At 39.3% G+C, this 144,179-nt stretch overlaps 3 protein-coding genes and 3 long non-coding RNA genes across 13 annotated transcripts; 2 read left to right on the top strand and 4 right to left on the bottom strand.

Annotated features, from left to right (window-relative positions):
• Positions 1 to 2,450: 2,450 nt before the first annotated feature.
• Positions 2,451 to 8,041, bottom strand: LOC311259132. Its single transcript, XR_014622835.1, has 3 exons — positions 7,592 to 8,041; positions 6,755 to 6,857; positions 2,451 to 5,890 (listed from the first exon to the last, which is right to left on the bottom strand). It is a non-coding gene; the product is annotated as an uncharacterized lncRNA (long non-coding RNA).
• Positions 8,042 to 39,885: 31,844 nt separating this feature from the next.
• LOC311259131 (protein PRRC1-like) lies at positions 39,886 to 44,400 on the bottom strand. Of its 4 annotated transcripts, XR_014622833.1 has the most exons (5): positions 44,353 to 44,400; positions 42,721 to 43,079; positions 40,844 to 40,945; positions 40,640 to 40,743; positions 39,886 to 40,561 (listed from the first exon to the last, which is right to left on the bottom strand). XR_014622833.1 is itself a non-coding variant. In XM_084356024.1 (3 exons), the coding sequence occupies exons 1-2, from the start codon at positions 44,360 to 44,362 to the stop codon at positions 42,754 to 42,756; spliced, it is 336 nt and encodes a 111-aa protein (XP_084212150.1). In that variant the 5' UTR covers positions 44,363 to 44,400; the 3' UTR covers positions 40,768 to 40,945; positions 42,721 to 42,753. The 4 variants fall into 4 exon arrangements, 1 of the variants encoding a protein (XP_084212150.1); XR_014622832.1 differs by having other exon boundaries at positions 39,886 to 40,743; XR_014622834.1 differs by lacking the exon at positions 40,640 to 40,743.
• LOC311259133 lies at positions 44,396 to 47,368 on the bottom strand. The gene is made up of 3 exons (XR_014622836.1): positions 47,310 to 47,368; positions 44,695 to 44,768; positions 44,396 to 44,468 (listed from the first exon to the last, which is right to left on the bottom strand). It is a non-coding gene; the product is annotated as an uncharacterized lncRNA (long non-coding RNA).
• Positions 47,369 to 54,876: 7,508 nt separating this feature from the next.
• On the top strand, positions 54,877 to 100,708 carry ghrhrb (growth hormone releasing hormone receptor b). Of its 4 annotated transcripts, XR_014622830.1 has the most exons (15): positions 54,877 to 55,126; positions 65,148 to 65,256; positions 75,575 to 75,679; positions 85,034 to 85,134; positions 85,728 to 85,825; positions 86,705 to 86,837; positions 92,579 to 92,732; positions 92,844 to 92,904; positions 93,354 to 93,423; positions 94,605 to 94,696; positions 94,822 to 94,951; positions 95,143 to 95,184; positions 96,709 to 97,004; positions 98,501 to 98,535; positions 100,406 to 100,708. XR_014622830.1 is itself a non-coding variant. In XM_084356022.1 (13 exons), exons 1-13 carry the CDS (start codon positions 55,025 to 55,027, stop codon positions 96,898 to 96,900), a joined length of 1,389 nt encoding a protein of 462 aa, XP_084212148.1. In that variant the 5' UTR covers positions 54,877 to 55,024; the 3' UTR covers positions 96,901 to 100,708. The 4 variants fall into 4 exon arrangements, 2 of the variants coding, with proteins under 2 accessions (XP_084212148.1, XP_084212149.1); XR_014622831.1 differs by having other exon boundaries at positions 96,709 to 98,535; XM_084356022.1 differs by having other exon boundaries at positions 96,709 to 100,708.
• Positions 100,709 to 102,390: 1,682 nt separating this feature from the next.
• Positions 102,391 to 132,065, bottom strand: adcyap1r1b (adenylate cyclase activating polypeptide 1b (pituitary) receptor type I). 2 transcript variants are annotated; one of them, XM_084356020.1, is made up of 14 exons: positions 131,799 to 132,065; positions 119,128 to 119,274; positions 114,649 to 114,751; positions 112,148 to 112,261; positions 111,394 to 111,497; positions 111,202 to 111,299; positions 110,932 to 111,064; positions 110,679 to 110,832; positions 110,530 to 110,590; positions 110,372 to 110,441; positions 110,181 to 110,272; positions 109,098 to 109,227; positions 108,541 to 108,582; positions 102,391 to 107,573 (listed from the first exon to the last, which is right to left on the bottom strand). In XM_084356020.1, exons 2-14 carry the CDS (start codon positions 119,182 to 119,184, stop codon positions 107,172 to 107,174), a joined length of 1,560 nt encoding a protein of 519 aa, XP_084212146.1. In that variant the 5' UTR covers positions 119,185 to 119,274; positions 131,799 to 132,065; the 3' UTR covers positions 102,391 to 107,171. The 2 variants fall into 2 exon arrangements, with proteins under 2 accessions (XP_084212146.1, XP_084212147.1); XM_084356021.1 differs by having other exon boundaries at positions 107,289 to 107,560; positions 131,799 to 132,064.
• Positions 120,821 to 122,069, top strand: LOC311258529. The gene is made up of 3 exons (XR_014622742.1): positions 120,821 to 121,125; positions 121,339 to 121,480; positions 121,656 to 122,069. It is a non-coding gene; the product is annotated as an uncharacterized lncRNA (long non-coding RNA).
• Positions 132,066 to 144,179: the final 12,114 nt, after the last annotated feature.

Raw genomic sequence — 144,179 nt, 5'->3', positions numbered from 1 at the left:
TGTGTCTTCATCAGAGACAAAGTGGACAAAGACATGAGGCAAACGGCATGCAGTCAACCAAGACAAGAGGCCTGTACTACAAAGCATGATTTTTGTTAAGTAACTTCTCGGTTAAATCTGGGAGCTTTGACAGTGGTTAGCGGGGTACATATGCTTGAGGTAACAGAACAACACATAAAAGCACTGCCTTCTGACCAATCAATTCCGAGGCCCGCTACTGTGTTCTTCGTCTATATTTATTTCCTGTTTGCTCAAAGCAGTGTCAAATGCATTACATTTTTTATACTAATAATCATCTTACAAGAGACTGACTGAAGCACTGAAGCCTTGTACTTGTTATAAGATATGAAAGTACTTTATATATTTATTTTTTATTTGTTCCCAAGTCTGTTTTTGTCAGCTGCCCTCCTGCATTAGCTGTAACTGTGTTGCTTTTAGCTTGGATTGTGTTTTTAACTTCTATTTGTCTAACATTATAGGTTGTTTGAAATATTCCGCTCTGCTGCCAGTAGACTTGTCCATGTTTGTGATTGGTCATATGCCACAAACACCTCCCCTTTTATGTGAATGCACTTATGACCAATTTGGGAAAACCTGGGTTGACTTATCAAGTTGATAACCAACTTTTTGTGACTGTGAAGCCAGACAACGGAAAGACATCCTGGGTATGTTGAACCTGTTTTGTAGTACAGGCCTCAGGCGCATGATTCAGTAGATGTTTGGTTGAACTGAGTTTGAAATTAATTGGATAATGAGTCTAAGAGTGGCAGTTGCCAAAGTCAGTGTCCAATTTCCACAACCCTAAAAGCATATCAGGAACAGAACATACTGTAGATCTCTAATACACAGGGCCACAAGAACTAAACATCCGACTCAGCCTCAGACCTCTTTATAGGAATGTAATGATATACCAAATTTTCACACTATCATGTGGTTATTTTGCTCATAAAGTTTGTGGATCTAACAAGGGAAATCAGTATGAATACATTATCCTGTGTCTCTTCGTCATTGTATGGTCATACTACTCAAGAAGAGAGACTCGTTCTCAAAACCCACCCTATTCCACCACTGATTGGTTGGCTTCGTTGGTTTCATTCTCAATGCTTTACTCAAACTGTTAGCTTACACAGACGCTCCAGTAATGTCTGTTTTCAGCAGTCTTTGAGCTGTAATACCACTCAGACTTCTCCACTCATTCTCCAGAGCCGCCTTCTGCTGCAAGAGTGTCTCTAGGCTCTTTAGGTGGAGCAAGCAGGCCGGCTGTCCTGTCGCTGCTCCACCACCCATCCTGTCAGCTTCATCTAATGAGCCCAAAGACACTGCAGCTGTGACAGCCAGGTGGTGTGTTTACAGGCAGCGAATCTACCGCTTAAATTCTGCTGCATACACTCCACTGCTGGCTGACAACTACTGAACATACAGTTAGTGTCAGTGACGCTGACAGAGATTTCCGTGGCCCTGGTTGTCTTGCTCAACGTCCAGAGGAAGGAGGGAGGGAATGCTACTGGCTGTTGGCTGCATTGTTTTGCAATTGTACATATTCCAGTGGCTACTTTTTACACATGCAGGTCATGGCCAGCTACTTTCTCTTATACTATAGAAGGAAAGCAGAAGGACCCCAAGTAAAAAGCAAAAGTAAACTATATATCAATAATTAATGCTGTACACATCACATTTATTATTAAAGGACATTGTTCAAGTCCTTTTTAAAAAAAACATTTTAAATATCATGGTGAACATTGTGCCGTGGACTAAATATGGTGATAACGTACCTTGGGTTTTTGGCATTGTTACATGATGTACATACCACATAATTGAAGCAAAAATTGCTAACTCACATAATTATTAAAATAATTAAAATCTTTATTTGTGCTTCTAATTTCCGTAAGTTGTAAAACATAATGCACGAGTAAATGCAGAATGATTTGTATCTGCAAATTAATAGCTGTGCCTCTTTGTAATTTTCAATGGACATTTATTTGTGGATCTCAGCCTATTGTGTGGATTCTGTTGATATTGTATATTTTGTATCAAACCACCAGTGGACAAGATCATACTAATGAGCAAGACTGTTGTTCTTCGAGTGCCCTCTATTTGTGTTTTAACTTTGCTACCTTTACATGTGCTGAAGTGTATTATCAGAAACAACTTACATCAATCGCACTTTCAATTTCTCCACAAATTGCACAGTCTTGTTATTACTCTATTTTCATCCCTTTTTAGAGCACTACCAATTCTACACTGGTGCAGGTAGAAACATGATTCCAAAAGTGTTTAGGAGATAAATGCTATGACTTCTGGTGGTGATACAGTATCTGCGGTCATTCAGTTTGTGTTATTTTTATTATTAAGTTTATTTTTTGGAGAATTTTGAAATGAATGGGCCTATGGAAGTAGAGACTTGATTAAACAGTTAATGCAGAACAAACAACGTAACACTGAGACAAACAGGCATGAAAAAGTGATTTATTTGTGTAAGAAGGCACATTTAGAAGACAGAGTACACAGATGAATATTCTTATCACCCAAACTTCCCCTGGCACCTCATTTATAAAGGGTCGCTATACACAAAATGGGTCCAAAATGGGGGAGAACACCCCTTCCCATGCAAAAGTTGAGATCCATTAAAAACAACTCGGCAAGCAATATTGTGTTGAAAATACATCTTACTGCAGGGTCATACCACTGAACTACTGGTTAGTGGATGACCGCTCTACTTTCTTTTACTTCATGTGACACATTATTTACAAATCCTTTATCATAAGTATTCAAACCGCTGGTGTTGTTTGTGCTTCAAGAACATCTCACTTGTAAAAAATATAAACCAAGTTTCTCATCTACATCTCTGTGGTAGAGAGCACCACAGCTGTTGAAATGCTCAGATTCAGGAAAGTCTGGCTTGCCATTCTTGATATTTAGCGTCAGTGTACTGGGTACCGGAAGGCTGTTTTAAGATTCATTGCTGAAAGTGCTACTTTTCTTATTGAAAATGCAATTTTAAAAAGTGAACCTATGAGCATGATTTATAACAAATAGTGTGGAAGCCAATCCTAGTCTAATGCTCAGCATTCACAAGTGTGATTTGGAAAATGAAAGCCTCCAGTACACAAACCCTGAGAATGGACTTTACAGTGAGGGAGGAGACATCTTGAGTCTCCACCAGTTAAACTCATGAAATGAAAAAAATTGCATATTCATATATTTTTTTTTTTTTTTTTTTTTTTTTTTTAAAAAGGAGGGAGAAGGAATAGATACCATTTTAAGGATTTTAATGCGGTGATTATATTTTTCCTTGCAAAAACCAAATCAGACACACATCGGAGAACATTTACATGCGTCTTAAAACATGTGGAGGGGATCTTTAAGTAAATAGTGTTCACCCATCAAACATCCATTGTGAAATTATATCCCAGGGTGGAGGATACCACCGACTGTCATGATCAATTTGGCAAGATGCTGTTAACATAAATACTGCGACGACACTCACACATAATGCTGCATGGAAGAATTAACAATATGTGCTTTTTAACTTTTATCTCACCCACAATCATCGTGATTTCTGATAAATGAGGCCCCAGGTTACTATTGGCATCCTACTGCAATTAGTCATGGGTCAGACTGTTTTTACCTTACAGTGTAGTGCATGCATACAGCACAAAACCCAGCAAGCATTGGTTGGAAGGTGACGTCGTTGTGTTCCTGGCCAAAAATGGTCCCTAACCAACGCCACTAGCTGTCAAGAATGTCACATTGTAAAAGAAGGTCTGACTGGAATGTTATTAGACATAAAAACAATCAGAAAATATTTCTCATATAATTGGAATTTTTCTAACTTTGTTTAACATTGTGAGATTGGGAATTTTTCAACATTTTCGTTAATTTCTCAGGGCATAATGCATGGTTCATGCTTAGACTGGAAAGGACATTGAAACATAGTGGGACATGTTGACTGTTCAAACAATGGTCATACGTCACAATGTTTGCTGGGCAGCGATGGTGGGCACATACTTTCCAATAAAAACAAGAAAGAATCAATGAATGTGACACTACACAACAGATTATATCTACAATGTGATGACATCATTTGACCCATCACACCCAACTAGCTGTGCCCCCATTGCACACTATTGAAGGCCTGGTGACTCTAAATGAATTTAATGCAGTCACATAACTATGTGAAGATGGACCGCTGCAGACTAAACTTGCTTGGCTTTAGAGTGAGGGGTTGAGGGCAAGGCTGGGTTACCAATAGGAAACTAGTGATGAAGCCTTGCTTCAATGCAGCAAAAATCCAATGATCATATCAAATGAGGCTTTGTTACGCCACACAAATAATCAGTGGTGTCACCTTGATAATGAACACAGGCAATCGGTCACAGATCACAATTCTGACTGCATCAAAACACCAAACCATTTTCAGCACAATTGCTTCATACAGATTCAGTGCTTTAAAAAGCTTCTACAGTAAACTGTCTCAGGACACCCAACCACCTTGGCCCCCTCTAAGGCTGCAGGTTCACTGTGCAGAAAATGATTTATGGTAATTTGCAAAACTCTAAGTTTGTATGAAACTATGGGAATATGCACTAAAGCACAATATCTACTGACATTATAAAAGATGAGCCCTGTGTCAAAGTTGTAGTCTAGTTTTAAAGCCATTATTATACCCACATGATGCATATCCCCATTTAATTTGTGTTAAATCAACAGTTTACTACACCAAAAATTCTTACATAAATTTAGCATAAGCAATTATCCTAGGAATACCGTGAACAACGATGGGTTAACAGAGCCAGCCGCTCGTTTTAGCTCCAGGGCCCTTTCATACTTTAATCCGGCCATGAGTTATTTACAGCTAGAAAGACATTTTTTTTTTTTTAAATGTGGACAATGGGTTGATGGTTGTAGCAACATCTTAGAAATCAAAATATACACAAAAAAAAATCATAAAAAATAAAGTAATGAAAAATATCATTTTACCAGCTTTAAGGTTTTGAAATGTGAAATTGGCTGTAGTGCTAGAATATCAGCTCATACCTTCTATCATGTCAATTATTAAAAAAAGTGTCTAGCCACACTAGTGCACTGGCAACTTAAGTACAAAGTAGGAGTTACAGTGTTACATTATACAGTGAAGTACTTCACCGGTCCAATCACTTTCTAGTATCCATGATCTGACCCAGGTCCACATTATCTATGGTCTAACTGGGTCAGACACATGTGTCTGTCAGGTTTCAGGTTCTCTCTCTGTTGGGGTGTGTCTGGGTCTACTACATTGTGGATTGGTCTCTTAAAAGCAAATTCATGCCAGTAAGCTTTGAGTAGTTTTTCCAAAATTTGGGATCTGTAACCAACTTATGTATATAGAATACAACTGGGACACAGTCAGTCCATGCAGTAGTCTAGAATAATGGTAAGCATTCATAAAAAATAACCAGAAGACGAAATATTACCACAATACGTGTTATGATTGTTCATATTAAAATACGTGATGTGTAATAATCTTTCAAGGACAATGATGAGATGAAAATCCTTACGAGAATATTTGGCTATGCCCCGCACGCACACATGGAGGACAGATTAAGAACTATGAGGAGCCTCGCTGTCCAATCAGCTAGTTTTTCCTCCAACATGTGTCCGACTCCTCCCAGTTTGTGACAGAAACCGGTACCATTCAGCCTCACACAGTCCTGGGTGGCAGCTGCTGTTTGTAGATCCCAGCCAGAGCTTTGGCAGCACTCTGGATCATCTGGCATTGGGTCATGCCTGTCATGGCCTGATGCCAGCCTGTTCTGTTGATGTTGGGCAAGTTGTGCTCCAGGACTTCACCGACGGTAACAATCAGACCTAACCAGCACAGGTTGTAGTCAGGTGGGGTCAGAGACTGAGCCTGCAGAGGGAATAGTTGCAAAACAGTTTGATGAGTTGCTGTGAGTGATAAGAGTAAAAAAAAACAAAAAAACCTGAAGCTAAGTTTTCCTCACCAGTGACAATATACCGAGTTAAAACCACAGTGGTTGAAACATGAAAAGGCAAAAGATGTGATACCACTAACAGATGCAAGGGGCCAGTGCCAAGGAAATTCACACTATACATTATCATTATGCTCAAACAGCATGCAAATAAAGTGAACTGGGAAGTTCGAGCTCACCACCATCCTGAACATGATAAAGGGGTGTCAACTATGTTTAGAAAGTTTCTGTGTATTTGTGTGGAAAAAAAGTTGTTCTGAACAGCCACACTGGCAGGTGGAATGATACGCTGGCTGTCATACAGAGGGCAGTGGGGATGTCATTAACCTTATATATAGCAATGACAGTGCACCTTGGTGTGACAGGCATACAGAATGTTTCACTCTGCTATTCAGGTGAAAACAGAAACAGTTGTAGCAAGAATGAAAAAGCGCTTGAAGGAAGTTCAAAGCCCACTTTCATTCTCACTGCCACACAGCTGATCAGTCACTGATTGAGGTGGGTGTGATTGTGACAATGTTGTTGAGAGTTACAGAAAAACTACTACACTATTCCAACATTGTAAAGGTGTCGGGTTGGAGGGGATTTCTGAAGCCAATTTGTTCTTGAAAAAATGTTGGGACTGTTTCTGGTAAAAAAAAAAAAAAAAAGACTTAATTCTCATAACATTACAAATTGTTACTTGAAATATTTTAACTTAAACTTTAAACTAAATCCGTTTTTCCAAACAGTGGCCCTCTGTGGTACATGTGAAGGTGTCACTTGTGTGTTTTCACTTGTACCTGTTGGATGAGCTCTAGAGTCAGAGGAGTTGCCTGAGTGAAGACCTCGATGCAGATGCTATGACAAGGGTCCTCCAGGATCAAACATCCAATGTCAAACCACCTGCAGACAACATATTTGAAACAAACATATGAGAAACATATGAGAAATTTGCAGTGGGGAGGGTGGCCCTAGCCAAAAATGGCTAAATCCCTAAAAAAGAAAAAAGGTAACAGCTGCTAGCTTATTTACATTCGTACCATTAGCACCAGGGTATTGTTACCATGTTGCCACCTTTAGCATGTAGGTTGCTGTTGTTGTTTCACGTACTGTAGGGACAGAAATCTTTGAAAACAGTCATACCTGATAGTGGAGGGGAGGAGAATGTGGCCTGAAATATGCCAACATTCATCCCGATCCAAAGGGCCTCTCTAACCATGTGAGTCCGGAAGTGCTCCTACCCTGACAATCTAAGTTAAAGACGAAGATGGAAGGAAGACGCTGAGGCATCCATGTCCTATAGGTGGTTGACTCTATGCAGAGTTGATACAAAGAGTTAAATATCCAAAAAGAATATTTAGGCCATTAGTGACAAGGGTATGCACACAAGCAGCAAAGATCCAAAAATAGACCACTAAATGGTTTCATGTGAAAATACTGACTCTGCATGACAGGGCACAGAAGGGAGGACTTCAATAGTGTGCTGTTGAAAAGAGAGACTTTTTGGTTGTTTTCTGTGAATACCCATATCACTAATTGCCTAAATATTATTTTTTGATTTTAAACTCATTTGACTTGCATACAGTTTCACCTATAGCAAGTGTGTGTATGTGAAATAAAAAAAAGAAACGTCTCACTTGTCAGGAAAGAGCTCAGCGATGAAGTTTTCCAAAGAGACAACTGGCTGCTTCTCATGGATCACACCACTTCGACGCAGCCGACTCCTGCTCCTTTGTCGGCGGTCCAGCCGACTCCTGCTGGGGATCCCCAGTCGGTGGTCCGGCTGACACCTGCCAGTGGTTCACCGTCGGCAGCCAGGCCGACTCCTGACCCTGCTCCTCTGCCCGCTCCCAGGCCGACAGCAGCCTGTGATCATACGCCGGCTCCCAGGCCGACAGCAGCCTGTGATCCTCCGTCGGTGGTCCTGCCGACATCCAGGAGTGTTTTCCAGACGGCGCTTCGACTTCCAGAGGGTCACAGCCTTCGTCTTCGCAGCCGGCTTCCAGAGGGTCCCAGCCCTCGCCTTCGCCGTCGGCCTCCAGAGGGTTTCAGCCTTCACCTACAGCCCCCTGAGGGCTTTTGCCGTCGCCACCTGCCTCCGGAGGGTTTCAGCCTTCACCTACAGCCCCCTGAGGGCTTTTGCCGTCGCCACCGGCCTCTGGAGGGTTTCTGCCTTCACCGCAGGCCTCCCCATCAGCCACTGCCCCTTACCTTGACCTCCTGGTCTTCCTACACCTGTCTGGGACTGTCTTGGTCCGTGTCTCTCAAACACATCTTTTACAAGTTAATTTAGTCACTGTAGGCTACAGTATGGACTGTCAGCAGGCTAAAACATACACATAATTCAATAAAAATAATCAAAACATGGCAAGATTATGTTATCAAACAAACCTACTGTATTAAATTATTTAAACCAATTACAATTATTTTTAAAAAAGTTACAATTTACAAACCTATTTCAAAGGTACATTGGGCAAAGTCCACAGTTTCCATGTCTAATAATGGTACAGATAACAGTGATTTGACAGATTTCTTCAAGTTTGACTATGTTGAGCAATCAATGAAGATAAATGAGAACAGTGTATTGAAAGTCTTCATCGAGGCATATGTCTCGAACTTAAACCAAATCTCAAAACTTTATAGGGGTTTAGAGAAAACAAAATGTAACTCATTGTAAGTAAGACAGAAATGGGAAAAGGAAGGAAACCAAAGTACAACAGAGGAGAAATGGGAGCTACAATAGAAACATTTTAACTTAACTTTATGGAGAGAGATTTGTTAAAAAGAAAAAATCTCGCTCTGTTCTTTATTACACCATGTCAAAGAGTTGTTATAAAAAAATCTTCCAGCTGCTGGAGATTGTGTGGATTCTCTGAGGCAAGTCATTATCATTTATTCTGGTCCTGCCCCATATTGACTCCTTTCCAGCAGGAGGTTCAGAAAGTTTTGCAAAAAGTTTCCCAGGCAAACATTCAATTTAAACCATGTATTTGGGTGCACTGCCATTACAAAATGATTCCTCTCATGTTACATACTTATTCTAGATTGTAAGCACAGCTGACAGGAAGGCTATCATGATTTTTTTGTTTATTATTAGTGTGAATGCTGACACAGCATTCACACTATTGTTCTTCCGGAATTTATTAAAGTTTTTATTATTATTAGTGTGAATGCTTCAAAGCATTCACACTATTGTTCTTCTGGAATTTATTATTAGTGTGAATGCTTCAAAGCATTCACACTATTGTTCTTCTGGAATTTATTAAACTTTTTATTCTTCTTCCGTACGTTTTTTGGCTCGCTACTACTCCTACAAATTTTGTGCTACAGAAACCATTCAACTATCAAAATGTTCAGCTTTTTAAGGACAGTCTTGCTTCCATTTTTCTTTTTTCTATCTTTCATACTTTTGGAAATATTCAGCTTTTTCTGCCAAATGTTCCCCATTCATCCTTATGGGGATTTTTTCAAATTTCGCTCTGCTACTACTTCAGCATACGTTCAGCTATAGAAACCGTTCAACTATCAAAATGTTCAGCTCTTTATGCTCTTTCAGCCTTGTGCTTTTCAGCTTTTCAGCTTTTCAACTTTTTCAAATATTCAGCTTTTTCAAAACTAAAACCAAAATTTTTTCCCATTCATCCTTATGAGGATTTTTTCAAATTTCATTCTACTACTACTTCAGCGTACGTTCAGCTATAGAAACCGTTCAACTATCAAAATGTTCAGCTTTTTAAGCTCTTTCAGCCTTGTGCTTTTCAGCTTTTTAGCTTTTCAACTTTTTCAAATATTCAGCTTTTTCAAAAACAAATTTAACATGGAAACAAATGGGAAAATCCTCAAATCCTCCTCAAAACTCATCCACTTTCAACCTCTTCTGCTCCCTCATACTTTGAGCTAGAGACACCATTCCAACTTTAAACTATTCACAAGACCTTGAACTATTGAACTTGTTTTTCAGTTTTTGAAAATCTTTTACGGTTTTGAAATGATCACAGTTTTAGTTTTAAGGATTTTTAGCTCCTCTTCTGGGTTTATAATGGGTGTGTATTGCGTGAGCTAGAGTGCGGAACATCACCGCTAGAGTGGAGAGCAGCTGGAAAGACTTGAGAAAAAATTGTCTTCAGCTTGATTTGGGTCCCACAGCTTTTACTTCACATAGACAATATATACATAGAAATGTAGGAAATCTTGTTGGCTTTCAGATGATGTTCTTATTTCAGATGTAGGACTTAAACTTTTGGTTGTAGAAGCCCTTGAGCGACAAGCACTCCAGCAACTCCCCCATAAGCCGCAATGTTAACTTTGAGCCTAAATTTCTGGAGTGGAGCAGACGGTACCGGTTTTGTCTCTCGCTCTTGTGCCCTCATTTTTCACTCTACAGAAATAAAAAATACATCACATGGTTCAGCAATGTCTCCTGTTACTCACTGTATACATATTTTGGCCATAACCATTACACTTTTTTCTAAACCTGCAGCTGTTTGGGAGGTGTTTTCCCATTCATTCTTATGGGGACATTTTCAAATTTCATTCTGCTACTGCTCCAGCATATGTGCTGCTACAGAAACTGTTTGGCTGTCAAACTGTTCAGCTTTTCAACCTTTTCAGCTTTTTCAAATATTCAGCTTTATGTTCAGCCATAGAAACCATTCAACTATCAAAATCTTAAGCTTTTTAAGCTCTTTCAACCTTGTACTTTTCAGCTTTTCAACTTTTTAAGCTCTCAAATATTCAGCTTTCTGCCTCTACAGCTTTTTCAAGTATTCAGCTTCATGTTCAGCTATAGAAACCGTTCAACTATCAAACTGTTCAGCTTTTTAAGCTTTTTCAACCTATTACTTTTCAGCCTTTCTGCCTTTTCAGCTTTTTCAAGTATTCCGCTTTTTTAAATATTCAGCTTTCTGTATTTCAGCTTTTTCAAGTATTCAGCTTCATATTCAGCTATAGAAACCGTTCAACTATCAAACTGTTCAGCTTTTTAAGCTCTTTCAGCCTTGTACTTTTCAGCTTTTTCAAATATTCAGCTTCATGTACAGCTAGAGAAACTGTTCAACTATCAAAATATTCAGCTTCATGTACAGCTAGAGAAACTGTTCAACTATCAAAATGTTCAGCTTTTTAAGCTCTTTCAACCTATTACTTTTCAGCCTTTCTGCCTTTTCAACTTTTGAAAAAATCAGCTTTTTCTGCAAGTTCTTGACCATTCATTCTCATAGTTTCATGCATTTTTTATGCATTAGGCAAGTGTTTTCCAGCACATTCAGCAGATTTTGCAAAATCACTTCAGCAATCAGCATTCACACTGTATTTTCGCAGGAAATACAATTTTTCTAGTTAGTGTGAATGCTTCAAAGCATTCACACTATTGTTCTTCTGGAATTTATTATTAGTGTGAATGCTCCAAAGCATTCACACTATTGTTCTTCCGGAATTTATTAAAGTTATTATTAGTGTGAATGCTTCAAAGCATTCACACTATTGTTCTTCTGGAATTTATTAGTGTGAATGCTTCAAAGCATTCACACTATTGTTCTTCTGGAATTTATTATTATTATTAGTGTGAATGCTCCAAAGCATTCACACTATTGTTCTTCCGGAATTTATTAAAGTTATTATTATTATTATTATTCCAGCTTCCGTACGTTTTTCAGCTCTCTTCTACTCTTTCAAATTTTGAGCTACAGAAACCATTCAACCATCAAAATGTTCAGCTCGTTAAGGACATTACTGCCTCTATTTTTCATTTTTCTATCTTTCATACTTTTGGAAATATTCAGCTTTTTCTGCCAAATTTTTCCCATTCATCCTTATGGGGAATTTCTCAAATTTCATTCTGCTACATCTTCAGCATACGTTCAGCTATAGAAACCGTTCAACTATCAAAATGTTCAGCTCTTTATGCTCTTTCAGCCTTGTGCTTTTAAGCTTTTCAGCTTTTCAACTTTTTCAAATATTCAGCTTTTTCAAAACTAAAACCAAAATTTTTTCCCATTCATCCTTATGGGGATTTTTTCAAATTTCATTCTGCTACTACTTCAGCATACGTTCAGCTATAGAAACCGTTCAACTATCAAAATGTTCAGCTTTTTAAGCTCTTTCAGCCTTGTTCTTTTCAGATTTTTAGCTTTTCAACTTTTTCAAATATTCAGCTTTTTCAAAAAAAAATTTAACATGGAAACAAATGGGAAAATCCTCAAATCCTCCTCAAAACTCATCCACTTTCAACCTCTTCTTCTCCCTCATACTTTGAGCTAGAGACACCATTCCAACTTTAAACTATCCACAAGACCTTGAACTATTGAACTTGATTTTCAGTTTTTGAAAATCTTTTACGGTTTTGAAATTATCACAGTTTTAGTTTTAAGGATTTTTAGCTCATCTTCTGGGTTTATAATGGGTGTGTATTGCGTGAGCTAGAGTGCGGAACATCATCGCTAGAGTGGAGAGCAGCTGCAAAAACTTTAGAAAAAACTCTCTTCAGCTTGATTTGGGTCCCACAGCTTTTACTTCACATAGACAATATATACATAGAAATGTAGGAAATCTTGTTGGCTTTCATATGATCATCTTATTTCAGATGTGCGACTTAAACTTTTGGCTGTAGAAGCCCTCGAGCGACAAGCACTCCAGCAACTCCCCCATAAGCCGCAATGTTAACTTCGAGCCTAAATTTCTGGAGTGGAGCAGACGGTACCGGTTTTGTCTCTCGCTCTTGTGCCCTCATTTTTCACTCTTCAGAAATAAAAAATACATCACATGGTTCAGAAATGTCTCCTGTTACTCACTGTATACATATTTTGGCCATAACCATTACACTTTTTCCTAAACCTGTAGCTGTTCGGGAGGTGTTTTCCCATTCATTCTTATGGGGACATTTTCAACTTTGGTTCTGCTACTGCTCCAGCATATGTGCAGCTACAGAAACTGTTTGGCTGTCAGACTGTTCAGCTTTTTAAGCTCTTTCAGACTATTACTTTCAGCTTTTCACCCTTTTCAGCTTTTCAACCTTTTCAGCCTTTTCAACCTTTTCAGCTTTTTCAAATATTCAGCTTTATGTTCAGCTATAGAAACCATTCAACTATCAAAATATTCAGATTTATGTTCAGCTATAGAAACCATTCAACTATCAAAATATTCAGATTTATGTTCAGCTATAGAAACCATTCAACTATCAAAACATTCAGCTTAATGTTCAGCTATAGAAACCATTCAACTATCAAAATATTCAGCTTTATGTTCAGCTATAGAAACCATTCAACTATCAAAATATTCAGATTTATGTTCAGCTATAGAAACCGTTCAACTATCAAAACATTCAGCTTTATGTTCAGCTATAGAAACCGTTCAACTATCAAAACATTCAGCTTTATGTTCAGCTATAGAAACCATTCAACTATCAAAACATTCAGCTTTATGTTCAGCTATAGAAACCGTTCAACTATCAAAACATTCAGCTTTATGTTCAGCTAGAGAAACTGTTCAACTATCAAAACATTCAGCTTCATGTTCAGCTATAGAAACCATTCAACTATCAAAATATTCAGCTTCATGTTCAGCTATAGCTTGCGTTAGGCAAGTGTTTTCTAGCACATTCAGCAGATTTTGCAAAATCACTTCAGCAATCAGCATTCACACTGTATTTTCGCAGGAAATACAATTTTTCTAGTTATTATTATTATTCATGATTCCGTACGTTTTTTGGCTCTTTTCAACTCCTTCAAATTTTGAGCTACAGAAACCATTCAACTATCAAAATGTTCAGCTCATTAAGGACATTATGGCATCCATTTTTCTTTTTTCTATCTTTCATACTTTTGGAAATATTCAGCTTTTTCTGCAAAATTTTCCCCATTCATCCTTATGGGGAATTTCTCAAATTTCGCTCTGCTACTACTTCAGCATACGTTCAGCTATAGAAACCGTTCAACTATCAAAATGTTCAGCTATTTATGCTCTTTCAGCCTTGTGCTTTTCAGCTTTTTAGCTTTTCAACTTTTTCAAATATTCAGCTTTTTCAAAACTAAAACCAACATTTTTTCCCATTCATCCTTATGGGGATTTTTTCAAATTTCATTCTGCTACTACTTCAGCATACGTTCAGCTATAGAAACCGTTCAACTATCAAAATGTTCAGCTTTTTAAGCTCTTTCAGCCTTGTTCTTTTCAGCTTTTTAGCTTTTCAACTTTTTCAAATATTCAGCTTTTTCAAAAAAAAATTTAACATGGAAACAAATGGGAAAATCCTCAAATCCTCCTCAAAACTCATCCACTTTCAACCTCTTCTTCTCCCTCATACTTTGAGCTAGAGACACCATTCCAACTTTAAACTATCCACAAGACCTTGAACTATTGAACTTGATTTTCAGTTTTTGAAAATCTTTTACGGTTTTGAAATTATCACAGTTTTAGTTTTAAGGATTTTTAGCTCATCTTCTGGGTTTATAATGGGTGTGTATTGCGTGAGCTAGAGTGCGGAACATCATCGCTAGAGTGGAGAGCAGCTGCAAAAACTTTAGAAAAAACTCTCTTCAGCTTGATTTGGGTCCCACAGCTTTTACTTCACATAGACAATATATACATAGAAATGTAGGAAATCTTGTTGGCTTTCATATGATCATCTTATTTCAGATGTGCGACTTAAACTTTTGGCTGTAGAAGCCCTCGAGCGACAAGCACTCCAGCAACTCCCCCATAAGCCGCAATGTTAACTTTGAGCCTAAATTTCTGGAGTGGAGCAGACGGTACCGGTTTTGTCTCTCGCTCTTGTGCCCTCATTTTTCACTCTACAGAAATAAAAAACACATCACATGGTTCAGCAATGTCTCCTGTTACTCACTGTATACATATTTTGGCCATAACCATTGCACTTTTTTCTAAACCTGCAGGTGTTTGGGAGGTGTTTTCCCATTCATTCTTATGGGGACATTTTCAACTTTGGTTCTGCTACTGCTCCAGCATATGTGCAGCTACAGAAACTGTTTGGCTGTCAAACTGTTCAGCTTTTTAAGCTCTTTCAGCCTATTACTTTCAGCTTTTCAACCTTTTCAGCCTTTTCAACCTTTTCAGCTTTTTCAAATATTCAGCTTTATGTTCAGCTATAGAAACCATTCAACTATCAAAATATTCAGATTTATGTTCAGCTATAGAAACCATTCAACTATCAAAACATTCAGCTTAATGTTCAGCTATAGAAACCATTCAACTATCAAAATATTCAGCTTTATGTTCAGCTATAGAAACCATTCAACTATCAAAATATTCAGATTCATGTTCAGCTATAGAAACCATTCAACTATCAAAACATTCAGCTTTATGTTCAGCTATAGAAACCGTTCAACTATCAAAACATTCAGCTTTATGTTCAGCTATAGAAACCGTTCAACTATCAAAACATTCAGCTTTATGTTCAGCTAGAGAAACTGTTCAACTATCAAAACATTCAGCTTCATGTTCAGCTATATAGAAACCATTCAACTATCAAAATATTCAGCTTTATGTTCAGCTATAGCTTGCGTTAGGCAAGTGTTTTCTAGCACATTCAGCAGATTTTGCAAAATCACTTCAGCAATCAGCATTCACACTGTATTTTCGCAGGAAATACAATTTTTCTAGTTAAACTTTTTATTCTTCTTCCGTACGTTTTTTGGCTCGCTACTACTCCTACAAATTTTGTGCTACAGAAACCATTCAACTATCAAAATGTTCAGCTTTTTAAGGACAGTCTTGCTTCCATTTTTCTTTTTTCTATCTTTCATACTTTTGGAAATATTCAGCTTTTTCTGCCAAATGTTCCCCATTCATCCTTATGGGGATTTTTTCAAATTTCGCTCTGCTACTACTTCAGCATACGTTCAGCTATAGAAACCGTTCAACTATCAAAATGTTCAGCTCTTTATGCTCTTTCAGCCTTGTGCTTTTCAGCTTTTCAGCTTTTCAACTTTTTCAAATATTCAGCTTTTTCAAAACTAAAACCAAAATTTTTTCCCATTCATCCTTATGAGGATTTTTTCAAATTTCATTCTACTACTACTTCAGCGTACGTTCAGCTATAGAAACCGTTCAACTATCAAAATGTTCAGCTTTTTAAGCTCTTTCAGCCTTGTGCTTTTCAGCTTTTTAGCTTTTCAACTTTTTCAAATATTCAGCTTTTTCAAAAACAAATTTAACATGGAAACAAATGGGAAAATCCTCAAATCCTCCTCAAAACTCATCCACTTTCAACCTCTTCTGCTCCCTCATACTTTGAGCTAGAGACACCATTCCAACTTTAAACTATTCACAAGACCTTGAACTATTGAACTTGTTTTTCAGTTTTTGAAAATCTTTTACGGTTTTGAAATGATCACAGTTTTAGTTTTAAGGATTTTTAGCTCCTCTTCTGGGTTTATAATGGGTGTGTATTGCGTGAGCTAGAGTGCGGAACATCACCGCTAGAGTGGAGAGCAGCTGGAAAGACTTGAGAAAAAATTGTCTTCAGCTTGATTTGGGTCCCACAGCTTTTACTTCACATAGACAATATATACATAGAAATGTAGGAAATCTTGTTGGCTTTCAGATGATGTTCTTATTTCAGATGTAGGACTTAAACTTTTGGTTGTAGAAGCCCTTGAGCGACAAGCACTCCAGCAACTCCCCCATAAGCCGCAATGTTAACTTTGAGCCTAAATTTCTGGAGTGGAGCAGACGGTACCGGTTTTGTCTCTCGCTCTTGTGCCCTCATTTTTCACTCTACAGAAATAAAAAATACATCACATGGTTCAGCAATGTCTCCTGTTACTCACTGTATACATATTTTGGCCATAACCATTACACTTTTTTCTAAACCTGCAGCTGTTTGGGAGGTGTTTTCCCATTCATTCTTATGGGGACATTTTCAAATTTCATTCTGCTACTGCTCCAGCATATGTGCTGCTACAGAAACTGTTTGGCTGTCAAACTGTTCAGCTTTTCAACCTTTTCAGCTTTTTCAAATATTCAGCTTTATGTTCAGCCATAGAAACCATTCAACTATCAAAATCTTAAGCTTTTTAAGCTCTTTCAACCTTGTACTTTTCAGCTTTTCAACTTTTTAAGCTCTCAAATATTCAGCTTTCTGCCTCTACAGCTTTTTCAAGTATTCAGCTTCATGTTCAGCTATAGAAACCGTTCAACTATCAAACTGTTCAGCTTTTTAAGCTTTTTCAACCTATTACTTTTCAGCCTTTCTGCCTTTTCAGCTTTTTCAAGTATTCCGCTTTTTTAAATATTCAGCTTTCTGTATTTCAGCTTTTTCAAGTATTCAGCTTCATATTCAGCTATAGAAACCGTTCAACTATCAAACTGTTCAGCTTTTTAAGCTCTTTCAGCCTTGTACTTTTCAGCTTTTTCAAATATTCAGCTTCATGTACAGCTAGAGAAACTGTTCAACTATCAAAATATTCAGCTTCATGTACAGCTAGAGAAACTGTTCAACTATCAAAATGTTCAGCTTTTTAAGCTCTTTCAACCTATTACTTTTCAGCCTTTCTGCCTTTTCAACTTTTGAAAAAATCAGCTTTTTCTGCAAGTTCTTGACCATTCATTCTCATAGTTTCATGCATTTTTTATGCATTAGGCAAGTGTTTTCCAGCACATTCAGCAGATTTTGCAAAATCACTTCAGCAATCAGCATTCACACTGTATTTTCGCAGGAAATACAATTTTTCTAGTTAGTGTGAATGCTTCAAAGCATTCACACTATTGTTCTTCTGGAATTTATTATTAGTGTGAATGCTTCAAAGCATTCACACTATTGTTCTTCCGGAATTTATTATTGGTTGTGAATGCAGGAGGCATTCACAACATATGTTCTTCTACGCACGGAATTCTTTATTTTTATTTTTATTATTATATCTTCCGGGTCAGAAAGTTTGGCCCTTAACTCCTTCAACATTTTTCAACGTATTCACTCCATTCAAAAACCAAAATATTCATCTCAATTGGGAATCGACCGCGTCTATTTTTCTCATTCATATCATTCATAGTTTCCGAGATATTCAGCGTTTTCCGGCCATTTTTTCCCATTCAAGCAGATTACGGAATGTTCAAAAAATCCCACATTTCACACTTTTTCAAGCATTTTCAAAACTCATCTAGTCATTCACACTTCAAGATAGAAACTCCATTCAAACTCTGAAATATTCCACTATTTGTCTACATTCAAGCCTGTATTCATCTTTCTCACAGCATTCATACTTTTTGCACAGTCGCAGTTCAAACATCGGTAACGTTTCAGATTTTTGCATTGGTGTGTATTGGGTGGATCACACTTTTTCAAGCATTTTCAAAGCTCAGCTAATCATTCACACTTCCAGATAGAAACTCCATTCAAACTTTGAAATATTCAACTATGTGTCTACATTTAAGCCTGTATTCATCTTTCTCACAGCATTCATACTTTTTGCACAGTCGCAGTTCAAACATCGGTAACTTTTCAGGCACTTTCAGATTTTTGCATTGGTGTGTATGGGGTGGAATGTTGAGAGCCAGAGTGGAGGAGCCAACTGACAGAGTGGGGAGCACCTCAAAAAAATTCAGAAAATCTCGTCTTCAACTCGCGCTTGCATCCACAATTTTCACTCCAGCAGAAAAATAACCACATCAGCTTGTAGGAAAATTCGTGCCGGTCGCTAGAGTGGTTCTCTGGAGCCAATCGGACAAAAACTCTTGGCTCAGTGGGCGTTTAACTGAAAGCAACACCGACCAACTGCCGCATCAAGTCCCATGTAATTGATAGGAAAAATATCTGGAGGCAGGCAAACACATCCACTTTTCTGAACTGCTCCACAAGACACATTTTTGACCACACACACACAAAAATTTCACTAAATGTTGACAAGACTCTCATAGTCTCGACCATATCATTATTTGAGTGATAGCAGTTACTGTTTTGGAGGGAGAAGCATGTTAATGTGAGGTGAACCTCAGCAGAAATCACTATTAAATCAACTCCCACAGTCCGTTGCCGCGACCACCCTGGTTACCGTCACTGTGGCAACCGAGATAGAGAGACAGATTTATCAATGAGTCAGTTTACTACACCCAGTGTATTACAGAGTATATTTCCCAACATTTCAACTATATTTAACTATTATCTTTTCATTCATTCAAGCCAGAATCTCCATCTAAATATTGAAATGTTCCCAATCACTGACACATTGACATTTATTTAACGTTTCAGTCCCATTCAGAGTATTTGATCCATTCTCACTGTAACATCTCTTCATACTCCTGTTTGGCTCACAGCTTATATTCTATTTTTAATCCTTCATTCTCACCCAACTATTAGGAAGCTTCATTGTCTTCAGACGAGACTTCAAATAAATTCAAGCCACCAATTCAGTTTGGCCTTAGCTTTTCAACAAACCCTAAATTATTTCACAGTTTTTAGATATTCTGGACATTATTCAAAGTTTTCACAGCCAGCAATCCGCATTTGGCGTCAGCTCTTCAAAAACCTTCAAATATTCAACATATTTCATATATTCTGGACATTATTCAAAGTTTTCAACGTCACCATTGCGCATTTGGCGTCAGCTCTTCAAAAACCTTAAAATATTCAACATATTTCATATATTCTGGACATTATTAAAAGTTTTCAACGTCAGCAATCCGCATTTAGCATCAGCTCTTCAAAAACCTTAAAATATTCAACATATTTCATATATTCTGGACATTATTCAAAGTTTTCAACACCAGCAATCCGCATTTGGCGTCAGCTTCTCAGCAGGGTGCATTCACAACCGCAAGTTCTTCAGGACTTGCCTTCTCTAGTTATTATTATTATTATTATTCCTGCTTCCGTACGTTTTTCAGCTCTCTTCAGCTCCTTCAAATTTTGAGCTACAGAAACCATTCAACTATCAAAATGTGCAGCTCATTAAGGACATTCTTGCTTGTATTTTTGGTATTTCTATCTTTTATACTTTTGGAAATATTCAGCTTTTTCTGCAAAATTTTCCCCATTCATCCTTATGGGGAATTTCTCAAATTTCGCCCTGCTACTACTTCAGCATACGTTCAGCTATAGAAACCGTTCAACTATCAAAATGTTCAGCTTTTTATGCTCTTTCAGCCTTGTACTTTTCAGCTTTTTAGCTTTTCAACTTTTTCAAATATTCAGCTTTTTCAAAACTAAAACCAAATTTTTTTCCCATTCATCCTTATGGGGATTTTTTCAAATTTCATTCTGCTACTACTTCAGCATACATTCAGCTATAGAAACCATTCAACTATCAAAATGTTCAGCTTTTTAAACTCTTTCAGCCTTATACTTTTCAGCTTTTTAGCTTTTCAACTTTTTCAAATATTCAGCTTTTTCAAAAATAAATTTAACATGGAAACAAATGGGAAAATCTTCAAATCCTCCTCAAAACTCATGGACTTTCAACCTCTTCTGCTCCCTCATACTTTGAGCTAGATACACCGTTCCAACTTTAAAATATTCACAAGACCTTGAACTATTGGGCATGTGTTTAGTTTTTGAAAATCTTTTACAGTTTTGAAAAAATCACAGTTTTAGTGTGAAGGATTTTTAGCTCCTCTTCTGGGTTTATAATGGGTGTGTATTGCGTGAGCTAGAGTGCGGAACATCACCGCTAGAGTGGAGAGCAGCTGGAAAAACTTGAGAAAAAATTGTCTTCAGCTTGATTTGGGTCCCGCATCTTTTACTTCACATAGACAATATATACGTAGAAATGTAGGAAATCTTGTTGGCTTTCAGATGGTGTTCTTATTTCAGATGTGCGACTTAAACTTTTGGCTGTAGAAGCCCTCGAGTGACAAGAACTCCAGCAACTCCCCCATAAGGCGCAATGTTAATTTTGAGCCTAAATCTCTGGAGTGGAGCAGACGGTACCGGTTTTGTCTCTCGCTCTTGTGCCCTCATTTTTCACTCTACAGAAATAAAAAATACATCACATGGTTCAGCAATGTCTCCTGTTACTCACTGTATGCATATTTTGGCCATAATCATTACACTTTTTTCTAAACCTGCAGCTGTTTGGAAGGTGTTTTCCCATTCATTCTTATGGGGACATTTTCAAATTTCATTCTGCTACTGCTCCAGCATATGTGCAGCTACAGAAACTGTTTGGCTGTCAGACTGTTCAGCTTTTTAAGCTCTTTCAGCCTATTACTTTTCAGCTTTTCAACTTTTTCAGCTTTTTCAAATATTCAGCTTTATGTTCAGCTATAGAAACCATTCAACTATCAAAATCTTCAGCTTTTTAAGCTCTTTCAGCCTATTACTTTCAGCTTTCAACCTTTTCAGCTTTTTCAAATATTCAGCTTTATGTTCAGCTATAGAAACCATTCAACTATCAAAATATTCAGCTTCATGTTCAGCTAGAGAAACTGTTCAACTATCGAAACATTCAGCTTTATGTTCAGCTATAGAAACCGTTCAAGTATCAAACTGTTCAGCTTTTTAAGCTCTTTCAACCTATTACTTTTCAGCCCTTCTGCCTTTTCAGCTTTTGAAACAATCAGCTTTTTCTGCAAATTCTTGACCATTCATTCTCATAGTTTCATGCATTTTTTATGCATTAGGCAAGCGTTTTCCAGCACATTCAGCAGATTTTGCGAAATCACTTCAGCCGTCAGCATTCACACTGTATTTTCGCAGGAAATGCAATTTTTCTAGTTATTAGTGTGAATGCTTCAAAGCATTCACACTATTGTTCTTCTGGAATTTATTATTATTATTATTATTATTCCTGCTTCCGTACGTTTTTCAGCTCTCTTCAGCTCCTTCAAATTTTGAGCTACAGAAACCATCCAACTATCAAAATGTGCAGCTCATTAAGGACATTCTTGCTTGTATTTTTGGTATTTCTATCTTTTATACTTTTGGAAATATTCAGCTTTTTCTGCAAAATTTTCCCCATTCATCCTTATGGGGAATTTCTCAAATTTCGCCCTGCTACTACTTCAGCATACGTTCAGCTATAGAAACCGTTCAACTATCAAAATGTTCAGCTTTTTATGCTCTTTCAGCCTTATACTTTTCAGCTTTTTAGCTTTTCAACTTTTTCAAATATTCAGCTTTTTCAAAACTAAAACCAAATTTTTTTCCCATTCATCCTTATGGGGATTTTTTCAAATTTCATTCTGCTACTACTTCAGCATACATTCAGCTATAGAAACCGTTCAACTATCAAAATGTTCAGCTTTTTAAGCTCTTTCAGCCTTATACTTTTCAGCTTTTTAGCTTTTCAACTTTTTCAAATATTCAGCTTTTTCAAAAAAAAATTTAACATGGAAACAAATGGGAAAATCTTCAAATCCTCCTCAAAACTCATGGACTTTCAACCTCTTCTGCTCCCTCATACTTTGAGCTAGATACACCGTTCCAACTTTAAAATAGTCACAAGACCTTGAACTATTAGGCATGTGTTTAGTTTTTGAAAATCTTTTACGGTTTTGAAATTATCACAGTTTTAGTTTGAAGGATTTTTAGCTCCTCTTCTGGGTTTATAATGGGTGTGTATTGCGTGAGCTAGAGTGCGGAACATCATCGCTAGAGTGGAGAGCAGCTGGAAAAAGTTTAGAAAAAACTCTCTTCAGCTTGATTTGGGTCCCACAGCTTTTACTTCACATAGACAATATATACATAGAAATGTAGGAAATCTTGTTGGCTTTCAGATGATGTTCTTATTTCAGATGTAGAACTTAAACTTTTGGCTGTAGTAGCCCTTGAGCGGCAAGCACTCCAGCAACTCCCCCATAAGGCGCAGTGTTAACTTTGAGCCTAAATCTCTGGAGTGGAGCAGACGGTACCGGTTTTGTCTCTCGCTCTTGTGCCCTCATTTTTCACTCTACAGAAATAAAAAACACATCACATGGTTCAGCAATGTCTCCTGTTACTCACTGTATACATATTTTGGCCATAACCATTACACTTTTTTCTAAACCTGCAGCTGTTTGGGAGGTGTTTTCCCATTCATTCTTATGGGGACATTTTCAAATTTCATTCTGCTACTGCTCCAGCATATGTGCAGCTACAGAAACTGTTTGGCTGTCAAACTGTTCAGCTTTTTAAGCTCTTTCAGCTTTTTCAAATATTCAGCTTTATGTTCAGCCATAGAAACCATTCAACTATCAAAATCTTAAGCTTTTTAAGCTCTTTCAACCTTGTACTTTTCAGCTTTTCAGCTTTTTAAGCTCTCAAATATTCAGCTTCATGTTCAGCTAGAGAAACTGTTCAACTATCAAAACATTCAGCTTTATGTTCAGCTATAGAAACCGTTCAACTATCAAAATATTCAGCTTTATGTTCAGCTATAGAAACCATTCAACTATCAAAATATTCAGCTTCATGTTCAGCTAGAGAAACTGTTCAACTATCAAAACATTCAGCTTTATGTTCAGCTATAGAAACCGTTCAACTATCAAAATATTCAGCTTTATGTTCAGCTATAGAAACCATTCAACTATCAAAATATTCAGCTTCATGTTCAGCTAGAGAAACTGTTCAACTATCAAAACATTCAGCTTTATGTTCAGCTATAGAAACCATTCAACTATCAAAATATTCAGCTTCATGTTCAGCTAGAGAAACCGTTCAACTATCAAAATGTTCAGCTTTTTAAGCTCTTTCAGCCTATTACTTTCAGCTTTTTCAAGTATTCAGCTTCATGTTCAGCTAGAGAAACCGTTCAACTATCAAAATGTTCAGCTTTTTAAGCTCTTTCAGGCTATTACTTTCAGCTTTTGAAAAAATCAGCTTTTCCTGCAAATTCTTGACTATTCATTCTCATAGTTTTATGCATTTTTTATGCATTAGGCAAGTGTTTTCCAGCACATTCAGCAGATTTCCAAAATCACTTCAGCTTTCAGCATTCACACTGTATTTTCGCAGGAAATACAATTTTTCTAGTTATTATTATTCCTGCTTCCGTACGTTTTTCAGCTCTCTTCAGCTCCTTCAAATTTTGAGCTACAGAAACCATTCAACTATCAAAATGTGCAGCTCATTAAGGACATTCTTGCTTGTATTTTTGGTATTTCTATCTTTTATACTTTTGGAAATATTCAGCTTTTTCTGCAAAATTTTCCCCATTCATCCTTATGGGGAATTTCTCAAATTTCGCCCTGCTACTACTTCAGCATACGTTCAGCTATAGAAACCGTTCAACTATCAAAATGTTCAGCTTTTTATGCTCTTTCAGCCTTATACTTTTCAGCTTTTTAGCTTTTCAACTTTTTCAAATATTCAGCTTTTTCAAAACTAAAACCAAATTTTTTTCCCATTCATCCTTATGGGGATTTTTTCAAATTTCATTCTGCTACTACTTCAGCATACATTCAGCTATAGAAACCGTTCAACTATCAAAATGTTCAGCTTTTTAAGCTCTTTCAGCCTTATACTGTTCAGCTTTTTAGCTTTTCAACTTTTTCAAATATTCAGCTTTTTCAAAAAAAAATTTAACATGGAAACAAATGGGAAAATCTTCAAATCCTCCTCAAAACTCATGGACTTTCAACCTCTTCTGCTCCCTCATACTTTGAGCTAGATACACCGTTCCAACTTTAAAATATTCACAAGACCTTGAACTATTAGGCATGTGTTTAGTTTTTGAAAATCTTTTACGGTTTTGAAATAATCACAGTTTTAGTGTGAAGGATTTTTAGCTCCTCTTCTGGGTTTATAATGGGTGTGTATTGCGTGAGCTAGAGTGCGGAACATCACCGCTAGAGTGGAGAGCAGCTGGAAAGACTTGAGAAAAAATTGTCTTCAGCTTGATTTGGGTCCCACAGCTTTTACTTCACATAGACAATATATACATAGAAATGTAGGAAATCTTGTTGGCTTTCAGATGATGTTCTTATTTCAGATGTAGGACTTAAACTTTTGGCTGTAGAAGCCCTCGAGCGACAAGCACTCCAGCAACTCCCCCATAAGCCGCAATGTTAATTTTGAGCCTAAATTTCTGGAGTGGAGCAGACGGTACCGGTTTTGTCTCTCGCTCTTGTGCCCTCATTTTTCACTCTACAGAAATAAAAAACACATCACATGGTTCAGCAATGTCTCCTGTTACTCACTGTATACATATTTTGGCCATAACCATTACACTTTTTTCTAAACCTGCAGGAGTTTGGGAGGTGTTTTCCCATTCATTCTTATGGGGACATTTTCAACTTTGGTTCTGCTACTGCTCCAGCATATGTGCAGCTACAGAAACTGTTTGGCTGTCAAACTGTTCAGCTTTTTAAGCTCTTTCAAGTATTCCGCTTTTTAAAATATTCAGCTTTCTGTATTTCAGCTTTTTCAAGTATTCAGCTTCATATTCAGCTATAGAAACCGTTCAACTATCAAACTGTTCAGCTTTTTAAGCTCTTTCAGCCTATTACTTTTCAGCTTTTTCAAATATTCAGCTTTATGTTCTGCTATAGAAACCGTTCAACTATCAACATGTTCAGCTTTTTAAGCTCTTTCAACCTTGTACTTTTCAGCTTTTTCAAATATTCAGCTTCATGTACAGCTAGAGAAACTGTTCAACTATCAAAATATTCAGCTTCATGTACAGTTAGAGAAACTGTTAAGCTATTAAAATATTCAGCTTTTCCTGCAAATTCTTGACCATTCATTCTTATAGTTTTATGCATTTCCAGCAGCACATTCAGCAGATTTTGCAAAATCACTTCAGCCGTCAGCATTCACACTGTATTTTCGCAGGAAATACAATTTTTCTAGTTATTATTATTATTCCTGCTTCCGTACGTTTTTCAGCTCTCTTCAGCTCCTTCAAATTTTGAGCTACAGAAACCATTCAACTATCAAAATGTGCAGCTCATTAAGGACATTCTTGCTTGTATTTTTGGTATTTCTATCTTTTATACTTTTGGAAATATTCAGCTTTTTCTGCAAAATTTTCCCCATTCATCCTTATGGGGAATTTCTCAAATTTCGCCCTGCTACTACTTCAGCATACGTTCAGCTATAGAAACCGTTCAACTATCAAAATGTTCAGCTTTTTATGCTCTTTCAGCCTTATACTTTTCAGCTTTTTAGCTTTTCAACTTTTTCAAATATTCAGCTTTTTCAAAACTAAAACCAAATTTTTTTCCCATTCATCCTTATGGGGATTTTTTCAAATTTCATTCTGCTACTACTTCAGCATACATTCAGCTATAGAAACCGTTCAACTATCAAAATGTTCAGCTATTTATGCTCTTTCAGCCTTGTGCTTTTCAGCTTTTTAGCTTTTCAACTTTTTCAAATATTCAGCTTTTTAAAAAAAAAAATTAATATGGAAGCAAATGGGAAAATCTTCAAATCCTCTTCAAAACTCATCCACTTTGAACCTTTTCTGCTCCCTCATACTTTGAGCTAGAGACACCATTCCAACTTTAAACTATTCACAAGACCTTGAACTATTAGGCATGTGTTTAGTTTTTGAAAATCTTTTACGGTTTTGAAATTATCACAGTTTTAGTTTGAAGGATTTTTAGCTCCTCTTCTGGGTTTATAATGGGTGTGTATTGCGTGAGCTAGAGTGGGTGACATCATCGCTAGAGTGGAGAGCAGCTGCAAAAACTTTAGAAAAAACTCTCTTCAGCTTGATTTGGGTCCCACAGCTTTTACTTCACATAGACAATATATACATATAAATGTAGGAAATCTTGTTGGCTTTCAGATGATGGTCTTATCTCAGATGTAGGACTTAAACTTTTGGCTGTAGAAGCCCTTGAGCGACAAGCACTCCAGCAACTCCCCCATAAGCCGCAATGTTAACTTTGAGCCTAAATTTCTGGAGTGGAGCAGACGGTACCGGTTTTGTCTCTCGCTCTTGTGCCCTCATTTTTCACTCTACAGAAATAAAAAATACATCACATGGTTCAGCAATGTCTCCTGTTACTCACTGTATACATATTTTGGCCATAACCATTACACTTTTTTCTAAACCTGCAGCTGTTTGGGAGGTGTTTTCCCATTCATTCTTATGGGGACATTTTCAACTTTGGTTCTGCTACTGCTCCAGCATATGTGCAGCTACAGAAACTGTTTGGCTGTCAGACTGTTCAGCTTTTTAAGCTCTTTCAGCCTATTACTTTCAGCTTTTCACCCTTTTCAGCTTTTTCAAATATTCAGCTTTATGTTCAGCCATAGAAACCATTCAACTATCAAAATCTTAAGCTTTTTAAGCTCTTTCAACCTTGTACTTTTCAGCTTTTCAACTTTTTAAGCTCAAATATTCAGCTTTCTGCCTCTACAGCTTTTTCAAGTATTCAGCTTCATGTTCAGCTATAGAAACCGTTCAGCTATTAAAATATTCAGCTTTTTAAGCTCTTTCAAACTTGTACTTTTCAGCTTTTCAACCTTTTCAGCTTTTTTAAATATTCAGCTTTCTGTATTTCAGCTTTTTCAAGTATTCAGCTTCAGGTTCAGCTATAGAAACCGTTCAACTATCAAACTGTTCAGCTTTTTAAGCTCTTTCAGCCTATTACTTTCAGCTTTTCAACCTTTTCAGCTTTTTCAACCTTTTCAGCTTTTCAACCTTTTCAGCTTTTTCAACCTTTTCAGCTTTTCATCCTTTTCAGCTTTTTCAAATATTCAGCTTTATGTTCAGCTATAGAAACTCTTCAACTATCAAAATGTTCAGCTTTTTAACCTTTTCAGCCTTTTCAAGTATTCAGCTTCATCTTCAGCTCGAGAAACTCTTCAACTATCAAAATGTTCAGCTTTTTAAGCTGTTTCAACCTTGTACTTTTCAGCTTTTCAACCTTTTCAGCTTTTTAAAATATTCAGCTTCATGTTCAGCTATAGAAACCGTTCAACTATCAAAATCTTCAGCTTTTTAAGCTCTTTCAACCTATTACTTTTCAGCCTTTCTGCCTTTTTAGCTTTTGAAAAAATCAGCTTTTTCTGCAAATTCTTGACCATTCATTCTCATAGTTTCATGCATTTTTAATGCATCAGGCAAGTGTTTTCCAGTACATTCAGCAGATTTTGCAAAATCACTTCAGCCATCAGCATTCACACTGTATTTTCGCAGGAAATACAATTTTTCTAGTTATTATTCTTCTTCCGTACGTTTTTCAGCACCTATCTCCTCCTACAAATTTTGAGCTATAGAAACCATTCAACTATCAAAATGTTCAGCTTTTTAAGGACACTCTTGCTTCCATTTTTCTTTTTTCTATCTTTCATACTTTTGGAAATATTCAGCTTTTTCTGCAAAATTTTCCCCATTCATCCTTATGGGGATTTTTTCAAATTTCGCTATGCTACTACTTCAGCATACGTTCAGCTATAGAAACCGTTCAACTATCAAAATGTTCAGCTCTTTATGCTCTTTCAGCCTTGTGCTTTTAAGCTTTTCAGCTTTTCAACTTTTTCAAATATTCAGCTTTTTCAAAACTAAAACCAAAATTTTTTCCCATTCATCCTTATGGGGATTTTTTCAAATTTCATTCTGCTACTACTTCAGCATACGTTCAGCTATAGAAACCGTTCAACTATCAAAATGTTCAGCTTTTTAAGCTCTTTCAGCCTTGTTCTTTTCAGATTTTTAGCTTTTCAACTTTTTCAAATATTCAGCTTTTTCAAAAAAAAAATTAACATGGAAACAAATGGGAAAATCCTCAAATCCTCCTCAAAACTCATCCACTTTCAACCTCTTCTTCTCCCTCATACTTTGAGCTAGAGACACCATTCCAACTTTAAACTATCCACAAGACCTTGAACTATTGAACTTGATTTTCAGTTTTTGAAAATCTTTTACGGTTTTGAAATTATCACAGTTTTAGTTTTAAGGATTTTTAGCTCATCTTCTGGGTTTATAATGGGTGTGTATTGCGTGAGCTAGAGTGCGGAACATCATCGCTAGAGTGGAGAGCAGCTGCAAAAACTTTAGAAAAAACTCTCTTCAGCTTGATTTGGGTCCCACAGCTTTTACTTCACATAGACAATATATACATAGAAATGTAGGAAATCTTGTTGGCTTTCATATGATCATCTTATTTCAGATGTGCGACTTAAACTTTTGGCTGTAGAAGCCCTCGAGCGACAAGCACTCCAGCAACTCCCCCATAAGCCGCAATGTTAACTTTGAGCCTAAATTTCTGGAGTGGAGCAGACGGTACCGGTTTTGTCTCTCGCTCTTGTGCCCTCATTTTTCACTCTTCAGAAATAAAAAATACATCACATGGTTCAGAAATGTCTCCTGTTACTCACTGTATACATATTTTGGCCATAACCATTACACTTTTTCCTAAACCTGTAGCTGTTCGGGAGGTGTTTTCCCATTCATTCTTATGGGGACATTTTCAACTTTGGTTCTGCTACTGCTCCAGCATATGTGCAGCTACAGAAACTGTTTGGCTGTCAAACTGTTCAGCTTTTTAAGCTCTTTCAGACTATTACTTTCAGCTTTTCACCCTTTTCAGCTTTTCAACCTTTTCAGCTTTTTCAAATATTCAGCTTTATGTTCAGCTATAGAAACCATTCAACTATCAAAATATTCAGATTTATGTTCAGCTATAGAAACCATTCAACTATCAAAATATTCAGATTTATGTTCAGCTATAGAAACCATTCAACTATCAAAATATTCAGATTTATGTTCAGCTATAGAAACCATTCAACTATCAAAATGTTCAGCTTTTTAAGGACATTCTTGCTTCCATTTTTCTTTTTTCTATCTTTCATACTTTTGGAAATATTCAGCTTTTTCTGCAAAATTTTCCCCATTCATCCTTATGGGGAATTTCTCAAATTTCGCTCTGCTACTACTTCAGCATACGTTCAGCTATAGAAACCGTTCAACTATCAAAATGTTCAGCTATTTATGCTCATTCAGCCTATCAATTTTCAGCTTTTTAACTTTTCAACTTTTTCAAATATTCAGCTTTTTCAAAACTAAAACCAAAATTTTGTCCCATTCATCCTTATGGGGATTTTTTCAAATTTCATTCTGCTACTACTTCAGCATACGTTCAGCTATAGAAACTGTTCAACTATCAAAATGTTCAGCTTTTTAAGCTCTTTCAGCCTTGTGCTTTTCAGCTTTTTAGCTTTTCAACTTTTTCAAATATTCAGCTTTTTCAAAAAAAAATTTAACATGGAAACAAATGGGAAAATCCTCAAATCCTCCTCAAAACTCATCCACTTTCAACCTCTTCTTCTCCCTCATACTTTGAGCTAGAGACACCATTCCAACTTTAAACAATCCACAAGACCTTGAACTATTGAACTTGATTTTCAGTTTTTGAAAATATTTTACGGATTTGAAATTATCACAGTTTTAGTTTGAAGGATTTTTAGCTCGTCTTCTGGGTTTATAATGGGTGTGTATTGCGTGAGCTAGAGTGCGGAACATCATCGCTAGAGTGGAGAGCAGCTGGAAAAAGTTTAGAAAAAACTCTCTTCAGCTTGATTTGGGTCCCACAGCTTTTACTTCACATAGACAATATATACATAGAAATGTAGGAAATCTTGTTGGCTTTCAGATGATGGTCTTATTTCAGATGTAGGACTTAAACTTTTGGCTGTGGAAGCCCTTGAGCGGCAAGCACTCCAGCAACTCCCCCATAAGGCGCAGTGTTAACTTTGAGCCTAAATCTCTGGAGTGGAGCAGACGGTACCGGTTTTGTCTCTCGCTGTTGTGCCCTCATTTTTCACTCTACAGAAATAAAAAACACATCACATGGTTCAGAAATGTCTCCTGTTACTCACTGTATACATATTTTGACCATAACCATTACACTTTTTTCTAAACCTGCAGGAGTTTGGGAGGTGTTTTCCCATTCATTCTTATGGGGACATTTTCAACTTTGGTTCTGCTACTGCTCCAGCATATGTGCAGCTACAGAAACTGTTTGGCTGTCAAACTGTTCAGCTTTTTAACCTTTTCAGTTTTTTCAAATATTCAGCTTTATGTTCAGCTATAGAAACTGTTCAACTATCAAAATCTTCAGCTTTTTAAGCTCTTTCAACCTATTACTTTTCAGCTTTTCTGCCTTTTCAGCTTTTGAAAAAATTCAGCTTTATGTTCAGCTAGAGAAACTGTTCAACTATCGAAACATTCAGCTTTATGTTCAGCTATAGAAACCGTTCAAGTATCAAACTGTTCAGCTTTTTAAGCTCTTTCAACCTATTACTTTTCAGCCTTTCTTCCTTTTCAGCTTTTGAAAAAATCTGCTTTTTCTGCAAATTCTTGTCCATTCATTCTCATAGTTTTATGCATTTTTTTATGCATTAGGCAAGTGTTTTCCAGCACATTCAGCAGATTTTGCAAAATCACTTCAGCCGTCAGCATTCACACTGTATTTTCGCAGGAAATACAATTTTTCTAGTTATTAGTGTGAATGCTGACACAGCATTCACACTATTGTTCTTCCGGAATTTATTAAAGTTTTTATTATTATTATTCCTGATTCCGTACGTTTTTTGGCTCGCTTCTCCTCCTACAAATTTTGAGCTACACAAACCATTCAACTATCAAAATGTCCAGCTCGTTAAGGACATGATGGCGTGTATTTTTCTTTTCTCTATCTTTTATACTTTTGGAAATATTCAGCTTTTTCTGCAAAATTTTCCCCATTCATCCTTATGGGGATTTTGTCAAATTTCATTCTGCTACTACTTCAGCATACGTTCAGCTATAGAAACCGTTCAACTATCAAAATGTTCAGCTATTTATGGTCTTTCAGCCTTGTACTTTTCAGCTTTTTAGCTTTTCAACTTTTTCAAATATTCAGCTTTTTCAAAACTAAAACCAAAATTTTTTCCCATTCATCCTTATGGGGATTTTCTCACATTTCATTCTGCTACTGCTTCAGCATACGTTCAGCTATAGAAACTGTTCAACTATCAAAATGTTCAGCTTTTTAAGCTCTTTCAGCCTTGTTCTTTTCAGCCTTTTAACTTTTCAACCTTTTCAAATATTCAGCTTTTTCAAAAAAAAATTTAATATGGAAGCAAATGGGAAAATCTTCAAATCCTCCTCAAAACTCATCCACTTTGAACCTCTTCTGCTCCCTCATACTTTGAGCTAGAGACACCATTCCAACTTTAAAATAGTCACAAGACCTTGAACTATTAGGCATGTGTTTAGTTTTTGAAAATCTTTTATGGTTTTGAAATTATCACAGTTTTAGTTTGAAGGATTTTTAGCTCGTCTTCTGGGTTTATAATGGGTGTGTATTGCGTGAGCTAGAGTGGGTGACATCATCGCTAGAGTGGAGAGCAGCTGCAAAAACTTTAGAAAAAACTCTCTTCAGCTTGATTTGGCTCCCACAGCTTTTACTTCACATAGACAATATATACATAGAAATGTAGGAAATCTTGTTGGCTTTCATATGATCATCTTATTTCAGATGTGCGACTTAAACTTTTGGCTGTGGAAGCCCTAGAGTGACAAGAACTCCAGCAACTCCGCCATAAGCCGCAGTGTTAACTTTGAGCCTAAATCTCTGGAGTGGAGCAGACGGTACCGGTTTTGTCTCTCGCTCTTGTGCCCTCATTTTTCACTCTACTGAAATAAAAAACACATCACATGGTTCAGCAATGTCTCCTGTTACTCACTGTATACATATTTTGGCCATAACCATTACACTTTTTTCTAAACCTGCAGGTGTTTGGGAGGTGTTTTCCCATTCATTCTTATGGGGACATTTTCAGCTTTGGTTCTGCTACTGCTCCAGCATATGTGCAGCTACAGAAACTGTTTGTCTGTCAAACTGTTCAGCTTTTTAAGCTCTTTCAGCCTATTACTTTCAGCTTTTCACCCTTTTCAGCTTTTTCAAATATTCAGCTTTATGTTCAGCTATAGAAACCATTCAACTATCAAAATCTTCAGCTTTTTAAGCTCTTTCAACCTTGTACTTTTCAGCTTTTCAACCTTTTCAAATATTCAGCTTTCTGCCTTTTCAGCTTTTTCAAGTATTCAGCTTCATGTTCAGCTAGAGAAACTGTTCAGCTATCAAAATGTTCAGCTTTTCTGCCTTTTCAGCTTTTGAAAAAATCAGCTTTTCCTGCAAATTCTTGACTATTCATTCTCATAGTTTTATGCATGTTTTGTGGATTAGGCAAGTGTTTTCCAGCACATTTTGCAAAATCACTTCAGCAATCAGCATTCACACTGTATTTTCGCAGGAAATACAATTTTTCTAGTTATTATTATTCCTGATTCCGTACGTTTTTTGGCTCGCTTCTCCTCCTACAAATTTTGAGCTACACAAACCATTCAACTATCAAAATGTGCAGCTCGTTAAGGACATGATGGCGTGTATTTTTCTTTTCTCTATATTTTATACTTTTGGAAATATTCAGCTTTTTCTGCAAAATTCTACCTATTCATCCTTATGGGGAATTTCTCAAATTTCGCTCTGCTACTACTTCAGCATACTTTCAGCTATAGAAACCGTTCAACTATCAAAATGTTCAGCTATTTATGCTCTTTCAGCCTTGTGCTTTTCAGCTTTTTAGCTTTTCAACTTTTTCAAATATTCAGCTTTTTCAAAACTAAAACCAAAATTTTTTCCCATTCATCCTTATGGGGATTTTCTCACATTTCATTCTGCTACTGCTTCAGCATACGTTCAGCTATAGAAACCGTTCAACTATCAAAATGTTCAGCTTTTTAAGCTCTTTCAGCCTTGTACTTTTCAGCTTTTTAACTTTTCAACCTTTTCAAAAATTCAGCTTTTTCAAAAAAAAATTTAATATGGAAGCAAATGGGAAAATCTTCAAATCCTCCTCAAAACTCATCCACTTTAAGCCTCTTCTGCTCCCTCATACTTTGAGCTAGAGACACCATTCCAACTTTAAAATAGTCACAAGACCTTGAACTATTAGGCATGTGTTTAGTTTTTGAAAATCTTTTATGGTTTTGAAATTATCACAGTTTTAGTTTGAAGGATTTTTAGCTCGTCTTCTGGGTTTATAATGGGTGTGTATTGCGTGAGCTAGAGTGGGTGACATCATCGCTAGAGTGGAGAGCAGCTGCAAAAACTTTAGAAAAAACTCTCTTCAGCTTGATTTGGGTCCCACAGCTTTTACTTCACATAGACAATATATACATAGAAATGTAGGAAATCTTGTTGGCTTTCATATGATGGTCTTATTTCAGATGTGCGACTTAAACTTTTGGCTGTGGAAGCCCTAGAGTGACAAGCACTCCAGCAACTCCCCCATAAGCCTCAGTGTTAACTTTGAGCCTAAATTTCTGGAGTGGAGCAGACGGTACCGGTTTTGTCTCTCGCTCTTGTGCCCTCATTTTTCACTCTACAGAAATAAAAAACACATCACATGGTTCAGCAATGTCTCCTGTTACTCACTGTACTCATATTTTGGCCATAACCATTACACTTTTTTCTAAACCTGCAGCTGTTTGGGAGGTGTTTTCCCATTCATTCTTATGGGGACATTTTCAACTTTGGTTCTGCTACTGCTCCAGCATATGTGCAGCTACAGAAACTGTTTGGCTGTCAGACTGTTCAGCTTTTTAAGCTCTTTCAGCCTATTACTTTCAGCTTTTCACCCTTTTCAGCTTTTTCAAATATTCAGCTTTATGTTCAGCCATAGAAACCATTCAACTATCAAAATCTTAAGCTTTTTAAGCTCTTTCAACCTTGTACTTTTCAGCTTTTCAACTTTTTAAGCTCTCAAATATTCAGCTTTCTGCCTCTACAGCTTTTTCAAGTATTCAGCTTCATGTTCAGCTATAGAAACCGTTCAGCTATTAAAATATTCAGCTTTTTAAGCTCTTTCAAACTTGTACTTTTCAGCTTTTCAACCTTTTCAGCTTTTTTAAATATTCAGCTTTCTGTATTTCAGCTTTTTCAAGTATTCAGCTTCAGGTTCAGCTATAGAAACCGTTCAACTATCAAACTGTTCAGCTTTTTAAGCTCTTTCAGCCTATTACTTTCAGCTTTTCAACCTTTTCAGCTTTTTCAACCTTTTCAGCTCTTTCAACCTTTTCAGCTTTTCAACCTTTTCAGCTTTTTCAACCTTTTCAGCTTTTCATCCTTTTCAGCTTTTTCAAATATTCAGCTTTATGTTCAGCTATAGAAACTCTTCAACTATCAAAATGTTCAGCTTTTTAACCTTTTCAGCCTTTTCAAGTATTCAGCTTCATCTTCAGCTCGAGAAACTCTTCAACTATCAAAATGTTCAGCTTTTTAAGCTGTTTCAACCTTGTACTTTTCAGCTTTTCAACCTTTTCAGCTTTTTAAAATATTCAGCTTCATGTTCAGCTATAGAAACCGTTCAACTATCAAAATCTTCAGCTTTTTAACCTTTTCAGCCTTTTCAAGTATTCAGCTTCATCTTCAGCTCGAGAAACTCTTCAACTATCAAAATCTTCAGCTTTTTAAGCTGTTTCAACCTTGTACTTTTCAGCTTTTCAACCTTTTCAGCTTTTTAAAATATTCAGCTTCATGTTCAGCTATAGAAACCGTTCAACTATAAAAATCTTCAGCTTTTTAAGCTCTTTCAACCTATTACTTTTCAGCCTTTCTGCCTTTTCAGCTTTTGAAAAAATCAGCTTTTTCTGCAAATTCTTGACCATTCATTCTCATAGTTTCATGCATTTTTAATGCATCAGGCAAGTGTTTTCCAGTACATTCAGCAGATTTTGCAAAATCACTTCAGCCATCAGCATTCACACTGTATTTTCGCAGGAAATACAATTTTTCTAGTTATTATTCTTCTTCCGTACGTTTTTCAGCACCTATCTCCTCCTACAAATTTTGAGCTATAGAAACCATTCAACTATCAAAATGTTCAGCTTTTTAAGGACACTCTTGCTTCCATTTTTCTTTTTTCTATCTTTCATACTTTTGGAAATATTCAGCTTTTTCTGCAAAATTTTCCCCATTCATCCTTATGGGGATTTTTTCAAATTTCGCTATGCTACTACTTCAGCATACGTTCAGCTATAGAAACCGTTCAACTATCAAAATGTTCAGCTCTTTATGCTCTTTCAGCCTTGTGCTTTTAAGCTTTTCAGCTTTTCAACTTTTTCAAATATTCAGCTTTTTCAAAACTAAAACCAAAATTTTTTCCCATTCATCCTTATGGGGATTTTTTCAAATTTCATTCTGCTACTACTTCAGCATACGTTCAGCTATAGAAACCGTTCAACTATCAAAATGTTCAGCTTTTTAAGCTCTTTCAGCCTTGTTCTTTTCAGATTTTTAGCTTTTCAACTTTTTCAAATATTCAGCTTTTTCAAAAAAAAATTTAACATGGAAACAAATGGGAAAATCCTCAAATCCTCCTCAAAACTCATCCACTTTCAACCTCTTCTTCTCCCTCATACTTTGAGCTAGAGACACCATTCCAACTTTAAACTATCCACAAGACCTTGAACTATTGAACTTGATTTTCAGTTTTTGAAAATCTTTTACGGTTTTGAAATGATCACAGTTTTAGTTTTAAGGATTTTTAGCTCATCTTCTGGGTTTATAATGGGTGTGTATTGCGTGAGCTAGAGTGCGGAACATCATCGCTAGAGTGGAGAGCAGCTGGAAAGACTTGAGAAAAAACTCTCTTCAGCTTGATTTGGGTCCCACAGCTTTTACTTCACATAGACAATATATACATAGAAATGTAGGAAATCTTGTTGGCTTTCAGATGATGTTCTTATTTCAGATGTAGGACTTAAACTTTTGGCTGTAGAAGCCCTCGAGCGACAAGCACTCCAGCAACTCCCCCATAAGGCGCAATGTTAATTTTGAGCCTAAATTTCTGGAGTGGAGCAGACGGTACCGGTTTTGTCTCTCGCTCTTGTGCCCTCATTTTTCACTCTACAGAAATAAAAAACACATCACATGGTTCAGCAATGTCTCCTGTTACTCACTGTACTCATATTTTGGCCATAACCATTACACTTTTTTCTAAACCTGCAGGAGTTTGGGAGGTGTTTTCCCATTCATTCTTATGGGGACATTTTCAACTTTGGTTCTGCTACTGCTCCAGCATATGTGCAGCTACAGAAACTGTTTGGCTGTCAAACTGTTCAGCTTTTTAAGCTCTTTCAGCTTTTTCAAATATTCAGCTTTATTTTCAGCCATAGAAACCTTTCAACTATCAAAATCTTAAGCTTTTTAAGCTCTTTCAACCTTGTACTTTTCAGCTTTTCAACTTTTTCAGCTCTCAAATATTCAGCTTTCTGCCTTTTCAGATTTTTCAAGTATTCAGCTTCATGTTCAGCTAGAGAAACTGTTCAGCTATCAAAATGTTCAGCTTTTTAAGCTTTTTCAACCTATTACTTTTCAGCCTTTCTGCCTTTTCAGCTTTTTCAAGTATTCCGCTTTTTAAAATATTCAGCTTTCTGTATTTCAGCTTTTTCAAGTATTCAGCTTCATAGTCAGCTATAGAAACCGTTCAACTATCAACATGTTCAGCTTTTTAAGCTCTTTCAACCTTGTACTTTTCAGCTTTTCAACCTTTTCAGATTTTTCAAATATTCAGCTTTAAGTTCAGCTAGAGAAACCATCCATCTATCAAACTGTTCAGCTTTTTAAGCTCTTTCAGCCTATTACTTTCAGCTTTTCACCCTTTTCAGCTTTATGTTCAGCTATAGAAACCATTCAACTATCAAAATATTCAGCTGCATGTTCAGCTATAGAAACCGTTCAACTATCAAACTGTTCAGCTTTTTAAGCTCTTTCAACCTATTACTTTTCAGCCTTTCTGCCTTTTAAGCTTTTGAAAAAATCAGCTTTTTATGCAAATTCTTGACCATTCATTCTCATAGTTTCATGCATTTTTTATGCATTAGGCAAGTGTTTTCCAGCACATTCAGCAGATTTTGCAAAATCACTTCAGCCGTCAGCATTCACACTGTATTTTCGCAGGAAATACAATTTTTCTAGTTATTCCTGATTCCGTACGTTTTCTGGCTCGCTTCTCCTCCTACAAATTTTGAGCTACACAAACCATTCAACTATCAAAATGTCCAGCTCATTAAGGACATGATGGCGTGTATTTTTCTTTTCTCTATCTTTTATACTTTTGGAAATATTCAGCTTTTTCTGCAAAATTTTCCCCATTCATCCTTATGGGGATTTTGTCAAATTTCATTCTGCTACTACTTCAGCATACGTTCAGCTATAGAAACCGTTCAACTATCAAAATGTTCAGCTATTTATGCTCTTTCAGCCTTGTACTTTTCAGCTTTTTCAAATATTCAGCTTTTTCAAAACTAAAACCAAAATTTTTTCCCATTCATCCTTATGGGGATTTTCTCACATTTCATTCTGCTACTGCTTCAGCATACGTTCAGCTATAGAAACCGTTCAACTATCAAAATGTTCAGCTTTTTAAGCTCTTTCAGCCTTGTACTTTTCAGCTTTTTAACTTTTCAACCTTTTCAAATATTCAGCTTTTTCAAAAAAAAATTTAATATGGAAGCAAATGGGAAAATCTTCAAATCCTCCTCAAAACTCATCCACTTTGAACCTCTTCTGCTCCCTCATACTTTGAGCTAGAGACACCATTCCAACTTTAAAATAGTCACAAGACCTTCAACTATTAGACATGTGTTTAGTTTTTGAAAATCTTTTATGGTTTTGAAATTATCACAGTTTTAGTTTGAAGGATTTTTAGCTCGTCTTCTGGGTTTATAATGGGTGTGTATTGCGTGAGCTAGAGTGGGTGACATCATCGCTAGAGTGGAGAGCAGCTGCAAAAACTTTAGAAAAAACTCTCTTCCGCTTGATTTGGGTCCCACAGCTTTTACTTCACATAGACAATATATACATAGACATGTAGGAAATCTTGTTGGCTTTCATATGATGGTCTTATTTCAGATGTGCGACTTAAACTTTTGGCTGTAGAAGCCCTCGAGTGACAAGAACTCCAGCAACTCCGCCATAAGCCGCAGTGTTAACTTTGAGCCTAAATTTCTGGAGTGGAGCAGACGGTACCGGTTTTGTCTCTCGCTCTTGTGCCCTCATTTTTCACTCTACTGAAATAAAAAATACATCACATGGTTCAGCAATGTCTCCTGTTACTCACTGTATACATATTTTGGCCATAACCATTACACTTTTTTCTAAACCTGCAGGTGTTTGGGAGGTGTTTTCCCATTCATTCTTATGGGGACATTTTCAACTTTGGTTCTGCTACTGCTCCAGCATATGTGCAGCTACAGAAACTGTTTGGCTGTCAAACTGTTCAGCTTTTTAAGCTCTTTCAACCTATTACTTTCAGCTTTTCAACCTTTTCATCCTTTTCAAATATTCAGCTTTCTGCCTTTTCAGCTTTTTCAAGTATTCAGCTTCATGTTCAGCTAGAGAAACTGTTCAGCTATCAAAATGTTCAGCTTTTCTGCCTTTTCAGCTTTTGAAAAAATCAGCTTTTCCTGCAAATTCTTGACTATTCATTCTCATAGTTTTATGCATGTTTTGTGGATTAGGCAAGTGTTTTCCAGCACATTCAGCAGATTTTGCAAAATCACTTCAGCAATCAGCATTCACACTGTATTTTCGCAGGAAATACAATTTTTCTAGTTATTATTATTATTATTATTATTAGTATTATCATCATCATCATCATCATTTGGTATTACCCATGATTACAACTGTATATTAATCCCTATGAAAATGATAACACTATTTGAATGGACCTTGTGGCAACTCAAAAAGAAAAATTCACAAACAGGAAAACTTCATTCTCAAAACATTATCACCCGTCTCCTCAAAATGTTTTTTCCTCGTGTTATTTTTTTTCGGACAGACCGACAGAATAATGAGAAAGATTTCTAAAGGCTCGTATCCACAAAGTCTTGACAATACATTATTTTGTCTTCCCAGACCTTGCCTGGCCTTTTCTGACTGTATGGGAAAGCTGTGTACTTCAGAAACCGGTTTGGAAATTACATGTTGAAGCAGTTTAAGGTTTTGGTCAGAAGTGATGAGTATGAAGGCAAGTATGATGAAACATGATCCTGTAAAAATGTAAAGATCTACTACAGTGGTTCTGTCCTGTTCTGTTGGAGAAGCAGCAGTGAACTGACCTTGATACCGGCTGCACAGCCCACAGGCTGTGGAGCGATGTTAGACTGACCAGGCTTGTGACCTGAAAAAATGAGGACTCAGATGCAGAGGGTTCAAAATATAATCAGGCTTTTATTCTGAAATTCTCTATTGGATATTAAGACAGTGACAAAACATCCGTCTATGAACCTCACTATATCTAGGATACTAGAAAACACAAATAGACAAAACCAAAAAAACACAGAAAATCGCTCCACCTGGGAGGGAAAAGAAAAGGCTGAAACTCATCTACTCTACTGAGGATTCACTATGAAAAATACAAAGAAAAGCGCTCCCTAAGGAGGAAAACAAAACAGATGCTATAAAATGAAACTACTCTGCTGCTTGACTAAAAAACTATGAAAATAAAGTCGCTCCAACAAGGGAGGATAGCAGGGCTATGAAAAAGGCTGACTACAAAACCAAACAGAAAAACTTGCAAAAAAAAAAAAAAAATAGATCACTCTACTTAAGAGGAAATAAGAGAACAAAAGAAATACAAACGTGGTTGCTTGGAACGAGACAAGGACTGTGACCAAACAATCAGGGATCAGGGGAGACGTCAGACCGGTGACACAAGAGGAAGGGCAAGTGACCTGAAACAAGAGGAGTTATTTTTCAAAATAAAACATCAAAATCACAAGACAGAAAAACCAGGACAAGACACCCCTCACCGCGGTGTGACATGACCATCCCAAAAACCTCCTGGAAGGCATCTCTGACTGCCTCCACATTTACTTATCTGATGTCACCACAATGTCAATGTCTCCACCAGACTCTGGAGAGCAACAATACAGCAACATTTAGTGAGGATATTTGAAGTCAGCTTTCTTCATTTAAGAGTAATGAAGTGATGAGGAGAGAGCAGGAGAACTCACTGATGTATGGGGCCATGCCAGGATCCAGAGTGGTGATCATGGACTCCACAGAGTGCTTGGTTTTGTCCGGGACTGACTTTACTACATGTTACCTGCTACTCCCTGAGGACACAGACAAAACATGGGACATGACTGTCAGAAAACTGATCAGGCCTTGATTTTCAAAATACGTCATAGTTAGGGCCAAGATCAGTTTTAAAAATTGACACATTTCACAATTTGAGACACACATTTTTTCCACATGGGTTTTAGTATACCATTGAATAATGACTGAATACAGAAGCTTAAGCAACAAAACATTGTTTTTTTTTTCCAAGGTGGTACTTAACCAAGACCAACAGACTAGGGATGCAAATTATCGATTAATTCATTAATCGTTAGTTGATGGACCTTATCAATCGATTAACGATTACCTGATAAGATGCAATTTTCCAGAGAGCCTAAATTTAAGGGGAAAATTTAAGCTGAACATTCCTTATACAGGACTCTACACTAGTTTGTTAGTTTATTTTTAGAGCACAGCACAATGAAAAATGTTTAAGTAACACGTTATTTGGTAAATGGTCTTTCCTGCCACTACACCATGATGATTACTGTATTTAACTACTTAAATCGCAGTAGCATGAATTGATTTGTTGAACTCAGCCTGATGTAAGTAAGGGGTAATGTAACTATACATTATCCCGCTTATTACACGGCCTTACGCGTGAAATAAATAATCACCCACAATGATTGCTCGTAAAGTTTTAACTTTCACTTTCAAGGCCGGCCTGAGAGAGGAGCTGGACAGCGTGCTGTGGTTGGTGTAACGCGCTGAAAGTCCAGCTGTCTTGCTTATGTTGCTATATGTTGCCAGGGCGGGTCAGAGCGCCGTCCCTAGCTGCTCTCATGTGTCCAGTCACAGACTGGATCTGATGACTTTCAAGGCCTGAGGGAGGAGCTGGACAGCGGTGCTGTCTTGTTTATGTTGCCATTGCGCCAGTGTCGGCGGCTTTTTAACTCGTTAAATAATTGTGCTCCAGTATAATCGGTACGCCTGAAACTCATCCAGTGAGAAACGTTCCGCGGTGCAAATATAAGTGCGATTAAAATGCGTTAATTTTTTTGTAATTAATTAATCAATCTTAATTAACGCGTTAAAGTCCCGGCCCTACAAAATACATAAACTATTTGTATCTTCAGCATTTTTTTCATGCGTCATTGTTCCACAGGTATACCAAACAGTGATCCAAAACCTGCAGTCCATCATGTACCATCAATTTGGTGTAGTTTCACCCCTATGGTCGATCAATGGATTATATTGTAAAGGTAAAATGACTAGTTGATCGATTAGTTAATCAACAGAAAATCAATCTGCAACAATAACCTTCAGTCATGGTCAAAAGTTAACATCCACTTGTAAAGAACATGTGTATCATGGCAGTCTTCAGTTCCAATGATTTCTACAGCGCTCAGTTTTTTGTGATGAATGAGTGGAACACAAACTACTTTGTCACAAAAACATTCATGAAGTTTGGTTCAGTAATGAATTTATTATAGGTCTTCTGAAAATGGAACCATCAGTTTTGGTGATTATAGAAAAGTTGTATGAATCAAATGTTCTTTGTAGCATGGCCTCTTAACTTCTGACTGGTTCTGATTAATAACAGCTCCTGACTTTTCTGGGCCAACGTGAGATATACATGTTGTAGTGTATGTAACTTTTGATCACGACTGTACATCAGTCCATCCTGAGGGATTTCTGGTAGGAACTTTGGATAACAAGTCGGATTTACTGAGTACTTCTGAGGAAGGCTTCATGGGTAAAAAAAAACAAAAAAACAACTTGTTTACGATGGAAATCGTGTGTTTAGGAAGAACACAAGCATGGCTCTCACCTGGCTTGGCCGTAGGACTGGAGAATGTTGGCATCAGTGGTGTCTGTGGTGACCCCGTGTGATGTCATATCCTGCACTCATGGAAAAACTGGATATGGGTGGGCCTACGGGAGGGGCCAAACCCGGGAGCTGAGGCGGGAGGTGGTCTGATGAGGGGGATAAGAGGAGGCACAGCAGGGGAGGTGGAAGGAAGGAAGAGTTGGGGGAGGCAAGTGTAGAGGTAGGGGGAAACTGGGAGGCGGTGGCCAGTGGGCTGCTGAAAGCAGGCAGGGAAGGAACAGGGGGGAGAGTGGTGGAGACTGATGGCTTATTATTGGAGACGGAGCTGGTGCCTGGGAGGGACTGAGGGCTGAACAGACCTACAACACAAAGCACACCTCAGAGATGCTCACGTTCTAGAGTAAAGAACTTAACGTTTAGTACAGGTCAGGCTTCACATGTGTCAGCCCATTCACTATCATTTTAATTTACTAGTTCTGCTACATTCAGTAAGCTATGATGATAAACTTGTAGAGAGCCTTAAAAACTTGCCTAATGTAACCCAAGTTACCAATGAAATTATTTTTTTCACAATTTAAAGCTATACAGAATTACATTTAGCAATACAGCTCAACCAATACTGGGCGTTTAAAACAGATTCCAATTATCAGTATTTGAATGTTGAATCATCAATATTTGACCATCTAATAAAGATATATTGGTCAATAGTCATTTTCTACACATTCATGCGACACACATTTTTTTTAAAAGAAACCCCTTTAAAAGACCAATGTGTTCAGTGGCATCCAGCAGTGTGGTCGCAGTTTGCAACATACTGAGCACCCCTTATCTCACCCTCCCCTATGGTGGCTAAAAACGCAAAAAATGAGAAAGGCCCTCTCTAGTCAGTGGCTGTGTCTCAATTCAGGGGCTGCAGCTCTCAGAGGCTCCTTCTAATGTTAAGTCAAAATACAACCTTTTTTAGTTTCAGTTGATTCCGACAAATATTAAATTCCATTGCTAAACTTCTATTTTAAATACATTTTAACTGAGCAGGACATTTCACAGCTCAGCGTTTCCCCTATATGCGCCTAGTAGTGGCGCACCTACACTGTTGAAACTTTTTTTTTTTTTTAAAACAGAAAAAAATCCCCCTCCATCATCCATCAGATGAAAATCCCCCTCCATCAGAGAGGAGGGGGATAGGGAAAGACAGGAGAGAAGTTGCTTACCTTAAACGGTAGGTCTATATGATTTTGCACTATGGACACTTAACACACCTGCAATAACAGCAGATCAAGGGAGAGGAGAGGACGCCTTCTGATAACTTTTAAGGTTTTATTTTTTGTTGTGGCTGATGCTTCATCTCCAGATCACTTTAGACACACATAACCTTTGCACTTATTTGCCTGCTCAACAATTATGACAAGCATCTGCTAGATAAACACTGAAGCAAATAAGAAATATGATTTATGCCTCGATTCATGCTTCATCCATTTGGAGAGTTGAGGATGAGTTCAGGAGTCTCACAGCCTGGGGGTCTGGTGGTATGGCAGTGGATAATTCTGTATCTTTTCTAAGTAGACTGGAGTTCACTGCAGCAGAGGGAACCTTGTCTGCTCACATAGCAACATTTCAAAGGTTCTGTCTTACCTATGGTCATTGGTGTGGAGCTGACTGCAGCAGCAACAGTCAGGGGAGGTGTAGTCTCAATTCCACTCTTCCATCATCTTCTCAGCCTTATACCTTCAGTTCAGCCCAGAGTATAGCTGCATAAGATGAATCAGGACATATTCAACTTGTTTAGCAATTCTAATGCCTGCACATATACACTATGGTGAAGCTATTCAGATATTGATCATAGACTTATTTACATTAAATTTGGTTGCTTCCATGTCAAATTTGAATATGAAATCAGTTACATGAATTCGGTCACATCCTGCCATTAACTCAGTCATTAGTGACTTATTGTTGACATACATAAAAATGACTGACCGTAATAGTTCAATGCTGTGAGGTATATAGATTTCACACAATCTGGGAAAAACAGGGCACTGGTATCTGCTGCTCTAAAGAAAGTAAATGGAATAATGAAGAAAGAGGATTAGCTCCAAATTCTTCAGGAAAACCTTAAATCAGCAGAAGATTGGCTCTTGGGTGCAGCTGGGTGTTCCAACAGGACAAAGATCCCGAACACAGAAACAAGAAATGGCTAAATCAGGCTAGAATTGAGGTTTTGAATTACCAACAAATGTAGTTGAACTTCACCGGTTCCATCAAGAGGAGTGGTTACAAATTCAGCCAGAGGACGACCAGAAGCTTGTGGATGGCTATTATGGGGCGCCGATTGTAAAGTTGCGCCTGCTAAAATAAACAGCAACTTTTCCACACATTTAGCAAAAAAAACACGTTTAAAAAACACATGTTAATTTTAAAATGTTACTTTTGACCAGATTTACAGCAATATTTGTGAACTTTGTGACATTTACTTCTCTTGTAAAAATATAATGTCAATGTTAAATCTAAATACAAAATCTAAATCCAAATGTTAAATCTAAATGTTAAATATAAATATAAATGTTACATTTAAATATAAATGTTAAATATAAATATTCAATTTAAATGTTAAATCTAAATCTAAATGTTAAATCTAAATGTCATGGTGAAACTAAATATTTAGCTAATATGCAAATTCACACTGCCTGTCACCGGAAGTACCAAAATAAAAGCTCATTGTCGCGAACAAGCGCTATCCGCGGTCTCCTCGGGTAGGCAGGCGAGTGATTGCGCTGCACTGTTAGTCACGTCTCCTCACCGTGCTCTCATGTTGCCTGCCACCATGTCCAGCGACTTCGCTGGAAACATTGGTAGGGCCGTTTTGGCAGCAATACAGAGGTTCAGCAATGCGTCCATAACGACAGCGACAGTAGCCCTTTTCACAGAGTCTCCGCATTATCGCCGCAGCGGCGGTTCGCCATTTCTCTGTCGTCGTTGTTCACACAGAGCCAAGCAGCTTGATGTTTGGTGGGTCAGGATCTCAATCCCAACACATTATAACAGCATCCATATGATTATAAACAGTCAGCAGTACATGTTTAGATTGACAGGACTCCTGTCAATGGAGGACACCTGGGGAAACACCTTGAAAAAACACACAGACGTCATCAACATGACGTGTACCTCTTTCGGAGCCGCAGCGCCGGCTTTCTGTGTGAATTACACAGCGGTTCGTCTTTATGCCAGCGCTGCTTGGCTCTGTGTGAACAACCAACAGCGGAGAATTAGCGAACCGCCGCTCCGGCGATAATGCGGCTTCTCTGCTTGAAAGGGCTAGCACAGCTACAGCATACACCACAGTAGAGCCACTACAGCACTCGGTAGCTTTTATTTTGGTACTTCCGGTGACAGGCAGTGTGAATTTGCATATTAGCTAAATGTTTAGTTTCACCCGTGACATTTAGATTTAACATTTAGATTTAGATTTAACATTTAGATTCAACCTTTAGATTTAGATTTAACATTTAGATTTAACATTTAGATTTAGATTTAGCATTTAGATTTAGATTTAACATTTAGATTTAACATTTATATTATATTTAACATTTATATTTAGATTTAACATTTAGATTTAACATTTAGATTTAACATTTAGATTTAACATTGACATTATATTTTTACAAGAGAAGTAAATATCACAAAGTTCACAAATATTGCTGTAAATCTGGTCAAAAGCAATACTAAAAAATTCACATACGTTTTTTTAAATGGGGTTTGGTGCTAAATCTGTGGAAAAGTTGCCGTTTATTTTAGCATGCGCAACTTTACAATCGGCGCACCATAGGCTATCAAAACCTGATTGAGGTGAAAATGTCCAATAGACATTTTACCAAATATTACAATTACTGTATGTATACTTTTGATCGATTAGATGTGGTCTCATTTTCAGAAGACCTATAATAAATTAATTATTGAACCAAACTTGATGAATGTTTTTTGTGACAAAGTAGTTTGTGTTCCTCATCACAGAAAACTGAGAGCTGTAGAAATCACTGGAACTGAAGACTGCCATGATAAACATTTTTTTTTTACAAGTGTATGTAAAGTTTTGACCGTGACTGTATATACATTGATATCTTGAAATCTTCTCAAAAGCACTTCATATATATTCAGCACAACTGCCCTTTGGGTTTATTTAACAAAAACTGCTCAGCACTTAAAAGTAGAAAATGAAAATTGCTTGCCCTTGAATATAAAAAATAAAATAAAAAATCAGTGGTTTGTCATCATTGGCTCATTTACAGACCAAATATCACTTTTTGAATAATATTACTTTTCCAAAATCTGAGTTACACATGCTTCAAACTGGTGTTACAACCCCCCCTTTAAGTGAGGTCCAACACAAGATAACAAACCAGTGGTAGTTTAAAGAAAGATACATTTCTTAAAGAACCAGCAAACAAACAAATTAACTGCTGAGCCGGCCAAAATAAACAAAAGAAGGGCAGCCACCCAGACCAGCCCACCAGGGCCGTCAGATCTGGAGACTAACCCTCTACCCTAAAAAAGAGACAATCGTACCCATCAGATAACCAACAAACAAATACACATACTACCACTGCCTCCCTGGTCAGCGTCAGGTGAATGAGGTTAGAGCATGAGCAAGAGAGACCAGAGCCTAGTGCCCTACCCCCTCTTATTGGATTTTTATCAATCAGTCAAACTGCTGTCACCTGGCCATCCAAGAGGCCAATCAGTGACACATCCTGGCCACAGAGAGGGAGCATGTAACACTGGAGTGAAATACTTTAAACTAATGGAGACAAATTAAATAATAAAATAATGCCTGAAACATAAAGACAAACAACACACAAAATAAAGACAATAAGGAGACAACAACCTGCCAAGGATGAAATGAGAAAGAGGCAAAGACTGGAGGATTGCCTTCCAGTAAGGTCATTATACGAGTTAATTTAAAATCCAATCTGGACTAAAAGCAATATACAATATTAAATGTTATACAATCGTGACTGTCGGTATATTCTCATTGAAATCATCTTCATAAAATATCTCCTCATGAATTTCAGAGGGGAGTCTGAAGGTCATCTTGCCCTGCGTGTCAATGAAACGTCCGTCAGGTCAGAGCGCTGATCTGCAGCCCGACGATGGGGACATGAGGACATCAGGGACACGTGGACGACACGGATGATCCACACGGGTAGTGTACACACATGTAGGTAAAAGTCATGTGGTTCACTCCCCCGCTGAATAATGAGCAAAGGCTTTTATTGTGAATGAAGGACAGAGTTTCTATCTGTATCTTTACTTTGAGCTCTGTTCAGTACAACAAAGCATCAAGGCTCAATCATGTGTCAGTGTCCTGTTTGGTCTGAAAGCTGTAATTCAGTATTGACTCTCCCTGAGCTCATCATCCAACCATAGCTGGTGACGCACTGACATTAGTGGCCTTTTGTCTCTGTGGAGCAACAGGAAGCAAAACATGAGGCCACTGATGAAAGAAGACTCCTTCCATCTTACTAAAGCTACTATAGTATGTCACCCCATTACCAGAATAAATGTTTCTGCAAAACCACATATAAGTTTAAACTGAATGTTCCTTTTTGCAACTTTACGTTTGTTTAGGTTGAATTTTCTATTTCTCTCTTGTCACAACACTGTGCTTATGCTCTGGTTAGGTTTTGGCACAAACACCACTTGGTAAGGGTTAGAAAACATCATGGTTTGTCTTAAAATACCTGTTTTGGTCGCCACAAACACAGATGGAGATGGTCCAACTTCCCGCAAAAAGTAGCTGGTTTTGGTCGCCATGAAAGCACCTGGAAATTTCCGCAGGTGTCCTTAATAATATCCAGTGGTGTGACTTGAACGGCCATTTGGCAGCCATGTTGACTTGTATTAACGCCACCACCTTCCCCTCCATCTCCTGATGTGAAAGTCAGCTGATAAGCTAATATTAATAGCTTATATATATTCCATGTTTAGCCCAGGATATATATAGTTGACGTGTAGCAAATGTGGCATATCACATTCACATGATACGCTTAATAGCCACCTGTCACATCAGGAGGTGGAGGGGAGAGTGGTGGTGTTATTACAGCCAAGAAAGCCTCCAAACAGACAACCGCAGTTCAAGCCACACCATTGGATATTTTACCTGCAGACACTTCCAGCTGTTTTAGTGATGTCAAAACTGTATGTTTTTTAAGGAGAACTGCAGATATTTTTTATGAATCGATCTGATGGCAAGTTTTTGTGGGGCCGTCCTCCAAAGAGGAATGACAGCATCATGTTCCTGAAGTCTGAACAGTAAAGTGCACACTTATCACACTTCAAAACACTTAAAACCTGAATAATCTGCCCTTTCATGTGAGCATAGTGGCCTTATATAAGAAGAGTAATCCCACTTTTTGAATGTCTTTCTGATATTATCAGCAATGTGAAGCCAACAGTAACATTTCAGATGACACAGCAGTGTTTCACCTTACTGACTGTTTGAACAATCACGTTTGTACAGAGTGAAAAATCTTGAAAACTATTGAATGGATTGTATTGGAATTTGATTGAGACACCTGTGCTTCCTGGAGGATGATTTGGTGATCACTTGCCTTTTCCTCCTTTTCTTTTTGAACCACTATCATTACATTTTGCGCAGATATTAATGTCTCCCCACAGGATGACTTGTCATAACTGTAGTGATGGTTAAATAAATCTCACAAGAGGACATGACTTTTGGCTCATCACATGCATCTTTTTAATCACTTTCATGCTCACAACATGATATACATGCTCTGACACCAAACTCTGGTCAGGTGACAACCTCTGACTTTTCCTCCCTACATTTGAACACAAATATCTGAACTTTCTCCTCCTCACATTTTCAAAACAGGCTTGTTACTTTGAATGCATTTGAGGGGAATTATGGATTTTTTGTGTGTGTGTGTCATCACACGCTGCCTTCCCAACATCACAAGACTGATTTCAACGCACGGCAGATGTAGTGTGACGAAGACGTAAGAGGACAGAGAGGGAGGCTGGAATGGGGAGAAAAGGCGTGTTAGTTTCTCATATCTGCAGGGATACTTTTTACTTTACTTTGAGTACATTTCAGAGCCTGTACTTTATTACTTTTACCTGAGTAAAGAAGTTGAATCAGTCTGTTATTTCTTACACAAGTATCTGTACTTCTACTGGAGTAAAGAAAGTGTGGACTTTTGACACCTGTGGTCAGTTTTACATTTAATTCATCACGACTGCTGAGGATGTCAACTTTATGTTCTTTATTTTTTTATATAGCTTGTTTGATACTGTGCTATGAGTTTCATAAGACTGCTTTTCTCTTACATCGTCTTTTTGACCACTGAAGAATAAAACAATTTTGTTATTGGCAGAAGACAATAAAAAGCATAACTACGTAATAGAAATTGCTGCCGAGGTAGTCTTTTGGTGGACATGATCAGTGGGCTGCCACTAGCTAAATCTATACCTGATGATTGAGAATGACACTCAACAACTTTGGGCGTCCTCTTCTTCAGATAGGAGTGGTGATGAAGTCCTGGGGTGAGGAGTTGATACGTGACACATCTGGACGAGTCTGTCTCATCAGTTTCCGTTAAGAGTTCAGAGCCTCACAGCGTCTCTGTGGGCCAAGCGGGGACATGCAGCTGCAAACAGCAGGCGACCAGCAAGCAATGACAACACATGCAAACACACACACACACACACACACTGTACAGAGGAATGCTGTTTAGCACCAATCCACAAAGGAACAGATTTGGACAAACAAAGAAGAGGTCAGCTGTAGCTTTAATACAGTGGTGGGGGTCCAAAATCAACGGTGGGAGATGTCTGTTGATGTCACGTCTGATTATCCAGTTTTCTGTTATTTTAACCAAATATGTGCATCCTTGAGATCCAACGAATGTGTGGTATGCACTTTCATCCTCATAAAAGTATTTTTAATCATCATTGTTTATATTCATGTTCACTAGCTTACAGTCTTCTTCTAATCAGCCTTTGCTGGTACATTGCTGCGTTTCTTGGCACTTCTGCACCTGTATATCAGTGGGATAGTGTGAAACCACTGGCAGGAGTGTGAATGTGCTCTACTAGAGGTCAAAAACTCCACAGGGAACCTTGGAAGGATTTTAAAGAAATAAAAAATTGAGTAGTTTCTATCATTTCTGTATTCATTAACTCACGATTCTTACTCATTAAACAATTTGCTAAAATCCGGGAAACAACATCACTACAGTAGTCAGACAGTGTCTCACATGACCTCAGCAGATAAATGACATCAGGGCAACTGTGAAAGCCTCTGGTGGCGGCAGTGATTATTAAGGCAATGGAGGAGGAGGTCTGGCAGATAGTATAAAGAGTGTGAGGTGGTTGGATCGAACAAGTACTGGACTTTAGCAATATACAGTAACTACTACTATTCTTTGACAATAAAACTTTATTTTACCAGTGGGAAATCAGTTCTAATTCATACATTTGACATTTAAAAAAATGGTTTTATTCAATAGTTGGTAACAAAACATCTAATTCATGATACAATAATACACTGAATGACAAAAACTACAGAGAATGCATCATCTCTACTTTAGAGAGTGAATCATATATTTTCAGATTTTCTTCCTCAGATGTTTTTGGTGTTTCAAGGCTGTTTATCAGTCATGCTGTATTCTGAGGAGGGTTATGTTGTGTACCGCCTGAATAAATCACCTCTTACATAAAAGGAAATCTCTGGTGGTTTCTTTCATGATGGAAAAATAATCTGTTGTGAGTCAAAGAGAGATGAACTGGGACATCAAATGAGGAAAACAACAGAAAGGAGGACAGTTTGTCTCCAAAGTCAAGCAGATTCAGCTTCTTTATCCTTTATACATCATTGCTGTTACACTTGTGAGGATATTGCATTGATTTATATTAATACCCTGGAGGCTTATCCGGACCTTGATGGGGTTAGAGCCCTAAACCTGCAAGAGAAGATCCTGACACAGCTTTGGTTGTTTGTTCAGACTCTTAAATTGATCGACTTTTTCTGCTTTTCATTTGTCCTGCTGGAAAATCAGTAACACAGTGACAACTTTCAGGTCATTCACCAGCTTCTGCTGGTCATAGTCCGTTTAAAATGGATGAGAAGAGGAAAGCCCTGTTGTCTCAGCTTTCCACTGCCCAGAGTTTAGTTTACTAGTAAAAATCACCCAGTGCAAAACTTCACCGTATGAATGTCAATGCTGGCAGAAGATAGTGACAATTCGTAAGTGTCCAAAAGGGTCATTTAAAGGAAAGGTTCACTCAAAAATAAAAGTTCAGGCATTATCTCCTCCCCCCATGCTGATGGAAAATCAGGTGAAGTTTTGTAGTCCACAAAACATTTCTGGAGCTTCACAGCATATATATATATACATATTATATATTACATACATACATACATACATCACCCCCTTACAGACACACAGGTGCTGTTGTCTGCAGGAAGTTCATTGTTGGTGGTCTGGTGGAAAAGCCACAGGCACTGTCATCGATCGACCTCTGCAAGGTGCAGGTACCTCCAACACACACACAGCTGCTCGTTGGGCTTCTGTCAACCTTCACTGTTTATTCTAACTGTTTATATGAAGTGTCCAGAGTAATGAAACCAAACTGCAAGGGCATGCAAACTGTAACACACACACACACACACACACACACACACACACACACACACACACACACACACACACACACACACACACACACACACTCTGCAGGCAGATTTAAACATAGCTTAACACAAACTACAGATCATCTTATTTGTGCCGTGCAGCCTACACATAGACTCAATGGACTCATTTAAACGAGGAGGAGGGCAGGCAAGTGAATAGCTTGAGCCAGAGTGGAGTGATCTCACATGGGATCCAGTGTGAGGCAGGAATTGCAGATGGCCAGGTGGGCTGATTGCTGAGCAGAGAGAAAGCTGAAGGTATCTGCATATGAGTCAAGCAAAAAGACAACATCTCAAAACATGAAAAATCCACGCAGGATGGACAAAGCACGAGATACTATACTTGGTAAAGGCTGGAGAGTCACCGGATGAGACAATGGAACAATCCGGCACTGAAGAGAGGCGAAGACCAGGGTTATGTTGTGGTACTTGATGAGTAGATGAAACACAGGTGGGTCTCTCTTCTGCATCGGTGAAGCCACGGCCACAGGCGCGCGCGTGCACACACACACACACACACACACACACACACACACACACACACACACACATACTAGGGAGGATCAGGTGAGGGGAAAAGGAGCAGGGAAATGGATAGGGGAAAAACACAACAGGAAAAGAAAAGAAAACTGTCCCGGTACACACTGTGACAACCAGATCACAAAAACTAACTTTCAAGGAGAATTCCAGTATTTTTAAACTTGGGCCCTATAATGCCATGTTTTGGTGTGTAAATGATTCATTCTCACCAAAAGTTTTGGTATCCCTCCAGTAGTTTACCTCAGCTGACAGCAGTGACGCAATGTCAGCTGCAATGGCTGCAGCGTAATCCTTTGGGGCAATTCTAACCTTCAAAGTTACATCCACCAAAAATGTCTGTTTTGTCTCTGCTGAGGTTTTTATTCTAAGTATCTCTCAACATTACAGAAAACAATTTCTACAAAAAGAGACCTTTTGGTTAAAGAGAAAGAGCCTTCTTGCAACCAGAAACACAAGTCTTGTTCAAGGAGAATTCTTGCTCTGAAATCTTGCGAGAGTTGGACTGTTTCAGGAAGGTGATGCCTCAGAAGGGTTGGAGAGAGGCGTTTGCCCAGAGGAACTGCCAACAAGAATTTTGAATGAATTTTCTGATTTTTTTTACTTATTTTACCAATCTAGATAAGGCAGCAACCATAACACCTCGCCCTGCGAGATTTCAGGGTGAGACGTTTCCTCGAACAAGACTTGTGTTTCATTTGCAATTTCTGGCAGTGTAATGAGGGGATTGTATGAGGTCAGAGAAAAAATTACAGAAAAAAGTGCATCAGTTGAAATCAATCTGGCAATGAGAGTAGAGCAGACCAGAGTATTCAAGCTGGATCTGCTGATTAGATGTGCTGCAGGTGTGTGTGGCAGGAGCACCAGCCCTCCAGGGAAACCATACCCAGCCTCAGAAACGCACCTCTGCCTCACACAGGCAGAAAACACACACCAAGCACAGAAACCCCCCCACAGCAAGTCCAAATCATGACAGTTCAGCACATTTTTTTGATCACATTTGAACTAATCATGCTTTATATAAAACAAGTGATGGAGATAAAATTGGTCATTTCAAAAAGTGTTGAGGACATCTCCTCAGCGGTCCCAGTGTAAATGCAGCAGATGCTTAGAATAACAGCCTCAGCTTACTGGTGTCAAAAAGAAGCACTTTTAGTGGACGTAACTTTGACATCTGTAGTTGCTCGTATTTCGTTGGAGCCATGTTGCAATCGCCAGCTGAGGCCATCTACTGCATCGATTCAACAACTTTTGGTACGAATCATTTACAAACCAAAACATCTAAATATAGGACCCAAATTAAAAAAAATCCCCTTTAAAACCCCAGAGAGATTGAACAAGGCTTTGAAAGGTTATATTAAGTCGCTTTAATCCCCCTAGAAATGACCTTTTCAGTCAGTGATTAGTTCTGAAATGCTGAGACCAGTTTTCTTGATAGATTTGACAATGTTGTGAGGGAGATTTCCCAGGAGAGTGCTTCCAACATGTTTACACCAAACTACATAAAGGCCTTATATTCTGACATTGACAAACATTGAGATTTCCTTGTGGAGTATTTCTGGTTGAAGCCTTCATATTTTGATGATAAAGGTTTTAAAATCTTTTAGAAAAAACACACATTTTGTTTGTATATATGACACATGGACTCACATGTGTGCCACACATAGTAAAACGCAGGACATAAAATATATGAAGTGTTTATAAGATATGTTATGAGACACTCAACCAAAGCAGTCAGTATGAATGTATTTCCATCAGTGTGTGTGTCCAGGTGAACATTTCCTCCGGATCCTCTCTCGTATGTCAGCGCGCAGCTCCGCGCCGCTGCTGCGTCTGTGCGCCCCGCCTCCTCTCCGCCTCTTCAGGGAGGAGCGCACCTTGTTTGGCTCAGTCGAGTCCCGGCTCTCCTCCGCGCGTAATGCGGAGAGTTCCCTGCACCGGACACCACATCCATATCGGCATACAGCTAACAATCGGCGCGGTTCATGGAAGTATTCCTTTGTTCTCGAAGACTGATATTATTCTCGGACATATTTTAGTTGTCAAAGTGAAGAAACATTAGAAATGTTGTGGCACAGCCTGTTCATCTCTGGAGGCTCGAGGTTGAAGCGGATGGTCACATTACTTCACTTGGGTCTGTTCCTGCAGCTGGCGGTGTGGAGAACGGTGAGTCCGCTGACAACGCTCAGGTTAACCTGATCTGCAGGATTTATAGCACCACTTCAGCTGTTTCACACTCATTTATATTTGTAGACAAGTAGCAGTTTTTGCTTCCTGCACATGTAAAGAAACATTCAGCCTACATTTTGCTGTGTGAGCTAGAATCTGCCAATTTGAAAGGTCTGATAAGAGGTCAGGGAGACGAGTTTAATAACATTTTTTGAAATGTTTTTTGTAATTAAGAGACATTAAAAGATTCATTGAAGCACCTGTAAATGAAAAAAAAACTATATTCTTATATATTTTTAAAAACTACATAACTTATTCACTGATGGGAAAAAAAAAATCCTTAATTTGTATTCGTACATCATTAATATTGCTTAGTTTGAATAATTTCTCCAAAACTACACAGCCTCTTCTCACAGCCATTTAACCAACATCGTCCACTTTTAATATTGAATATTTGAGTGGTTGCTGATTCATAGGCTATATCTGTCTATTCATTTGTCATTTTCTTCTTTCTTGTTTCCCATTTGGCCATTATTGAACAACATTAGCCACTGTCCTCCTAGTTTGTGTATTTATATGACAAGATAGGATACAGCTTTATGGTATGTTTGAACTGAAATTTATTTTGCATCCTGAGGTAGTTCCAAAGACGTTTACACACAGTTTAAACATAGAGTGACACATGACAAAGCACACCATAAAGTTAACATTAAAACATTCATCCATCCATTATCTGTAACTGCTTATCCTTTAGCAGGGTCGTAGGGGGTTGGAGCCGATCCCAGCTGACACTGGGTGACCACAAAACATATCACATAATATCCTCAGATTCAGATCATAGTTAGCAGAACATTGAATATAATCTTCATGTTTAATTATGTCCATATCCCTCCCTTGAGCGGTCATGGTGGAATAAAGGGGGGAATAAAGTCCAGTCAGACTGTTATAGATTCAATACCAAGCAGTTTTTAAACAAATGTTATACTATTTTTTTAACATTTCATTTTCTGTACTTGTTTTGGCAAGTTGCTGATGCATTTCACACAACTTCTGATGGAAAATAAAGTTATCTGAATTTGAATCTGAACAACTTAAAATAAATTCCAAGGTGGAAAAGTGATGAGAGATGAGAAGCTGTTTTCAGCAGGTATTGATGTGCTGCCCTCATGTTGTCTGACGTGTCTGGATTGAAACATTAGGGTGGTTGTCACACTTATTACTTCTACTGAATCCCTTAAAAACTGCATCCTTAATAAATTCCCACACATTTATTTAGGCACATTTATTTGTATAGCACAATTCAGACACAAGGCAACTCAAAGTGTATTACAGGGGCACAAAATTACAATGAAAAACTTAAAAAATCGTATTTAAAATACATTAAAAACAAGGGCATAATATTAAAACAAGTTAAGAAATAGGAAAATAATCTAAAACAGAATAGGTTTAAAAGAGACAAGACTAAAGAATAAAAAAGTCACAGTGCAGTTCAAAGCCTTAAAAATGCTTCAATAAAAGGCAGTGGCAAACAGAAGAGTCTTGAGCCGTGATTTAGAAGAGGTGAGAGTTGGAGCAGACCGCAACAGCCTAACACATCTCCTGCATCGGAAAGCCTTCTGATAGGCATATTTTTATACTTATATAACAATACAAAGAACAATGTAATAAACCATAATACTCGACTCATCCTGATGTCAGTGACGCATATTGTCACATGTGCCAACCAACTCCAAAGAGAATCCCAACTGGGATCTTTTGTTAGTGACTAAGCTAACAACCACATTGTGTAAAAGCCAACACATCCTCAAACCTAAACGACTGAACAGGTCGATTGTCAGCATCTCCCAGAACACCATATATCACTGTTCCCTAAACCACATGGCCGTCTAACCCAGCAAAACAGCAACAGCAACCTAACCCAACTGTCCATCCCAGATCTCCATCACCTTTTATACTATTCTCCTCACTTCCTCCTTTGCAGCTGTGATAATGACTACAGTTGCTAGAGGTTGACATAAATATGGGTCATATTAACCTGCTTGCATTTTCCAGCTGTGGTGGTTTTCCTGATGATGACGGGCTCCTAAAAGCCTTGACAAAAAAACACAGAAGAGCTGAATATTAACATTTTGACATGAAAAACACTACAAGTTCTCTCACCTCAATGTCAAGTGTCTTATTCCTGAAATTAACCTGTAGCTGACCTCTGAACCCAAACTGTGAGATCAGGGTCAAGCTAGATGTTATTAATGTGACAACCAACCCTGTTCACCTCTACCTGATGGATGACTAATTTATCGTACATGGTGTCAAACATGTGACTTAACTTCATTACTGGCTGAGCAGTGTACAGGTTTAATAGTCCAGACTTTTTCACTATGAACCTGACTGTTACTTTTTGCTTTATTTCAGTGTCAAATTTATAAAATTTGATGAATGAAAGATAAATATCAGAGAAACTTTCAACTATCAACAGGAGCAACACTGATGAAACCACACATACATTATTATACCTTCAAATGAATAATCAATCAATAAAAAGAACAGATCCATCGTTGTCTCATGTGGCTCCATTAACACTGGACACTTGACTCTGCTGCCTTCGGCTCCAGACAGCAAAGAGAAAGCATTAATATCTTCTCTTATTTCTCTGCACACACATGCAGAAAATTCAGGGTTGAGAATTTTCCTGTTTTATTCCATTTTAACCTTATTTGAACTGAATGCCATTGTGAATGTCTTCTCCATCAGCTATATGTCGATCAACATAATCCACATTACACATCATCATTTGACCTATTGTTGATATAAAAATAATACTTTGCGGCTTTAAAATAGTTTCATACCTCTGGTGGCTCTAAGAATTTGTGATTTTGTGAGTTGGCTCCAACTTTTTTCTCAACCCAATCACCAGAATAAATGTTACTGAGTACTTAGTACATTTGTGTAAAACCACAGATAAGTAAAAACTGAAAGTGTCTGTTTTAGGTTGAATTTGTGTTTCTCTCATGTCACAACGCTGTGCTTATGTTCTGGCTAGGTTTAGGTACAAAATTCACTTTGTTAGGGTTAGGAAAACATGATGGTTTGGTTTAAAATACCTGTTTTAGCAGCCATACACATGGATGGAGATGGTCCGGCTTCCTGTAAAAAATAGCCGGTTTGATGCCACATAAAACGTCTGGAAATGTTTCTAGGTTTCCTTAAAAATATCCAGTGGTGTGACATGAACTGCGGTCAGCCGTTTGGCCTTACCAGCCACATCCTGATATGAAAGATGCCTAAAAAGAACATAATGTGAACGGGATATGCTGTGTTTGATACAAATGTCAACCCTGGACGTATCTGTAGTTTGCAGTTATGTTAACCGCTAACATCATATCCTGGTGACTGGGCTGTGATTCTCAGGAGAACGATCCCAAATTAAATTTGAATAGGTGTTATTTACACCCACTACTTAACATACAGTTGAGGAGTTTCATTTATATCAATGCAGCATCATTTATAACTCATCGTGTGTTTTTTTATGTCAAATCTTTATCTGCAAAGTAATTTATGATTAGAGATGAATGTTGTGGAATAAAACATTACAGTAATGTCCTCCAGTATGTGGTGGAGCAGTATGAACAGTGTAGTCCACTCAACTTCCGAATTAGTTGACTTTACTAGAAAACTGCGTAGAAACCCATTGCCTTAAACCACGCAAGTTTTTACACAAGGTGAAACTAAACAGATCTAGTTGTACAAATTTAGACACATAATTAAATGTAGTAGACATATCTAGTTTACATTAGTAGGCTTTACTCAAAACCATTAGTTCACATAAATTCTGTCTTTTCAGGAGTTCAAGTTGTACAGATAACTATCTTAAGTTAAATAAACACAACATAAATTAAGACTAATCTTTAAAGAACTACCCTTTAATTTACATATCTTAACCATCAAGTTCCTATGAAAGTCTCTTGAAGAGTCAATACAATCCTTCAACTTGCTGATAGTTATTTGTTCCAGTATTTGAGCACAAATAAAACAATTTTTCCATATTTTCACCTGATTGCAAAATGTGATTAGGTCCAAGCTGAATTCAATAATAACCTTTATCATGGTTAGCAATGTCTTCATTATTGTAGGGAGAAAAAATGAAAAGAAAAGAAAAAAACGTGACTTATACTGAAATGTATTAAAGACACACATCAAACATCAATCATATATGTTTTCTTCAAACTATGAAAAAGAAGGTCTCCAGAGAGTTTTTACTCTCATTTAACAATGCATGCTGCTAATTTGCTTTGGATCAGGCCCCTCCCTTCCCTTTTTATAAACTTAAAATACTAAGTAATATGTGCTTAACATGATCATTGTACTGCATATTTCATCATTTCATCAACAACTAATTTGATTTTGCAATGGCAGAGGGGTTTCACAAAATATAAAAGAATAATCAACAAGCGCTCAAAAGTTTAATTAAAATTAAATCTGGGTTTACAGTGTACATTGATATAAAGTGCCACAAATATGTACTTAAATACAGTATATAAATACATTCCACTGCTTGTGGAGTTTAATAAAAGGACACTCAGGTTTTCTCTTCAGATTTTTAACAGAAGGCACTTCCAGAGTTTTTGAACCCTGATGTCAAATGACACTCTACCTTCTGTGTCCAGCTTGAGGCCATTCATGCCTCTGCCTAACAAACAAGCCGTGAAACCTTAAAATCAATCTTAAAGGCCACAGTCCAAAGAGGTCATGTGGAAGAAATGCAATCCAGTTATTCTCGATTCTGTGAGTTATCTTTCCTGGTGGCTGAATTTTGTTCAAAAGGAAGGCAGTTAGTTGATTTTGGGGGAAAGAATCAGTGACAGTCATCCAGGTGCTGGAAACGAAGGCAGGAAGGATTGATGCTGAGGCTGAAGGAATAATGGAAGTTTTAAACCAAAGTATTGGACAAACTCAATGTGAAACTCATGGTGATGCTAAAGTCAAATCAAAGGATTGACAAAGGTATTAGAATTCATCATCTGGCGAACAAGAACATTGGTACAAGATTGTGTGCAAGTCCAGTTGAGATGTTTCCAACCCAGTCGCCAGAATAAATGTCAGCAATGTACATTTCTGCAAACCACGGATATGTTGAAACTTTACATTTCTTGATCTTGCAACTTTAGGTTTTGTTAGGTTCAATTTTCAAGTTTGTGACAACGCTGTGCTCATGGTCTGGCTACAGACAGGCCTACACTGGTGTCACACAAATGTTAAAACGCAGTCTGAAACTCTGATCACTGGCTTTCAGCCTTCTCTGTCTAGGTGTAGCTCCACATTTATAAAAGGGACCGAAACGCAAACAAAGACACACAGAGACAGGCAGGTTGAAAACAAAAAAACAGCTTTATAACCAAGATGAAGTCCCAAAATCCAAAATGCAAGCAACAAAAAGACAGGCGACAAAAAGGCAACAGTCAGAATCGAGGAAAACTAAAGAGTCACATAAAAACAGAGGAAAACCATGAAGCTGGTATCAGGAACACGTGAGGATTGAGGAACAGATGCCTGAGACACAGACGAACCAACAAAACATGAAAGAAGAACACAGCATTAAATACACAGGGAGTGATTAACTCATGGAACACAGGTGAGCATGAAAAGGGGCAGGAAAAAAGACAAAGACAGGAAGGGGAAGTAACACGAGACATGAGGATCTAATCTACGAAATAAAAAGGAAATGATTGACCAAAAACCCAAACCATGACCATAACAGGTCTGGTAGATATTTCAATATGGTACGTATGACACGTGTCCGTGGTAGCAGAAATGTTACCTGCCAACATTTTATTCCGGCGACTGGTCTGGATTTTTCAGTGGACAAGTGAAAACTTTGACCTTAAGTTTATCTCCAACAATGTGAATTTACTATTTGATGTCGACAAGATGGGACGTGAGTGAGAGGAGACGTCTTGATGTATCATTATCATCATCAGAATGAGGAGAAATTGTGAGTAACTTGACCCGGCGGTAAGATTTAGATTGAAAACATTGATTGGCCAGTAATAGACACACACACAAACGCACTTACACACTCGATCTCTAATGACATCAGAGACCTGGTGATTACCCGTCCTTTGTATCACTGTGAATGTAAATGATGGCAGCTCGGTAAAGACTGGCTGCAGGCGATCGGCGCCCTGCAATAATGACCCGCTTCAGACAGTGATTGAATTTAAATGAACATAAACTGTTGCCATTCGGATCAAGGGTTACAATAATTAAAGTTGCATGCTCAAATGGCACTCCAGCTCTTCAACCAACCATACAACAACCCACCCATACACACACACACACATGCACGCACACACACACACACACACACACACACACAATCTGATTTTATCATTCTGCTTCATAAAGTTGGAAGAAACCTCTGCCGGCTCTGGACCTCATCGCAGATTCTCTGCACATCACTAAACTGTAAAATGACACATTGTGTCTCTTCATGTTGTGCTGCTATCTCGCTTCTCGCATGAAAGAGGTTTGTTCCATAAACCTGCGGTGCAGATATGACAGATATGATGTCTTGTGTCACGGCGAGGCTGCGCTGCCAGATCGGGATTTTCAGCAGCACAGACTTTTGTTGCTGCTGTAGGTATAAACTATCAGTGATGTAGGAGTGTTTGGGCCACCCAGTTAAAATAAATCGTGTAAATATTCTCCTTGTGTGTGTTCAGGGGGCACCTTGGATTTATCAGACTCCCTAAATATAAAATGAGAGTATTTAATGTAGAAGATAAGGAGGATATATCATCATGATTCATGTTGATCCAAGCATATCAGTCTGTGTCTGTGTTATGAATGAACTGTTAGAGTTATTTATCAGAGAGACTGGCTTTACTCTACAGTATACAGCAGTAGATCTGTACATATGAGTTTGCATGTAAATATATAAATCAGAATAAGTAAAGACATTTATTGAAATCAAATAAATAATCTTTGATTTATGAATCAGCCTGAGGGGGACATGGATGTCTGCACTAAATTTCAGGGCAATCCAGCCATCAGTGGTCAAGACCTTCACATGTGGCTCAGTCAAAGCCACATGTGAATATCCTGGTAAGAGTGTCATCAAAGTAATCAGGATCCATTGTCTTGGAACAATGATTGTCTGTACATTTGCTGAATACCGGCCTGTAGATGTCGACATATTTGACTACATAAGGTGCTACTCAAGGAAAGGTGATCTCCAAAATTACTGGAATTCATCTACTGGGGTTCATGAATGTTTGACAGAATTTTATGGTAATATATTTAAAAGTTGTTGAGACAGTGTGTTTTCAGAAATATTGATATATTGTTTCTAAATATCTGAAAAGGTTTCAATACTCATTTTCTGCAGTACCAGTTGAGCCTTACTCTCTCTTTTCTCTGACAGCAAGTTGACACACTCAGTGCTGCACTCTTCATCTCACTCTTCTAACTATGGTCAGAAATAAATTCACTTAGATACTGTAGTGCTTAACACACAGTACACAAGCCTTCATATGTTTAAATAGAAAAAAAAAGGATAATCTATACCTGGGACGCAAGACACAAACTCTGATCTTTGGTGTCAAATCTACACTACACTACAAGATCATAGCAATATATGTTTCTGCAAACCATGGATATGTGAAAATGTTTTCAATTTATTCTTGTGGTTTAGGCACAAAGCCCTGGTTGGTTAGGGTTAGAAAAAGATCATGTTTTGGTTTAGGATGAGATGTGCTGATGTCTCGTAACCACAAACATGGCCTGAAAATGTTACCTCATCAAAAATGTCCAGTGTTTTCATGCTTACAAATGTTGAAACGCTGTCTTGGGCTGTGGTCTCTCCCCTCCACTTGGCAAGAGAGTCAGCTCATGTACACATGATGTGAACATGATATGACACGTAGAAATGTCAATATGATAGTATGACAAGAACAAATTTGAATGTACTCTCAGTTTGCAGACTGCCAGCATTATATTTGGCAACTGGGTTGTAATAGGCAGCAATAACTCCAGGACATATGATGCAATTTAACAGTATATAAATGTTATATTTAGTTTTGTACATTTACATGTACATTTTAGTACAAGTTGTAATACGACAAAGGGACACTTCTACAAATCTTTTTTCTCTCTTTTCATGCTTTTGATTTTGCTCAGTTTTAACTCAGAGGAGAGACTCCCAACACGATAACGAGCCATGTCTTTATTTTTAAGCTTCTAAACAATGAAGGTTGTATGAAGGACAGACACATATACACACTGCAGAGACACACAGATTGATCTATAGTCAACACCAGCTGTAGGATAAGATGTATGGTAAGCCTGCAAGAGGTCAGGAGGTTTTTCTGTCCAGTCACAGCAAGCATCTCCCCTCTCGTGTTAATACCAAACACTGCAGCGCTAAGAGAGGATGAGGTCAAATGTCAAGCTCACCTGCAGTGTCTCCATAGGTGTTCCACCTGCGAAGCTTCACACATTTCAAACGAAATACATTCAAACACATCAAAGCAATTAAAGGGATTATTTCTCATGCATCCACCTTGTTACGTGAATTAATTTAACTGCAGGGTGGAGACGCAGCTTGAATATACGTGACATTTATGTTATATGTGTAAATGTATACATCTAAGATTATTATAGATCTTTCCAGGTCAACAGGTTTCTGTCCTCTTCACATTTGTCAGAAGATGTGAAAGGAACTGCGAGGCAGGGGAGTCTTGACAGTAGATGTCAGGACTTTAAGAGGAAGTCGTTCAACTCCCACATGTCTGCTGTCGGGTGGTGATTACCATGCAGAGGTTCATCACTGGATTGGAACCACCAACATCCTCAGGGTTTTCAAGTAGGGTGAGCGGCAGGGCAACGATATGTATTAAACAAGGACTGGATTAAACTCACATGAATCTTGGGCAGACAGAGAAAACATTAAAAACCTAGATACTCAAACACCTGCTATCAACAGCTATTAAACAAAAACTGATTATAAAGGGATTTCAACATTTTCAAAGCAGTCACTGCAGACATAAAATGTACTTTTTGCATTTAAATGGCTCCATGTTTGAGGCAGTGAACCAAAAACCCTGGTGAAAAACTCCCACAGCACCATTCCTCGATCAGTCTGCTTTATGTAGGAATCAGTGTTGAACCAGTTGAACCGCCTCAGTACGTTTAAACTGACATTAAACAAAATGAGTGAAACCATTGATGCATCCATTAATTCCTGTACCATATGGATTCTGAATCCATGTGACAAAGAGCATTAAGCCTTTAAGTGTTGTAGTGCCGGCGCCTCAGGTGCTGCGCTCTTCCTAGCTCCACACCTCGAGGATCAATTCGTCTAATGACCTGCTATCCTGCTGTAACACAGATCCCATTTAAATTGCCTGTAGCCAGTGATATCCCCACATCTGTAGTTCTGACGCACAAAAGCTTTCAGAATTCTGGAAAAAATTCAGATCTCAAATCATTTTATTTTACAGTATTTATTTTACTAATCCCAAGCCTCCCAATGTATGACTTTATTAAAAAAAAAAAATCACGTTTTTTTGCCCATATAAAAAAAATTTACTTGACAAATAACATACCTTCACCCAAAATACGTAACATTAACATTACACGTTCTATCAACGAAAATGGAGCAGAAGGAGGAAACATATATTTCCTGCCTCTTTTGTAAAATAGCATACTGTAGATACAGATGGCCATCCCTTTTTTGTTCATCTTTTTTTTTTTTCACAAATCATCTAAAAAAAAAAAATCACATCATCCAAAATAGTGTGCTGTAGGTGATATTGTTGTATAAAATACTTGTATTGGTGTTAAATGAAGATTGTAGTAGCTCATTACCTTTTCCATTGTTTGCCTCTGACATTCCTGATTCCTGCTGACTTCTGGTGTCATCGTCAGTGTAAACACTGACAACACACTGTGGCTGCCCGCTATCACCATTACTGCACTGCTGAGTGATTTCATGTGTAACTCTGCTCTTCCCTGCTCTCAGGCGGAGGCCATGCACCCAGACTGTGCCATGGTGGTTCAGCACATGAAGGCTCAGGAAGAATGCAACCAGATCCTCAAAAAGGAGGAGAACAACCACTCCACAGGGACAGGTCTGTGGGTATTATGATCACGTTGTACGAACAAAGATTTTCATTTGAGAAGCACTCTGTGTGGGCTCGAGTCATGTTGTAAAATTACAGACAACACGACTGAATTTGACAGAAAAATTATGGATTTTACAGGAGTTTACTGTCAGGAGATGCTGTTTTTTCTTTTTATGACAAATCCTCCTCCTCTTGACCATGTACATTTATACATTTCACTGAGACTCATTAAAGGCTTCTTCTCTTCACCTTCTTCAGAGGGTGTTAAAGGGAGTGAAAGGTGTTGGAGCTTCAACAGTAAATGTCAGGAGTTGAAGACAAAGCCAGCAAGCTCCCACATTTCCTCTGTTCAGGGAATTGATTTTTGTGTGGTGGTTCCTCATTAAGGGATAACCACCAGGTTACAACCACTGGAAGACTAGAAACAACTCTCAAAATCAAATTTATTGGTAGATACAAAATATGTATTCAATAAAAAGATAATCTAATGACACTCATACAGTGTTTTTAGTGGTTCTGTTGAATTTTCTTGAAACTAAAAAGGTTTAAACCTCATCAGCTCCAAAAAGCAACAAAAGGAAATATTTGAAAATTTCAGACCTAAATAAGAGACTAAACTAACTAAGAGACCAAATTATGTGACATCAGTTCTGAAAATGCAAACCAAAGCAAAAATGACATATCTTAAGATATCACAATCCAAGGTCATCATACAGTTGCACGGTGCATCACCACACCAAACACTTCTCTTAAAAGGAAGGTTCCCCAAAAATGAAAATTCAGTCTTTATCTCCTCCCCCCATGCTGATTGAAAGTTGGTTCATAGTCCACAAAACATTTCTGGAGCTTCACAGCAAAACAGTCTTGCAGCATTCTCCTAAACAACTGAAGTAGCTGGGGACTGTAAAAAACAAGCAAAAATAAGCATAAATAGGCTCCATACAGCTCGTCTGTTGTCATCCAAGTCTCCAGAAGCCCTGAGATCCCAAATTGAAAATGACGTTATTTACAGCGTTTTCAACTCAAGCATGTTGCATTCCTGTCAACCTGTTAAATGCTTTTACTCTAATTTCTCCATTTAGTGTCAACACTTCTGCATTAGAGTTTTTAATGTGAAAAGTGGAGACTTTTTGGTACTTGCATGTGAAGAATACAGAATACATTAAATAACAAATACATGCATCAAAATTCCATCTTATCTATACAATAGATTAAACCACCCTCCTTCAAACCACATCTGTATGTGAGGCTCATGGCAGCGCACACAGCAGGCTGCTCGGTGCCTTCCTGCAGTTGATGATTGCAGAAGTTTAATCAAAAGCACAGTGAGCACATTTGCTTCCTGTTATCAAATGACTGTCCTTCACTTGGCAGAGCAGCCAAAACAATCAGGGGAACTAATCAGGTGAGGAGATGTCTGGATTAAAAGAAGCTGGCCGACCCTGTTTCATGTCCGCAGCTCAGGTAGAAGGTGAGCCAACTGAATCAGAGGAGATTCATCCATTATCCTCCCTTCAGTGGCTCAGAAGAGAAAACTCAGTGACTGGAACAGCTTGTCCTTCAGGAGGACCGCACTTCATTTTCCATCTGAGATGCTGTGTGAAAGCACGTCCATGACACCTGACACGATGACACACGACTTCTCTTTGTTTTGAAGTGTTCTGAGTTATTCGATTCGAGGCAGGTAAGCTCTGTCTGTGCACCCTGAGAAGGTTGATGAAAGCCACAGTTGTAAAGGCAGTCGTCGGCTCGGCTGTGGGACCGCCTGTGCACGGCACAGCTGGTGTCGCTCAGAATTAATTGCATCATTTGTCTTCCTTTCCTGTGATCATCCAAAGCAAAGACGTGACAATTAGCATTTTAAGCTGCAGGTATGAGACACCTCGAGCTCGGACTGAACACTGATGAAGTAAACTGAGGCACCGCTTCACTTCTTCAGTCAGCTTTTACAAAACTGGACTGTCAGGAGGGAGAAACAGTCCCAGCTGTATGGTCTGACAAACACAGGAGCATCAAATCAGTCAAGATTTTAGGGGCAGACACAAAGTGAAAAGATCAATCTTCAAGGTTCATTTATTTGTCATTCTCCAACACAGATTTCCACTTGGAGTCCCTTTACGGTTCACAAGAAAAATACAATGTTATAGTGGAGTGTTGAGGATAACTTCAGGAGTCTCACAGTCTGAGGAAAGAAGCTGCTCTGTAGTTTGGTGGTATGGCAACGGATACTTCTCTATCTGTTGTCAGGTGGCAGCAGGGTGAACTCATACAAGTACAAAGTGCTTTTTTACATGGGAGTGAATTTAATGGCAGTACAATGTTAAAATGTCTGTTTCACACTCAGCTCCTGACAGGAAGCTGGGTTACTCCTTGTTTCCACAGAGATCTGTGTATGTATGTGAGTCAACCCACAGTCCGTTCACTCTTATGGCAACGTCTGTGTTCTCTGATGTGTTTGCCAAACTCCTCCTTCCATCTTCCGTTCAGTGTCACGTGACTATAAACTAATTACATCCCCTGTGGCAAAGCAGAACCGCTGTTTCTATTCTGATTGCCGTTTGTGTTCAATACGTGACCATTTACTAGGAGACGAGAGGAGTAGAAAACAGGTCGGCTTTAGCCCCGCTTCCTTTGTTACTTTATACTGTTTAAGCTTCATTATTAGAAGGTAGGTCAGCTCAATTTATGGGAATTTATGTCAATTTCCGCTCCTAGTCGACTTTCGAGAGGATAGACTGTTAACAAAACTCCATTCTGAAAGCAGGTGTCCTATTTTTGTAGCAATAAAAACTGCAGTTAGAATCTTTTAAGTTTTGCTTCAATTTACAAGCACAAACTGTGCACGTCCTTTTTCACAGTAACCTCATTAACCAACCTGCGATGAAGTGTTTGCCACAGACGGACACGTATTGACTGTAAGCTGAGGTGGTTTTTATTGTTTGATGTCTACAATTCGACACAGCAGCTTTCAGACGTGGTGCATTTCTTTTCAGTCTGGTGCAGACACTGTCACAGCGTTTGTTTTCACACAAAAGGAGCGCGGTTGTTCAGGCAACAGGTATGCCTGCTGTCATCTATATGACTTTGAGCAAAATATTTCACTAAACCTCCTTACACATTTGTTGCCATGCATTATTGTCACTGTTTCTTTCTCATTAAGGCTCCACGTGCCTATCAAAACAGAGAAAAACAGCTTCCCTTTTTGATAAGCAGTGGCGTTTCTGTCCATCCGTAATGAAATGCATTTCCTTGCGTTGAACACTAACAGATAGAAAATAAAACTGTGCGAACGAGACATTCACAAACTAAACTTGTTTGGATCATAGACATCGGAAAGGTTTTCACCTCGGCTCCTTACACTTACAGTTAAACCAACCAAGCTATCCATAATTCATGAACAGTGAAACAATGAAAACATACTTTTTTAAAGAATTAAAGAGAAAAGCAATAAAAGAAAAAAAATTTGATTAAAGGCATGAAGCTTTGGGAGCAAAACACAGACAATATGACAGGTCAGCCAGAGCTGCTCACCCGCACAAACTGCCAGGTTAACAAAGGATAAAGATCCCACACACAGTCAGTGATTGTGAGCCACCTTTAATGAGCTTCACACTCATTAGTATTCAGACACGTTTTAACACGACTGTCCTGAGGAGAAGTGTTGGGGTCATGTGGGTCAGATCTTCAGTATGTCGCTGATCAAAGTGTTGTAGGCAGTACAGGTGAGAGGAGGACCAGGTAAATGTGGTAAGAGAGATGGATATTAAACGCTTTTATTGTACTTCCATTTTTGGTAGATTTAATGTTGACTCAAATACATTTCAGATGGAATATTGCAAATTTCACTCCTGCATCTATCTGTTGATTTCATTTCATAGAACAGCTCGTTAACATCACTGGTAAAAATAGAACTACATTGTGACTTGTTCTAGCATGAAAAGCGCAGGTGTAGCTAACAGCATTAATTATGGCTCTGTTGTATTTAGACATGCCAGTAAGCCAGCAGGCGCAGTACCTGGGCCCTGCAGTCACACAGCTGAATGGAATGATGCCATGATGAAGGTTATTGCCTCCACCTGAGTTTGGCAGTGAACAGGACCACAGTGAGGACGTCCAGAAATCTGCAAAATGTGATAAGCACACTAGTTTTGACTTCATTGTCCTAATGCAGTGTAGAATTTACTCAACTTATAGAGCGTTTATAAAGCGTTCGACTCCTGGTGATTTTGACCTGACTGATCACATATCTGGTGGCTCTGACATCATTTTCAGACAGCACTGAGTTTGCTAGTTTGCACAGTTGGCTCTTCTTATCAAATTCACAGCGAACAGCAGTTGATATTGAGGTACTTTCCAGACAATTTTTTTGTTTAAATAAGCAAAAGAGCAAGAAAAGGTAGTTAAGTGAGAGTGAAGGACTGTCTTGGTTTGGTCCGTAGGAGCAGAGTTTTAAAATTATTTCTAGCATTTCTGCTAACGTAGCAAGCTAGCCTGCACCTAAAAAAATCACAACAAACTTCTTACCAAAAAGATAGAGGCTAGCAGGTGAGGAGGAAAAAAAGATGTTCGCAAGTGAGTGATTTCTGTGCACACAAATTACTATAATGTGTTCACTTGAAATACTTAAAAGCACAGTATGTCATTTCTGCTGTTAGTGGTCTCTTTATTGAAATACACAAAAGAATTGCTGGGCTAACTGGAGTTGTTGTCTTCATTGTTAAACAACCACCACTGCTGATGACTCAAGCATAAATGTTCACTGACAAGTTATATAATAAAGTCTTATGTTATGTTCTATTTAGTCTTTTTGCCTGACATCCTTCTTCACTGTGACATATCACCTTGTGTTTCTCCAGATGTTATAGTGACGGGGGACCACATGAAATGCACAATTACTTGAAAAAATGAAAGATTTCTCTGGTTTGAACATTGTTGGAAACATTAAGGATAATCTTAAAAAAGTACACAACTTAACATACATACATACATAACAAAGGTCCAGTCATTTTAGACATTTTAATGTCTTTGTGAGACCTGAGTGGCAGGAAAAGGACAGGCAATCCCTAATGATGTATCGCAGCCTTTCCATGGTGAATATGAGTTGTCACCATCAGGACAGAGGAACGTAAAGCAGAATGTGTATTTATCCAACTACGGAAAAGCATCACAAAACTTTTTCATTCTACGTGACGGCCAACATTATGAAAAAGATCACTACAGAGATAGACATTTGTTGGATAATGTTTTTTGTCAAACCAGAAACAACCGCTCACAAAAGTCACCAGGTTCCATTTGCAGAAAAAGTCATTCTATGGTCATAAAACACACTTTATTAAAACCTGACATAAAAACCAGACAAAACTCACCAAACCATCTTGGCTGGTACCTCCACTGTTCCAGCGATCACCAACCCTGGTGCTTGATCCGCCACTTTAACATTTCACAACGTGCACGATACAAACTCCCCAGCAGTTCTACGATGGCAAACCTGACAGCAAATTGTCTCTTTCTAAACCTAAAAGTAAAATCAACCTGTAGGGCAGACAGTTTTAAGAGCTAATAACATTGATTCTTGGAGTTTACTGTGACCACCACCCTGGCTCATTTGTGAAGAAGAAGTTGCTTTTCTTGGGTTGGGTTCAGCTGAATTCTTCACCTCTCCATAAATAGGTACGATTCTGACAGCTCTTACCCCCAACATTTGATTGACAGTGACTCAGCAACATGCTGTCATCAGTCTGATTAAAATGTTAACAAACTGTGATCAGTCAGCATGTCATCACTTTTTTTCCCAATGGAGCCCCGCCCACCTTAAATCAATGAAAAAAAAGTGAGCACAAAAACAGAAAAATCTCATGTGAAAGACTCAAACCTATTCTTACTTTTGCAGGAGTTTTTCAGGGCTTTTAACATGTCAGAATACACCTCAGCTGGTTTATGGCGACATACCTGGTATCAAATTGTTACTAAAAGTAAAGCTGAGGAGTTTAATGTGACCACCACCAAACCCAACTATGTTATTTGACTTTGAAACCACTTGTGTACACATGCCACTTCACATTTTAGAGAAAAATATTGTAATTTTTACTCCATTTTGTCTCCAGCATCCAACCAGTTGCTCAGTACTGTAGGTATTCACCAAAATGTGGACATCGTCTTTGGCGGTTTCACTTTATCGCATTGAGGTTTAACATTCAGTTTGCTTGGATCAACAATGTCATGTTCAGTTTGGGCTTTTGGAGCAGGAGAGAGATTAGATGAGAGATCCAGGGAGGAGAGATGTGCCCTCAGTCTAAACAGAACATAAAACAAACTTTATGTTTCCTTCATCTGTCAGTTCAACTAAACAAGCAGCACCTGAATTTCTGGTCAAGCTCTTTGTCTGTTTAAATATCTCCCTGCTGTCACTTCGTCCTCCTCGTCCTCTCTGTTTCTCCATCCACCTCTGCTTCTCTCTTATCACATAACATTGTTTATTAAAGGGCGGATATTGTCGAACACATCCCAGTGGAGCCTTATTTGCTGTAATATTTGTAACAATATTACAGAAGCAGAAGACGAATGCTTTATAGAACCAGTAGAGAGAGTGTGTGAGAGGTGAACTTGTAGCCAGAGGAGGAATAAAATAGTGAGATATGGCCATACAGGTAAAGAGGAAATACAGGAAATACGTTTAGATTGACATTTGGGGAATCTAATTCTCATTTCCGCATTATGTCTGCCCCTCGGAAATGACAAAGCTTGTCTCATGACTTGTTCCTGATGTTTATTATAGATGACATAAATGTCAGAAGGGTGGTTCGTTGTATAACTGCTGCCGCATGGGCAAAGTCTGCAGACAAGCCACTCAGGTTTGACTTGTTTTACCTTTCTCAGAGAGATAATTCATAAAAGTCAGATGTGTGGATCTAGTTGTCTTGTATATTCGTCACAGTTTTCAGAGTTTAATAATCTTCTAAGCAGCTCTAATGAGGCTACATGTGTTAAAATGTACAGTTTGGGAGCTCTGCAGGATTTCAAAGACAATGTTTTAATGTTTTGCATCGTCTTCACTGATTTTTGTAAATATTTGCTTATTGTGAATTTGATGCCAGCAACATGTTTCAAGCAAGTTGGTACAGGGTCAACAAAAGACTGCTCCAAAAACACCTGTTTGGATCATTCCACAGGTGACCAGATTCATTGTTAACAGGTGGTAGTAGCATGGTTGGGTAGGATTTACACAGAGTCCCATTGTTTTTGTAACAGAGGTTAAACCAACACCACACTCTTTCCCTGTCGTTCACTACCAATGCTCTGGGTTGACTACACTGTAAATTTTAAAAGTTGACTTCAATTTAAATAATGTCAGGAAACCGGTTACCTCAGAATTACCAAGTAAAGTAGACGATTAGATTTTTTTATTATATGAGCTAAAAAATTCTAATGGCTTAAAATTATTAGTCTACTTTACTTGGTAATTTTGAGGTAATCTTTTTTTAACAGTGTGGTTAAAAAACATTGTTCCAAATGGATACTGTATATTAAGACTGGTATAAGATTTTGTACCTTTGATGAATGCTTATAGTGTGGGTTTAGGAATTAAAACAATTCAAAATGTAAAATTGTTAAAGATGTACAAATTACATTTATGTTGACGGGCCTCATGGCTGCATCTCAAGATAGTCCCTGGTGTTTTTAAAGTAACCTTGCATTTCTTACTAAATATATTTGAGCTTGGTTAACTTTTGAATGACCCCAACCCCTACAGAATATGCAAATGTGCTGAGTAGCTGCCTACACTTTGAGTGTGGATCCCTGCATTTTGTAGTTTGTTGTGTGAATGCCTGTATTTGTGCGTGGATGCCTGTTTCTTGTGCACCTTACTGTGAAGCCCTTTTCATTTTGTTGTACATTGTATGACAGTAAACTCTGTACTAAACATAAACATAAAAAAGATAAGTTGAGAATTGAAAAGGAACTATTTAGTAAAGTTTGATCAATTTAATTCATCATTCATGTCTACAAATATGCAACACAACAAAAAGAAATAGAGTTGTCCACATTTTTTCTCAAAATAATGTACGAACGCTTTCCTTTTCCACCCATTCTGGTGTGAATGCAGCCTTCTGCAGCAGAATCACAATATGTATCTTTAAATGCATAAATTATGACACAAGATCAGCCGAGGAACCCAAAAAGAATTAATTTCTTTATTTTGTTGCAATGTTTTCTTTGCCTTCACATGCCTCTGAGTCAGTTCTGTTGTAAAGTGCAGTTCATGCATGTGTGAGCATTATCATGCTGTTGAGGAACGTTACACAACAGCCTGTCACACAGACCACCGACCCGAACAGGATAAGTGAGACCCTGGAGAGGAGATTTTTTGAAAGCATGAAGAGGAAAACGAACAAGTCTTTGTGCTCAGGATGCTCTCTGTTAACAGGACAAAAAGATCCAACCATTAATGAGAAGCACCAGCCTATTTGTCCACTGTATCATCCTGACAGGGTGTCACCAGCTATCCTTTAATTAGCACCTAATGAAGGACCTTACTGTTGACACCTCTCAAAGAAAAGCAGCGTGTCCTTTTATGCTGCTAGAGAGTGGCTTCTCATTACCTGGAGAGCCATTAGGACGTTTACAAAACGGCCTCATGATGTGCCGTTTTCAATCGATGCAGCAGGTGAAAATGTCCTCAGCAGCTCGGTGTTGGTGTTTAAAAGATAACAGACATGTGAGGCAAAAGTGTTCTAAAAAAGAGAGTTCAAAGTGACACTTATCCAGCGAGATGTTTGCTTGCTGTGGCAGGAGAGGCTTCAGCAGTAGCCAGAAGCTGTGTTTTATTATGAATGAGTGTCTCCACGCGCTGCTGTTTTAATTGACACAGGGCCGAGCGGCTTTGATGTACGAAGCGTTGTGGTGACGGAGAGAGAAGGGCTCCTCATTACCGCTCTCTCTCGACCCTCGTCGGGAGCGATGGAGGCTGCGGGGGGAGCTTGTCAGCCATGTGAGGGGAGCAGCAGAGACACAGCGTGGGCTCAGGGGACGTCACCAGATCAAACGCCCCCTGATTTTCCCAGACCGGGGGAAACCCCTCGAAAAATGAAACTAGATTACTGAGCTTCTATACAGATCAAATGATTCTAGATTAGATTTGTGAATAAACGTTAGCAAGAGTTGTAGCATTCAAACGTGTACAAGGTCGAACAAGTCGCTCGTTGACAGAATATTAAGTGTGCTGCATAAAGAGAGGAAAAGAAAGGTCGACCTCTCTGGCAGGATCTGACTCTTAATCGTTTGGCTGGTACCCAACAACCCAGTCGTCAGATGTTGGCAGGATGGCAATGTCTCTGCAAACATTACACTTCTTCAGGTTCTATTTTCAGTTTAATGAGTGTAAGTGATTTCACACTTACAAATGTTAAAACCAAGTCTCAAACTGCAAGATGAGACTTAACAATCAACTATCTTTGTGGTGCATTAAGGAACAGCTGTAACAAATCCTACAGATTACCTTTACCTACTACCTTTAAGTTTAATAGTCTTCAAATTATATGAATATCACCTGAGCTTCAGTTAGCTTTGACCACAAAGTACCACGTATCTATACTTCTATGGTACTAAAGAATGTGGACACGGAGAAGTTCAGTAGTTTCTTCCTCAGATTAAACTCCTCCCTGTACATAAGCCTCAGCGCTGATGGTTTTGTGCTGTTTATCGAGCATCCCAGTGTTCTCCATGGCAAGCCTCTGGGGCTAAAACACAATGGTAAAGGGCAAGCCATACCTGGAGTGCTTTGTGCTCATGATGCACAGGTTAAGCGAACCGCAATGTGGACTTGAAGTGAACCATACTCAGACAACCTTGCAAGGAAGTCTGAGTACCAAGGTCTTCTTTTGTTCTTCTTTTTGAGTGTTTAAGTATGCACAGGAAATGCAGACGTATAGCTCTGAGTTCATTTTGAGGGCTAACAGTCATTAAGGGTGTTTTCACACTTGGTCCCTGAGTAACCAGGGCATCAATGCAAAAGAGAGCTGCTCTCATTGACCTTCCCTGTTTTAAATGAAAATATAGGTTTAAAAAATAGACTTGACTGCATTAGATAATTACATTACCTCCCCTTATCTTGAATCAAATGTAGACATAGAGGGTAAATTGCACGATACATATTGTAGTGAGTTATTTGCTCATCTGTTCTCCAGAGACAAATGTGTCTGCCCATAATAGACAGTAATATTGCTTATTCTCAGGATTTTTTCCTGCACTGTGAGCTTATCATTCAAACTCATCACTAACTTGTGAGGTGATAAACATGATGATGAATGTCCACTTCTTGTCTCAGGTTGTCCGACAGCGTGGGATGAGATCCGTTGCTGGTATCGTGTTGAGGTGGGACAGGTGGTCAGCGTGTCGTGCGCTAATGTCTCCCAGCTGTTTGTTAATAACGGTAAATCACTTCAACTCACTTTTGATGGCTGCTTCAGCTCCATTAGTCTCATTTATCAGATAAATTTTTATTTTATATTTAAGTTTAGTTGTGTGTGTGGGTGGTGATTAGTTTATTATCATATACTTTTCTATGTTGTGCTTTTTTGTTTTACACATTTTCACTTTCTGATTTTATTTCTCAGATGAAATGATTGTATCAGGGCAGAGAAATGATTAATAATCCTGCCAACAATCATACCATCTCTTCATCCTCCCGCTTGTTCTGTGCTGTAAGTTCCTCCATTGTTGTTGTCAGTCAAGACTCTGTCTTAAAGCTCTGGTCTACGATCTGAGAAAGGTTTGAAAAAAGCATCCCCCCCCCCCCCCACACACCCCCCTCCCCTCTGTGCTCCTTAACCCCTCCCCTCTGAGCTTGTATCGCTCTCCCCTCGGAGTCCCGCGACACACCCCCTCCGGCTACAAGCTTTTTTTTTTTTTCTCTTCAACGAACTTTATACCTCCCGCAACAAGCACCAAGAGCAACAAGCCGGCAGAAACCAAACACAGCCCAGCTTTGAATGCGGAGTAACGATGTCGGATTCACAGATAAAGTTATTACAATGCACGTTGAAACTCACGTAAATCTTGTAAGTCATTACAATGTCCACAGCTAAGCTCCACAGCCAAGCTAGCGTAACGTCATTAGCATGCTACAGCTACGTTACCTTACAGCTAGGTAATAAGTTACAACAGCTAAGTTAGCCACTTCTAAAAGTTACTGAGGGCCAAGAGACTAACAGATGCTGCCGTCAGCTTTCATCACAACGATCACTTCCACATTGTGGCTGAAAAACAAACCTGTTTGAGTCTCAGAGCAACTGTGTGTGTCCCAGCTGCTGTCTGAGTAGCACCAGACAGCAGCTAGGACACACACTCACACAGACGGCGACACAAACGTGTCCGTAAACCGTAATCTCTTGTTTATGACAGATAAGACACACAAATACACACATCGTAACGCCTATATGATAATCCATCATATTGATTTAGCAAAGGCTTCGTTGAAAACAAACGGACAAGACCGGGAGGAGGGTTAGCAAAACAGTTGAGTAGTGACCGGCGAGAGGTTGTTATGGAGAAATAAATCCGGACAAATAAAATAAAAATCCAGAAATAAATCCGAAACCCCTCCGCTTCGCTTTGGGGTTTCATCCATCCCTTCATTCATCTTACTTGCTGCTTCATTTAGCTGCCACGAGCAAATAAATAGGCTGATTTGGTGTAAACATGTTAGCAATGTTAGCTTGTTGTTAGCTTACAATGCTAGCATAGAGGCTAACGTCTCCGTCGAACAAGTAAACAAGTGTTGACAACACTGCAGAGACAGACACCGTCTAATAACACAGAAACAAACTAACGGCAGCTTTCACAGTCATAAGCAGCATCGGCATGAAAGTTATCTCTGTCACAACATCCACAATAAAGACGAAGGTTACCTGCTCAACAGAAACGCCGCTGTATCAGCACCGGGTCCATATCTTCACGGACCTTTCGCCACCGTTCAAACGATGACCCGATGTTTATTCCGTTTCGAGCCCTCTTTGTTTCACATCTCCGGTTTGTGTCTTTTCAGTGACAGACTTTCTTTCTTTGACTCTGTCAGTGGGGCGAGCAGAGGCAGCTGAACTGCTCAGGGCAAAACAAACCTCTTGTCCGCTTGTAGTTTCAAATGCGGAAGTGGGTCGGGACCAGACGTGAGCAGGAGCAGGAGAGTGAGCGAGGATTGGATCGGAAAATTGATCCAATAGGAGCCATCCGGGCCAGATGGCTCCTATTGGATCAATTTCTTTTCAGTTTTACAGACACTAGAGAGAATGGATTTTTTTGGTTCCTTTTACTCTTCACATTGTGTGGGTGGTACTATTGGGTCATAACCACCATCTAAATGATGTTAATAATAATAACAAATCTTTCAAATCGTAGACCATAGCTTTAAGGCCATGTTGACTTTGGCGTGTAGAACAGGCTTTGTGAAGGGAAGAGTGATTTTTCAGATGCTGAAAAACTGTCAGATGGAACTTTTACAATGTAATGAACATGAGCTCACTGCATCCATCTCTCAGTTTTCAGTGAGTACAGTGACCAGGTTATATTTAGATATCTCTCAGGATCAGTGTTATGCTTTCACCGAGTGGTTTATGGAAACTGGATGTTTTTCGTCTCCTGCGTCTGAACATGGCTGCAGAGAGCGCTGCTCTCCTGACTGTTTACGCGACCCCCACCTTCCCCAGAGCCTTGTCTCATCCAGCTGGCTGGTCTAGAGAAAACTAAATATGCACAGAATCTCTCATGTATCATCAAATGGCTGACAGACAGATACAGATGTAACTGAGATGTTAGAAAAATGTGTTGTTGGACGTTTGGGAGATGAATGATGACAGAAAAATGTGCGTGTTGTCACAAACAGACCGAACAGAGGAAATACAGCATGTGGAAGAAGAGGCAGTAAAAACCTTATTCAGGCATGAAATTATAAATAGTCTGATCACATGCAGAGCAAAAGGGGAGAGATAAAATATTTATTGAAAGACTAAAAGACACTTTTTAAAGAGTAATGAGGTCAGTATGAGATTAATGAGGGATGTAAACAATTTTAGGAGTGAGGCTCTGATAATTGAAAAGCTTGTATCTCAAAAGGAATCAATGATTCTATACAAGACAGTTTTGTTACTGTGCCATCATCAGGTCTAAATTTAAATTTTTCAAATACTTTATAATACCTGTCGAACTAATGACATCAGCACAGCTGAGCTTTTTGTTCACACAAAAAAAAGTTAAAAAATAGTTAGCATGCCAACTCACCAATGCTTGCATTTTAAGTTCAGCAGTGGCGATTACAGCCCACCAGAGCTGCGAGAATGACTGTAGACTCTTACCCCTAAATTCCACCAAATCCGTGTTTGGTCTGTCTGGAATTGAAGGGAATTTGTTCTTTAAGCACAGGCAGGTGGCAGTGGAAAGAGACTCAGGCTCAGGTGGTACAGCAGGTGTGGCAGCGGGGGCTCGCTGTGGCGGGGACACGGAGGATCCATGAAGGAATGAAGGCTGGTGGCAGAGGTGTTGGAGGCTGGGTGGCAGGGTAGCAAGTGGAGCTGGACTCGAAGGTAGTGATCACTGGAGAAGCCGAAGAGGAGCAAAGTTAATTGAATTACACACGAGAAGACAAAGAGCTTTACAACGCTAGGAAATGTGTTTAGCTGTAAGGCCATGTACCACATCACAAGGACGAAATGATCTGGCAGTGAGTAGAGTGAAGACCAGAGTATTTGAGCAGGCGCTGATAATAATAACAAATAATCTGCAGGTGTGTGAGAGGGAGCTGCTCCGGCCATCAGAGGAAACCAGGCCCAGCCTCAGCAGAGCACCTCTGAAAATACACAAGCTCAAAACAACACCAGAACAACCAAAACTCCACACCAAAAGTCCAGATCATGACAATGAAAAGGAGCACATGAACTGAAAAGGAATTAAAGGAATACATGAACAAAACAGATTTTTTATTGATGTATAACAAAGAGTTGACTTCTGACAATCATTACATATTTGTTACAGCCAAACTTAAGGAATACTTACACCTATGTTTGTTAGTGTTATTTGTTAGTTTAACATATTTAATCTGTTTTCAGCTATTTCTTCATAGTTTTTGGTTATTCTTAATGCCTGTCACCAGGTCTGATTTCCTGCAATATAATAACAAGAATGTTGATGAATTTAGCTTTCTCAGCAACATTATTATTATGAGCAACCAAATCTGTAAGTGTGTGAAGAGTAACTTTACCAAAACTTGTCATCGTCATATTACAGTTATTAATCTTACTTGGCAACAAATAGATGGATTACTTAATCATTATGCATCTATTTGTTGCTGTGTTTAAAAAAAGTTAATTAGCATTTAAAATATGTTGCCTCTTTCTCGCCAGATCAAGGTGCTCATTGCACTTTTGTCCACAGGGGCCGCCAGAATAAACGGAAAACTCAAGTTCTTTGTAGCTGCTTTAAGGTTAGGGAAAAATCATGGTCTGGTTTATTTAATGCAGAAAATATCAACAATATCTTGAGACACATTTAACTGAAACCACTTTTTTTTCACTTTGACCAAAGTGCTGTGTTTGCCTTAGCCAGACCACATATGGGAGTCTAGAAGCAAATCCTGGTCTCTGGTGTCACAGTCTTTACGCTTTGTACACCCACCAACCACCCTGACCCAACACCTCCACGCTGCTCTAATGAGGTAAATAAATGTAATATGAATGTGAATGAGCTTCATTCAATAAAAAAAAAACAGTAAAGGATTATGTTTGTCCTTTCATCATAATTAGGAAACAAAAGAGTAGGATATAAACTTAGTTTTGAGGAAACAGGGTTGAATGTTCCAGCCAGTATCAGTCAGACTGCACACTTACCTTGTGTTGGATCACTGTGGGTGAAGTCAAGACTCTTCCAGTTTGTCAGTTAGTGTTGCTGAATTACTTTTAACAGAAGTGTCAGAAGCAGCAGAGAGCGTGTACAGTATGTGGGATGCTGGTTACAAAAGATGCACTTGACTGATCTCCAACAGCGGTGAGAATAAAAGCAGCGAAGAAGAAAAAAACACAGCAGCTCCTCGGTGAAAGTTAAGTGTATACGGATCAGGAGGCGGAGGTTGCTGTTTATGACCTCATAACTTAGTGTTAGTGGGTTCTGGACCCCACTGGAGTTCCTCCTCCACAGACGCCTGGTTAAGTCAAGCGCTGTAACTGAGCGGAGATATCGAGCCTATTCAACGGGAGGCTGCGTGGAGAGAAAATAATGAATTGGAAAATAAAAGAGTTCACTGTAAGAGCCAAGAGCATGAGGAAGGAATTGGCGCTGCTTGTTAAGCATGGCGGTGTGAGCACCACTGGCCTCCCCAGAGCCTCAGCCTTCAACCACCATTCACATCCAACCATTCACCCACCGCCGCCGCAGGCCTGCAGGCTCTCCACAGCACGTTACACTGAGGCTAATGCAGCTGGATATCAGTAAAACCACCCACAACTCAAACCCCCACGCTGTCCTCGGCTGTGCTGAGGAGCCGGACCGGCATATTCACACCATGAAATCTGTTGGTTCACTGCAGATGTTTCAACCTCCCTCTTAAAAACATGTATTTACACTGAAAACCAGATGACCTTGAGTGCGTCATGAGAGAGTGAAGAGTGAGCTCCTTCATTTCACTTAAGGCCATAGTGAGAAAGTTTGCCTCATTTGTATTCATCAGCCTTCACCTGAGAGGACTACTGTCAGTGTTACCTTCCAGGAACGTGAACAAAGTAAAAATGATGCCTGAAATGTATTTACAGTTACATCTATTTTGTAATTGAATGAAATGTAACTAGTTACATTGTGTGAGGGAATGATGGACTGACAGCTTCTCTCTGTTTCAGAGTTGCAGCTAGCTAACAAGCTTACCAAGGACACCATTCCTCCCAATCTGGCACCATAAAATGCATTAAATCCAATTTATATACTTGTTAAGTGACTCACAACAGAGTCAGACTGCCAACGTTTCCATACAGAGGATTTACTGATGTTAATAAAAGATATTTGTGTTGAGTATTGATCCCAACAACTTAGTTTGGCAAACAGTGGCTTTTAGCGTCTGAGAGACGGTTCAGTGTCCCTGAGAGCCAAACAAAACACAAGCAAATTAAGAAACATCCTCACCAATGCTGCAAAGCAAGAAAACAACCAAGAACAGCTCTCAGGGACACTGTAGGAAAATGCCCATTAGTCATTAAAATAGTGGAAGTCACAAACTGTACTACAGGCTCTTGAACAGCCAGAGTGAAAAACATTTGTACATGTACGTGGCCTGAAGCAGAGCATAGCCTACCAAAGACGTTGAGTAAAGGTTGTTCATTTTCCAGCTCAGAAGCAGCAGCACTAATGCAAGAATTATGTGGATTTTGAAAAAAGAAAAGTGTTTTTGGGACTCAAGTGTGAGCATGTAGAACATGCTGCCCCACAGCTCCATGAAGAAACTGGTCTGTTGAGTGACAGACTACATACACATTCATAGAGATGTCGTATTTTCACAGTTTTTCAGCATTCACTTTTTACTTCTGCTGCTTCTGCAGAAACACTTTGGTCACCTAAAATCATGGTGAAAACAAAAAACAAAAAAAAAGCAAAAGAGCCCCAGAGTAGGGCTGGGCAATATATCAATATTATCTTCTTATCAAGACTGTATTAGGGTCTTAGATTTTGGATTTTGGAGTTATATGTAGATATGTTGTCTTTTCCTAGTTTTAAAGGCTGCATCACACTAAAGTGAGGTCGTCATTTTCTCTTACCAGACTGTTCTACTTGTTCTAATACTTGTCTTTACCCTCTTAATAATTAGGGTAGTACATCATAAGTTAAAGTACAATAGTCATCCCAACAATATTGTTGCAATATTGATATCAAGGTATTGGACAGAAATATTGTGATATTTGATTTTTCCTTGTACTTATGAAGTGCTTTTGAGGGCAGAGGGGACATGAGGGTATCACATTATAGCCGATAAATATTGTGATACTACTTTAGGGCCATATCAGTCAGCCCTACCCCTGAGCTTTATTAATAAGACATTCAACACATTCACAAATACAGAATATGCTATTTTTGTTTCTGTTGTTGGACTGTATTAGATTATAATAATGATTTGATTGAGGCTCTGCAGTGCAACAACAGTGTTAAAAAGGCCAATCTACCTCATATAATCCATTATTTCTGGTTAGCAGTTCTCTATTTGTTAATTCAGCTGTCAGTCATTTATCTCAGTCAACCAATCACGTTGCACTCCTAGCTGTCTGTCCCCGCCCACCATTGCTGCCGTTGCTCATCCCAATTACGGAGACAGACGGCCATTACTGATAGCAGGAGTGCTGAAAGTTTCTCAAAGTGTTGTGCGTGCCTGAAAACTGTGAGTCGTTAACTCTGTTGAGTGCAATGTGATTGCAGCTTTATGTCATGTGAAAGGCAGGATTTTCTGTTATTAGTGATAGTCACGTTTTTGCTAGCTTAATTGTGATGCTAGCTCAATTGTAATGTTGATTGCATGCTAATAGCTGCTACTGCTAACATTAGGTGTGAATGGGACTGGTAATTGTTGTGGTCCTATTTAGTGAAGTTTGTTAGTCCATGTGTGACGTCTGTCACTCATTTTCTTAATATTGTGTGGGAGTTTTATACCTTTTTATCTCAATGCATCCACATGCACCGTTTATGTTTAATATTATGGAGATATCATTGGATTAATGTTGCTCTAATTTAAATATGCATTTGGGTGAATTTGTAGTTATTGTGCATATTGCTAAATATTCAACAATGTTTATTATTTTCATTTCAGAACCACATTAATGCACTTTGGAAACTGCTGTGGGTGGTTGTGTGTGGATATGATATAAATGGTGACGAAGCCATCTGTCTCTTACTGGACATCCTTACTAACCAGCATTAGCTACAACGGGTGAGGGCTACATCAGCCAAACGTTCAGGCGGGTGAGAGCTTCAAAAGGGTAACCGTATTTTTCAAACAGACTAAAGGTCATTATTTAAAACTACACAGGTCAACAGGTAGCATTAATGACCCACAATCAAACTGTGGAGACTGTACAGGAACTTTCACACGTGAGCGGAAGAAGAAGAAGAAGAAAAATAAAGACATTTCAGTCACTCTGACTCCAGAATTATGGTTAAATTAATTGCAGAAAAAATAACTTAACCATGATTCTTCCAACCAGATGGTGTCAATAATCAACCGTTTAGTTGTTTATTCAGTCACAACTAAATTAAAAAAGCCTGAAAAAATGAAACATGAAAAGTATTTCTTTTAAAACTTCAACACATTATCACTGAATCCTAACCAGCTCCCAGACCTGACCTCTGCGTGGTGAATACCCAGACTGTAGAACTCTTGTTGTGTATAAGTGTATATGAAGTGTTAACAGACAGATGGAGCTTTAGTGCGGCCCATTGAATCCTAATGAAGAGCTGTGGTGTTATTTCACTGCTGGGAGTGTCTGTGCTCGTGTATACATGTGTTTATAGCTGCAGAGAGAGGTGATGTGTAATAGAAGAGAGTGTTATTATTCTTGTCATTCATCAGAGTCTCAGTAAAACGAATAGACTGTGACTGTTGAACGTTTCACCTGCTGCAGGGATTTGGTCCCGTTCAGACACCAAGCATTTGGCTTCCAGTGGATTTTTTTAATCAGCTTTCAGGATTTCCTCATTACTTTTAAAGCCCTCCAATGACCCAGGCGCAGGCACACATTTTCTAGATTTTGTGCCCATTGTGTACCCTGCACTTAACCTCAGATCAACGATCTGCAACAATCAACATTTTAAGTCTGGAACAGCTTTTCTGTTGAAATCTGTCTTGCTACCTCAGTGTCTTCCTTTTACTCTGTCAAAAACTCTTTTGAACTTGCCTTTCTGTATTTAATGGCCCTGTCATTTTTCAGCTCTTCTTTTTGGAAAGATGCCGCCACGAACTTGGAAGCACACTATTTTCTAAATCTATTGACTTTGTACTGAATAGGACAAAGTGAGCCAGTTCAAACCAGAAAAACAGCTTTGGAACAAAAGGAATGAGGATCAGGGTGTCCACATACTTTTGGCCATGTGTTGTATCTGCCTTTGATAACTTCTGCTACCAACCCAATGTAATTGAAGTGAGTAGAATTTTGTTTGTGGTGCTCGTTTGCATTTAAAGTTCCAGATACAATGGTCAGTTTTTCAGAATAATCCCAGCCTCAAAGTGGAGAGTTTGTTGGGACTATTTCCTCAGCAGAAAAAAGTGACTTTTTACAAACAAACAATTTACAGTTCTTATGGATGAAACCTCAGAAGGAAACTAAAACCTATCTGGTTAGCTAGGTAATAACTACCTGCACCTCCCTCTTGTTTCCATTTTATGATGTGTGGCAACCAGCATTAAGGTGCATTACTGTCACATATTACCAAACAAAAACAGAAAGAAACACAAATGATTTAATATTAGGATCAATATTTAATTTTTAACTATCATCGTTATTGTCAATACCGGTACATTGTTACACCCCAAATTCGAACAGCTGAGCTCGTCCTGTGTATCAGCTATTTATTTAATCATCCACTACCATACTTCTCTTGTGTAACTGATAAATGCCATATCTCTCACTTTTTATTGTTTGGGGTTCAAAGTGTATCTCTACGTATCGTGTTTTTGTGCTCACATCCTCTTCTAGATTTCTCAGATTCCCCTGGTCCCTTGTTTTTGGCGTCTCTTCTGCTGTTTGCACTGAGACGTTCATGTGTTTCTCAGGTTACATCTACAGGAACTGCACTGAGGACGGATGGTCTGAGCTCTACCCCTCCTATGAAGATGCCTGCGAGTTCCCCGTGGATGTAATAGAAGACCCAGAGGTAAATGATTCAGATGATTATTTCATAACGGAACAAACTACATCATCCGTGAGTCAATTTGCCCAATTATTCTGCTGTCTTGAGCCTTGTTTTTTTGGACATTTTGTCTGTCTGGTCATTGTGTAGAGTGCCCATTTATTTAGGTTATACCAAAGCATTCACTACTGGTGGACATTTGAGGATTCAGACCAAACTTGTTGATCTCATGTAGACCGGAGTCATACACACTTTTCCTTATGATGCCCTCTTTTCTCACTAAAGGACTTTAATTACGAGCTCCATAGCCCATAATTTTGCCTATTATGATTGGGTTTGGCTAAATGACTGGTGTAATTTAAGGGAGGCTGAAAAAAGATGATTGACATTTCTCTCCTTCTCTGAGACATCAACATGAACCCTTTGAGCATTGTTAATTGTTCTGAAAAATAAGACATTTTCAGTATTTTGACAGTGACCTTTGAACACTTTTAATGATAAATGTGAAGGGTGTGAGTTAGCATGTAGTAGTTCATACGTAAATGCTAACATTGTTTTATTTCTTTCTCCTTTTCTATTTGGTCTGGGTTTTTTTTGTTTGTTTTTTTCCATTTCAGACGACGTACTTCTCCAACTTCAAACAAGTGTACACGGCTGGCTATGCTACCTCCCTCATCTCTCTTATATCGGCTATTTTTGTCTTCACTGTGTTCAGGTAACATTGTTTCTGAGACTGTCCACCCAAGAAAAAGCCTATATCAGTTGTTCCATTATGGTGTCCCAAAACAATATGCTTAAGTGAGAGCTGGTGGAAGTGAGAGCTGGTGGTTGTATTAATCGAAGTGAGAGCTGGTGGTTGTATTAATTATGATTGGCGCAGAGGGGGAAGTCTGGTGACGTTGTTGAATCGGGATGAAGTTGAGGTGGAGGTCAGGGTCAGATCAAGAAAACTTTAGACTTTACATGTAGGACTGATTTTTGCTTCCTGTTTCCAACCCATGCCAAATTTGTCTTCACTTTTTCTCTTCTTTTACTGAACTTAACAAAAGTACTAAAAAAAGTAGTTTTTGTGCCTAAACGTAACCAAACCTTAACCATAAGAGTGTCACATGATTCAACAGATTTATCTCTTCAATCTTACTTTTTTTTTTATTGTGGAGAGTACAGATAAATAATGCCTTCCTGCTGATTGGGACATCAGATCAAAAAAAGATTGTGTTGTTCTGGGGGGGATATGGACAAATAACATATTATGTTACTTTTTAAGGAGGACTTGTTTTTACCGAAGGTTTAGCTAACTAAACTAAACATAACTAAACTAAACTTTAACGGAAGTAATGATTTATCAATAACTAAAATATAAACTACACTAAATTATCACTAAACTATACTAAACCAAAGACTAAACTAAACTATAACTAAATTAAATTACAACCAGCTAGACTCAACTCAACTCAACTAAACATGATTTGCCGGCTTGCAAGGTATTAAAGCCTGAAAAAAAGGACTTACAAATACCCCAAATGTGCTTCACAGAGAGATACCTCCTTTGAAAGCATAAAATCACTCGCCAAAGCTTTTCTCTGCTCCACAGGAAGTTTCACTGCACCAGAAACTACATCCACATCAACCTGTTCTTCTCCTTCATCCTGAGAGCGAGTGCTGTCTTCATTAAAGATGGAGTTCTTTTTTCTGATGAAAACCTGGACCACTGCTTCATGTCTACTGTGAGTATATGAAAACACCACAACAGCTCCATTAGTGTGTCTGTATTTATCCTTAACTGAAGTACTGTAGGAAAAATCTTTCATCAAAACATCTTGTAGCAGGAGAACATGTAATCCAAAGTAGAAATAGCCCCCTGAGAGAAAAGAACAATTTTGTTGTTGTAAAAGGAAAGGGAATTAAGAGGAAATCACATGGAAGGATACAAATAGGAAGACAAACAGGGAAGAAGAAAATAAAGATGTGACGTGGGTTGAAAGGACAAAAGAAAATAACATTATATGATCTTGTATCAGATGTGAAGAAAAAAGACAATAAAGAAAGAATAAAAGGAGGAAAATATAAAGCAACAACAGGAAAAAAAATACCACCAGTAAACCCAGGAAAACATCAAAAGGGAATTTAGACCATTTCATCATTTCGCTCTTCTCCCTAGCTCCTGGGGAGTGCTACCAGGCTGCATATGTGAAAAAAGATGCAGGTACTGTGAAAAGCCTTTTGTTGCTCCAGAGGAAGCTTCATAAAGTCACTTGAGTCTATGTTGGTTGGGGCTGAAAGTGAAAAAGTTAGAGAAAGGTGAAATTACCTGACCCCTGTAGCAACACCCATTTCTTCAGGAGGCTGGTGGCTCCAGGCTACATTAGCTGCTACTAGCATAATACTCATGATAATGTAATTACCAAGCTTTGACCTGGATGAAGAATGCATGGTAGTGTTTTCACAATACTGGAATTTCTAGCTTCGATACAATACCTACAAAGATACTGATACCATGTTTGAACCACGGGAAAAAGCTATCACCAACCTCTCAAAATTATTTATAGAGGTATGTTGGTCCTTCACGTGCTTTGCTAGATTTATTTTGTTAGCACTGGTCTGTAACATCACTTAAACATTTCATAACGAGATATATCCAAACAGCACTCCTGCGACTTTGGGCTTGTTCACTGACAAATATTTGTATTTGCGCGTTGTGAACTAGACAATGTCTAGTTTGTCATGTTGCAGGACCTGCCTTCAACCTTATTTCCTCTACCCCTCATCTACCCCCTTACACACTAAAACATGGGTGATATTTCAAAGCAAAAAAATGGGATTTCAGCTAACAATGTCAAGGATGAAGTGGGCGAATTATGTGAAAAAATATTGGATTCGACTTCAAGTGGGGACGATTCAAAGTCTTATTTAACATGCCAGTTTTCACAGTTAATGATGCAGCACTTGATATAGTAAAAGTAATGATTGTTGACACCCCTATTATTATATTGCTACTGTTAAATGATATTTATTACTGTCACCCCCATCAGTGTTCAATGATAGGTCTTGCTAGGTCAATATGGAAAGCCTCATTGCCAGATTGTTCTTCAGCTGTTATGCAAGACTCTCCAGCACTTCCATCCAGACTTATCGCCTGGTGTCTTTCACTATTAACAACGGGAAGAGCATGACTGTTGAGAACCACCGTGTGGGAAAAACACACACCAGCCTGCTCGTCCTTCCTGGCTTTCTCCGAGGAGCTGCTCATGGACGTATCCCGCATTCTCGCTTCCCTCATCCACTCTGGTGCCGACAACAACATCATCGATGAGGTACTTGCTCTACATCTAGGGACTGATCAGGTGCTCCTGCCCTGCCCTGTTCCAGCCAGCGCTCTGGATGGTCACCTGCTGGGGACAGTCACTCACCAGACCTCTCCCATCTGCATGCTCCTACCAGGGAACCATCATGAAACCATTCTGTTCCTGCGGTCACCTTAGCACCCCCTGGTGTACCCCTGGCTCCACCACAATCCACACTTCGACTGGGCAACAGCCCGCCGTGCCCAAACCACCAACCAACTCCAGCTTGGCTCCAGATCTTGCCGGGGTCCCCACCGTATACCATGACTTCCGTGAGGTATTCAGTAAAAACAAGGCTACATCTCGGCCCCCGTATCGCCCCATGTTACTTCTCCATCAACCTGCAACCAGGCACCTCACCACCCAAAAATCACTTGCAGGGGGCCACCAATGCCTATCACCTGGTCCGGATTCGAGAGGGTGTTGACTGGGAAACCGCTTTCAACACTCCCGTGGGACACTATGAATATCTGGTGATGCCCTTTGGCCTCACCAACACCCCGACTGTACTCCAGGCCGTGGTCAATGACGTACTAAGGGACAAATAGGCATGCATATGTGTACCTCGACAATATTCTCTTCTTCAAGTCCCGTGAGGAACACAACCAACATGTCCAGGCCGTCCTGCAACGTCTCCTGGAGAACTCACTGTACGCGAAGGCTGAGAAATGCTAGTTCCACTCCTCATCCATCTCCTTCCTGGGATACATCGTGGGTCAGGGAACTATGCAGATGGACCCCGCTAAGGTGTCAGCTGTTACAGCCTGGCCAGTTCCTGACTCACGGAAGCAGCTGCAGCGGTTCCTGGTTCTGGGTTTGCATTCACGGATACAGCACTGTGGCTGCACCACTCACCGCTCTCACCTTGTCCAAGGTGCCCTTACAGTGGACCCACTTCGCTGAGGAGGCTTTCCAGAACCTCAAGACCCGCTTCACCTCCGCCCCCATCCTTCAAGTACCTGACCCTGAGAGACAGTTTGTTGTGGAGGTAGATGCCTCCAATGTGGGGCTGGGAGCTATCCTATCCCATCGGGCTGCCAGCGACCAGAAGCTCCTTCCCTGCACCTTCTTTCGTTTCATTCTTAAGTTCTTTCATTCTGAGTTCTGCACACTCATCGGGGCCATAGTCGGCCTATCATCAGGATTCCACCCTCAGTCCAATGGCCAGATTGAGCAAGCTCAGCCAGCGGTCTGTCTCCTTTCCAGTGCTCCTATGGGTACCAACCTCCACTGTTCTCTGCCCTGGAGAAGGAGGTTTCCTGCCTGTCTGTCCAGACCTTCACCACCGCTGTTGTCGGACCTGGGCCTGAGCCAGAACTACTCTCCTTCACGCTGCCAATTGATATTCCGAAGCAACCAACCGCCGCAATAAGGCCCCCACCTACCAGGCAGACCAGAAGGTGTGGTTGTCAACCTGGGACATACCCCTACAAGTAGAGTCCAAGAAATTGGCATCCACCCAGTGAGCAAAAAGTGGTCTAGATCACATCTTTTAGATGTCATTTATGGACATCCAAGACCTCTAAAAGACGTCCTCTGGGGAGCCAGAATAAAAGTTTTTTATACATCTTTTCTGGACGTTGTATAGACATTTATATGGCCATGGGAAGATGCATACAGTGTCTCTTAGCCATGCTATCTCTCCACCCCAACTGGCATCTTTTTGGTTTGGTCTTTTTTCAGTGTTTTTTATCAACTGATTATGGGCTGGCCAGACGTCTTTTGTCAATGTCGTTTATCGACTAATTCTGGCTGTCAGTGGACGTTCAGCTCATAGCCAGTATGAACGTCTATTCTCCACTAATTCTGGATGTCAGTGGATGTCTAGATTATGGCCTGACTGGACGTCTTTTCTCAATGTCATTTATCGACTAATTCTGGCTGTCAATGGACGTCCAGATCATGGCCTGGCCCGATGGACATGATATCAACCTGTTTTGGACGTCCACAGACGTTGCCTGCTCAGTGGGCAGGTTCATTGGACCATTTGTAAAACAGAATGTCATCAACCCCACAGCAGTGAGGCTCAAGTCCATGTGGATCCATCCAACATTCCATGTCTGCCCACTGGTTCCAGCTGCCCCACCCCCACCACCGCCTCGAATAATCGATGGGGGCCCAGTTTACACGGTATACTGCCTGCTTCGCTCCCACCGCCGCAGAAGAGGGCTTCAGTACCTGGTCGAATGGAAGGGGTACAGCCCAGTAGAAAGATCATGGGTCTCCGCTCTGCATTCTGGACGCCACCCTTATCAGGGATTTCCACTGCTGCAATCCTGACCAGCCCTCCAAGACCTCTGCGCCTGCTGGAGGTGCACTGCAAGGGACATTATCTCCTCTTCCATCTGAGGTCTCAGACGATTAGGAGGACAAAGAGGACTCTTGCTCTGATGAGGACAGGTCCGAGGTGGAGGAGGAAGAGGCTGGGATGGACTTCTCAGAGGAGAAACTAATTTCCTGTTGCCGACTCTGCCTGTCTCTGACCAACCCGCCTCGCCTGTTCCCCGGTAAACTCACCTGCATTCTGGCCATGAGTGTGAGATTGTCTGCTGCTTCTGAGGAAACTGCTTCACTGCTGTTGGGCAAAAGATTCCCTCTTCCAAGCTCCTGAGTGAGTTTGTCATTCTGCTCCTCTATGGCTTCCTGTGGCTCGGAGACAGTCTCAGCATTGCCACGTTTGTCTTTTGCATACATTGAGATGCATCGAGAACTGTTTTGCATTTGAATTGTTGACTGCTGAATTGTAATCGAATCGTGAGGCCAGTGAAGATTCACATCTCTAAGTAGTACTTAAGTAAAATGGTTAGATACTTGACCTTTACTTGAGTATTTTCCATGTCTTACTTTATACTCTCGCTCCACTTTTAATCAGAGGAAAAAATGGTAGCTATATAAAATATTTACTAGATTCAGTATTTAACTATGTACACATTAATGCATCAATAATCATAATCCATCATAAAAAAATATTGGATTTTATCAAAATACATTTTTCTCAAATGGCCAATTTTAGTTTATTTTTAGTGCTTTAAGTTTATTTTGATGCTAATACCTTTGTACTTTTTCTGAGTTCTGAGAAGTTCTTCTACCAATGTTGGTGTATCCACTGATTGCACCAATTGAATACCAGTGCTCCCATTATCAATTGGAAAAACAACAAAACAAGCTGTCTCACGTAATGTCAGAGTAACTGGGCATTAAGTGCTTTCAAATTTTAATTCCTTTGACCAACGGTCCTGGAAAAGGGTAATCACACACTATTTCAGGACACTTAGTAGGCCACTGCCCGACTGGTGTCTATCTCTGTCTGGCATCAACCTCATGGCTACTGTGACTGTAACAACCTTAATTAGAGCACAATTATGACACACAACCACAGGTGCAGCTACTGTGTGACCAAGCAGAGAATAAGGATTATATATGAAAGGTTGCAAATATTTCAAAGCCTTTGCTCTTGTAAAAAGAATTAGACAAATTCAGCTCAAATACAGAGTTATTAGCATAGCATTGATTAGCTAGTTGCAGCTGATGAAAGCTGCCTTCGACAAAATCCAAAGCCTTCTATTTATTTTGAAAAATCAAAGTTCTTTTTTTTACATTTACATTTAGGGCATTTAGCAGCACATCAGGAGCAATTTGGGGTTCGGTACCTTGCCCAAGGACACTTCGACATGCAGACCAGGGGAATCGAACCAGTGACCTTCTGATAACAAGACGCTGGCTCTACCCCGGAGCCACAGCTGCCCGTGTCATGTCATTTTTTCTTAATCTTTGTTTGAAAAATTATTTTGAGTGGTCAATCTGCCACCATTATTGTAAGCTGCATCTGTAGCCGATTATTCCAGAAAGAAGCTTGATGACACAACAGTAAGTAAGGGGGGAAGGGCTTAACTTTAATTAGAGTAATTATAACCCACACCCACTGCTTCAAATGAGTGTGACCAAGCAGAACATTTCCACCTCTATTTATAATCACCTTCTTTGCCCTCAAACGTATTATCATCACAGACCCCCCTGTGACCCAAAAATTGATGGGAAGGATCATTACCATTAGGATCACTCTAGATAAATGACATCCACAGACTCATCTGATGCTTGTGGCTCTCATTGTTTTTGTCTCACAGACATCCTGTAAATCAGCTGTGGCCTTCTTCCAGTTCAGTATCCTCGCTAACTACTTCTGGCTGCTGGTGGAGGGCATGTACCTGCAGACGCTGCTCGCTCTCACCTTTGTCTTCCAGAAGAAATACTTCTGGTGGTACATACTCATCGGCTGGGGTGGGTGTCCCGCTGATAGCCATTCCTCTCTGTTTACCTTCGTTTTCTGTCTTTCTTCCTCTCTGTCTGAGTCTGTCCTAATGATCAGGTCACTCTGTTTGTGCCTCCCAGGTGTCCCGACAACAATCATAATGGCGTGGATCCTTACTCGCAACTTCTATGATGACAGAGGGTGAGCTGCTGCAGGAGAATATCAGAGAAAATGTCAGGAGTAAGAATCCTAACCCTGTGAGAGAAGTGTCGATCTTGTTGCCGAACTTTCTCTCTTAAATTTATTTCAAAATTATATTTAGTGAACTACTGCACCTCTTTAAGGTTACAATATGTACTAATATCCATGTGTTACATAATGAGATAGTCACCAATTTCTGGAAGTGAGTCACATTAATTGGCTCATAAGCATAGCGTTGCATGTTGAATACATCATGATCATACCATGATAAATGTGAATGTATTACAGGACACTCAGAGGGGATGACAGATAAATAAATTTGCTTCCCCCCTCTCTAACACAGCGTTGTGTCTGGACAGTGAGTTGTCGTGCGCTTCGTGACAAGATCTACAATATTGTTCTTCTGTGACTGGTTTGTTTATCTCATTACTGTCTGCCATGTGTCTCAGGTGCTGGGATGACACAGATGTGGCCTTCATCTGGTGGATCATAAAAGCGCCAATAACTGCGTCACTACTGGTGAGTACAGAGCAGTTAAAGTGGGAGCTAGTGAAGAATTATAAGAGTCCTCAATATTAGATCAGGCTTTTATTGTTGACTCTGCAGCAGCTACTGTAGACACTTACCTGGTGTTTACATTAGAAGCAAAAATAAGTGACGGAAGTTGATTCATTTCCTATTTGGAAGCAGGAAAACTTGGACAGATGGTCGACAAGCTTGTTATTTTTAGCAGGTAACGCCAACAACTAATCAGTGCACTTCCGTCCTTCCCTGCTGGTGTGAATTTGTTGTGTTTGTTTGAGTGAAGGTAGAAACAAGCTTTCTGCTCCCCTAAATGCACATATATCGTCATTATTAGTTATATTATTTATGTGGCTAGCTGTAAGCAGCAAGGAGCTGAATCTTGTTTTGTATCTTATGTGAAGAAATAAGTCAAAAACAACTGGATGTGTTATTCCTGAAGACATTCTAGATGCATTTAAGCAGCTCCATTAGTTCCATTGATTGGAAGAGGGACCCAGGCATTGATCAGTTAAACTAATGGAGCCACTTGGGTACATGTTCTGTATGACGTTAAAGATCCCCTCCACACATGTGTTAAGATACACAAAATTCAATTCTAATGTATGTCGGACAAGGTTTTTGTAATTAGTGAAAAGTGTAATTACCATTAGAATCCTTAAAATAACACTTATTCCTTCTTTTTTTAATTCACAAGTTTAACTGCTGGACACAAGATGTCTGCTACTTCCCTGTAAAGTCCATTCTCAGTGTTTGTGCACTGGAGGTTTTAAGTTTCCTATCACAGTTGTGACAGTTGTGACGATAATTAGACCAGGATTGGCTTCTATTACTATTTGTAATGTCACACATCATGTTTGTATGCCTGCGTCCTAAAATCTGATTTTCACTGAGCTCAAAGAAAAATGTACACTTTGACCAATGGATGTTAAAACAGCCTTCAAGAATCAAACTCTGCACATACACCATTCTACACACTGAAGCTCAAACACAAAACAGTAGGAACAAGAAGAAAATATACTTTTGTCCTAATTTAAAGTAACTCAAAATGCAGAGAATTGTTTTGAGTGAGAGGTTGATTGCCAGTAAAACAAATATAACTGGCTGCAGTTGTAGCACAAAGATTGTGGTATTTGTCTGACATTTTTCTTGACAGCTCGTCATTTGTGTTGATGTAGGTGAACTTCATCATCTTCATCAATGTGATCCGCATTCTGGTCCAGAAGCTGAAATCGCCAGGCGTCGGTGGCAACGACACCAGTCACTTCAAGTGAGAAGAGAATAAATATCCCTCCACACATGATGACACGCACAAACACATAGATGCACACACAAATGATCTGCACACACACAGCGTATGTCTTCTTCATGGGTCTGTTTTGACACTGTGTGCAGGCGGCTGGCCAAGTCCACTCTGCTCCTCATCCCTCTGTTTGGGATGCACTACATGGTTTTTGCCTTCCTGCCAGAAAACACAGGGGCAGAGGCCCGAATCTTCATCGAGCTCGGTCTGGGATCCTTTCAGGTAAAACACACAACACAGACACAAACCTAAGTAAGGCCCTTGTAATCCAAAATGACTATGTTTGACATATATAATCTGTGTTATTCATAAATACATAGTGATCCAGTGTCAGAAAACTTTGCCCAGCATGTACACTATGTTTTTCATATTTAATAATTAACAGTTCTGGTTAATATTTTTCTGCTCTGAAGGGATTCGTTGTGGCGCTGCTCTACTGTTTCCTGAATGGTGAGGTAAGTAAATACTGCTGTATACAACATTGTGTTCAGTATTATAGAATTAATATGATATAATTAGAATTGTTTACATTCATCCCAAAACATTATTATTTTGTTCAATTTCCTTTAATTGTCACGCTGGAGCAGGGAAGGTGAACCCAAATGCATGAGATGGCAGGCAGGAAGTGCAATGGATGAGGTTTTAATCCGGATAACCGCAATACAAGGAAGAGGCATACACAAAGGAACATCAGGGAAACAGGAACAGCAGGATAACAGAAACTAAGCAAAAGACTCGACAATGACTGAACAAAAGACTGGACTTAAATATAAACTTAATAAACGAGGCAATGAGGTGCAGGTGGAGATGAGCGGCAAAACACAGGTGAGGGTAGTGAACGGTAAAATACTTGTAACGGAGGGAACAGGGAAGTGCTAATGGGGGAGAGGAAGTTCAGGTGTGGAGGGAAAGCAGACTGGCGAAGAACTCAGGTAACAGTGCTGGGCTAATTAAGACGGATACAAGACAGGTCCCAGTGAGCAAAAGTGGTCTAGATCACGTCTTTTAGACATCATTTATGGACATCCAAAACGTCTAAAGGACGTCCTCTGGGGAGTCAGAATGAAAGTTTTTTATACGTCTTTTCTGGACGTTGTATAGACGTTTATATATCGTTTATCGACTAATTGTGGCTGTCAGTGGACGTCCAGATCATAGCCAGTATGAACGTCTATTCTCAACTAATTCTGGATGTCAGTGGATGTCTAGATTATAGCCTGACTGGATGTATTTTCTCAACGTCCTTTATCAACTAATTCTGGCTGTCAATGGACGTCCAGATCATGGCCTGGCCCGACGTCCAGTCAGGCCATGATCTAGACATCCACTGACTTCCAGGATTAGAGGAGGAAAAATCAGGCCAGTCAAGAAAACAGGAGGGAAAACAGAACACTGGAAAAACGGTCAAACGTCACCACAAAAAAACCTAGAAAACACACAAACAATAAAACTACACTGACAGAATTCCAGTACAATAGATACTGTATATGTTGACAGTTCAAAGATCATAGAAGTGGTTATGCACGTCTCACCCAATCAATCACACATTGTTCCTTTGTTCCATTTAAGATCTTTTCATAAATAAACTTTTCACACTATAATACTATGATTATGATACTGTCGTCTGACCTGGCAGCAATGAGCTTTCCTAGTTGTCTTTGTAAAAAAAAAGAAATATTGATTTTCATATCATACTGTGATACATTATATCCATTGTCTCTCACAGTTGGGAAATCAGGCTAAACATCTGGGTATGCTTTGGAAAATTGTCATAAATATTATATTGGTATTTAATTGACTGAAATTTGCAAATCCACTATCACAGTTCCTTTTTTAGGTGTGGAAGGCAATAATATAGACCAAAATTTTTTGGTATTCAGAGAGGAACACAATTCATTTGTTGAGCATTTGTTTTCCATGTTGTTACGTTTGGTTTTATTTCTGTGTGTTTATACATGGATTCTGGTGTGTGTGATCAGGTGCAGGCTGAACTGAAGAAGAGGTTCTGGAAGTGGCAGACTCAGAGCTACCTGAGCTACAGTAAACGACGGCGCACGTTGTTCACTGAAAGCAGCACGGTCACTCAGATATCCGTCCTGGACAAATCAAGCCCCAAAGATCAGCCGGTCTCAGAGACACACGCCCTCACACCCAACGTGTCCACTGTCTGAGGAACACTGGACAGTGCTGGTCCTCGTGTTGTGTGTTAATAACCTGCCAGGAGACGTCGTCAACAAGTGATTAAACCACAGAGCCTGATTGTTGAATGTTTAAGGTACCTCTTAACTTAATACGGTACGAATTATCTGCAGAATCCCACACGGGCTGCCTAATTTACAGGAGTTAACTTGAGTCTTTTTTATAAAATCCCACACATCTTTCACAAACTCAAACTTTACCCCACGATATTAATTATTTTCCAACGTACAGGCTTTAGTATTGGCTTGTGTTTATCATAGGCAGGATTTAGCTTAGGGGGCCCTCCTCCACATCTGACTCACAAACACCAAATATTTCTCCCCTTTTACTAAAGCACTGTTATCACGACACACAATGAAAAAACATTAATTTTTTCACATCAGAATTATGATTAGTTTCTTCAGTCACGGCTCCCCTGAGCGCTTCTGTGCACTTCTGTGTCTCAGCTGCTGTGCTTTGTGGCAAAATGTTGTTTTTTGCTCGTATGTTCACTTGCTAAGGGAAAACAGGACAAGTCAGACAACGATATGGAGGAATTTCTTAAAGCGGTGACGTTAATTAGTAGGGAGTCTTCACCATTTTCAGGCTTGGAAAAAAAAATCTGAACAAGTAAAAAAAAAAGTAGGGAGTGAGAAGAACTTGATCCCTCACAGGCTTCCCACCCACAACTTTGACACAGCCAATTATATTTCCTGGACAACCCTGTCTCCTAAAAATTATGTTAGTGTATAAAACTAAATTATTTTCACAGCTATGCTGTGGTGTCAATGTAATTGCTGCCTGGATTTTCTTTGTGTGATTGAAACACCACATTTATCCGCTGCAGATATTTATGATCTTTCTCTAACCTAAACCACGTGCTGCCAGTCCTGAAACATAACCATATAAAAGTTGAACAGTGCTGTTGTCACTGTGTGGCAGTCCCATTATTTGGTACTTGCTGTCTTTTTTAAAACCCTCTGGATTGATTGCAGTAGGTTCAGATCACCTGTGTGCAGGTGTGGTGATTGGCTCCTAATTCATGAGCGAGAGCAGCTTGGGGCATTCCCCTCACAGCCAATCAGGGTGTGATGATGCCTTTTTGTGAAGGCACTCTCAGGTCATTCTGATTGTGATTGTAATTCCTTCCTTGACACTCTGCGGACCTTATCCAAACAGATTGTCAGCCTGAATCTCTGCTCGGTTCAGGCCCTGTTCAGATGTCTTTGCTGTCTTTGTTCTTTTTAGTTTAGAGACGATCCAGAGTCACCATTCATAGGTCACCTGCATCAGGGTTGTGCTTATCTGTGTAACAGGTTTGTTTGCCTTTCAATAGCCTGACGCCTGCAGGTTTCTTTGTTTATCTTAACTGAACCCCATCATACCCAAGCTCCTCTATACACCTTCAGTTTCCTCCTGTTTCATTTCATTGGGGACTTTTGAGGTGGTGACAGAAGTACATATTTCAGATTCATTATTGGCAAAAGAGACATTTTTTTCCTGTTATTATCAAATCATTTGTGGCCTTTGGCATTCCCCATACATATTTATTTTTTGTTGTATATTTTTATTTGTTTTGTGGCTGGTTTTCAGGTATTTTCCTGTCAGTGCTGCCACAGCTGCAAGTGGTGAGTGTATTGCAAGATTGCCTGTTTTGGCAAAAAAAACAAATGAAATGTGTTTATGACTTGCCAGGTATGTTAATGAACAACACCTCCTCATAATGTTGGTAGAAAATGTATTTGCCATCATCACATTTCCCTCAATGTTCTTACTGTTTCAAATTAGTTGTATATGGAAGTAAAGTCTAGGAGACAGGGCTGTGCTGGAACATGCGACCAGGCTGGAGGTGCTGTTAGTAGCAATCAAACCTCTGAGGTTTCTTTCACAAAGACAGACTCTGGCTTTCATCTCACCAAGAGTCAGCCTTTTATTTGTCTAAATTTCACAGAGCTATGTAGTTCATGACTGTCTTGGGTTTGACTAATTTATGTCCTTGGATAAATTCAGACTTTTTTCAAACTATAAAACCAACCACAGGAGAGTATGGGTCCTTTGTTACAGTTTACTTTTATCTTTAAGGAACATTCAGAGTTTAAAAGTAAAAAAAGTTCCAGTAAAATGTCAGTGCAGTGTAGACATGTGGCTGAGATATTGATGCAAGATTCTTGCAGTACCTCTGCTCATTAATCCGTCATGTTGAGGATGGTTTACAAATGACAATGACTGTCACTGCTGCATAGTTCCAACAGCTTGATCCCTAAGTACTCTTTCACTTCTTATTGCTCGCTCAGAAACATTAACAAACCACAATTTTTAAGTAGTTTTTCTCCTTTTTTTTTTTTCCCCTCTTTTTTTCAGTTCCACTGGTCAGCTGGTGTGTCTGATTGTTGCCAATAAACATTGATTTTTCTTATAGATTAGTTCCACCAGTTCATTAGAGTTTAGACGTCCATGTTATTGCTACTGGTCTCTTAAATGGTACAATCACATGACAGAGACACTACTTCTATAATTAGACTTTCTTTGTTTAATAAAACGCGCCCGTGTTACCATCAGTGGCTCTGCACGCAACATGTTGCACAGTGCACTAGCACACATCTGGAGCACTAGACTGTAAAATCTATTTATTTGTCTGATTACTGTTTTTATGTCGTTGTGTGAATGTAAATAGACCTGAGCTAGAGATTACATTTTATGACGACGGAACAGTTCCTCCAACAGATTTATAAACCGTATTGAATGACCTTGTTATTGTATAAAAAGGCCCATAAATGGTAGATAAAAATGGATTGAACTGCTTAAACAGACACGTTGGTATTTATAGATTTAACATATTTTTTGTATTATACATGTTTTATTCTTATATGCTGTAAATCGCAAGATGTGGAGAAAATTGTACTGTAATTTCCCTATTTGTTGGCATAGGTTTAGTGATGCTGATTGCTGTGCTAATGCTAATCAAGAACCTGATTCCTCTGAGAAATAATCTTTGTATCTATGCTTTGATTTTTTTTTTTCTGTGTTTTAACTTGTTAGGCTCAGTACAAATATGTACATGTATTTATGCACAGTATTATTCATGGAAGGAAATATTACTCAGCTACTGACCACTTCAGTGCCTTTATCATGAACTATAACTCTTTCTCTGCAGTTCAGGTGTTTTGAACCTTCAGTAGGTTTGCTCTCAAAATCTGTGTAACAAAATCAACTATTTAGGAGCGTGACACTATACCATGTACTTGAGTCTTTGCTGTGCAGCATAACAGATGTGCTTCTGTGTTGTGTCAGATTCAAGGCGTGATATTCTTGTGCAAAAAAACAAGCTTTCATCCAATTTAAAATTGTGCAGTGAGGAAGTGGAGGTTGATATTAACTGAACATGTGATGTTTTTTGAGAGAAAGCTTTTCATGTTGTGTGTGAACTTTTAGATTACATCCATCTACAGTGTTATTTCTCTGTTGTTTCTTGAAGTGATGTTGGTTTTTCTTTTACAGGTTCCAGTTTACTACATGAATGCCAGTTTCTCATTTGGTGTTTTCTTATTTGGGCTGGGGATGAGCGGTACAGGATAAGGATCATCTATTTATTTCTTATTGTCTACATCCAGTGAAAAGACCAACCCAACAATGTTTGAGTCCATCTCACAAAACTCTCATAATATTTTGATCACTTATGCACTCAGTGGACTGATTTTTTTTTTTTTTTCCTATTCTTTTACCTTAAGTGTTCATCAGAGTTTGGACGTCCATTACTGGGTATCTGCATTTTCTTTAAAATAAAAAATGTGACAACTTTTAGCACTTTTTTAATACTTCTAAAAGGAAAACATAAAACCATTACTGCAGCAAAACAAACTGCTAAACTGGACTACTGTATACACTGTTATTGAGTTTTATTGAATTGGAATAAAACTAACATAACTTGGGCACTCAGCACCTAACCCATTGTTTCTAACCAAAGATGTAAATCTTAAATAATAATAAATCACATAGTATATTTTCATGTTTTAACATTGCTGTGTAAGTCCTGAAAATGGCAGGCCTCTGTAGTTTTTATCAAACGTTCATGTAACAAGAATAAATAGTGCATTTGTTGGGGACTATTTTCTGTGGCGGATAAATACACATTTAATAAATTTTTGTCCAACTGAAGAACCAAATGTGGATTAATCCACCACTGAAACTCATGCTGGATAGAGAGGAATAGTTCTATACAGTATAATGAATGTTTATTTATATTTAACATGTTTCATTTAAGTTGATCAGCTATAAAAAGACTGAGGTCGAGCTAAGCTTGTGTGTTTGATGTGTAGGGTACATGTGTGGTGGGGGTGGGGTGCATATTTCAGGGGGAAAAAATCTGTATGTTAGTGAATGGCAATAGATCAATCATTTTTTGTTCCCATTTGAATTGTGCTATGAATTACACATACAATGTTTGTCAATCTAAAAGATAATTTTTCAGCTCGAGAAAGTTGCAGTTTGACTGTGAGACTTAAAAACATGATTTTAAAGACTTCACACCCAGGTGTATAGTGTTAGTGACATCTTCTCATTTAACGCTCATCAAAACGTGTCACTGAAACCTTGTAGACCTGGTGCTGTATGTCAGCTAGCTCACTAAACTGACTCTCCCTTCACATAAATGCAGCTGTCAGTATGACCAGATTTATTGTGACATCACCTTTTTTAATAGAGAGCCGAAGTCTTCCGGTTTGCCCCATGGGACCTTATTTCAGAAGAACTTTGGTAGTGTGAATGAAGAGAGACAAAAAATGTTGATCTTGAATTGTGTCATGAATCAAATGTTTGTCAATTTAAAAGCTAATTTTTAATTTTGAGACAGTTTGTCATAATTACGGTAAAATAGCATCTAGTTTTGTGTTAAAGCGCTCAGTGAGCTACATCGTCATGTTCAACACACGTCACCAGCACCAACATGGAGCCAACTCTGCACAGAAAAGGTACTAAAAAAGATGAAAATCACAATAAAACTGGCCATAACACAACTGCAGTTAAACGAGAAGACGTCACTAACGACACTGTTGGCTGTGTGGTCTTTATAATTACGGATTTTCACAGTCTGATTTTTCATTAGTTTGATGACAAACTGAGACTTTGTTGACCTGGAAAATGATATTTTAAAATGAAAAACAACGAAAAATTATTTGACTCTCGCCACTGACTAATGTACAATTATTTTCTGAAATAAAGTCCCATGGGCACACTTGAAGGGGTGTGAATTTGCCTCTAAAGAAATAAAAAAAAAATGAATTTAGTCCGCAATATATGTGTAATATGTAAATGTCCTAAATCTTAGAAGGAATAGTAAGAAATGGGGCTGAGAGCTCGAACAGGAAAGGGACGTTGGGAAGTGCTCAGAGATGGATTAACACGTACAATAAAAACATACCTATCACCAACCTTATCCTTTAATCCAGGAGACAGCTCAATATTTTCCACACACAACAACATTGAGCCACAAGTTAAAAACATTTATTGTCGATACTTCCATAATGTACAAAAAACCATTCTAATGTGCACACCGAAACAAGATCAAATGGTGCACTTTGCAGTGACAGAGATCAAATGAACAGAAGAGGAGCAGACAGAAGCAGGCTCGAGTGCTTAAGTTACTTTACATTCAGCCATCAGTACACAAACTGCTGAGCCCCAGGTGTTGTTTTTTGTGTTTTTTTTTACCTCTAACTGATTCACACAAGCGATCAGTAGCCTACAATAAAGCAATTCAATAAAGATGACCACCATTAAAGGCTCAAAAGAAAAAACAGTTGAAACCAGATCACCTTGTCATGCTTTGCAGTAAAATCAATAAGAACAAAAAGAGTACAGCAGTTGTTTATGGCACTTTACTTTTCCTCATGTCAGCAAAGATTAACATTCAAAGGAAAAGTGTTCGATGGGTCCTGATGGGACTGGAGCTACAATTTGACAAATCATTCACAGTTGAAACCCACTATCCGTCTTCTAGCTTATTAATCGCCTCATCCACTCATTATGTTCAAAAAACAAGGACCCAGCTCAGATTCCCTTAATGGCCTGAAAGCTCGACCCTCCCTCATGATTACATCTGCTGGTCAAAATGAGATCAAAACGATTTAACACGCATGCATCAGCCTATTAGAGAGTACAGAGGCATCACAGGAGGCTTTATACTTTTAGCAAACACAATCACCATTAAAAAATAATGAAATAAAAAATGAGAGAACAATCACAGCGCAAGTCTTTAAATGACAGCTATTCACTTTGAACCACAGAAAACTGGTTTTACAAGGTACGACGTTGGCAGCTTGTTTCTGTCTCGCACATTTAAACTGCAGTTTATTTATTTATTCACAAAGGTTGGCTACAGACCTTTCAAACACTTCAACTAACTACATCATAGCTCAAAACAACAGGTTCAAATGAATATTTATTCTTATAATAATAATAATAATAATAGCAACATCTTTGTCTGACATCAACATAGTACTGGCAATAATATAAGGCTCCAACTCCCGTATTAACACTAAAGAAACTCATTTATAAATACATCAACAAAATGAGGCTCTTGACCTGGTGAGATTGTCAAAATATTTCTGATGATCTCAACTGAACATTCAACTGAAGCAGAGCAGAGGTGGAGATTTCTGTCCAGCCCTTTCCCCAAACATCATGCGATGAAACAGGGCCCCCCAATGGCTGCTGTTGGATCTGCACTGTTATTATTTCAGGTTGCACTGAATACAGACACAGCAGAACAACAGGACAACAGTTTCTGGTCAGCCCTTCTTTCCTCTCTTTCTCTCTGGACTAAAAACACATTTTGATTGGTAATTTGCAGGTCAAGAGATGTACAGACATTTAGAGTAAGACTGGACAGAATTTGGTTGAATAGTGAACATTATGACTCGAAAAAGTTGAAAACCATTGATCAAGAGGTCAAAAACAGTCACCTTTTAACCAAGATCCATTGTGAAATGTCATTACTGTTTCTGGCAATTTTGACTCATTGTATTGTATATAAAAGAAATGTTAATAAAATCAAATGCAGTCACTAAAATACTTTTTAGTTATCCTAGTATGTAGACAAAAAGATTATTTTATCAGGTCCATTAAAAATAAAATGGGGGGAAAAAATGGAAATTTGAGCGTCTGCAATTCAATGAAAACTGGTCAAACTCTGTCTACTGGTGAAGATCAAGCTCTGGGGCATTTAATAATGTACCTTGTTTTTTGTCAAAAAAACTGTTCCCCAGAGTCAAGACTGACCTTCAGTCAAAATCGACCTGTAAAAACAGTTTGGCTGCAGTGCTGTCACTGACAACACAGACGCCTTGTCCTCAGTTTTGTGTGTGTTTCATTTTTAAATAATTGATATTTAAAATCAGGCTGTTTAAAAAAGTCTTCCTTGCAATTTGAATAAAGCTTTGATACTGCATTTAGACCGCCGTGTAGTTAGATATCATTTACAGAAAATATAACAGGACAGTTAAATGACTAATGTAAAAAAATATAACTTTAAAAACAAAAGAATTATCTGGAATGTTCACAGCCTTTTTGACAAAGTGTTTCAAAAAAGTTTTTCAGACAAGTAAATAATATAACTGAATACATTAACAAATCATACCTTTTAAAAAGTTACAATATAATGTAAAAACAAACTTAAACCAATCAGCTGGAAAAACATTTTGTCTTTAAATAACAATTATTATTGAACTAAATGTCAGTTTGGGGACTCTGTATAGTGACGTCTTTTTACCTGCAAATTACCAAAAAATAATGCTTATGAAGAGATAAACTCAACATTTAACTATGGTATAATACTGAACTTTTCTATTATTATTAGTCATAAAGTTTATTGTTAAAATAAATTATTCACTCAATTGTTGTTGTTTTGGAGTTTTCCAGTTCAAGTTTGTCTTTAAAGAAATGTTCAGACATTTGTAGTTAGATCAAATTATTCTTCTGTTCTGAAATTCAGTCGGATTAGAGGTAAAATTGTCTCACATTTTGAAGATTATCAAAGAAAAGTCTCTTGTGGTTCAGATTTTATAGTCCTGTGATTTATTTTTTTTCTGCTGTAGAGGAAAATAAAGTATGTGTTGATAAAACATGAAAAGTACAACATATTTATTCTTGATACAGTGTACTGTACATGACATACCGAGTTGATATACTGTAGCACTGCTTGATTAAAACACTAATCTGTCGTATTTTCTGCTCATCCTCAGTAAAGATGAGTTAAAGTAGTTTGAAGGCCTCCAGGTTTAAAACACTGATTTAGTCATAAGCATCATAAAAGCACTTTGTTCAACCCTTTTCTTTACTTTGCAGTTTCGTTTTGAAATGAAAAGACAAATCTCTTTTATTCTTTTAAATCATCAACAGAAGTCAAAATACTTGTTTTGTGCTTAAAGGCACTTTTGGAGACACAAAGTAGAGTCAAACGTTGGGATTCAGAGGATAGTTGAGTCAGACCAAAGGAACAAAAATCTGCTGTGACATCAGTTGCAAAGAGAACTCAGCCTTTGCAAACAGATACGGCCGTGCAAAAATTCAGCGAGCAGTTGATTAATTCATCTTTGGAATGAGAGAATTACCTCAAGTTAAAAGTCTGTCTCTCCAAAGGTAACATCTGTCTCAATGTGCTTGTTTTCATGCATAAAGAGATAAAATGTCACCAGAGAGAATAACTGGAGAAAGACAAAGAGACTACGAGGTTGTACAAGGGATTCGTCTGAAAACACAAAACTCATTGATCAAAATTAAAACGGATTTTTCAGAAACAAATCAGGAGAATTTGTTGGGGATTATGTTTGCGATGGTCTAGACCTTCACTTCGACCAGTACATTGTTCCTGCAGGAGGCTGTTGAAGAGAGAAGCTTCGCCTCCACAACAGCCGGACAGGAAGTTCATGAAGAAAAATAAGACATTTAACATCCAGTTAAACACTGAATTCTCACAGCAAAAGAAAGAAAACACAATATAAGTAAATGCAAATTCATGCAAGCAGTTGAACTCATGATACTTTCATCATGAGTTTTTCATTGACATTTTCTGTACTCACGGCTGTTTGAAACTACAGACTCCTTCTCTTTCCAGTGCTGAGATTTAAAAGAGAGGTTTGTGTTTGTGGTCGTAGTCGGTAAACCTCAGCATCGCGCACATAACTGAAGAAGACCCTCTGAGTCATCATCTCACCCTGGTGTTTGTTTTTTTTCTCAGTTTTTTTGGCATTTCACATAACCATAGAAAATACGTCCTTCTTATAAATACTGCACTTTCACCTGTTGGATCCAGATGAAACGTCTCCTCGACATTCCTCAGTCTTCAATACTCATTATGTTGTTTTACATCAGTCACAGTTTACACAGGAAAAATAATGATTGTGCCAGTAATGAGAAAATAATACTGAGCTTTCGCATGAAGAGTGCTGCAGTTGGCTGTGCTGAATGGGTTTTATACGTCTGGGTCTGACCTTTAGCACAATCAGGAACAGATTTGATGGTGAAAAGTTGTTTTTTTTCAACACTGATTTGATGTAAACCTTTACTTTATAAATTGTTTTCAACATTTAACAAAACTGCACTTTTAAGGTATTTTCTGTACATCAGAGAGGGTCAGACTCGAAGCAGCAGAGGCTGAGATATCATGAATTTAGTCCAAACTCTCTTTTCAATATATCCTCCTCGCCATGACTTTAGTTTGTAACGCAACCTGTGCAACTACTAAAAAAAAGCAGCCAAACAAGACAGTATAACTGCTTTTAGCTAACTGATCTTCTCGTGTAAAATCAGTGGGCTTCCCCTTTAAGGTATTTACATTGCCCAGTGTTCTTTTATTAAAATAAACCATTTCAAATGGCACAGCAGCTGTGATGTCTGAGTGAAGTTATAATCTAAAATACAGTTTGAGGGTGAAAGTCGAGGACAAATGTAAAACCCTCCTCAGACTGGAATGATCTCTGTGAGAGGACGCACTGTAGAGCTCTCTGGTCCCTCTGTGCTGCACTGTAGCACCACACAACTTTAAACACTAACACAATATGTACAGAGAGATGACCATGCTTCCTTCTGCATGTCACAGCCCAACGAGACACTAGATATACAGGAGAATCCAGCTCGTGCCCTTTTGAAGATGACAGGCTGCTCAGGAACAGGAGGACTACGGTTGTTTTTCCCCTTCAGCTGCACCTGAACCAGGACACGAGGAGATTCATTATTTGGCACCTGACATTCAGGATCAGGGTGGAGCAGGTCAGACTAAAGGCTGTTCTGGGTCGGTGGAGTTGAGCTGGGTTTCCATCATGGTGTCGTCTGGATATGGGTTGGGGTACGGGTTGAGGAAGGGGTTGGTGAGACTGGTCATGGGGACGAGGGTGGGTGTGGCAGGTTTGGCGGCGTCAGGTCCGGAGGCGGCAGCGTCGTTGGCGGACGTGGTGTCCCCGCCGGCGCCGCTCAAGTGGCCGGGGTCTCGGCCTGCAGGCTGGACATGCGGATCTGCGAGCTGCTCTTGCTGAGGATGGACAGCTGCGTCCCCCCGTTCACCCCACTGCTCGCCAGCGAAGGATGCCGGTGCTTCAGGTCCACAGCAAAGTACCTGTTCACCGTCCAGCTGCGCCATTTCCTCTTGATCTCCGATTGCACCTTGAGGGATATACTTCACAAGGTCATTATTAATGGACCTCGCTGGAAAGAGACAAGCTCACTGTCCCTCAGTCTCACTCTACTTCTGTCTGTGCTGTGTTTAAGGCTCATTGTTTTACATTTTTACTGATTTTCACTGAAAAATACTCTTGAAAGGAAAAAATTGGTTTAAACCAATTTTCAGCTTAATTCAGTGCTTAACATCTTTTGTATTTATTGTTCCAAGATTCTGTGCTAAGAAAATAGTTAATTTAATAAAAAAATGAGGAAATGAAAAGGGTGAGAAAATGCACACGAGCTGCTAGCTATGTGCCAGAAAGCAAAACAGCGAATCTACAAACAAGTTTTATCAAACAATCACAGAAAGATTACTATGGAAGCCCTAAGAGGCCAAGTGAGAATCCAATTTCAAATTTTCGGCTTTTTTTTCCATCTGTGAAAATGGGAGGAAAAAAAAGCTCCGACAGAAACATGATCCTGAAACTTTTTGCTTTCACAGAAGTTTATATAAAACAAAAAAACAACACACGCGTAAAATGACGCTAATTTTACATAGCTTGCTAACACACAATAAATGTATCTTGTGTTTAGTACATGGAGCAATTTAAACTCACATTATATAAAACAGGATGCTGTTAGTCCCGTTTAGAACATGTGGTCTCTTGTGGTCAAAATGAGAAACACTTAGAAAAGTGGTCCTGACAACAAAAATCCTGTCCAACCTTTTAATGTAAAATATTTTCCCAGATTAGAAATAGAAAATCTTGAAAAACTCTTTCTTCTCACTCGCCTCTCGGGGTTTCTGTAGATTCCAGATGTTTTTTTAAATTGTGAGCCAATCCATCTGATACTTTCTCACTAGATACTTCTCTCCTTATGCATGTGTTGTTGATCAGTAATGTTATGTTTGTTTAATCATTAGATTGTGCATTCTGAAACCTGGTATAATGGTGTCAGTTATAGTTTTAAAGGAGCTTTACCTCTCCGTTCAGGAAGCAGTAGAGGACGGCCACCACAAAGCCCTGAAGAGACACACAGGGTCAAAGATGAGACAAAAACATGTGAACTGTACAAACAGCTGTTTTATGAAATTAAACACAAATAATGAAGTAAATAATGTACGTATAGTTTTCATTTCTTGAAGTAAAATCATCTGGAGTTTTGGTTTCAATATTGATGTGTTAAAATTTTACTTGTTTGACTTAATTAAATTGCATTTAGCTGCAAGTTGATGGTTTGAAAGCCTTCCCCTTGGTCTTTAGCTTGTTATTTTTGAAGTCGAGTCTCAAATTACTGGAGTCAAAGTCAAGGAGCAGATGCAAAATTTTAAATCTCTGACTGCTGACAATTTAAATTACATGAAAAAAAAAATATTTCAAAACTGTAACTCTTGAAAATTGTTTTCCTTTTCAACTTTGAAATATAATCTATTTTTACAGCAGTCAGGTTTGAAGCTGTCCTTTTTGTGATGTTCATCCAACCTCAAATTTACAGTTGTATTCTCATCAAGTCCAAACCGTAATGGAGGAACAGTCACCTGAAAGGATCCGAGTCCGAGTTCAAACACCAGACGCTCCTTCTTGCTGACATTCTCAGGGGAGAAGGCGAACACAGTGTAGTGGATCCCAAACAGAGGAATCAGCAGCAGAGTGGAGCGGGCCAACCTTCTGCAAAACAACACACACACCCACACACACACAGATTATGATGAGATGACTGGACTACAGTATGTCATTTCTTCTAGACTGCTTGTTAATTTAATTCATACCTTACAGATACAGATTCTTAAAACTTCTAAAAAGTGATGCAAAATTAACGACATTACTTTTATCATTAGCTGCTTTAACACGGATCCTAATATTCCACTAATAAGCCCAAAAATATCCTAATCAGAATAAAAACGCCCCATGTAACGACCCAAATCAAGAAACTGGCCTGAATTTACAGACATTTTGTGCTGAATTTTAGATTTTGTTGTCATGTTTTACAACTGTTGGATGTGTAAATGTACTGAAAGAGCAAAGACATATAAAATCACAATAGTTTTAAAAGAACATTTGGCATAGTGGGCTCCCCATGAGACAGAACAAACCATATTCCATTTAAAAAACTTTTCGGTGCCTGTGCATTGTTGTACAGATTCTTTGGTGGGTGGGACCATTTTGCAAAAGTTATATTTTGATTAAATGCTTTGGGGCAGGAACCAAACATTTATCTGATCACTTTATAGATTCCACTTAACTTTTTAAAGGTAAGCTAAATAATTGGAATGATTTCAATCATGTCAATATTGTTTAGCAACAGCTGAGTACTGTGTAAAGCAATCACACTGCAACTTTAGGAGAGTAATCATTAAGTAGTGAAGGTTTACTTTGTCAGATTGACCTTCCACCACTGACTATAACAAACCAATCAAATGTCATGTAGTTTAAATGCAGTCCTTTTAACGAGTGCAGAGGACTCCTTAAAAGGACAGAATATTAAAAGCAATTCAAAACAGTGAACAGTGAAGTAATACAGACATTTTGTATGATTGCTCTAAAGTTCATCTTGGAATTATCAGCAGCTAATGAAATGTTCTGCTTTAATGTCAGGCAGAATGAAAAGTGAAATGACTCACAGGTAAATACTGGATTCATTTCCACCGATATCTGGGGACTGTAACTTCTGGACGAGGATGATGATGATGCCAATGAAGAGAACAAAGTTGATCTGTAGAAGAAATATTGATGTTACAAAAACTAATAAATATCACTGGTAATGTAAGGATTGTTTTAATGTTGTCATTACTCAAACAGAGTGATACCGCACCATGATTGAAGCGAGCACAGGTCCCTTGATCACCCACCAGATGGCAGCGTTGTCGTTCATATCCCAACAGCTGAGAGCACAGAAAGATAAAATGAGACATTCAGAGGTCGATCAGACAAACTTCAAGACGAAATTCAACTGTGTTCTTCATCACCTACCCGACATCATCAAAGTGCAGCCTCAGCACCGCCCAGATGGTCACACACACTGTGGGGGTTCCTGATGTAAAACATGACACAATCATTAACAAAGATGCGTCCAAGGTTGGGATTTTAAGTGCGTGTGTGTGATGTGGTTGACATCTCACCCCAGCCAATGATGATGTACCAGTAGAAGTATCTCTTTTCAGGGAAGAAGGTTTCCACCAGTAAAGTGAAGAGGTACAGACCCTCGATGAAGAGCCAGAAGTAGTTAGAGAGGACGCAGTAATGGAAGAAGATCATCACTGCTCGACACTCCACCTTCAAGGAGAGAAGACACAGAGGGAGAACGTGAACGAAGCCAGAAAGAAGAGAAAAGAGAGAGAAATGTGTGTGTGTGTGTGTGTGTGTGTTCCTCACAGTGTGTATGAAGCAGTGCTCGCTGTCCTCTTTGGCATAGAGCACGCCATCTTTGATAAAGACTGAAATAGCTCTCAGGATGAACGACACAAACAGGTTCATGTGGATGAAGTTCCTGGTACAGTGCAGCTTCCTGTGCGGAGAAACACACATGAGCATACTGAACATCACATCATCGTTTATTTAAAAAAGCACAGCATGCAGAGGAACACCCTGACATGTCTGTACTATCACATCCTTGCCCGTTTTATTGTTTATGTGACACCTCACCTGAACCTGCACAGGATGACCATGGCCATGGTGAGGGAGACCAAAGAGGTGCTGTAGCCCACCGTGTACAGAGCCTTCACCGACGCAAAGTATGTGTCCTGAAAACACAAGAACAACAAAAACTGAACATACTAAGCGTCTCACCGAAAAACCTTGAACCTCACTCGGATGCAGACGCAGTGATGAACTAACCGTATGGTTGCTGCCTGTTTCGTCATACAGGCAGGCGTCGATGTAATGAGGGAAGGTCTCAGACCAGCCGAACATGGTGCAGTTTCGACTCACCGTCCCCAGCTCTGTAGACACAGGACACTTTCATTTGATTATGGCGGACACAGACTCATTTCTAGAGAGAAATCAGGAAGCCAAGCAGACTCTAACATTAATTATTTCAGTTAGAGGTGTTTTATTTGATCAAAAAATGTAAAGGTAGGAGCACTTCCTGGACTTCCTGGATAGTGATGCATGTAGACATAAAAGTCAGAAGAAAAGACCAAGACACTCTGTTTATTGTCACAGGGTCATGTTTTGGCATCAAGCCTTCATCAAGGAGTCCAAAAGACAGCTGCCAAAACGTGTCAGCCTAACATGACCGTGACAATCAAGACCTTCTTTTTTTCTTGTGATTTGTGTTTTATTTTATATTTGATTAGACTTGATTGAATTAAAGGGGACTGTTGGGCCTTGGTGGAGGTATACACTCTACAGTGTCATTCTACTTCTAACTTTAACCTTAAAATGACTGAAAAAATGTCCCCAAAAAGTTGAGACTTGAGTCAGTTTCAACTGAAATTGCGCACACACACACACACACACACACACACACACACACACACACACACACACACACACACACACACACACACACACACACACACACACGCAGTACAATTGCCACACATCAACAAGACATGTAAGCAGATTTTAAAAGTCCTTCATCACTGACCATAGTCTTCTTCACTCATGAACTGAGAGAAGAGTTCGGGACATTTGACTTCGACCACCTCACCGATCCTGGCGGGCTGCCAACACGTCAGGTTGTCCCACATCCATGGACAGCCTGAGGACAGACAGGAAGACATAGTGAGTCAGACATTCATTAAAAAAAAAGAAGAAAAAGACTCACACACACACACACACACACACACACACACACACACACACCTGTAACTCATTGAATATTAATTCAAAATCACAGTTTCTTGATATTCTCATACAGAGCTGAGATGTCAGTATGAACAATTATCTTTTATTTTATTTCACATCTTATTTTGGAAGTAATTCAATTGGTAACACTTATTACAGTAAACACATTAACTATTAACTAGCTGCTTATTACCATGCATTTTTAGTAGCATATTCACTCTCTATTAGTTATTAAAAAGCACTTATTAATGCCTTATTCTCCATGACATTACTACCAGAATTATGTTCCCCATTCTAAATTGAGGTCTTGCTCATAACTAATTCACTAGTAGAACCTGTGCGGGTTAATAAGTGTCAAACTACTAGTGAATAAGTTATGAGCACGACCTTGCTTTAGAATGGGGAACATATTCTGGGCTGGAAGAGTTGATTCAGAGGGAATTCTGACTTATTAACATATTAATATCTGTCCTGGGTGATTCAATCACAAGTGGACAGCTCTAAGTCCGTCAGTTCACACCTGACGTTCTACTTGTGATCACGTCACTTCCTAATGCTAAACATTAAGTTGTCCGATTAATCATTCAAGAAATGCCACACAAAGACTAATGAAAGTTTCTCTAAAATATCTCAAATATGATGGTGATGAATTTTCACTGAAATGGGTCTGATCCACTTGTGACCTCCTGATAAGCAAATGGGTGGGAGCAGAATCAGGCGAGCCAGCTTGCGTCACATAGTTGCTCCTGTGTAATGTAGTTAAGTTACAGCTATCTTGTGGGAACCTGACTAGAAGAGGGAACACCGACCACAGTCCACACTAGAGCAGCAACGACTAGTTGATTAATCCATTAGTGGATCAAAAGAAAGTTAATTTCCAACTATTTTGTTATTTGTTTCAGTCATTTTTCAAGCAAACATTAAATGCTACTTCCAGCTACTTAATTGTGAGGATTTGCTGCTTTTTTGTCTTTTATGTCAGTAAATGAACAGTCTTTGGGTTTTGGACTGTTGGTTGGACAAAAGAAGCTATGTGCATGTTCAAGTTAATAAATAAAACAACATTTGACAAACCCACAAGAAGTTTTTCAGCTGCAAAAAGTAATGATGACCTTCAAAAGTATTGGATAGATGGGTAAAGTCTATTGACGGCTGGAAAAAACATTTTCATTGAGCTAAACAACATATTGAATTCCTTTTAGTTCTCTCTCTTTTATCCTCAGAGGCAGTAAATATCTTCCATATAATCATGAAGTTACTGTATAAAGATGAGGTAGGATCAAGCATTTTATTTATCTATGTAATACTTTTTTCTTGAATGTTGTGTTATGTATTTAGATTGTTGATAAAGGTTGTGATAATATATGTGCTTGTATTAGGATGTAGGATGTATTGTTTTAGTGTGATTTTGGTGTTGTGTTGGTTTTTGTGTTTATTGTTGTTGTTGTTGGTTCTCTGATGACTTATGTCACATCTCTGTTAATAAAAAAAAAAAAGGAAGCCATTTGAAGACGTCACTGTGGGCTCTGGGAAATTGTGATGAGAATTTGATGAGAGTACCAGCCCACTACGGGAACTATTTTCAACCAAGGGTCAGTGCAGCAATGCTTTCCCTCCATAACATGCAGTTTGTCTTGAAACAACAAGGGAAAAAGAAGACAGATGACGTTCTGTGCTACTGTTTGAAGCTTTTACACATTCTTTCTGTTTCACTGGGGCCTTCTGATGATGTGTACATAGTACAGGAGTCATTTAACTCCTTGTAACTCTGTTTTTAGAGGACAACTCCGTACCAAACAAGATTCAGACTGCGATTGGCACAAATGGACCTCCCTCTCAGTCTGATCTTCCCTTCATTCATCATATAATCAGCCAGAGAGACGCCTGCCACTCACTGTCTCACTGATCAGCTTTGATTTTCAGGATCATCATCATCATGAGATGCTGCCAATTAAAGCCTCAGCCCCTCCCATACTGATGGAGGCACTGGGTGAAACAAAATAATTAATTTGCTTTGCTAAATTTCTCTGCTGGCCCTGCTGCAGTTTTTCACAAGAAGTCAAGGTCTTTATAATGATTGCAGTCATGCAAGTCAGAGTCGACTATGATCTGTAGAATTATTCCCCACTCAGTATGAAGGCCCTGAAGATATTCTTCTTATTAATCTCTGTTAATCCTTTTTATTTTTTTAAGTTTTAATTAGCTTTTGTTGAAATCTGTTACAACATCAACAAAATAGTGGTGAGCATGAGGAGAAGGATTAAAGGCTAAACAAACACTCGCGAAGAAAAAAAAATCTACCAAATTCTGGATCGTTCCCAGGATCTTCAGAGGCGATCATTTCCATGCATTTCTCCTCCTCCCTCTTGATCACACAGTTAGAGGAGACCTGTTGGCTTGAAACCTGGAAAACAACATGAACACACACACAGAAACACACACAACACAGAGAGAGAGAAAGAGAGAGAGAGTCAAGTGGCAGAAGATTACATCAGAGCAGAGTGGAAGGACCCAAAGGTAAACTGGAAGAGGCTGCTTCATTAGCTTCACCATGCGGTTCACACCACAGTGTGGGAGAGGTCTTAGCTCTGGGATCTGTTTAAACACTCAACCAATTAAACAAACCATCTCAGAGCTGCTGGCTCTCTCCCTGTGCTAACTGACCCAGAGGAGGAGCATTACTCTGCTGAGTACAAGGCAGAAAAGGCTTTTAGACCTGCACTTTTCACACCAGACTGTGCCAGATGTAACTCCTGTTTGTTAAGAACCGACACACAGAGAAGAATGTTAAACCCGTGCACACAATCAAGGTCAGAGATCACAGCGACAGCCAGAGTCAGAGCTACGACTCTGTACATGGGGGATTGTCCATTGACGCTGGCTGTGATGGAGGTGGATGCTTGGTAAGAAGACGAGCTCACGTCTCTGTGTTGGCGTCAGTCTGGGAGACATCACGTCACAGTTTTACGAGGTGCAGCAGAGGAGCAGTTGAGAGTTTATTCACTGACGTCAGCAGCACTCACTGGGGATTCATGCACTGAAGATTTACCAGAGTAATAGAGACACAGCGGGTTTGGGGCATTTTATGGAAAAAGTGTCGACACAACACATCTGCTGGATGATTTATGTGCTGCACTCTCTAGTAACAGCACCACGTCTGCTGTGAAACACTTGAGTTGAATGCACTGATGGTGGAAGCACAGATGGTTGGATTGACTGATACATGAAAGTGGATGTTATTGGATCTGAAACCATTTGTTAGACAGTGTACACACTAGTTTAGTCTATTGTCTATGCTAAATATGGTTCTGAAAAGTGAAGCCATGCTTTTCTCATGGCCAGTAGGGGGCGACTCCACTGGTGTCAAAAAGAAGTCTGATTGTATGTAAGCTTATGAGAAAATCATCCTACTTCTTACTTGATTTATTACCTCTTATCTAATGTTGTCATCCAGACAACCTGGAACTTGAACTCAAACTTGGAATTCGTTAGAATTAGTTAGAAATTTCAATTACAGAATTCAAACCTCTGGCTTTGACTGGAACGAGTCATAATCACAGGCACTTCTGGCTCTAAGAAACCAAGATGGTGACGACATTGATGCTAAAATATTGTTGCATTAAACTTTGATTCATCAGATCAATATTTTTATATCAACGGATCAAATGACTACTGCATGTGCCAACCCCACAAATAAATGATCACCTCTGCAGTCCACAACTCCACTAGCGTTGTAATGTCTTTCAGCTCATTGTTTTGGTTTTCAGGCCATCAACTTTACCGTTTATTTTCAATCTAAAGTCTCACTCATGCCCAACGTTAACGTTAGATACATATACGGCTGGAGTCCTTTGTCATTTTCTGAAAGCTTACGGATGCAGATGAAATGGAGCCGTACCAGCGGGAGGCAGTGTAGCCAACAGTACAGGCGAGACTACCATAGGACACAATGAATACAGCAAGCAGCTGTTTTCAGAACTTCTGATAAAATCCACTGTTCACAGTCAAGCCAGCACCAAGAGGTCAAAGTAAGTGACTGACTAACTGAAGAAAGTGAAAAGTAATTTTTGTCAGCTGAAAGGGGATATTGGACTTTAGGGTCGTGAGACACACATCCACATTAATAATGTTGCCTTGTGTATGCTAGATGCGTCAGTAGACAATTGCTTGTACTTTGAAGTCACAACATTAAAGGAGAAGTTCCCCGTGTTTTATGTGGATATCCCAATCAGTGTTGATGGTAAATGTAGTTAATTGAGACAATAAAATTCCCAGTGTGTGGTGTCTTGAAAGAGAAAGTTGGGTTATTGCTTGCAAACCCTGCCTACATATACCAGGATGCATTGCATGCAAACTCCTGACGCTCCACCCCCTAACACTTCCTAAACCTGCCCAGCACATGGCTGTTTCAAACGGTGTACTGTGTACAAAAAGGCATCTGAAATAAGTTAGCTACGTCATTACCAGTGAAGAGGAAGAAGAGAAAGAATGTGACGCGACCATTGTAGTTTTTTCAGTGTTATAATACTCATGTCTCATCTCATTTTCTTGTCCGCTGCTCTACCCACTGAGCTACAGCCACCCCAGTTATAATACTACATAGACTATATGTCACGGGGTGTTGCTGCTTTATCCCCCTTTTGGGGGGTTGCGGGGCTACTGGGGCCAAATCCAGTTCTCAATGGGCGAAGGCCAGGGTACACCCCTGGATGAGACGCCAGCTCATCGCAGGGCCCTCTGATGGCAGAGGCTGCCTCGCAAGGTGCCAACTGCGCATCAGGAGCAATTTCGGGGTTCAGCATCTTGCTCAAGCATGCTTCGGCATGTAGCTCGGTTCCGCCCAGGGGAGCCGGGGTTTGAACCAGCGACCTTCTGGTACACTGGTACACTTACACTTGCTGGTCACCTGCTCTACCCACTGAGCTACAGCCACCCCTTGTATATTTGTTTAATATTGGTAGTGTACACAGTTTATTAAGTATCCTTTAGATTTTAGTCCAGTTAGAAAAATATTAATTCATAACATTGTTCACGATAAAAACTGTGAAGCGATGTTGTAAAACTTTTAATGACTACAACAGAAACAATAATATGGAAGATGGCTGAGCGGAACGATGAACTAATAAAGGTGGTATTAATAATGATTTAAAAGAACGGGACTCAACATGTAGCTCGCTTAAGTCACTATACAGCTGCAAGTATGAGGAATATTATATGCCAGGTTTATTGCCTGTGGTCTGACTGCTGAGAAGAAGAGCTCTGTGCGCTCTCAATGCGCCTCTTCGTGTTCCGCTCTTGACGTGCCCTCTCCAACCACTACACTTGCTCAGCTTTGGTCTCCTCCTACTGATGGCTAAGGAGCAGACGTTCAACACGTCCTTTCGGGGTCCTTAGTGCTTTGAATTAAATTGGCTTTGTGTTTATTAATCACTATGAGCTTTAGTGTGTGTTTTCCACAGGCCCTTGCACAAACTGCTGGTGCATATGTTTAGAGACGGTAATACGCCTACATATATTCTAAATATTTTTAAACCATTGTTTTAGATGACAAAATATTCACTCTGTGGTCATATTTCCTCCACTAGTGCTGACGTTCACCAGAATTACAGTGGTGGCAAAACAGTTTCTGTGCTTCTGTGTTTTTCTCTGTAACCTCCTGTGACTAGTTATATCACATGTTTCTGCCCTAAATCACGACACCATATCTAATTAGGTCAAACTGTGTTCGCCCAGCACAACCAGCTTCACAGTACATGTACATGACTGTGCTTTAGAGGTAGTGGTAGTGTTCGCTAAAACTTATAAGAAAATACAATATTTTGGATGCTACCAACATATTTATTTATTTCGTTTAGGGTTAGGGCATATCAAACTGGACCTGACATACTCAAGTATATCTGGAATCAATCTGGATAATTCTGCAGTTCCTTTATCAGCAGGTGAAACTCCTTCAGGGTTAGATGGAACAGGTATTTTCTTTTTCTTTGTTCAAGAAGTGAGAGGAACACAGAATCATCTTCACTGCTTAACGACTTCTTTTTGTCTCATACTGTGAATTTTTGCAACAAATAGAATAATAATACATCGGACTCAGTGTTTAAGGTTTCCCAGTGTAAAATTTGCTTAACAGAAGATGAAAAAAACAGATTTGTATATATATATATATATATATATATATATATCCTGAATTGTGTAAAAAGACTAACACTTATTTCCAACCTCCCCTCTCTGCCTCCTCCTCTTTCATACCTCTTCCTGTCGTCCACCATCTTCTCTGAATCTCATCTCTCAGTTTCTCAGACACTTCAGCCCAAAGGGTGATGACTCACATTTAACTACAGTAATAAAAGATCTCTTCCCTCACAGCTTCTTATGGAGGAACGGAGAAGAGGTGTCTGCTAACGAGGACCTTCTCTGTCTCCTTCCCCACAGATTTAACAGACAGGAATAATGTTGAATGAACGATGAATAAATGATGAGAATGCGTCTTTATCCATCGTACCTGCCACACACTGATCAATGAATTATTGATGCACACACTCCATATGGTTACTCTAACTATGTGAATGACTGTGCAAGTGCTTGAAAATCAGGCCTTGACCCTTGTTTACTGAATTTATTCATGTTCAGCTCCACCTGTTGCTGATCGGCTGAGCGGATTGTTTCAGCTGCAGGTGCACAAGTCTGCTTACTCGTATTGACAGGAACTGACGGTAGATTAGAGATTTGATCCTTTAAAAGGTACAAATAAAGGAGGAAAAACTATTTAAAACAGCTTACCAAGGAGAGGAACAGGAGGAGGGTGAAGATCAGCGGACTGATGTTGGCAGAAGACATTTTGAGTTTCTCAGTCAGGGGTTTCCTCTGAACACAGAGTCCTTAAAATTCAACAGACGGACACAACAGGACCTCAGCTCACCTCGGGATCTGGAAAACACAAGAGAGGACATGGTGTCTACATTACATCTCATCAGGACGCATACATCACAAGAGCATCTTACATAAACTCTTTTTAAGAGTCTGTTTATGTCTCTGTAGAGTAAATCCAAACTGGGAAGCACTCAGAAATGTAACAATAGAAGATGTTTAGAAAATCTCCATTAAACTAAACTGGTTGGATCTGGATCTGCCATGAGGTAAACATGTGATACATGGAAACAGTTTTACTCTTTAATTTGTTTCGGTTTAGTGCAGTCGTTCAGAATAAAGAAGTGAAAATGTTCAAACATTACAGTCAGAAAATCATCTCAAAGAAATTATTAGTTTTTTAGATGTCTTCATGCCCACAAACTGTCCAATCTAATCGTGTTGATATGCTTGAAATGCCATAAACTCATCTTGTTCCACTGTGTCCTCACAGCAGGGGCTCAGCGTAGAGCGACGTTAATGTGGTTCTGCTCAGTAGCAGGACCGTGATGGTGTCCTCCCTCAAACTAAGCCTGGTGTTGTCAGCTTTCTGTGTGTTTAGCTTGATGAAATATTTTACATTTGGAGTCTAGTTTCAATCCTTCGCTTCTATTTGGAGCCTTAGTGCTATTTTCTGATCACTTTCAGTCATAATGAGCTGTGAAAACTGAACATTTCATGCTGCTTTCTTCCCACTGAAAGGCTTTTATTGTAAAGAAATTCTAGGAAATGTAATTTAGAGCTTGTTAGCAGTGCTGCTATTTAATAAAAATTGGCCAGCACAACATGATACAGACATACACTCAACATAAATATAAACACTGCTTTCGGTCCCATTTTTTATGAGCTGAAGTCAAAATCTGAGACTTTCTCTTTACAGAAATGTATTCATTTAAGAGTGACCTGGCCAAGAGGGCAGCCACGATACAGTCATACACATTCAACTGTCGCACACTAGAAATGAGTGAACACAACAATCAGCTAAAATGAAATACAAGATCAGGAAAAAAGAAATCAATGATTATGATGCAAAAAAATTTGAACAATCCTAAAACCCAATTTCTGGGGAGTTTTAAGAACAAACACATTTACGATCTTTTAAAATGGAACAAAGTCCCCACATGATAATCAACTCTGATCATTTTAGGCCCTTCTGTAGATTATCCCAGGAATTATGGGCAGTGTATTTAAAAGCTTTCTTGGCTAATTCTGTTCTAACACGAGTAGTTTTTACACATGTATGTAGACGGATAAGAAGGAACCAGCCTGAAGAGACATTTATAAATAAAAACCCATCAATGTGAAAGTCTGTGGGCGTACAGGGAGGGTCAGGGTACAGTGGAGTACTAGATTTCAACGGCCAGTAATACAATTTAATTAAATGTAATTAAATCTGTCTTTGTGAGCACCTCTCTTTAGCCGGCATAATCCATCCACCTGACAGGTGTGGCACATCAAGGTGCTGATTAAACAGCATGATTAGTGCACAGGTGTGTCCAGTGGTAATAAAAGACCACTCTAAAAAGTGGGCTTGTATCAGAGCACAATGTAACAGATATCACAAACTTTGAGAGAGCATGCAGTTGGCATGCTGACTGCATGAATGTCCACCGGAGATGTTGCCTGTGAATCGAGTGTTCGTTTCAGCACCACACTTGTTCCTTTTTGTGCACAGGTTTTTTACTTGAACACTTTTGTTTTCACTCCCATTTTTCACAAGCTTAAGTTTTGCTGAGTGTACTGGCACCATTTGGTCACAGCATCAGTTTTAAGTTGCAGGGAGAATCAGTGCAAACAGAAACCGCCACAGTGAGCTAAAGAGATGCAGGTGACTGGCTCTATGAACCAGCACACCTCCAACATGTCATCAAGGTGAGCAGCTCCTTTAACTGTGCTGCAATTTGCTTTAGAAAAACACTCACACAATGCCAGCGTAGCTGTAATGATCTTATGGCTCAGCTGTGTACAATCCTCTGAATGTCTTATTTAAATCATAGAACATGTGCCATTTCCCCCGATCAGCTCAGTGCTCAAGTTCATGAATCATAAGGTGAAAATGCTAACAAAACACACCCTATCTCACAGTGTCTCTCGGTGTTTGGAAATCCCCTCAATATACTTGGATCAACACCAGAAATGAATCACTTGTTATGTTGCAGCTTATATTCTCCACCATCAACAGAAAAGTGTCTAGGACATCCTGCTTATTGTACTGAAGTTAACCAAGGTCAGTTTTTAGCTCTTGTCTACAGCTGAAACAATTGAAACAATGATTATTTTGACAAGTCATAGTCATATTTCAAGCAAAAACACCAAACAATTCTCCAGTTTGTTTGTCAAATGTGAGGATGTGCTGCTTTTTTGTCTTATGTGAAACTAAACTGAATGTTTTTGTATTCTAGACTTCTGCTTGGACTTCAAGACGTCACCTTGGGTTTTAGGAGCGTGTGATTTGGAAATATTGTGATTTTTTTTCCTCTGTATTTTCTGACATTTTGTACCAAATGACTGATTACATTATAGAAATATAGATGTTAGATTAATTGACAGTGAAAATAATTATAATATCACTGACTTCACACTTTGAACAGCCCATTGAATAATACATTTTTTGAATTTATACTGAAGTGAGGTTGGAAAATACTTTTTTCACTAACAACAAGTCAGTCTCCGCCTATCAAAGGCCTGGCCGTTCAAACTGCATGTGAACACAAGCATGTCACGTTGCCTGTCTGTAATGAGCCCATGTTCATGTACCAGTGTGTCATCATGGATGCAGCCTGACTCTGCAGGCCCGCGGGGTTCGCAAGAGTAAAGCCAAGTAGCAAGACTGAGGGCTTGGGCCTTGTCCCACGGGGAGAGCTTGGCAGCTTGGCATTCCTACTCCACCAAAACACAGCCAGCAACAAGCCCCGCCTCTTGCCGTTGTCAGGAGCAACAGCTGAGAGAGCTGCTGAGTTTGGATCTGAAGTGAACCACGTGGACCTGGAACCTCCTTCTGCTCTTTCTTCTGCTCTACTGTAAATAGAATCCCTCAGATTTCATAATGTACTTTAGTTCAGGTTCAGTGTTTATTATCATTTAAAACCAAAGATTTCTGGATGCAAACTGAACACATGCATACTGAATATTAATGCATTACAGTCACACACAAACAGGACCTTCATTCATATTTTGCTTGAATAAGTCACAGACGAACACACACAACAGAAAAATAACAAAACAAGAAACAACATGAATGGGAGGCCGCACACTGCCAAGGCTGACAGAAAGGCTGCTGATGCTCTTCCAAAGAAAAGCATTCATGGTGAGTGCTCGAGGACAAACTGCCATTAATTCATTTCTGAAGAAATTAAACTTTCACATGTTACAAACCACCGAAACCCTGATTGTATCTCAGGCTGCCTCAGTCGGAGTCAGCTCAGTGTGTGAGTGTTTAGAGAAAGAGAGGAGGAAGAAAAGAGGAAGCTTTACTATTAGTGAAGCACTTTCCCTGAAATTGAAAATGGGAGTTCACAGAGAGCATCTTCAGTGATGTTGCTGCGCTTGTAGGCAAAACCAAAACGTCCAAACAATAAAATCATTAGTCAAACTTTAGCTTTCCTCTCTAGTATAAACTTAAACTGAAACCCACATTAGCCTTCCAATTGGCTGAACTGCCACACAAAAAAAGAGACTGTGGTGGTGTCCAACATGGCTGATAAAATAAATACTGAGCAGTGAGATTACATATGTAAACTAAGAGTGATGCTGCAGCTTGTGGTCTTAAAGTGTCGAACAAGGTAATGGCACAGCGTTAGCATAATCACACACAGTGCATCAGTGTTTCTGTCAGTCAAACCTGCAATTGTGCATATCAGAGTTGAACAAAGGTGAATTCTGACCTGCGAGTCTAGTGGAGCCAAGCACACGATCACAAGAGTAAGAAAACTAATTCTACCAACACATTAAAGAACAAAATCAGACTAGACCCTCCATGCCAACTTTCAGTACCTGAAGGTGCTGCAGACACCCAAAGAGAAAAAAAGAGGCTTGATGTTTGGTGGAGTCCCATTCATCAGTCATGCAGGCTTAATTCCAAGTGAATGAGAAAGGGAGTGTAAAGTATATTTGCAGAGATAGTGTAACCATAACTCAAACAAGCCAGCATGTAACCGCTGACACCTCCCACACTCCACCACCTGTGGACAAATCTGTCAAATGCAGTTTTACTGCTGCTTCCACTGTTGTTGCTTTAGGCTCACAATACAGATTAATACAGATTAATATATTAAGATGCATCTGATATTTGTGCATAATGTGCTAACATGGTGAATATTACAGTGGCTCTGAATGCACTGCAACGTAAGAAATGCATCCAAATAAAAAAAAGACAGAAATATGAAAAAGAGAAGAAAAGAGTGTTGAGCTCTAAGGGCTGCCGCAGAATATCCTTTAAATTGTGTTCATCCCATTTTCACCGAATGAAGCACTATTACAACAAGCAGAGCTCAGAATAGCTTCCGGTAACAAATGTATTGGTAGGGATGCACCGAAATATCAGCTGAACATCTGTATAGGCTTATCATCAAATAAGATGACATTCATCGATGGTAGCAGCAGCTGTTTATCTGTTGTGTCACATCAATGTAGAAATTTTACATTCATGAGCTACTGACTCGTGTGACATCCCAGCCACCAGAATGTAAGACTATAAGTGCTGAAACATTCTTGTCATTGAGTAGATGACAGAGGCTTTTACAGCAGTTACTTTTTTTTCATGTAAATAAAGGTTATATCAAAAGTTGTTTTGTATGATTGAACTTGTGCTCTTTCAAACACAGTGAAATGAAGGGCTGAATGACTTCAGGTATTCTTCACAATGAAGAAATCTTTGTTAACAAACAACAAAAAACAAAATAAATGACTGAATTGCAAATGTTATTTTTAAAATCCACCTTCTGCTGAAACACATTTTCACAGTTGTTTTTAAAAACTCAAATGTTCAATAACACCAATAAATTCCCAAGTAATCATTATGAAAATACACACACACTTGTTGTCCAGGTGCTGCAAAACTCTGTAACTGTGAAAACTGTCTCCCAAAGGATTCTCAACACAGTGAATAAATGTCTTGGACACGGTCCTACCCATAAGTGCGGTTACAACCAACTGGACAAAGTCACACCTCCACGACTTGAGATAACACGATAGTTTTTAAACCAGATGTGATCGATAATGATACACACAGATTAAACATGGATACTAGAGCCTGACTATGAATGGATTTTTGTTGCCCAACACTGATAATCGGAAGTAAAAAATTCCACTATCGACCATATTGATCAAATAAGTATGTATCTCTTGAAGCTGATATCTAAAATACACATACATCACCAGGACAGGTGATGTATGTGTATTTTTGATGTTTCCGGGGGGTGCAAAACTCTCTAACTATGAAAACTGTCTCCCAAATGATTCTTAACACTGATCTGCTCCCGTCTTTCTTACATTAAAAAAAGTATGACATTTAGAGTTGTTTTACTGGGTTCAAAGGGACTCAGACACAACTTGACTCAAGTATGTGTCACTGACCAAGAGCCTGAGTAAGAACGGATTTTTGGGGCTGATACCGATAATCAGGATTAAAAATGTTATCCTTTATCCTTTACATAATAATGGATATAACCCTTTTTGTTGATGTCTAATATCAAACACTTTATTAAGGCAGGATATCTTACACTTTAACAGTAACCTTCACTGGAAATGTAGTAAATATAAATTAGCATCTTTTTCTGCATTATGTATTAGGTAGTCATGTAGGCACATAGCGGAAACATATATGCTGATACTCATATATCTGTGACATCGGCCAGTAAAATCAGGCAACCAGTATAGCAGTCAGGCTCTCATGTATACACATATAGTGTTTATAGATACCATCAATTTTTTAAAAAACTTCAGGAAGAGTGTGTGTGTGTGTGTGTGTGTGTGTGTGTGTGTGTGTGTGTGTGTGTGTGTGTGTGTCAGCACTGCAGCTGCTCAGGACTCTCCTCCCTGAGCTGTAATCAGTGGCTTAATGAGTCTCAGCGGCTTTCATGTTCAACACTGTTAGCCTGAGAGTGTGTAATGTTTGATGCTCCGTCTGAAGAGCACACACATAATTAAAGAAACACACATGCATGTTCACTCTCCAAACTATACATACACACATTTTAAACACTGGTCTTTACTTTAGGATCATGATAGCACTGATAAATACTTTAAGTTTCACACAAGAGAGGGAAGAAAAATGGAAAAATAAAAGAGCAGAGGCTGAAGGAGAAGGAGAATCTCTGGCGTGTGTGGGTTTTTGTTTTACGAGAAACGATTCCTCTCGGGAGAAGAAGAAGAATTATTCCTCTCAGGAATAAGTGGGAAAAGAGGAGCGAGGCTCTCTTAATGATCACTCACCTATAACGCTGCAGCTCTGACAAGAGAGAAGCTTTGAAACTCTGTGATGAGACGCATCATTAGGGAGACGAAGAGAGAAAAATATTAAGGGAGAAAGTGAGTGAACCACCTTGATGTGTGTCTTCATGTTTGCTTATGGTGGGACACTGGGAGCAGTTTGCCCCCTCAGGATATGCTCTGGCCAGGCTTTGACAGCTGTTGTGGCCTGGAGAGTAAAGGCATGCAGCGGCTTATCCCCCTCTACTCACTAACAGACCTTCAACCCCAAACTCTTCTTCCTCTCGTTCTACCACTCATCTCGACACTGACTGCTCTTTTCTTCAGGAAATTAAAGAAAATTGAAGATATTTGTGTCTGTGCTGCTTCAAGAATCATCATCTAATGCGTTAATCCAGCACTGGACCATCTAATTCCCACTGAATATCACAGTAAGTCACTCAAGTCTCTGGCTCTATATTTAGCCCAAGGAATTATGGGAGGAATTAATATACACAGACATGACTTAGTCTTCATTATTTTGGGGAGGGAGAGGGATGTGCACTTATTACACAGACAGTGAGAGAGCGAGTCGAAGGAAGATAGAGTACGAAAACTGTCCTGGTTTCTCGCTCCTGTCCCGTTTTTCCCACAATTCACCGGGGGGCTGCGTGGTCACGAGACTGAGGCAAAGACGCATTAGAGCAAAAATAAAGGAGAAGTTTAAAAAAATATGACATGATCGTCCTCAGAGACACACATATGGAGCAGCTAAACAGTCAGATCCTGCCTGATTCCCTCCACAATAAAACAGGAATGAAGTAGCAGAGTACAATTACTCAAGTAAGTACAGAGCTGATGTTGTGATACTGAACTTGTGTAAGAGGGAAACAGTGAATATGAAGTAGTGGATCATGTTGATAAGTTGATGATGGTCTAATAACCTCATAAAATTGTGTAATGTATTTTTAATTAGGGAAATCTCAGACAATTATCCTTAAATTGTCATTATATGAAGGTTTATGCTCCTAGTGTGCTACATCACATACTCAATGTGCAGCATTAAAAGGGAAACTCAGTCTCCTAATTTGCTGCAGTACATTCACTTTTAAGATCATGTTTTTTATTAACATAATGAAGAAATACCGCTCATTATCGTATCACAAAATGTTGATATTTAATGTATCTTCTAAATGTTCAGTGGAACACATTTAATTTATTTTCCTACAACATCAGCTCATAAAAACATGTCAGACAACTTTTTACAATCAAACTCAGGCATTCACAGCACATGGTAAAGGTAAGGGAAAGATGTGTCAGTGTCACTTTTTGGGGCTCACCACGTGTATGTGTAATGTCATGCTTTGTTAAAACGGACTTCATAAAATTGAAAAAATATCATTCAGAAACCATTACTGAAGTCAAGATATCAGTATTGACATTTTTTTTAACAAGCTCTAGTAGGGAAGGCACAATGTGCTGCTGGTGGGTCTTTTATATTCTTTCACGGGATACTGGGTTGGGAAGATCATGGTCATTGGTTGGCTGTGGCATGTGAGGTAGAGGGGTCGTCCACCAATCAGAAGGTCGGTAATTCAATCCCTGGCCCCTGCAGTCTACATGTCAAAGTGTCCTTTAGCAAGATACTGAACCCCAGATAGCTCCTGGTGGCTATTCCATTGGTGTGCGAGGGCGAATGAATGGTCAGCACTCCTGATGAGCAGGTCGCACCTTGCATGGTAGCCTGTGTTCCTAGTGTGTCTGAATAGGTGAAGTGAGTGAAAGCTGATTTGTGTTGTTAAGCACTTTGAGTGACCACTAAGACTAAAACACAGCATATAAATACAGTTTACCATTGGTTACATATTAACCTATTGTTAACCTCTGGTAACCAAGATGAAAAAAGAGTTACCAGTTGGCGTAATCGAGACAGTCAGTGCATTTCCCTTTAAAACCAGCCTGGTCTCATTCACAGGGCATCAAATATCATTCAGATGCAGAAGGTACCATTTAGCATCTGTATGAGAAGCACAGGTCTTTGACCTAACTTTAATGTAAACCTATCCACAGCAATATGAGACTACCAGAGCAACTGCTCCACCCAATGTGTGTAAGAGACAACACAACCTTGAATAGGTCGATTTTACAGTGATTCCTGAAATGACACATATCATCGTTCCAAAAAGTATGTCTGTTGCAGCGTACCAGCAACAAGCATGCTTGACCTTCACCCTTTATTTGCCGTTTGGTTAGGTTTGGCACTAAACTTCATGGTCACTTATGTTACTTTAGTTATGAACATCCATCCCCAACATCCTCCCGATGCAGACCATGTCGCTCTTTATACTACACTGCCTGATAAAAACAAGTGCTGATAGAGGACAGAGGGTTTGTATTATGCAGAGCAGGTACGACACAGAAAAGCAGTAGAAGCAGGTCGTAGTGACAGAGCTGTGCAGCAGAAGATGCCTCAGTCTCAGTCTCAGTCTCAGTCTCGTCACTGCTCCGGTTCCAACATGACCCAGTGAGCAGTGAGACAGCGTCATCTCAGTGTGGCTGCACCACCATGATTAACACCAGCCACAGCTGACCGAATGATCTCTTTAGAGCTGGCGGCTGTACAAGTCACAGATCAGACGACTTAAGAGAAGCAGTATTTTGAAAGGTTAGCTTTGTCTTTATTGATTACTGAAGGTCCTGAGTAATGTACAAGAGCTGTACCTGTTTTCCTAATACTAGTACAAACACGACCCCAGTGCAAATGCAAATGCGACTATTGGCATTAGTGCCATCCTGGCACAGTGAGATGAGGGAGAATGCATTATAAGTGGGAAGAACACTGATGTGTAAGCTTTGACAATGACCTTTTTCACTGTACACTTTTTAATCTACAATAGCAGGAAACCACAGGTGTAATTACTAACATTATGGATGGCTCTATTCCATTAAGTGTCCCAGTAAGCCGTGCAAAGATGAATAATACTAGTGCTCCGGAATCAGCAAAGCTAAATGGAATGCAGCCATTACTAATGCTATAGAGCCACACCTGTGCATTTCCTGCTGTGACAGAAATTAGATTAAATGAACCAAAAGAGAAAAAAAGTTCACCTCCATGAAGCACTGTGATATACATCACGCCATGTCAGTGGCCTCAAGAAATAATACGTAACAATTCCACATTAAAATTTCTTAAGACATTAAGTAAAAGTATATTTTGTATATTTTTTTATATAATTTGTTGTGTCCTTACATTATCCCAAATGTTTCCAACAATGGTCAAACCAGAGTAATACACAAGCTCACTCGAGAGGAAGGAAGGTAGTTGACGAAAGTGCATGCAACAGCTGCCATGATCCCACGCTACTTCATGATGTCATCAAACTGCATCTCTGGTTGTCATTGTTTGGATTGAGACAGCCCCAGTGGCAGAAATGATATAATGATTATAACTGTCATTATTGAACTGATCAAGAAGGATATGCTCAGTACCTTCAAATTTTAAATAAGCTTCATTGAATGTTTAACTTACATCATTGCCAAAGCTAAATTACATATTGAATGAATGCATTTTACACATGAAAGCTAAATAGACGATCACAAGCTAAATACATTTTAATCAAGCACCTTAAATCACTTAGAAACATTTAGCACAGAGCTCCTTTTTCTTACTTTCTGACAATAGTCATAAAGTCACATATTCTGCAGCTAACACTGCACACAGACTTTTCTTCCCACATAGATAATGCACTTTCTGAGAATCAGGGAGATGGAAAAACCCAGGAGATATATATATATATATTATTTATTTTTTCAAAGAATATTCCTCTTAAATCCTTGTATTTCTCACAATATAGTAAGGCGTGTGCCTCCCTGGCCTATTCTGCCTGTGACAGCCTGTTTCAGTGGCCAGGCTGTGTCCACTCAGACTGTACATTGCTAATGTTTTTCCTTGGTTTTATAACAGTCACAGTTTTCAGGTACTTTATTAATAGAAGAGTATTTTAATTCTCAGACAGAAATATTATGGACCAGATTTGGGTTTCTGGATTGTCTGGCTTTGCAACCATTTTTTGCTTTGCTAATACATATTTTTTTGTATTAGCTATGAGAGTTTGAGCAAGCAACAGAGGTGAATTAAAACCTCTTAAACTCTACTGTCGGGTCATAATACCAGAATTTAAAATTTGATACAATAAAGGTATAAATAAAAATACTTAATCATTTCTATTTTTTTTTAATTAGTTTCAACCTGCACACAGTGCTGGAACGGAAACAGTCACAGAACACAAACCAACACATTTGTATTAATGTTAATATCTGTGCAGCCTTGGGTAAAAATCTGATCAGAGATCACTAATTTTTCCAGGTTCAGTACTTTTTGATACAATAAAATGCAGATATCTAATCATTTTAAACACACAGTACTGAAAAAGGTATTGAACTGTCTATACTTTTGACAGCATTAGTGAAAATGTGAATGAAATGATGTGACGGACATCTTGAATATTTCCATTTGGTTGAATGGTTCAGCCATAAAAACATGGTGTCTAAAGAGAAGGGAACATCTAGTATTCCTCTTTGCATCATCATCATCCTCGACTGGATCTCCTTGATGTGACTAAATGACGCTCGGCTCATGAATGATACGGGGTGTGTTACAAGGTTGCCGTGCTGAGACTGGGCCCGACGCCTAATGTCCTCTCCTCCTCACTTTCTCCCTCCTCTGCTGCTGCTGCTCGGGCCAGCCAACACAACAAGGCTAATTGGGCCATTTAAATGTCAGCATCACAGAGATCTGAGAGACAGAGAAGCTCTTTTCTCATACCCGTGCACTTACGCTGCAAATGTTTCGTCCAACAGCAGCAACATCATGACGTACTGTGGATATCTTTGTATCCAACAAGTCGAGCAAATCCAAACAGGATTCCGCGGTTTGCCTGCTGAACCACACTTGAACTGAAACTCTCACAGTGTTGTCTTTTTGGATAAACATGCTCAGATATCTAAACAGCTCTCACAGATGTTCAGCAGTGTGTTTGATTCAAAAACACCTCCCAAAAAGAGACGATTCAAGCACTGATCCCATCAGTGTTTCCCTACAGAACCAGACTTGTGGCAGCTGTTTGGCCTCGGATCAGGATTCAGGGCGGATGTGCCACTCATTCATCACTCTTTATGAATGAAGCTGCAGCTGAGCATTCAGAAATGTAAACAAATAGCTCAACAGGATCTGTGCTTTTATCAATCAATCAAACCAGAGCAACAAGCAGGAAGACACACACACACACACCTTCACACACCTTTCTTTTTTTTGCCAGATATTTTGTATGAACATACATGACGTGGCGAGCTGCACTAAAAGGAAGCCATGCTCCATCGAACACACAGAGCAGGTAACTGATCCTCGTTCAGCTGTGATTGAAAGGCTTTTTTACGGCTGTTTGAACCCAGCAGTGAAGGAAAAGCAGCAATTGTGATTCAGTGACAGGAGGATTCATTACAAGGTCACTCACTGTTTTACCCAAAGGCCCGGAATTGATAGATCTTCAGGAACACAAGAGCCCAAATACTACAACCTTAAACATGTAAAACAAAGGGTAATACCTACATTGTTGTTGGGTAATTGAATTCCCTCTTTAAACGACGTTACAGGCCTGAGTATGTGGATCCACTGCTGGTATAATGCATGCATGACAGTATGAATGACATACAGACATAGAAGGGAAGCAATGTAAGCCTAGACTCTAAGATCATTATGAAGCATTGTATATCATTTCCACTCCATTGTCATTCAGTTACTGCCTAAACAGACTTAAAAAGGCTGAGTCTCTTCATGCATATGGACAGATGTATAGACTACCTATTAGTCAGTATGTTTGAGAGCATTGTGTCTCTAAAAATCCCTCACACTGTCTGTAATCTTGTATTCAACGCACAAAGCTCGTTTTTTTTGGCAGTAATTGTGCAAGCTGAGGAGCCGATGACTGGAGGGAAGCCCAGCCGACACATGCCGCAAGATCCCGGCATGCACTCTCCTCCCAAACACCCTTCAAGACACCAGCGCTCGTGCAAAAACGTTATGCTATGTAAAAATCGAGATGCACGATTGTAATTCATCCGTTTCTGCAAAGTCTTACCATTGTGTCGTTGTTTCTCCAAATCCAAATCCTGCGCTGTGGATCCTCCGGGCTGATGAAGGGCTGCGCACTCCGCAAGGGGCAAATCAACCCTCACTGTGCAGCTGTGGAGGTCCGAGGCTCCCCGGCGGCTCCTGGCAACACAACTTCCACTTCGGACGAAATGTGGAGGACTAACCGCTGATTCCCACTGAGGATATGTCGAGCAATCCTGCTGTCCTGCGGATGGCTGCTCGCTTCGCCCTCCACACAAGAATGCACCGCGCATTTCAACTACCGACCCCCCCCCCCCCCGTCTCTCTCTCTCTCTCTCTCTCTCTCTCTCTCTCTCTCGCAAATCCAATTTAGCATGATAGATGTGAGACATGAACGGGTTGTGTTGAATAAATAATCCAGTCACAACAGATTCAACACAGAAGATGATATCGATGGGATGTGTGTGTGTGTGTGTGTGTGTGTGTGTGTGTGTGTGTGTGTGTGTGTGTGTGTGTGCGCGCGTGTGTGTGTGTGTGAGGTCACTGTACCGGGTCACCAGATTTAAACAGAGATCAGGACCACGGACAGCGACCATCATCATTTTATTCTCTCAGAGGGAAAATATGACAGTGTGATGATCAGGTGACCAAACAACATCCAGAATCAATATGTTCTGTCACAGGTAAATCTTCAGGGAGCCTCAATATCACCTGGAAATTCAACTTAAGTATCAGTAAGTTTTAGAAAAAATGAATGGTAACACTTTACAATGAGGTATACAAAAATGTGAGTAGTTACTGAGGAGCAAGTAAGGAGCTGATTGGGAACAACTTGATAGTTAATGAATCATTAATGAATAATTCCTGAATAACTGATTTAAGGATCATAGCTAATGATGAATGACCACTCATTACTTACTAATTACTGAATCATTAGTCACTGGTTTTTGTACCTTCAAGTACAGCGAAACATAATCCTGCATAGTTACAGGTAGAATCGTTAAATACTAATTAATCAGTAGTTACGATATATTTCTGCACCTTCAAGGAAAGTGAGAGATCATACTGAGTAGTTACACACTGCCATATTTCCTGATTCATTCCTAACACACTCCTCAGTAACTACTCACATTGCTGTGTACCTTTATTGTAAAGTGTCCAAATGAATCACATAAATCACAGACCCGTGAGAACCCTGATGGGAGTGATCTCTCCAATAAAACTATGCCTCTATCCAGCTGATACAAGGGGGTCACTGAATAGACCCAGGGAGCATTTTTCCATTGGAAAAAAACTGCTATGGTTACCAGTGGAAAGACGTTCAAAACTGGTTCAAATGTGAACGTTTTTCACAGACTATTGTGAGATGATTACACATTCACATTTAGACCATGTCACACTGGGATTCAGCAAAATATTCTCCAGGTAGAGGTTGAAAAATGTCTCTTTTCCAGATCCTGCAATAACCTGCAACACAGCAGGGATCAAACCACCAACTGTCTGATTAATGAATGGCTGCTCTACATTCTGAGCTACAACCATGAAGCCATGCCCCTTCCAGTGGACCCCATGGGACCTTATTTCGGAAGAACTTCATATGCTAGTGAATGAGGAGAGACAAATCATGTTTTGATCCTGCTCAAATTGTGCCATGAATCACACATATTATGTTTTTTCAATTTAAAAGATCATTTTTCACCATTCGTCATAATTTAGGTAAAATATCATTTAGTTTTGTGTTAAACCACTCAGTGAGCTACATCGTCTCGCTCAACACACGTCACCAACACCAACATGGCTGCCACCTTGGCACAGAAAAGGTACTAAAAAAGATGAAAATCCCAATAAATCTGCTCATAATGACAACTAATATACAGGAGCAGCTCTACAGTGTTTAAGTTAAGGGTTTGGTGAGCGTTCAACAGGACGACGTCACTAACAAGACTGTTGGCTGTGTGGTCTTTATACTTAAGTATTTTCACAGTCTGATATTTCATTAGTTTGATGATGAACTGAGACTTTCTAAAGTTTAAAAATGATCTTTTAATTTGACAAACATCATATGTGTGATTCATGGCACAATTCAAATAGGATCGAAAAATGACTTTTGGCTGCATAAACAAACTGACCTTAAAGAACAACACAATTTATACTGTTATTACCTTGTTTATTTACTTGCTTGTTTATTCAGTTATGGAAAAAAAAAATATGTCTGACTTTGCATTATTACCTCATTAATATTGTAAATATTAAAATTCTGAGCTTGAATTTCTTCTCCAAAACTACAAGGTGCCCCTTTAAAAGCATTGAAAGCACATCTTCATGAAGACCAAATTTCACCCACAAGTGCAAGATGACTTTGGAGAAATACTTTCACATTAATCAATATTGTCTCTCGTTCAACCTACAACTGAAGAAATGATCAAACTTGAACTTTTGTAGTTTATGTGATAGGTATGAAAATGATGTGATCATATGCTACCACCAACTAAACCTCTGTAAGATTTTGGACTGACATGTTTTAGGCCTCAGCATTCTTCAAACAAATTACTTTGCACTGTCGTCACTAGAAGTCCGAAGGCGAAAGTTTACCCTCGAAACTCAAAAGTGAAAATCCTGCTGTCACAGGAAGGAGCGAGAGGTGATGAATCATAGATAGAGAGCGAATGAGCTATCTTTCACACAGTCTTACCTCCAAGGCTTTCATGGTGTTGCACTCGGTTAAATATGAGAAGATACAGGGGTAGTTGTGTAAAGATTTTAAAAAAGAGAGCTCGAGATAGAAGTTCAAACCCTTTTTACTTTCACTCCTACACACAGGTGGACAAACGCTACATGAAGTGGGTGTGATTCTTTGATTGTTCAGGCCAATTTCTGACATCAGGAAGGCACTGTAGGACCATTATACACTGTATAAGAGGGATGCTGTATGATACATGTACAAACAGCCAATATAGAGCTTTGGCAATACAAGAGAGCGCTTGTGTCAGAAATATCAGACCTAATTCTCCCAATGTGACTGCTGCTGTGACACCACACATCTACAAATCTACTAACAAGTGCCAGCACTGCGGTCAGAGCTAGTTTTTGTTTTCCTGTACTCCACAACATGAGAGCAGCATCAGCATTGCTTCAGAACTGATCGTGCTCTGTCCGATAAAGATTTAGCTTGATCTCTCTTGTACAGAGTGACATGCAAAGAGCCAGAGTTGTAATGTGAGCTGGGTTTGATCACCTGAGTGTAAAACCGAAAGCAACAACATGATTTTTCTGTGGAGACACTGTTGAAAATTGTGTGTTTACTGCCCTTTGTACGATTCTTCATGTTGAAACAATTAATACTGCAAAATCTAATCTAATCTAATCTAATCTAATCTAATCTAATCTAAAAAAGTCACAAAGTTTTGGGATCAGGTTGAAGGCATGCTTTTCATCTCACCTTCCTGTTTGGCCACCTCTGAACAAGAAATGATTTTGCCTTTTAAAGGGGGCGCTGACAAATTGTGCAACCTAGTTTATTTAAAGCTCACTGCACCCTTTAGACAGTGAAACACCACATATTGGAAGAATTGTCATCCCTCAAGGTTCTGTGGAGAAACTATTGACAAGCAGCTGCTGCACTGAAACTCTTCTGAAGAACATCCCACTACAACGCTTCATGTGGATTTTTGCTTTAATTTGCATGCTGTGTAGCTTTTGGGAATCCAAATCTCTTACTACTAACAGTCGTCATGGTGCATGAACAGAGGAGGAGGAGGAAGAAGAGGTCTTTAGAAGAGTGGCTCTAAAAATATATTCTCTCATTCCCTCTATCTTACTTGCTTGCTCTCTGTGATTGATGTAAAACTCTGCATGAGAATGTGACACTGCACGAATGTTGATCCTTTGGGAAGAAAGGCGCAACACAAATTATCCACATCCCACCAGAAATGAAAAATACATTTAATCAACTCAAAGCAGGGACAAGCAATAATACAGGTTAGCAAAAAAACGGATGTTTTCATCTTTGTAAACCTTCAGTACTTTATGTTCTTCAGCTTGAAGATGGAAGGAAGGAGGCAACAGAGTTGAAGCAGGGTTATGAGAGTAGGAGGTGTGTTATTATATCTATTTGCACTGTCAGAGGAATGGCAATGGTTTGTTTTTCATGTGCAGAATATTTCTCTGCTTCTTTGCCTCTTAGAGAAATGTTACAAAGTGCACTGCGTTCAACCTGTTTTTTCCCTTTCCAATTTTCATATGAAGATCCTCTCCTGCGCCTGAAATCTAAGAAGTATCTGATTCCTCTTTCTCGTCTAACCCTCATGCTGAAAGTCAGTGTGTTTCATTCCACTTGTGCTCCTCATCCTGCGATCATCCAGCCCTCCCACACAGTGTGTAGCGGTGACTCAGGCACCTCAAGTCTGCCTTCATCTTCCACCCCGAGCTGCAGAGAGACGAACCACCTCGCTCTCTTACTTGCCTTCATTCTCAGATCGCTATACGTCTCAGAAATAGCACACACGCATGTATGTGCGTAAGAACACGCACACAGGCCCCGGCTGGCCGCTCTGGAGGAATCGTGATCAGGATTGAGTGGTTCTCTTGACGCAGTGACATCATCACTAATTGATCCTCTTTTGAATTCTGACAAGGGAATTATATGCTGCTGTATGGGGTTGCCATAGCAACTGGCCCATTTTCAATGCAAGGGGATGTGGAGTGCTGCTGGAAGCTGGGGGGTAATTGGGGATGTTGGGGTGGGAAAGGGGGGTTGGTGGGTCAGGATGTGTGTGAAGAAAAGTGGGTGCGGTGTGGGGGTGGGGGGGGACTGACAACTCAAACACAATCCAACGAACATACAGAGCAATGGGGCGGAGCTCTGATTTGCACAAGGAAACTAATTACAATTCATATTTCATGCTGAAGATTAGCAAGCTATTGAGATTTGGATTGATCACAAGTCCCTTACATGCTGGTTATTGACCTGGTACTTCTGCACAGATCCATAGGTCACAAGTATATCTACAGCAGAGCCAAAGGAGAAAAAAACACTTCACGTGTTAATTGATTATCAGTGCTTGTGAGCTGCAGACTGAACCCTCTAAATCAACACAGTCCCTGTTATATTAACAGAGAAACTTAAACCAACAGCATCTCTGTGTCTGGAAGCCTCGCCATGAGACACATAGGCAGATTTACACACTATGTATCATTAGGGAGGTACTTAGTAGCTTATCATATTATAACACAGCTACCCAAAGGCTGACAAATGCAAAATAATTACATTTCCTACAGCTAAAATGCATACAAGTTCTAATTATAGATCTCAACTCCATTTCCACTCATTCTGTATTCTGCTCAGTTCTTTTCAGCTCAATTTTCATTCATTTCCTTTAAGTTGGGCGGACAATGTACACTTTTATTAATCTTGTACATTACACTTACACACATGCACATTTTAACCACTTATTTATTGGCCAACAGTAAGCCCTCTAATCTTACACTATGCATATTGAATGAGCAGTCATGAGGCAGTTGGTCCCACTGACTGTAAACTCAGAACCCCTTCCAATAAGAATCCCATCAAACAAGACTGCCATCCACAACAATGTTGATAAAAAGGCGAAGGGCAGAGAGACAGACAATGTGGTATGTTTTGCAGCAAGGTTCAGTTTTATTTAGAACAGAGTACAGTTTCAGTTGAGACTCCAGTTAGTCACAACAACAAATTTTCTTGCGTCCATATTACATAAAAATCAATGTGAAGAGTCAGACACAAATTTGAATCTATTCAAGCTGGGTTACACGAATGGCATGAGTTGAAATTATTCAACCTTAACTGAAACATCACGTGTGTCAAGGGGCAAAGCCATTCTTCGACTGCACCAAGCTGATCAGCACTGGGGGAGAGACTCAGGTGCAGAGCCAAATCTTTTGGAAGAATAAACACCCTGAGTCACATCACATTATGCTCTGATCCGGAGCTGCTTACTAATGGAAGGAGAGTTCAGGCATTACTTTAAAAATGTTGGGATTAAAAAGTGGATTTATCTTCACTCCTGTTAATCAACCTGACTGCAGCAGTGATCCGCGGAGGTGACCTCCATTGTCGGGTGTTTATGTTCTGTAATGTTGACTGCTGACTGGAGCTGGAGGGGAAATTAACTTTTAGATAAAGAGAGAAAACCAGAGTCTCTGTGTCTGCTTTCTTTCTGTTCAGTTGAGGCTCTTACTAAACTCAGCACTCACCAAACACCTTGCAAGCTGTTATGCGCTAGTTTACGGCCAATGTCCAGTAAGCTTTTCTGATTGTTTGGGGCAAATAAACATCCCATGATTAAACTCTGTTTAGTCTATACACACCATAGGAGTCAACAGCCATACTAGCAACTCTGTGAGCATGTACTTAGGCACAGTATTGTTTTTAGCTGAATACAAATGATTTTATAATGTTTACCATTTCTATAGCATATTAGCATGCTAACATTCCAACGTTCCTAAAATCGATAAAGTGCTGAAAGCTTTCATGGCAATCCATGCAGTAGTTTTTGAAACATATTACTAAAACCCCGAAATGTCAAGCTCATGTTGGCTCTGGAGGAAAAGTCAGTGGATCACCAAAGTCATTGAGATTCATCCTCTGGGAACCTTGAATCGCAATCCATCCAAACCTCTCTTTCAGTTTGGACCAAAGTGTTGGACTTACAGACCTGCCAACAGACAGATGGACACCGTCATCCATCAGTGTGACTAACAAGCTCACTCCAGTTTATAACGGGACTTCTGACAGCAGCCATGAGAAAAATGAGATCACAGAACATCTCAAACTGCAAAACAGCGAAGCAAGTTTTTTTTAATCCATCTTAGTTCATATTTAGCAACAGCTAGATCATTGATCATTCAGGCAGTTGGTAAGCTGTGTGTGGTGTCTCCCCTAAAACAGCTGATGTGATGGAAAATTCCGTCTGATTGTAAAATTAGCCAAGTGCTTCTGTTGTTTAAATCAGGCTCATCCTATGCAACGTCTGCCTGCTTCACTTCATTCTTTTCAGGGTAGCAGGAGGCTGGAGTCTTTCCCAGAATGCACTGGGCAGAGGGTGAAGACACCCTGCATGGGTCGCTACAGTCCATTGAAGGGTCAGTGCAGTCAATATGCTTTATTGGCATAAAGGAGGATGAACAAGATTAGAAGAATGTCAAAACAAAATCAAAACAAATAATCATAAAATGAATTGCAGAAGCAACATTTTTCTATCATAAATTCTGCTAATGCATCCCACGTCTGATCTGTATAAAGTGGATTGACAGAGGGAGGAGTAGCCGTGGTGTCAGGGAGATTAATGCTGGCAGAGACGGCCCCTGTGAATGTTCGGGAATGTAAATATAATGCATCTCCCTCCCTCTCCGCCAGCAGGCCCCCCTCATCATGCTGTAGCAATAACAGCGATTGAAATCACCATGGCAACAGAATTTCTACCTGAAAGCAAGGCTGTGGAGAAGCTGGAGGAGGAGGGATGGAGAGACAGAGGGAGAGAGAATGAAAAAAGGGGGCTGGGGCCTCTCATAACACGGCATGATTTATGGAGGTCTGGGAAGGAACATTTACAACATGTTCACTTCACACAGTGAGAAAAGGATCTGAAGCATTATAGACCAGGCAGCCATTCAGCAAGTAGATTCATCCTGGCTCCTCACCCCGTCTTTCTGTCTCTGTCTCTACGAAAGAGAGGAAGACAATGCATAAAAGGTTTCTTTTTCTCAGTTCTCCTGCTGTTGATGTTAGTGTCACATTTGTTGCAGACAAACCAATCCCTGTGACATGTTGGAAACCACACAAAACTAACCTCCAAGAGCATTTGTTGGTATATTGTTCCCAAATGGATCATACTATTTCAACTTTACAGCTGTAGATCATTTTTAACAGAGAGGCAGACCAACCCCCAACCTCCACCTGCCATGAGAGAGTATTATGACGGGATACAAAGAAAAAAAACTTCTTCGAAATGTTCAAATGTAAAATCATATGTAATGACTTAGTGCCATATGAAATCAAAAACACTCCGTTCTTTCTCTAGTAGAGGCGCTTCACACTGCTGCTTTAAATAATTGTGATGGTCTCGTATATGAGACATATGTAAGTCTATCCATTCTTGACTAAAAGCTCTGTTTTCACTGCCTTCCCTTTTATGACTGTCAGGGTTAGGTTCCCGTCTGTGTGTATCTGTCTCACTTGAGTCACAATGCTAATTGGAATACACAGATGTAATCGGCTAGTAGCATTATAGCCATGATTTGCAATGCGTGTAATTGATCCGTGAGTTTTCTGGGATGCTGGTGCCGTAAAGGCGAGAAATGCTGCGCTGGTTAAAAACACTCAGTCAAAATTTTAACAGTATTGATTAGTTATAGGTCCAGGTCTGGATAGGGCAGCATCTGCATCCGGCCCCAGACAGTGATCCACCTATTAGTGACCTTAGGGTGGATGGAGAGGGATGGCAGGTTATCAAGGGGGATACTTTTTGGTCATTTTGCTAACAAGGGGGATGGCACCGCCTCTAGCCTTCCCTCAAATCACCTACTGAATAAGACTGTCTGGAGCCTAAGTGAACTTCCCGGTTTCTAGGCCCTGAACAACCTCATTTGAACACACTAAAAACTAAATATGAAGCTTTGAAATTGATCCTTTAATATGATAGCATGACTTTTGCCCTCTGAAGCTACTTTGGCTAAAATGTAAGCTGCAGGTAAAATCCTACTGCCATCTTATCCCACCTATTTTTCCTCAGATTATCACAATGAATTTGAAGTTGTCACGGTCTGACCGTGGCAGTCAGGGTTACACCCCGCTTTTCCGAAACCCCGCTGTTCCGAAAATAGACATGCATTCATCGTAATGGCGTGGTTTCCCATTTTTTCTAAAGACCCCGCTATTCCGAAAAGGCTATTGTGGAACCCCTGACCCTAACCCCTAACCCTAACCCTAACCATATTGGGAAGTAATTGGAACTTGAAAGTCAGAGCAGCGGAGAGGTGCACCTGCAGATCATTCCACTCATCATCCCCTGCTATATAACCCCGGTCTCATCTCCACTCCGGCGCCAGATTGTTCCGCTAGTTACAGTGATTATTATCAAGGGCCTCTAACCATTGTGTTAGCTTTGTATTTTTCCAAGAACTTGTATTCTACATTCCAGGGATCTCCTTGTGTTTTTTTCTCTGTGAGCCCCATCTCATATGATTGTGTTTGTTCTACCTTGTGGCAGAAAACTCCAGCGCCTCTTTGCTCCGGGTTCCAGAGTTCCACCTGAGCAGCTCCCAGACGACCTTGCCTGCCTGCCTGCCTGCCTGCCTGCCTGCCGACCAGCCAGGCTCACTCCACTATGTCCCCCTCCACGAACCCTCTGAACGCTAATAAATTCTGTTGCACTTCGACTACTGCCTCCGCTCTCTCTGCATTTGGGTCCAGACGGAAAGACTCGACATAACCGAAGTTAAATCAATACAATAAAACACTATGTACTACTACATGTGCCACTCAGGCTGGGAGCAAGACTAACAGTAGCTAACTTACCTATGTAGCATAGAAACGTTAGCTAAACAATGTGCTTCCTTCTGCTAAAGTACACAAGCTAAGTCAAGTATAAGATCCTGGTTGAACATACAGGACAGGGAGATGAGAGGGTTATAATCAGTGAAGACTTCAACTGGCAGAGGACCCAACAGACACTTCACAATGTTGGAGGACTAACAACGAAACAAGAGTTTCTTTCTCAATGGGTGGAATATCTGACTTGGTGCTTGTTGAACCTACGAGAAAAGTAGCACACTGGATGATGGACCCCATCAGTGTCCAGTGCAAAGTGACCACGCCAGCTCCAACAGCACTGGCATCTACCTCCGACTGAAATGGTCTGCAGGGATCAGGAGCAGTCAGCACAGGTGCAAATTCACACTATCAAAGGCATGCTGGTAGGGGAGTCCACACAAGTTAGTCAGGGGATGTACAACTGAGGAAAAGTTCTCTTATATTTCTATACCGCTTGTCCGAATCAATTAACATGTTTAGAAAAAAGACAACAATGGATTCAGCTGAGAGAACTCCTGTTGAGGTCCTGTAATTCACGACGCAATCAACAGCCACCATAAAACACGTCATGTTGGAGCCTGAAAGCATAGTAAATGCCTTAATACTGACAGCTTCAGTTTCATGTGGGATCTCATCAAAAAAGACTCTCACTATGTTAGAAACAAGAAACAAGTGTACAAACACCTGCAAAAATGGAGTTATCGAACTCAGAGATTAATCTTGCTGTTCTCCTTTCGTCATGAAATTAGCCAGGAAGTTACGGTCTGACATCAAAAGGTGTCTCGACTGCCTCCACTATTTGTCCTGTGTTTTAAAGTCTATAATTTTTTTTAATTCACAGCAGTTATTTTCATATATTATAGAATATTGTATTGCTTCTTAATGCTTGGCCGTCAAAGCACCAGTTTCAACCAACACTAAGTCAGACGACTTGGTCAATGAACTCTACACCGCACAGAAAATGGCTGACGAGAGCAATGTCAGAGTCATTAGAGTGTTAACAAAATGGCCCCTAGTCTGATTATCAGGCTATATCTTAGTCCGACTGATAACGTGTGCTTTAAATAATGAATCCACCAAGTCATGTCCCTCTTTAAAAAGCTCCTTGGTCTGAACTGTCCTCATGTTCTCTCACCCATCTGTGTTCTTGTTTTCTTTGTTGAGTGAGTGAATCATCCTCTCCTGCTACAGTCTCATCCAGATCAATGGAGAAAGCCACATGAGCCCTCACAAACCTCCCCACTCTTCCTCCTCGCTCTTCCATTGCCATGGAGACTCTGGAGAGTGGCCACGCTACATGGTGGGACTTGTCAGAGACACGCAATGCTTCCTTGTTGTCCCACAGGCACACATGGACACATGTACTGACACTTCTTCAATTAACGAGGTGAAAGAAACAGATTCCTCTTCTCCTTCCTCCATTCACCCAGTGCCTCATCCTCATCTTCACAGTTCAACATTTATTTTTCTGGTTTTCTGTGAAGTCCCAGGTTACAGACAGCTTTATTTCCCCTGTGTCTGGTGGGTATAACAGCTTTTAGACAAGTTTGCACGGTAACAGTGAAGTCTGGAGGGAAATAGGAGACCATGGTCACAGCACACATAGAGTCAGCTGAGAGGGATTACAATAATAAGTGAATGGGACGAGGCACTGGGGAAATAACACAAGTAAACTGACTAATTCAAAGGTCAGTGAGTAATAATTGATGCTCAGTTGTGAAGATGAACTATTTTAGCTTCTTGAAATGTAATTGAAACCAACAACATGTTCAGGAAATGTAACTACATCTCTCTCCTAACTTTAGCGCTCACCTCAAATGAAATATTCATTAGAAATTAAAATACTTGTTGGGGCTATAGACAAACATTTCATGGCCAAGAGTATGTGGATACAGTACCCAGGCCAAACCTTATACCGCCTCATATCACCTATATTAACTATACATTTTAGAGGTTCGTTGTGGACGAACTTGACCGGTCTGCAGAGAGCTCTGACCTAAAACCCCATCCAACCACGTTGGGATTAACTAGGAAGCCGAATGCCCCCCACTTTGGGCAACCCAATCACCCGGTTAAATGTTAGCTAAGTACGTTTCTGCTAAAACCACAGATACATTAAAATGGGACATTTCTTTATGTTCCGACTTTATGTTTGTTTAGGTTGAATTATCGATTCATCTCTTGTCACAATGCTGTGCTTATGCTCTGGTTAGGTTTAGGCACAACAGGTTAGGGTTAGAAAATCATTGTTTGGCTTAAAATACCTGTTTTGGTCACCAAGATCATGGATGGAGATGGTCCAACTTCCTGTGAAAACTGCCAGTTTTGATCACCACAAAAATGGATGGAAGTGTCCCCAGTTGTCCTTTAAAATATCCAGTGGTGTCTGTTTAACTGCCTTGTTACCTGTAATAAGGGCACCACTGTCTCCTCCACTTCCAATGTGAAAGTCATCTTTTAAGTATATAATGTGAACGTGATATGCCACGTTTGCTACAAATGTCAGCCTTGGACATAACTGTGGTTTATAGAAACGTTAACTGTTAACATCATATCCTGGCTGCTTTGAGAACCACTGGATTCAATTTCACCACTGTTCCATGAACTGCAGTGATACTGGGTTGGAGTGGAAGCAAATCCCTGCAGCCAGGTTCCAAAATCTGTTGGAAAAACCTGATAATTGAAGAGTGGAGTAGACAAGTCTCTGTGGGTTTGGGTGTTCAGCAGCTGCAAGTGTCAAACAAACTTTTGGCCACGTAGTATATCATGTGTAGTGAACAAAAACAGGCTTGTTTTCTCCTAGGATGCTGGAACAGATTGTTGATATTAAAGGCAACA

The sequence above is a fragment of the Pagrus pagrus genome (genome assembly GCF_965226575.1).
Source record: "Pagrus pagrus genome assembly, chromosome: 6".
Classification (NCBI taxonomy): domain Eukaryota; kingdom Metazoa; phylum Chordata; class Actinopteri; order Spariformes; family Sparidae; genus Pagrus; species Pagrus pagrus.
This window is presented reverse-complemented; position numbering and strand designations above follow the sequence as displayed.

Bases quoted from the DNA above. Each gene is read 5' to 3' on its own strand.
- ghrhrb (XM_084356022.1), top strand. From the start codon at position 55,025: ATGTTGTGGCACAGCCTGTTCATCTCTGGAGGCTCGAGGTTGAAGCGG. The intron at 85,826-86,704 runs GTAACATTGTTT...TCTGCTCCACAG, and splicing joins TTTGTCTTCACTGTGTTCAG to GAAGTTTCACTGCACCAGAA. The intron at 92,905-93,353 runs GTGAGCTGCTGC...CATGTGTCTCAG, and splicing joins AACTTCTATGATGACAGAGG to GTGCTGGGATGACACAGATG.
- adcyap1r1b (XM_084356020.1), bottom strand. From the start codon at position 119,184: ATGTCTTCTGCCAACATCAGTCCGCTGATCTTCACCCTCCTCCTGTTC. The intron at 111,300-111,393 runs GTTAGTTCATCA...TTGTGTTTTCAG, and splicing joins AAACAGGCAGCAACCATACG to GACACATACTTTGCGTCGGT. The intron at 109,228-110,180 runs GTGAGTCATTTC...GTTGTTTTGCAG, and splicing joins AATGAATCCAGTATTTACCT to AAGGTTGGCCCGCTCCACTC.